This window comes from Loxodonta africana, chromosome 3 (assembly GCF_030014295.1).
Source record: "Loxodonta africana isolate mLoxAfr1 chromosome 3, mLoxAfr1.hap2, whole genome shotgun sequence".
Classification (NCBI taxonomy): domain Eukaryota; kingdom Metazoa; phylum Chordata; class Mammalia; order Proboscidea; family Elephantidae; genus Loxodonta; species Loxodonta africana.
This window is the reverse complement of record NC_087344.1, coordinates 59,606,655-59,750,833: the sequence shown is the minus strand read 5'-3', so window position 1 is coordinate 59,750,833 and position 144,179 is coordinate 59,606,655. Positions and strand designations below refer to the sequence as shown.

Below are 144,179 nucleotides of genomic sequence, written 5' to 3'. Positions count from 1 at the left end.
TAATTAAGCTAAACTGTTGTTTGGTTTTAAGAAGGCTTCAGGGAATAGTTCTGGTTTAGGTTTAAAGATTATCTCAGGGCAATAGTTTTGGGGTTCATCCAGCCTCAGTGGCTCCAGAAGGCCTGGACTCCATGAGAATTTAAAATTCTGTTCTGTAATTTCACCCTTTTGATCAGATTCTTCTATGGAATCTTTGACCAAAACATAGGACTATGTTTTTTTTTTTTTAATAATTTTTATTGTGGTTTAAGTGAAAGTTTACAAATCAAGTCAGTCTCTCACACAAAAACCCACATACACACCTTGCTACACACTCCCAATTACTCTCCCCCTAATGAGACAGCCTGCTTTCTCCCTCCACTCTCTCTTTTCATGTCCTTTTCACCAGCTTCTAACCCCCCCCACCCTCTCATCTCCCCTCCAGGCAGGAGATGCCAACATAGTCTCAAGTGTCCACCTGATCCAAGAAGCTCATTCCTCACCGGCATCCCTTTCCAACCCATTGTCCAGTCCCATCCATGTCTGAAAAGTTGGCTTCGGGGATGCTTCCTGTCCTGGGGCAACAGAAGGTCTGGGGGCCATGACCACCGGGGTCCTTCCAGTCTCAGTCAGACCATTAAGTCTGTTCTTATAAGAAATTGGCGTCTGCATCCCACTGCTCTCCTGCTCCCTCATGGGTTCTCTGTTGTGTTCCCTGTCAGGGCAGTCAGCAGTTGTAGCCGGGCACCATCTAGTTTTTCTGGTCTCAGGATGATGTAGTCACTGGTTCAGGTGGCCCTTTCTGTCTCTTGGGCTCGTAACCACCTTGTGTCCTCGGTGTTCTTCATTCTCCTTTGATCCAGGTGGGTTGAGACCAATTGATGCATCTCAGATGGCTGCTTGCTAGCGAGAACTATGTTTGGATGTGTTCACTGAAGGCAGGAAAAATAGTTACTGCTCACTCCTACTATCTATTTTAACATGTTTTAACACGTGTGGTGGTAATAGGGCTCTGATATTTAGATTGTTACATTTAACTTTTTCAGTCTAACTTTATAAGGAGTTCCTGGATGATGCAAAAGTTAATGTGCTCGGCTGCTAAGTGAAAGGTTGGAGTCTATCTGGAGGTGCCTCAAAGAAAGGCCTGATTACCTACTTCCAAAATCTCTGCCACTGAAAACCCTATGGAGCACGGTTCTACTCTGACACACATGGGGTTGCCACAAGTCGGAATCAACTTGACTGCAACTTTTTTTTCCTTAATCTTTATAAGGTAAATTACTTAAATCTTTAATCTTGTATTTTCTCTTCTGGACTTGCACCCCTCCTCCCCCCTTAGGTTATTTGCAGTGGTATTTTTTTTTTTTTAAAGCCAAGGATTCCTTAGTTTAAGTGAACTCTTATGCTAAGACCATTAAGAAGTCCGAGCAGAGTTGACCCAGGAGTACCAGGCTCCAGTACCTTGGAAGCTCAGCTCCACCTTGAGGCAGCCCCACAGAACAGTTGAGAAAATTATTTCCTGTTAAGATTGGAATGTTCCCAGCCACTCTAACTTGCTACTGAAATAAACAACTTTTGAACCCTAATACACTTTCTCCTGAGAATTAAAGATTCCATTTTACCAGAGTAGTGTGGTATAGTGGGAAGAACCTGGGGTAGAGGCAAGAAACCTGAGTTCTAGTTCCAGGTCGGCTACCATGCAGATGGGGGTGAATCTGGCAATGCCTCTCTGGACCAATCTCTTATTCTGTGGAATAAAGGTGTGCATGTGTGCGGGTGAGGTGAGGTGGGTGGGTATGGAGACCGCTGAAATCTATGGAGACCGCTGAAATCCACTAGCGTGTTCTGAACTGTTCTGAGGAGCCCTGACAGGGGTCGGAGGATAAACAGATGGAAGGAACTTCAGGCCCCCTACTCCTCTCCCACTGCCTTCAATAGCGCAGCTCTGTGTATTTGTTGGTAATCAGTTTTACATTGGGCTTTATGAAAGACTTCGTTTGAATGAAGAGCAGAGCTCCATGGCTCAAAAATAAGTATAAAAAAATTATTCCACTAGGTAATCTCTATAATCATTTGCAGTCATCTCCAGCTTCAAAATTTTAATTTGGAGATTAAAAGTTTCTTTAACCAAGATAATAATAAACCTTTACCAGGAATAAATCATTTTTCACTGAACAGTAAACCAGGGTAAAACTTTCCTTGGTGAAGAACTCAAATTGTAGGGCTTTTTTTTCCTCCAGTCGGCAGGGAATCACCACCTTGAACTGTGGCACAGTAGCACTAATGCTCCACAGGACTCTTACTAAAGGAACAAACATTTCCCTTTTCTTTTTTGTGTTATTACCTAAATATAAGTGACGCATATTGAAGATACTACACAAAGAACACAAATCAATGGACTGATTTTAAAAAAGAACAGGCTAATTTTATTTTTATGTTTTAAAAACAAAACTTGTTACAAGTAATCACAAAGCTTCCAAAAAATTACATTCTGCTGTTGTCACCTTAATAGGGCAAGGAATGTCCTTGAAACACAGGGTAGTCAAAGCTGACGAATAACAAATGACTACAATCATGGATTGCCACTTCAGCACACTAAAATATGAAATACATGTATATAAATTACAGACAGTTTTCTGAAGTACCATGAGTATTTACTACAGCTTATAGTACCAGGAAGGTAAAAGGCCCCAAAATATAACACAAGACCACAAACATGTTCAGATAAAATAATAAATTCAACTCCAGGGTTCAATTAAGATTGAGATGAAATGGCTGAGGAAACTTGTTAAACTTGGAGGACACGTACGATACGGTGGATGTCAATCAGTACTCACTATGACTCCCACTTGGGGTTGAGAAACATTGGGAAGAGTCTGGCACAGTAACAAGACTAGCCACTTTTATCCTCCTCAGTCCCCCATTTGAAGTAGGAAGACTCGGGAAGTGGGAAGACAACATGTATTATCTGCATAGCTGTAAATCTTCCATTATGACAAGGACGAACGTTTAAAGTTCTGCAGGAATTCCAAGAATTAACAGGACACGATTTTGTTTTGAAAGAAAACACAGGTTTACAAGACAGAACACGTATCTAATTTAGTCAAAGGTCCGAACTGTCGCCTTTGTTTAAACAGGTAGAGACCCTCTGACTCAGCCCAAGGTAAGTTCTTCTTGATCTTGGCTGGTAGCTTCTATTTTAAACACGACCATTTTTACCATCTTTTTGGTCTATGAACCTATTAGCTGTTGTAGTTTTCAGTTGCTGCTGCCTCTGTATTTGGCAACAACAACAATACTCTATTTATTAACATTTTTTTTCTTGATTCACGATTAAAGAAGACAATGGCATTCCTACAAAGATGGCTGCTGACTCTTACTCCAAAGTGAGTTTAAAAAGCAAACAAGTATCCAACAGGACCATAAATCTTATCTTTAAATTTATTTAACTTTTTAAAAGTATAACTTCTACAACATGGATTTATCTCCCCAACTAGAAGACAGATATTTCCCCAAGTCTCTTGTCCCTTTACACTGTCACACTTATTGTAAGTAATTGGTTTCCTTTAGCACAGGAAGATGTAAATGCAAGAAGTGTGAAAAAGGAGCACGCTGAGAGGGAGAAGGAAACACTAGCCAAGTTCACCTGTGTGATAGGTATAAGGTACATAACTCTGGGGAAAAGAGAAAAACCCAGCAGACAGTAAACCTCATGCACCACAGAATTTAGTATGTTTTCCATTGCTTAATTATGTTGGAGATGTTTTTTCCCTTTAAAACAATGGTCTGTAAAATACTCTGTAAAAAAGAATGAAGCATAGATCAGTCTTCAATTTTTAATAGGACTCAATTTTACAAGGGCTATAAACTCTTCCCAAGTTATATCAGATCTCATTCTGAGTCACATTTTAAGTATGATTATTTATATTTTAATCCCATTACTATTAAAATCTAAGAAAGCCTACACAGAATGTCAATGCATTTGCTGGCTACCAAGATAACATTATTGAAACAGATTCCAATTCCAATGGTTTAATGAAAACAGAAGCACAAAATAGGGAACACCAAATTCACTGATTAAAATGACTAAGTCACTGCCTCCATCAGGTAAGATTTTTCTTATTCATTACATCCTATTAGGGGAAAGAGGATTTTTTTTCTTATGATAGGAGTTAGTATTCAATGCTTTCAAGGTTAAGAGGCCAATGCAAGAACAAGCAGGAAAAGCACTAGCCCGGGAGTTAGGAATGCTAACTCTAGTCCCCAGGCTGCCGCTGCCTTGCTGCAGACTACTAAGTGAGTCACATAACTTCAGTTTTCTAATCTGTGTAACGTAAGGATTGGATTATATAATTTCTAAAGTCGCCTTCAGCTCTGTAACTGAGATTCTAAGAAAACCAAACCTTTTCATTTTATATCATGGCATTTTAAAAGATGGAATATGAATGGGAAACAAACAAGACTGTGTCCTTAAAGAATCAAAGTACCGCATCTGACCTCTACCTCCAGGTACCTCTTCAATCCCAGCATCCCACAACGACTGCAATGCTCTGTTGAAACCTTTACCTACAACTTAAAAAGTTCCTAGTCTTTTTTAACTCTTAATCACTGACAAGTTTTAGTGTATAACACTGAAAAGAAGCAGAATGGGAGAAGACCAGTTTGCTTTTCCCCTGATTTTCAGCTGTCCGAGAGAAGGGAACTGTTCTTACCCATTTCTGCCTCTCAGCACCTTGAATGTAGTGGATGCTCACCAGTACACTTTTTAAATTGATTTATCTTGTTCCATCAGCTGGGTATGTTAAAGAATCTAGAACGTAAGACAATACATTGCAGCTTCTGTCAACTATCCTTATTAAATGTCATGGTTTTCTTTTCTTTCACAGATGTTTTTTCCTAATGCAAAGCATCATTTTCTTTCCTCACAATTTACTGAATAATTTGATTCCCCAAAAAAGGTTATAATTGCTAAGGAAAACATGGTTAGTATATGATGCAAGTTGAATCCAAGTAATAATTCAATTTCAAAGAAGAAAAAAAAGTAGATGAATTTACGAAAAAAAAAAAAAAATGCACGGAGACTCATCTCTTGCTATATGGTTACATGAACTGGGCATAAAGTAGCCAAAAAAGGATAGAGGCCATAGTACCTGCTGAGATTCTGGTTGATTCCACAATATTAAAAAGTTGATGGGCATTTAGTAGTTTTTCTTTTAGAGTTCACCATATGGAAATATTATACTATAAGGAAAATATTAAACAACTCAATATGTATTTTTCAAATTTTGATTTAAAATTTTCTCCAATTAATTCAATACTCTTAAAAAACAAGCAAACAAAAATAGATTTAAAAAATCAGGTAATTTGCACTGTTTGATTAAAATAAAAGGTTTTATATTTTAGGGTTACAATATTCCTCAATTGGCAGGTAGAAAATGAAAGCCAAACCAGGTAAGACATTACGGGTTTTCATCACTTAGAAAATCATAGTGAATCAACGTTTCCTGATGGAAATTAAAAGAATCCCCAACTGTTGAAAATACGTACATTTCCTGATACACGTGCCCCATTCTGCAATGATAAACTGGTGCGACTAGGTAAGACCAGAAACTAGCACACTGCTGAGTCTGGACCTACAAAATAAATTTATTAAGTGGCTGTCAGTGGAACTGGCAAATCATGATCTGAATTAAAAAAACTGCTTACGGAATGGCAAAGTTCAACTGCATTTACCCTGGGGTTTGCAGTGATGGATATATACAAAGAGAAGAGTTTACCACTTCAGAGTATTTAAGGGCAAGTAAAATACAAAAAAAACTTAAAAGATTTTTGCAATATAGTTTAAGCCCAAAGAAATAAATTCCACCATACTAAGCACAGCTAAACTACAAAAGCACGTTACCAAAAACATACAAACACCACGGCCTGAATTTCTTTCTTTGCGAGGGCAGCCACATTGGTTTATCAGTCCAAACGCGTATGTACAACTCCTGCCCAGACATGGCCAGGGAGTCCCGGACATTTGCCATACACAGAAAACAGCACAACGAGGAGAGAATCAGCAGACCCACTGGACCAAAAGCAAAGCATTCTAAGTTATGATACATTTCTATAAAATGGACTTCTAAGTCTGAACAGACTACAAAGAGTTAAAAAGATGCTGCTTCTACTTTAGAGGCTCAAGTATACAATCTAAAACACAGGCGAGAAACAATTCTGTTTTAGTGAAAAATGCCAACTGTAAGGGTAAAAAATTGCACCAAAAAGAAAGGTATGACTGAGGAAATGATGTCCTCCCTCTTTCCCTAACTCACAGGTGTGGAATACAGGTAACTTGTCTTTCAAAGCAAGCTGAAAATGTTTAAATGGACAATTTAAAAATGGTCTTCAGAAAATCTTACCATTACCTTTTAAATTCTAAAGTCTATGAGTAACATATGGAAATGTACATACAGCATAGAAAAGCTCAAGAACTAGTGGTTGACACAACACTGGAAAAGGTAACAGGATGAAAAACTGGTAGCTAAAGACAGCTCTTTACAAGCTAGAACATGGTCACAAATGGCAGAACACAGGAGCGATATGAAATCATAATCGGCCGAGCTTACTGGTGGTATACCCCACCTTTGAAGCAGCCATTCCTTCCGGGCAGCCTGTCTCTGGAAGGGATGACTGTGGAATGATGGTCTGTGCGTCACTTCCCTCTGACTCCAAGGAAGAGAACAACACGCACACAGATTTGTGCCATTTCATTCTGATAAAGTGATTTGGCAAGTCTTCCCCAAAGCTAAAGAAAAAAATACTTCAGAAAAATCACTTTCTATAGATTTCTCTATTTCAGATTTCTTTTCGTGCAAAAAATTTCATGTATACTGAACAATTAACCTTTGATCAATAGATTAGCTAGAAGCTATTTTTTTTTTTATTATATCAGTACAAAAATACCCACGCTGGATTATGAAAATTGTAAGTCTATTTTTAAACTCATAAAAATGGGACTGCACTGGATGACTGTAGTTCCAGTTTTTGGTACTCTGTGCTATATGGAATCAGAGAAACTAACAATGGCTGGGGAGAGGGGAGCCATTTCCCCAATATGCTAGTATTTAAAAATGGACCAGAGTTGCCACAACTTTGGGGTTAATCCTTAAATTTAAAGTGCCATTCAGAACATCAGTTAGAATTTGGAACAGGTAAAATCAGCTGCTACTCTGTGCCAGCCCGTCAGCAGCCCAGGCTTGGTGAAAAGGCCTGCGCACAGTGCTTCCTTCACTCCTAGTCTCACCTACATTTAGCAGCAATGTATCTGCAGTGGTCGGGGCCCAGGTCTCCACCGCTGAAGCCCACGGCAGATGCCTCGCACCTCCATCAAAGGCCTCACAGTGCACAATCGAAGGCCTGGGGCTCACTCAGTGCTGTGGTCGGAGGGTCAGGGCGCCTCGTCTGGGTAATTTTCTGTTTGGGGTTTTTTGTTTCTTCTTCCTCTTCAGTTTCACTTTCACAGACGTGAACCACCACGCTTGGTGTCGACTCAGTTCCTGCATGAAGTTCATATTTCTCTCCTGTGGAGGTAAAATAAGACACACAGCAAAAGCCTCGTCTCCAGCAAGAAGTTTTCTGCCTCTTGCAGTTTCTTGTTCCACTTATATTTTAATTACACATTATTATTTTTTAAATCCTCACAACAGAGTACTTTAGCTTGCTTTGGTGTTAGAGGCCTGACACTTTAGGTTCTTATAAAATTTTGCAATCTCAAGAAATTAGCTGGGGAGGAGTACCGAGGTCTTCAGAACTGAAATGTAAATATTAACTACTGTTTTATAAACAACGCAAGTGAACCTACTTAACTTCATAATGGTTTCAGTTTTTCCCTCAGGAGACACTTGTGAAGTCCCAGGCAGCACGGGCAACTTCTCGGCTTTAGGACCTCAGACATCCAAAATACAGAGCTGCTGTGTAAACATGACGCTAAGCCACTTGTAAGCCATGTAAAGACATAATGCTGTCTGGGATGAACAACTAGACTGAATCAGTTTGGTATTAAGTTCTTAAATTATTCTGAAGAGAGAGTTACAGATGTGAAAGAGTGGGAAAAGAAGGAATGGGAAACACATAAAGAAGAATTTGCAAGGGATGAAACAGCGTCATTACCAATCCTTTGAAATACTATTCAACATAGGAGTTGCCCGTCGGTAACCTGAGGAAGCGGAAGAGGAGCCAACTAATATTCACTTACTATGTACTGGTAAAAATTACAGTTGCATTTATTATTATGTATATATATCTTTTAATCCTGAAAAATTGATATTCTCTAGTTTATAGATGATGAAACTGAGGCTCAGAAAATTGACGCTAAGTAACTTACTCAAGATTACAAAGATAACAAATGCCACAGATAGATTTATGTGACTTCGAGCCTTGATGGCACAGTGATTTAGTTTCTTGTCTGCTAACCAAAAGGTCAGCAGTTCGAAACTACCAGCTGCTCCGCAGAAGAAAGATATGGCAGTCTGCTTCCGTAAAGATCGCAGCCTTAGAAACCTTATGGGGGCAGTTCTACTCTGTCCTATAGGGTCGCTATGAGTCGGAATCAACTTGATGGCAGCGGGTTTTGTGAGACTTTACCTGTCACTCTAATCATGCGGCCGCTAGTTGGCTAGAACGCAAATTGCTGAATATGGTCTTCAATACAAAAGTTTCTAGGGGAAAAAAAATAACATGTAAGTTTGTTACCTGGTCCCAACTTGGAAACGGCACAAAGTAAATCATAATTTATCATAGGCATTGCATCTTCACTCTGCTTCCACCCCACTGGAGGGGAGGCTGGGGGCGAGATGAGGAACTGTTTGGCAGGCTGCGGCGGCAGTAAGTACGATTTGTCCCGTGTCTCACTGGACATCTGTACCCGAAGGGAAAGACAGACTCAAAGTCAATTAGCGAACTAGGCTAATTTTTCTTCATTTTTACTTGCTATAGAATTTTTAAAGTAAGCATTACATCTTTTTGGAGAAAATTAAAAATTTCTCTTCAGCAGGCTATAATCTGTAAGAGCACTCAGGTGCTCAGTAAGTACTAGCTAAATTAAAAAAAAGGATGACTAGATGAATGAACAAATGAATGGTAGTAACTATGAAATTCTATTCTTAGAAGGGGTTAGGTTATACCATCTTATTTCATGCTCCATCTCAAGTGACTCCTCCTGGACACCTCTTTCATTTAGGTTTTCACCTGCAGTGCAAGACAACATGCCTCTGCCTTTTTTAATTTGAAAGTTAAGACCAAGGGAAAAAAACACACTCTTTCAAAAATAAAACAGCACAAGTAATACACAAATAGAGGTGTAATAACTCCATTTTGCCAATTCTTCATAGAAGAAATTGGTTTCTCAAAGAGCAACATCAATGTAGGATTAGAATAAATACAGCCAAATTCTTGGTAACCCACAAGGTCCTCTGCAATTTCAAAGTCTCAGACAGCCTTTTTGCACACAGCTCTATGCCACCTCCCTGGCCGTCCCTTCGTGCAGCAGCCATTTTCAACGGGGCTCCTCGTATGAATCACAAAAAATGATCTGAGAAAGTATTTTGTCCATTCACCCAAGGATGGTACATCGCTGGCGCTATCCTAGATGTCCAGAGGTTAATTCACTCATCTTAGGGTGCTAGGGCTTAACCCTCGTAGGACCCCAGTTAAGAAAGGCTGCCAGAGGAGTTAGTTCCTTTAATTATCAGTCTAAGTCCAAGCTTAGGAGGGTGAATATGCTTAATAAAGAAATAAAACTGTACCTGTAAAACAAAAGAAAAACTATTTTTAGGTTATTTGCTGATGGGGATGGTTCATTTCAAAGATCTCCGATAGACAATATAGAAGACGGAGAAGTGAAGATGTTTCCAGGTGGAGAACTAATTTAGAAAACAGTGTCATCTGTACTGTGAAATAAATACCTGTGCGAAATACAGCTTCAGCTTCTGCCCGTTGAAGTCTGTTTCGTGGAGTTCTATCCGAGCTCTTGCTGCCGCTTCAGGTTTGCTGAAACTGATTCGGACTCTTCTAAAGCTTTTAAATGACTGAAATGTAACCTGGTCATCATAGACGGTGAAAAGTGCTTCAAATCTCTCCTACACATTGAGGAGCAGCAAGACAGAGAACATGGGCGGGGGGCGGGGGGAGAAAGAAAAACCTTTAGTGGAAGGAAATTCAAATAATAAAATACAAGTAACGGGGTATGCTAAGTATACCTTCTTGCAGACTTGTTATATAGCCTATTAATCCATATGCTAAATGTGGCAGTTTACATTTATTTTAAAAATAATTGGCTTTGCTCTGTATTGTGTAGACTCGAAAGGTTATAAAATAAATGGAAGGTATAATAAATGATACAGTCATGCTTAACTGTAGAAATAAAACATTACTAAAGTCTTGAAATCCCCCGTGTGCCAGCTGTTTTTCCCCCATCCCATTCCCTTCCTCTTTCAAAGTAGCTATTTCCAAAATTTTGTGCTTATCATTCCCTTGCTTTACTTTATAGTTTTACCACATTTACTTGTATTCCTAAAAATATGGCCATGTTGTATATATTCTACATTTTGCTTTTTCCCTGTAAGATTTTGTTCGTAAGCTTCTTCCTTATGCTGTGTAACCGCACGCCATTCTTTTTCACTGCTATATAGTATTCTACCACAGAGCCATACTACAATTTCTCCATTCTCCGTTGCCAGAATCTGGACTGCCTCCAGTTTTTTGCTACTGCAGTGCTTTGATGAACATTCTTGTGCATGCCTATTGCTACCCACTGGCAAGAGCTTCTCTGATGTCTACAACTAAAATTGGAATTCTTTATCCTTATAGTTTGCACATCTTCAACTTTAATTGAATATCAAATAGTTTTTCAAAGTGTTGGTACCAATGTACTAAGAGTATGTAAGTATTTCAGGTGCTTCATATCTTTGCCAACACTTGATATAGTTAGACTTTTAAATTTTTACCAATGGGAGGCAAGGAATATGAAATGGTCTCTTAATTTTGGCTATAATGCACACTTCCCCAAATAATAATAAGGCTGAGTTTCACACTTAGCCATTTGGGGTTCCTCTTGATCTAATACGCTGTTCATAACTTTTTCCATTTTTCTACTGGGCTCTCTTTTTTACTGATTCATGGGAGCTTTACAGTGACACTAACCAAAACCAAAAAACCAAACCCATTGCTGTCAAGTCACTTCTGACTCATAGCGACCCTATAGGACAGAGCAGAACTGCCCCATAGGGTTTTCAAGGAGCAGCTGGTGGAAATGAACTGCCCACTTTTTGGTTAGCAGCCAAACACTTAACCATTGCATCACCAGGGTTTCTTTTGAGAAATAAATGCTTTAAATTTAGATGTTACTAAATTTATCAATCATCTCCTTTTGTGTTTTTATGTCTTAAGAAAATCCTTCCCTTGCTTTACTCTATAGTTTTATCACATTTACTTGCTAAAAATATGGTCATGTTGTATATATTCTACATTTTGCTTTTTCCCTGTAAGATTATACTCTGAGAGTATAGTGTTATCCTAGACAGCCTTCTCAAAGTTTTATGGTTTTGCCTTTCACATTTAAGTCTTTAGTCAACATAAAACACTTTGCAACCACTGATCTTTTGTCACTACAGATTAGGCTGCATTTTCTAGAATTTTATATAGTAGACTCATATAGTACTTTTTTTTTTTTTTTTGGAGGTTGCAGGGGGTCTAACTTCTTTCGCTGAGTGTAATTATTCTGAGATTTATCCATGCTGAAGTGATCCTTTTTTCCTTTTTATTGCCAAGTAGAGCTCCACTGTACGGATGTTTACCCATTCACCTCCTGATGGGCATTTGAGTTGCTTCTATTTTTGAAGCATTACAAAGCGGCTATGAACATTCATGTACAAGGTTTTACGTGGATACACAATTTCATGTCTTTCAGGTAAATATCTAAGAGTGGAGGGGCTGAATCATATGATAAGTGTATGATTAACTTTATAGGAACTAATCAAACTGTTTTCCAAGATGGCTGTCTCATTTTAAATTTCTAACAATTGTGAATAGATTTCTAGTTGCTCCACATTCTTAACACTTATTATGGACAGTCTTTTTAATTTTAGTCATTCTACTGGTGTGCAGTGTTATCTCACTGTGGTTTTAATTTGCATTTCCTAATAACCACTGACACTGGGCAACTTTTCATGAGCTTATTTACTTCTTTGGCCAAGTATCTGTTCAAATCTTTTGTCCATATTTAAATGAGGCTGTCTTCTTATTACCATATTTTTATACAAATAACGCATGCCTTCTGCATTTCTTTGCCAGCTGCACCCTCCCCCCAGGACGCACCCTCACAAGCACCCCCGAGCCAATTCTCATCCACATGTTGCTGTAAAAAAAAAATTAGCATAGCACGCTTATGAAAATAACTTGCAGAGGGAGGGCACGGCAGGAAACAAATGCAGAAGGTGTGCGTTATTTGGGTAAAATACGATAAGCTGTAAGAGTTCTTTATATATTCTAGATACAAGTCATTTGTTGAGTATATAATTTACAAATATTTTCTCCCAGTCTGTAGCTTCCATATTTCATTTCAGGACAGTGTCTTTGAGGAGCAAAAGTTTTTTATCTTGATGAAGACCAATTTGTTGACTTTTTTAGTATTTCATGCTTTTTGTGTCATATTTAAGAAAATTCTGCCATACCCAAGGTCACTAAGATGTTCTCAAATTTTTTCTAGATGTTTTATACCTAAGTTCTTATATTTAGGCCTATGATCCACTACAAGTTAATTTTCATTGATGGTATGAAGCAAAGGTCAAAGTTAATTTTTTTCAAATGTCTATCCATTGTTCCATCACCAATTATTGAAAAGATTATCCTTTCCCCTGTGTACTGAAAACCATAAAACGTGACTGAGAGAAATTAAAGATGCAAATAAATGGAGAGATACACTTTTCCCCCTGGGAATCATTTTTTGACATTATTGGCCCTCTCTACTGTACATTTTATTTCATTAATTTTGCTATTGTCTTTACTCTTTCCTTTGCATTTGTTCTTTTTCAATATCTTTAAATGGATTATGGTTTATTAATTTATCAGCTTTTCTTCTTTTCTAATACAGCATTTACAGGATATATATTTCCAAGTATCACTTCAGCTGTCCCCCACAAATTTTGATATATATTATTTTCATTATCATTTGATTCTATATATTTTCTAATTTCCATTACGATTTCTTATCTCATGAATGAGAGATGTTTGGTTATCTTTTTAATGTCTAACTTATGTTCACTATGCTCAGAGGAGGCTGTCTATAATAATACCAATCCTTTCACATTTTTGAGACTTGCTTTTGGTTAAGTATGTCATCCATTTTCATAAATCTTCCATGTGTGCTTGAAAAGAATGTGTTTCTGCAGCTGTTGGGTACATGTAAACATGTCTAGTAGATCAGGCTATGTTCTTTGAAAGTTTATATCCTATTTTTTGTTTTGCTTTGTTTTGTTTTTGTCTATTTGAGCTATTGATTACCAAGACAGGTCTATTAAAATCTTCCACTGTCGGTGCTAGCACTACCGGATATCCATTTGTAAAAAAATGAAACAGGACCTGTACCTCACATCATGCACAAAAACTAACTCAAAATGGATCGAAGACCTAAATATAAAATCTAAAACAATAAAGATCGTGGAAGAAAAAATAGGGACAATGCTAGGGGCCCTAATACATGACATAAATAGTACACAAACCATAACTAACAATGCACAAACACCAGAAGAGAAACTAGATAACTGAGAGCTCCTAAAAATCAAACACTTATGCTCATCAAAATACTTCACCGAAAGAGTAAAAAGACAACCTACAGACTGGGAAAAAATTTTTGGCTACGACACATCCGGTAAGGGTCTAATCTCTAAAATCTGTTAAGATGCCGTAACACCTCAACAACAAAAAGACAAACAATCCAATTAAGAAATGGGCAAATGATATGAACAGACATTTCACTGAAGAATACATTCAGGTGGCTAACAGACACATAAGGAAGTGCTCGTGATCACTAGCCATTAGAGAAATGCAAATAAAAATTACAGTGAGATACCATCTCACCCCTACATTACTGGCATGGTTCAAAAAAACAGAAAATAACATGTTGGAGAGGTTGTGGAGGGATAGGAACTTTTATGCACTGCTGGTGGGAATGTAAAATGGTACAACCACTTTGGAAAATGATATGGCACTTCCTTAAAAAGCTAGAAATAGAAATACCATACAATCCAGCAATCCCACTCCTAGGAATATACATAAGAGAAGTGTAAGAGCCATCATATGAATAGACATATGCATACCCATGTTCACTAAAGCACTATTCACAATAATAGAAAGATGGAAACAATCAAAAATGTCCATCAACAGACGAATGGATAAACAAATTATGATACATACACACCATGGAATACTATGCAACAATAAAGAACAATGATGAATCCATGAAACATCTCACAACATGGATGAATCTGGATGGCATTATGCTGAGTGAGGTAAGTCAGTTGCAAAAGGACAAGTACTGTATGAGACCACTATTATAAGAACTCAAGAAAAGGTTTAAACAGAGAAAAAAGCATTCTTTGAAAGTTACCAGGGTTGGGAGGGAGGGGGAGTGGAAATCACTAACTAGATAGTAGACAAGGATCAACTTCAGTGAAGGGAAGGACAACACACAATACAGGGGAAGTCAGCACAACTGGACCAAAGCAAAAGCAAGGAAGTCTCCTGGACACATCCAAACACTCTGAGGGACAGAGTAACTGGGGCTGGGGCCTGGGGACCACAGTTTCAGGTGACACCTAGGTCAACTGATATAGTTTATTAAGAAAATGTTCTAGATCCCACTTTGGTGAGTGGTGTCTGGGGTCTTAAAAGCTTGTGAGCAGCCATCTAAGATACATCAATCAGTCCCATCCCACTCGAAGCAAAGGAGAATGAAGAAATCCAAAGACAGAAGGAAAACACTAGCCCAAAGGACTAAAGAACCAAATGAACCAGAGACTTGAACTCGAGACCAGAAGAATGAGATGGTGCCTGGCTACCATCGGTGATTGTCCTGATAGGCAACACAACAGAGAGTCCCAGACAGAGCAGTAGAAAAATGTGTAACAGAACTCAAATTCATGTAAAACCACCAGACTTAATGGTGTGACAGAGACTGGAGGAGCCCCCAAAACTATGGCCTCTGGATGCACTGTTAACCCAGAACTGAAACCACTTCCAAAGTCCACTCTTCAGCCAAAGATCAGACAGGACTAGAAAACAAAAAATAATATATGTGAGGAATGCACTTCTTAGTTCAATCAGATATATGAGACCAAAAGGGCAGCTCCTGTTCAAAAGCCAGATGAGAAGGCAAGAAGGGACGGGAACTAGTTGAATAGACACAGGGAATCTGGGGTGGAAAGGGGGAGTGTGCTGTCACGTTGTGGGGGCTGAAAAAATTTTAAGAATTATAAAAAAAAAGATTGTTGGAAGATCTGCTTATATGATTCAGAAGTCAAAATAAATCTATGTTAATCAAAACAAAAAAAACTTCCACTATGAGGTGGATTTGTCTATTTTTCCTTGTAATTTGGTCACCCTTACTTTATACATTTTAAGGCTATGTTACTGTGTGCATACAAATTTAGAATCGTTTTCTCTTCCTGGTGAACTGAACCTTTAATTACTAGGTTCTACTATGTCCTATAGGGTCGCTATGAGTCAGAATCGACTCGACGGCACTGGGTTTTGTGGGTTGTTAACCCTCTTTATCTTAATCTCTCTAGGAATGCCTTTTGCCTTTAAGTCTATTTTGTCTGAAATTAACATAGTGGGTGTAGTTTCCTTTTGGTTTTATATTGCATGGAAATCAATTAACAAAATTTCTGTATTATTTTTTAAAAATGTCTTTCATAAGGAGAAATACATATACGTATATACGTGTATACACACAAGTATATACATACTATATATATAAAAATCCAGTTTGACAATCATTGTCTTTTAACTGAAGGAATTAGTCCATTTTTATTTGTTGTGATTGCTGATATTTCTGGATTTTAACCATCTTATTTTATGCTATTTGTTTTTTATTTTGTCTATTTTCTATGTTCATTTTTTCTCTTTTCTTCCTTCTTTTCAATTAATTTCTTTTTCTATTTCCCCCTACTGAATGAATTTTCTATAAAAGATGTTGTCTTACTTATCTAGTGTGCTATAACAGAAATACTAAAAGTAGAAGTCTTTAACAAAGAGAAATTTATTCTCTCTGTTTAAATTTATTCTTCTGTTTAGAAGTCTGAACTCAGGGTACCAGCTCCAGGGGAAGGTTTTCTCTATTGGGCCTTGGGGAAGGTCCTTGTCATTAATCTTCCCCTGGACTAGGAGCTTCTCAGCATAGACATACTCTACTCCTGGCACTTTCTTGGTGGTATGAGGCCCCCGTCTCTCTGCTTGCTTCTCCCTTTTATATCTCAAAAGAGATTGACTTAACATACAACCTAATCTTATAGATTGAGTCCTGCCTTATTACCAAACTGCTTCTAATCCCGCCTGAATAACATCACAGAGGTAGGATTTATAACATATAGGAAAACCAGATCAGATGACACAATACTGAGAATCATGGCATAGCCAACTTGACACACATTTTTGAGGGACACAATTTAATCCATAACATTCCACTCTTTGGTCCCCCAAAATTCATGTCATTGCCACATGTAAAACACATTTACGCCATCATGTCATAGCAAAAGTCTTAAATTAACTCCAAGTGCAAATTCTATCCTGAAGCAAAATTCCTCTTCATCTGTGAAATCTAGGATACAGGGTTATCTGCTTCCATAGTACAGTGGGTGAAAAGGCATAAGGTAGACACTTCCAGGGAAAAAGGGGTAACAGGTAACAAGCAAATCAAAAGAACACATTATGTTAGCTCTTAAGGCTCTGTTCTCTGAGACCATTTAGACAATGGCCCTGGCCCTCCAGACTCTGGGTGCTGGCTACACTCTCCAGATCCTGGGTGGAGGTCCCTCAGCCCTGGGGCTCAGCTTTGCCTTCCCGGGCCACTGGAATGGCAACATTTCTCCTGCGTATTTGGGTGGCCCCATTCTCCTGGTCCATCTGAAAGCCGGCTTTGCCCCCTTGGCCCCGGCAGGCCCGTTTTTCTGCCTCTTGGGCATGGCAGCCCTGCCCCCTCAGCTTTGGGCAGCAGATCTGGCCCCACCTCACTGGCACTCATGAAAAACCATGCCACACTCTGGAACAGAGTTGGTGAAAATCTGACTTTGAAACCTAGGAGGCTGTGGTCCCACCCTTAGAAACTCTAGAAGCTATGGCTCCACCTTTTGAGACTGGGGCAGCTCTGTTTCCTGTGTTCCTTGTTGCTATAGCTTCTGCTTCCTGATTCCTTGGCCTCTTGTCCCCTCGAGCCTCACTGCCCAAGTCTGCCCTGCTGGGGAAGTTTTCCAAAGCTCTGTAGCACCACTGATAAGTGCCTATTCTGCCAATAAACTTCGGCTGGAAGGCACTCAGCTCTCTCGTTCTGTGGGCTGGCAAGCCTAGCTCCACCGATAAGTGCCCACAGGCATGCCGCTCTGCCAGGAAGCCTCCTGCACAAAGGCACTCAGCTCTCTAGCTCTGTGAGTTGGCTCCAGCGCTGTGTTGCGCTGGTCTCCTGGTTCTACTGCTGCTGTTTCTCTGCTGCTGCTTTTCGCTATCTGCCCCATCTCCAGTGTAACAACTCTCCTCACTTCCTTCTGAGTCCTCACCAGAAATGTCTCTGATGTTCATAATTCCACCAACAGTGTCTTCAATTACCATTAGGCACCTTAAAACTCTTCCAACCTCTACCCACTCAGTTTCAAAACTGCTTCCCACATTTTAGGTATCTGTTAGAGCAGCACCCCACCCCTGGTATCAAATTCTGCCTTAGTTTATCTAGTGCTGCTATAAGAGAAATACCACAAGTAGATGGCTTTACCAAAGAAAAATTTATTCTCTCACAGTCTAGGAGGCTAGAAGTTCGAATTCAGGGTGCCAGCTCCAGGAGGAATGCTTTCTCTCTCTGTTGGCTCTGGGGGAAGATCCTTGTCATCAATCTTCCCCTGAACTAGGAGCTTTTCAGCACTCTGCTCCTGGCACTCTTCCTTGGTGGTATGAGGTCCCTCTGTCTCTCTGCTTGCTTCTGTCTCTTATATCTCAAAATAGACTGACTTAAGTCACAACCTAATCTTGTAGATGGAGTCCTGCCTCATTAACATAACTGCCTCTAATCCTGCCTCATTAACATCAAAGGTAGGATTTACAACACATAGGAAAACCAGATCAAGTGACACAATAATGAGAATCATTGCCTAACCAAATTGACATATATTTTTGGGGGACACAATTCAATCTAAAAGAGATGCTAATGTACATTTAGCACTTTCTGTAAAGATACAATGAGCCCTGGTGGCGCAGTGGCTAAGAGCTCAGGCTACTAACCAAAAGATTGACAGTTCGAATCCACCAGTTGCTCCCTGGAAATCCTATGGGGCAGTTCTCTGTCCTATTGGGTCACTGTGTGTCAGAATCAACTCAATGGCAACAAGTGTTTTTGTTGTTAAAGATACATAATTCCCTATAACCATAGTTCCTCTTTTACAAGGGCAAAACGATAAAACCCTTTGCTCAAAGTTCATATTGGGGTTATGTAATTCCACTAAAAAAAAAAGCATTTTTTTTTTTTTTTTGTAAAAAGTACAATTAGATGTATACCCTAAGTATTTTGAAGTGGAATAGAGCAGGAAGGTGGGAGAGCAATATTTGGATCATTCTATGAGGCTGAGAAAAACATTTTAAAGACCTGTTCTCTTCCCATTTATTAACGAACTGGGATAATGAAAAACCTTACTTCAATTACCACAAGAATAGCAACATTAGATTTTCTTTACTGGTCACTTTTATGTAATAGCTTAAGAAATTAAAGGTAACAGAACAGGCCTAAGAAAATTCTCAATACCTTTAGAAATACTCCTTAGGCTTGCCAAGGGTAGTAAGAAAAAAAAAAAAAAAAAGTAAGAAAAGGAACCTGTAAATTTGCTTTCTTTTTCCTTGGCCTATCAATTATTCTGGCCTATTAATTACTTTGCTTGGCTTATCAGTTATTTGTTGATATTGAGATAGAAACCATGCACTCCCTCATTTATTAACTCCTCTCAATTTGAACATTTACTTACCATGTTGCAGTATTTCTATCTGATAAAATAATTAGTACACAAATATTTATTCTTCTAATGTTCAAATATCCCTCCATTATTTAGTGTCATTTATCCTAAAAGTCATAATATTTTCATCCACTCTTTTTTAAAATACATATATATTTGGCAATCAACTCCAGGCCTTGTTGCTAAGTGCTGAACTTCCAATGTATGACTACAAGCTGCTTCAAAGGGAGGTCAGGTTTAAGATGAATCCTATTTTTTGCTGTATTATTTCTACATATAAAAATAACAGAGATAAATAAGTAAAATATAATATGTATATTAAAAATTTAAAAACAGCATGTCAGTTCTTAAAAATAAATCTGAAAATATAAATACATTAAATATTAATAATTATTAATACTTATTTTTTTATAGGTGCATTTCATAGTTTCCTCAGCATCTATTTCAGTGATGACTGGCTTTGTCACTTTTATAAAAATTAGGATTGAGATTCTATGAGATCACATTCCACTAAATTCTTGGTAGGTATTGTCTTAGAAATGTTCTGAATACTAAGTACATATTAAAATTCCCACATGTGACAATTAAGAAACATCAACACTGAACACAATGGAAATGAAAACTAAGGAAGAACTAATTAAGCATGGTATATAGGTTTTTTTTTTTAAAATAGGTTTATAAAAGATTAGTATTTTGTAATTCTGTATACTAAGAAGCTTTCCTTGCCCAGGGTAAAAGGATCATACATTTATTTATAATTTCCCACCACAATGAACACTTCATGGTAACAATGCACTGTATAGCACGAGCTATCCTGCAAACTAAACAGCTACTTGATAATCATATCCTGCTGCCTATTCCTCTTCAAAACATTTTCTTTCTGTATTTCACTGTAACTGAATATAACATGCAGATGACAGCAATGGATTAGATGGTTCTCTCTTTCTAAATTCTAATACCTGTGAAATGATTAGCAATTACACAAAAATAAAGTCATGCAATAGTTGATTAGTGACCTTTTTCTAAGTTTTATGTTAGTCCTTTCCCTCTTTCACACTCAGTTTCTCCCTTGATGTAACATAAATATGGCTTCTAAAATATGTGACTTCCAGCTGTGAGGTACCCTTGAAAGCTATGGCTGTTTTCTCTTTGTGGAAGGAAGTAGGAGCCCTTTGCTAGTAGCTCTGCTCTTCAATGAATCCACATAAATCAGCATGTGCCTTCCTGAAGCTGCCCCTGACAAGCTAGCATTAGCACATGAGGGATTCAGAAGACTGCAGACAGGAGGTAGGGGACGTAATCTATGAACATGGACTGAAATAACTTGTGACAAACATTTAAGAACCACGTCCCTGTTCACAATTCACTGAAAAGCCAAATGATTTTTCTCCTCATAATTGTTCCAGAAATAATTCACTGTTAAAAGTTTCTGAATTCTCTAATGATATAAAGAGGTGAACCACCAACTTGTGGGTTAGCAGCTGATCACAAACTGTGCCACCCAGGCTCCTAGGATGAGGAGAAACAATTTCACTGTTGAGATGAAGCAATGCATCAATCCACTCAGCAGTGAAATTATCTTTGGTGTCCTAAGGCAAGAGATTTTTTACATTCTATGTCTTTCTGTAAATCTGAAATAGAAAATTCCACCTCTCCAGTGCTCAGAAGCTGTAGGTTCACCAATGTCATAGGCAAGTCCTCTGTTTCTGCCTGGCGACAGGCAGAGTGCCCTTGGTTCTCCTCAGTATCACTGCTAACTAAAACAGTCAGAGGGATGGACTTCTTGGACCAGAAAAAAAGCATACATACAGCCTTGTACAGTAACTAAAAAAACTTTACTACGCTAATCTGAGCACTTAAAAAGGTTCTGGGGCCAAAATTCAGAAGTGCTAGAGGGGAGCAGTACCTGTACAAAACTTAAAAAACTTCTAAAACCATTATTATGTTGCCTTCAATACCCTCCCACACCTGAAAGAAGCATGAAACTGAATTAAAGTTCAAGACTATGGATTATCATCTATTCAGTATTGATTTTTATGCTTTAATGTGTTTATAAATACATACTTTGCCTTACTGGAAAATATACATTTTTAAAGGATTATGATTTTTTCCCTCAAATCTGTAATATTCCCTTTACCACGTATAAGAAAAGTGGTCAAATCAGTAAGGTCACTTTTGATGGTAACAAACCACAGATTGGTATACGGGTTGGGGGTTGGTTAAAACTAGCTGTTGTTCAGTTGATTCCAACTCATGGTGACCTCACGTGTGTCAGAGTAGAACTCTGCTCCAGAGAGTTTTCAATGGCTGATTTTTTAGAAGCAAGGCTTGGTGATGGGCTAGAACCTCAAAGCTTTCAGTTAGTTGTTCTTGTTAGGTGCCATCGAGTCGGTTCTGACTCATAGCGACCCTATGTACAACACAACGAAACACTGCCTGGTCCTGCGCCCTCCTTACAATCGTTATGTTTGAGCCCATTGTTGCAGCCACTGTGTCAATCCACCTCGTCAGTTAGTAGCCAAGCACATTAACCATTTGCACCGCCCAGGGACAGAGTGTTGATTACATGGGTATATATTGTCAAAACCCATCAATCTGCACACCTGAAACCTGTACTTTTTAGTACACAGATGAGTTTTGCTAAACTAAAAAAAAAAATGTTCAAGGGAAAAAAGAAGGGACGGAATGCACAGCTGAGCAGCCGGCAGCAAAGCTGGAGGTAGTGCATGGGCCCTCACCAACACCAAGCACAGCCTGTGGGGTCAGAGTCCTGCTTTGTGAGTGTCAGCCATGAACCTGGCTGTGAGCACAGTAAGGCTGACTTTGGCCACCTACAACGTTCCATCTTCAGTTAGGACAACACATCCCTAGTTGCTGGTAATAATTTTGGTTATAAAAATTTCCTCCTTTTTCTGTGGCTAAACCAGAAAAGATCTATGATTATGCTTGAACGGAAGATTGCACACAATGCAGAAGACATTCTCTGCAGCTTGGTGGCCAATGCCCTCAAACCCCTAGAAAAAAATTTGCCAGGAGGCAGACACAGGAGGGGAATGAGACATGCAACCACAGCTACCACTCAATTACAACATTAACAATTAAGCTGGTTAGGCAGCAGGCAGGCCTCTACTGGAGTCTCTAGACACACACACACACACACACACACACACACACACACACACATGCATGCTCAGTTTTTGAAACAGAAAGCTACTGCACTCAATCAAGGACACTCCTCAAAACCCATCAATAAATACAAATAGTTTTACTTGGATTTTCTGGGGAACACCTGTTGAAAAGGTACAAATCTTTAAAGCCACACGAGGACTTCTAATGAGATCCCAGCTCTCGACAGTCCCCGAACAGCAGCACTGGCTTTTCTTTCTTTTTTAACCTAAAGCTTGTTTGGCTGTTTACTAAAAGGTGCAGAGAAGTCAGAGGATTAGATTACAAGGCCCCCTGGAGGGAAGAGCAGATGGAACAAAACTGGGGAGAGAGCAGACAAATGGTGGAAAGCAGAGAATTCTCTCTCCTGCTCAACATGTCCTCTTAATCCAAAACCTCGAAATGGCACATGGAAAACTTCAGGCTAGCAAACTCATCCAGGCAGTTGGGCTCAGACACATAGTCTTGCTCTAAGACGTGACAGGTGAGAAAAACCACAAAGGTGAGTTCTCCCTTTGCAAATCATGTGATATGCCCAGGAATAAGTACAACTGTTTCCGTCGTCCAGATTGCTGTTCCAAGTACTCAGGTTTCATCTTTACTTCTTCTGTCTTGTTCTCCCCAACCACGAAGTAGGAAAGATTAGGAAAGCCCAGGCCCAGCTGGAGTTTCATGTCTAGTTATCAGCTTCTACCAGAGTTAGGAGCTACCTGCCGTGTACACTTCTCGCCAGCAGCAGGAGGGCAGTGTAAGCCAGCCTGAAGATGTTCTGATGGCCCAGTCAGAGACAACGTTGCCATTATGGTAATCTCTCTTCTGTGCCTTCGGTGGCTGAGCACTGGCTTTGATGAACAAGTACCCAACCCACCTCTATTCTGAGAAGGGAAATATGAGTAGACAATATTCATTCCTGAGGACCAGAAACTCTCTGTCCTTTGGCCTTTGGCATGGGTAAAATACTCTTTTCTGCATCCAGTAACAGAGACTGTTCACTTCTTCAAACATGGGACCACAAAAGAAAGACTTCAGGAGGAATCCACCACCTGGACACGTAACTTCAAGGAGATCTTATGGCTTCTTCCAGTCATTTGTCTTCTCAAATAACAGAACTCTGAAACCAGATTGCCTGGGTTTGACATCTGGCTGTATTATATAGCTATGTGACCTTGGGTAGTTCAAGTGGTTTGTAATCAGCTACTAAGCAAAAAGTTGGCAGTTCAAACCTACCCAGCAGTGCTGCAGAAGGCCAGGTGATCTGCTTCCATGAAGATTACAGCCAAGAAAACACTACGGAGCAGCTCTACTCTGTAACACATGGGTCCCATGAGTAGGAATTGGTTTGATTTTTGGTTTTGGTGACCTCAGTCAAGTTACTTACTCTTGCTGTACTTATACTTCTTTACGCATTAAATGAGGATAATAAAAGCACCCACTTTGTAGGATTGTTGTGAAGACTAAAAGAGTGAATACTTAAAGCTCTTAGAACAGCTCTAATGCACAGAAAGTACTATTACTAACAGAAACAGGGTAGAGCTTTTGCAATAGTGATCACAAAAAAAAAAAAAAAAAGAAAAAAAAGCTGCTCTTCTGTACAATGTGTATTCCCCATGGAGGCGAATGCACGATGACAACACGATATGAGCTAGACAGCAGGCACCATGGAGATCAGTGATGGAAAATCAGATTCTGTACCTCCTGATACTCTTTTACTCATTCAGATCCATTGTACTGCTAGAGCAGCCACCAGGAGACATGTCCTTCCCAGGTGATGCAGAAGTGGTGAGTGACACTTAACTGGAACAGAGAGACACTGCACCATTGATGAAATCTTCCCAGGATTCTTCAGAAAGACTCAACAACCTATGACCTCTAACCCTCTGAAGCAGAGAACACTGCTTCTTTGGTATGACACCAAGGATTCTGTGTTACTCGGCTATTAACTTTGACTTGAATTCAGGGAGAAGATAGCAGGGATTTTTAAAATTATTATTGTAGCTATAGTAAATTCTACATATTGAAAAAATGTACTGTTTTCACTTCAATGGCTTTTAATATTGCTTACTCATTTTATTTTTTGTTTTCTATTTGTTAAAATTGGCTGTTGGATGACAGCCTTGAAACTGCTTTGCTATGCATGTATTCATGGTACCCAGCTAGCACAGGAGAATGAAAAGCCACTTAAAACAAAGGGAAGTAGCTGATATGAATTTACTAAAGTATATAAGGAAAATGTGCAGTAGTCAGCCAGAGCTGTCCTTCATTAGACGCAAACACTTTGCGTTCAACTACTGTCCTAAAAGCTGATGGTCTGAATCACCCAGGGGACTTGTGGGAGAAGGGCCTGGCCATCTGCTTCTGTAAAGATTACAGAAAATCCTAAGGAACTGTTCTACTCTAACACATGGGGTCATCATCAGCTGGAATCAACTCGATGGCAATGGGTTTGGCTTTTTGTTTTTATGCACAAAGATCAAGAAATGTTTTATGCTTTGACTTGCCCATCTGCTTAGTGGCTGACAGTGACTTTTGAGATAAATTCTATTTCTTTGGTCTCCGCTGGGTGTTTTTATGTATTTTTTAAAATTTCTTCTGAATATCCATCCATTTACTCATTCAGTAAGGCCAGGTATTATTATAGGTGCTAGGAATGGCGACCTTGTGTGTCAGAGTAGAACTGCTCCATAGGGTTTTCAATGGTTGATTTTTGGGAAGTAGAGTGCCAGGCCTTTCTTCTGAAGTGTCTTTGGGTAGATTAGAACCTCCAACCTTTTGGTTAGCGGTTGAGCGCATTAACCATCTGTGTGATTTCGCCCAGGGGAGAAGTGTTCTTTCTTTCTGGTGCTGTTTCTTCATGAGGATTAGTGGGTGAAAGTAATTTTTAAAGTTAAGAACCCATCTTTCCAAAGGCATGTAAACTTTAAAGAAAGTCAAAAACAACCAGGGAAAGGAATATAAATGCACTATTTGTTCTTAAAAACAGAATATGACATCCTTTCTCTACCTGTGTATTTTCACCAAAAGCCGTTAGGTGGGGCCGAATAAGAGAGGTGTTATAAAATGGTGGGAGTAGTAGCATGGGAACCTGTCTAATTTCAGTGGGAATAATTCGGATCAAGATCAGCCCAAGGCTGACCCTATGAGGCGGAGGTCAGACATACCTCCACTGTCCAACCTTTTTACCAATTCTGACACCATCCATCTCCCCACAGCACTACTTCTCTTCTGGGTGCGATACTCTGCTGCAAAGGCCACACAGCAATCAGACCATACTTACAGTTAAGTGGCTTAGTAAGGAAGAGGGTACAACTGTGGATCAGGATTACGAAGCATGTAGGCAAAGTCTCCCTTCTTCAGTGCAGGACAGCTCTCTTAGCTCCTCTCGACCTTGCAGGCCTCCTCTCAGCCCCCTCAGGACAGGTTCCTCTTGGCCCTGCCTCCTGTCACTTCCGACTCTGCCGCTGGGCCCCTTCTGCACCTCTAGCTTTCTTCAGTGTTACAGCCCTTGGCTTGTGTTACAGCTCCTTTAGGAAGTTCCTTGCTTTCTCTCTCTCTCTGCTTCTTCCTGTCTGAAAACAACTGTGGGGTTGGCTGTATATATATGCAACTCCCTGTCAATTTCAAGGTCTGGCCCCTCCCAGTGGGGGGCCACAAACTGACCAATCTCCTCTTGGTAGGCCACTGACACTTCAATTGCATAGTAGGCTACAGTCACTTCATTTGCATGACTATATTGACCAATTCCCACAAGGTGTATGCCAATCACAGGGCATGCTGCAGCCCAGGGTTAGACAAAAGGTACCAAATCAAGTAGTTTACGGCTTACCCAGGAAATGTAACAACGCTGGGGGGGTGGGGGTGGGGGTAGAAAACTAGGTGCTAGGGCAAAAATCTCTCAAGGGTTTTTTTTCAAAGAACCAAGGCAAAAGTCTACATAAAGGAACTCATTTCACCATGGGTGTGCATCCTCATGGAGGCTGGGGGCAAGCTGCAGCAGCACAAAGCAGGGTGTTAGGGTCCACATGAGACACAAGTGGGATGAAGAGAGAGGGTATCCCAGCAAAAGGACAGGCGAACACAGTGTCAAAGACCAAACAAGGTGAGCAGGGCAACCACCTAGGGAGGTGGTCTAGCATATGCCATTAGAGCCTAAAACGGTGAGCAGGGCATTATGTAAGCAGGCAACCCAGGGTGAGTAGGGTGTGTGTGCAGGAGGCCGACGTGGCACAGGATATTGGATCCTGAGCAGGATAAGGACAGCACCAGAGGGGGTTATTAGAACCCAGGTAGGGTGAAGAGGACTTGTGTGTCATGGTTGACCGGGCACAGGGATGTTTCCATGGGAAACGGGGAGGCAGCAGTTACATTCAGGGGGCATGATTGAGTAAGTAAATTTAGTAAGGATAAGGAAAGCTAGTCTTCATTCTAATTTTCTCTGTAGTCTGAGAAAAGAGTTAAAAATTTGAAAAGGAAGAAAACTAGAATCAATCCTTTGGTGGTAGACTGGAGTTGGAAGCATAAGTGTAAACTCATGGCTTTCAATATCTATGTATAGAAATAAATATGGATGTAAATATGTGTATTTATCTATATACTTCCTAGCTCTGTCTACTGAGTGGCCCAGGATCAGTGATACTACAAGAACTATGAGCTCAGCTAACTCCCATATCTTGGTTTCTAAATACCATTCTCCACTGAAAGGAATAAGGGCTCCTTCTTTGGATAAACCACCACCCATCTGTCAGTTTCTTATACTACGGTGGCTTGCATGTTGCTATGAGGCCGGAAGCTATGCCACTGGTATCTGAAAGACCAGCAGGGTCCCCCACAGTGGACAGGTTTCAGCAGAGCTTCCAGACTAAGATAATTAGCAGGGCCTAGTGATCTACTTTCAAAAACTAACCAATGAAAACCTTATAAATCAGAACAGAATACTGTCCGATATAGTGCTGAAAGGTAAGCCCCCAAAGATGAACTCAAAATACACAGTGACTACAACAATGGACTTGAGCATACCAACGATGGTAAAGTTGGCGCAGAACCAGGAAACATTTCATTCTGTTATACACGGGGTCAGAAGTGACTCGATGGCAACGAATAACCACGACCTTGGAGGAACGGCTGATTCCAGGAACGTGGCAGAGGAATATCCTGTTGTGCTACACAGTAAAGAGGTACTCAAAGAATGATGGGTCCATGATAGACATGGCAAAAAGACACAGACACCATCTCTAAGAGGAACCACGGGACAAATCTGAGCATCAAAATAATGACAGTAACAGATTATAACCAATGAGTAAAATAAAAAAAAATGAACCTCACTGATATAAATAAATGAATACATTAAAAGTCTGATGAGGAACAGAGTGTTTACATAGTTTCAAAGCATCTCCCCCCAATATACTTATTAATTACAAAGGGAAATAGAGAAATTTGACAGTGGGGAAACTTGGTAGACACTGCCTTAATCAAGGGATCAAAGTAAATTTCATCAGTCATGGGACAAACTGAAATGCACACCACCTGAAAGAACACAGTGAGAAGACCAGAGGTACTTCTGTGACATTCCTCTCTAGCATGCAGAACCTAATTCTAAGGAAACGTTAGACAAACCCAAACTGGGAGACAGGCTACAGAATACTTAGCCTGTAATGTCCAAAACTGTCAAGATCATGAAAGGTAGACTAGGAATTCTTTCAGATTGAAGGAGACTAAATGCCAATATGTGACACTGGATTGGACCTTTTTGCTATAAGGGACAGTACTAAGACAACTGATGAATCCCAAATGGGGTCTGAGCATGAGAAGGGAGTAATGTATCAATGTTAATTTCCTGATTTTTGGTGTTTTTACTTTGGAGAATGCCCTTGTTTGTAGGAAGTACACACTGAAGTACTGGGGGGAGAGTCATCACTGTTGGCCACTTAACTCTTAAAATGGTTCAGGAAAAAAGATTCTTTGAATTAAAAAAAAAAAGTGGTAATTGAAACTCACTTCTGAGGGCTCCGCATAAACACTGGGAGTGTTGATATCCTAACCCCTGTAGATTATTTTCCCAATCTTTTATTCAACACACATTTAATGACTAGCAAGGCACGAATGCTGTGCCAGGCAGTGTGACAGTGACACGTACCTACTCCAAGCTCGCTCACTCTCCAGTCACCCCACCCCCACCATGAGAGCACCCTGCTTTGGAGAAGTTAGGAACACATCAGTGTGGGTAATCTAGCTGTTTGGTAGAGCCTAAGAGCTTTGATTCCTACCTTGATTTGGGGAGTGACAGATCTTTTCCAATTGAAGTTGAGCTTATTGGAAAATAAAGCTTTGACGTGGCTTTATTTTCAAAGATGTTTTACCTTTGTTTTGATATATGGAATCTCGATAAATCAAGATTAAAAACTATAAGGCATTTGATGACATAACAGGTATGCATATGTAATATACATACACACTAGAAAAAGTAATTTGAATTACATCAGGATGAATTTCAATCAAGTAATAGGAAGCCAAGGGTTATTAAATTTTATACTGGTTCTTTCTCATTATTCAGATCACCTCAAATGTTACTCCTTCAGACAGGCCTTCCCTGACCACCCTAGTTGAAAACTGGCACCCATCAAGCCACTACCTATCTCACTCACTCAACACGAAGGCAGGCTCTTCATCTTGTTCACCACACTGGTCTCTAGAATTTTAACAGTGGCTGGCACAATGCTTAACAAATATTTGCTGACTACATGAATCGAGTGAGAATGTGGAATCTGTAAGCCAATTATCTCTAAGAACACGATGGCCAACCCTATTACCTGGCAATATGTTAATACTGCTGATAATAGGGATCCCCAACTAAATGGCCTAACATCCTTCGACTCTTGATTTTGAGATACAGTACTCACAATGGAAGCTACACATACATTGAAGTAAGGGAAGATAGCTTTTTTTTAAATTTCAACATCTATTAATATATTTCAAAATCCATAATTGTTACATATGATACGGTCTGAAGGCCCAGTGCTAGTCCGTGAACTTTGCTACCGGTCCATGGTTCAGTACAGAAACTGAGAGAAAAGTGCTCAGAAACTTTTATAGCAAGTTTACATGAGATTTTAAAAATATTTTATAAAAGCATTGTCTGTGACAGTCTGGGGGAAATAAACTGGTCCTCCACCAGAGATAAGTATTAGTAAAGCTTTATTTCTTAAATTGGGTAGGTGTTCTTTGTTTTAGTCTTTATCCTTTCTGTATAATCTAAAAATTGCCTTTTTAATATCCAAACTCAGATGTTATTTACCTGTATCTTACCTGGGCTTCCTGGAAAAGCAGAGGCCAAGGCAAGGACACACACACAGACAGTTTGTTTTGGGAAGTGACCCCAGAGACAAGAGTGGAGGCCTGGGAATAATGCAACAGGTAAGGTGGGAAAGCCAGTCTTCCTTCCTTTCACGTTGTGTTGGCAACCTAGTCGCCTCTGTGGGCAACTGGTCCTGCTGGAGTCCTCTGAGGAGCAAAGGAGAGCGCGCCTCGGCTGAGCGTCAGAAGGTGGGGGGACTCATTCACTGGCTTCAGTCTCCCACTTGCCAAAGACTGTCCTATGGGATGTTAACTCCCTCACACTTCCATGTGTGCACATACACCAATATGCCCAAGCAACTTCACACAGGCAGCGCAGCAGCACTGGGCCAGAACAAGAGACCTACACAGTACAGCTGAGGCCAGCTGTTATCAAGTTATACCTGTTCATGGCCAGGTGCTATAGCTACAGTTGGAATGAAACAGTGAGCCAAGAGGATGTAAAGTGGGCAAAAGAGGTGTCCAACACATACATACAAACATATATGTGTGTGTAAATATATAAAATATATTACAGAGAATGTTAAAGTCAAGAAAAATGGGTTCTAGACTAAGCTCTAATACTCAGTGACTCTGAGCTTACAGGATAAAACACAAAGACTTGACTAGTATTTTTTTCTAGTTTGAAAATTCTTCTTCTCTAGTATTTAATCTAGCCTTTTTTTTCAAAGCTAAGTAAGTTGTACTAATCCTTGGCCAGAGTGGCACTTGTAAATTCAATTAAGTAAATTCTACTGAAATCTTATTATGTTCAAAAAAAAAAAAAACCCCAAACCCGTTGCCATCGAGTCAATTCCAACTCATAACAACCCTACAGGACAGAGCAGAACTGCCCCATAGAGTTTCCAAGGAGTGGCTGTTGGATTCAAAGTTCCGGCCTTGTGGTTAGCAGCTGAGCTCTTAACCACTGTGCCACCAGGGCTCTGGGCACTGTTAAAAACATAGTAACAAAAATATTCTTCCTGTAAATCCTCCTTTCAATTCTTAAGTTTAAAACAAATCATTTTTCTCAAAGAATTTTACTTCTTCTGAATCGAAAGTTGTGCCAGAACCATCTAACAATTGATTTAGTCTGAAAACCGGAGAATTAACTCATTCCATTAACTTCCAAATATCATTTGCCTTCTTAAATAATTTTCTCCATTATTTAAATGAAGTTATAGACCCAAATGCTTGAGTGAAAGGCTCAAACAGTGCCTATGATTACACAAACCAGAAATCAGTGTATCTGGGATCACAATTTCAGATTAACTCTGCATACAGACTACTTGAAGCACATACTAATGAAGATCAAAGACCACGGCCTTCAGTATGGATTGTACCTCAACATAAAGAAAACAAAAATCCTTACAACTGGATCAATAAATGGAGAAAAGACTGACGTCAGAATTTAATTTTATTTGTACTCACAAAGACCATGAAAGCAGCAGTCAAGAAATCGTTAAGATGTATGGCATTGGGCAAATCTGCTGCAAAAGACCTCTTTAAAGTGTTAAACAGCAAAGACGTCATTTTGAGGACTAAGGTGTGCCTGACTCAAGCCACGGTATTTTCTTTTTTTAAATTTTTGTTGTGCTTTAAGTCAAAGTTTACAAATCAAGTCGGTCTCTCACACAGAAACTTATATGCATCTTGCTAAATACTCCCCCCATTGCTCTCCCCCTATTGAGACAGCCTGCTCCCTCCCTCCACTCTGTCTTTTCGTGCCCATTTCGCCAGTTCTAACCCCCTCTACCCTCTCATCTCCCCTCCAGGCAGGAGATGCCAACATAGTCTCAAGTGTCCACCTGACCCAAGAAGCTCACTCCTCACCAGCATCCCTCTCCAATCCATTGTCCAGTCCAATCCCTGTCTGAAGAGTTGACTTTGGGAATAGTTCCTGTCCTGGGCCAACAGAAGGTCTGGGGGACATGACCACCGGGGTCCTTCTAGTCTCACTCAGACCATTAAGTCTGTTCTTATGAGAATTTGGGGTCTGCATCCCACTGGTGTCCTGCCCCCTCAGGGGTTCTCTGTTGTGTTCAGGGAAGTCATTGGTTGTAGCCAGGTACCATCTAGCTCTTCTGGTCTCAGGCTGATGTAGTCTCTGGTTTATGTGGCCCTTTTTGCCTCTTGGGCTTGTAATTACCTTGCACCCTTGGTGTTCTTCATTCTCCTTTGATCCAAGTGGGTTGAGGCCAATTGATGCATCTTAGATGGCCAGTTGCTAGCATTTAAGACCCCAGATGCCACTCTCCAAAGTGGGATGCCGGATATTTTCTTAATAGATGTTATTATGCCAATTGACTTAGACATCCCCTGAAACCATGGTTCCCAAACCCCCACCCCTGCTACACTGGCCCTCAAGGCATTCAGTTTATTCAGGAAACTTCTTTGCTTTTGGTTTAGTCCAGTTGTGCTGACCTCGCCTGTACGTGTGTTGTACCTTTCCCGTCACCTAAAGTAGTTCTTATCTACTGTCTAATTAGTGAATACCCCTCTCCCACCTTCCCTCCCTCCCCGCTCTCGTAACCATCAAAGAATATTTTCTTCTCTGTTGAAACTATTTCTCGAGTTCTTATAATAGTGGTCTTATACAACATTTGACCTTTTGCAACTGACTAAATTCACTCAGCATAATGTGTTACAGATTCCTCCATGTTATGAAATGTTTCACAGATTCATCACTGTTCTTTATCGAGGTGTAGTATTCCACTGTGTGAATATACCATCATTTATTTACTCATTCATCTGTTGACGGGCACCTCGGTTGCTTCCATCTTTTTGCTATCGTAAACAGTGCTGCAATGAACATGAGTGTGCATATATCTGTTTGTGTAAAGGCTCTTATTTCTCTAGGATATATTCCAAGGAGTGAGATTGCTGGATCGTATGGTAGTTCTATTTTTAGCTTTTTAAGGAAGTGCCAAATTGACTTCCAAAGTGGTGGTACCATTTTACATTCTTACCAGCAGTGTATAAGTGTTCCAATCTCTCCACAGCCTCTCCAAAATTTATTGTTTTGTGTTTTTTGGATTAATGCCAGCCTTGTTGGAGTGAGATGAAATCTCCTTGTAGTTTTGATTTGCATTTCTCTAATGGCTAATGATCGTGAGCATTTCCTCATGTATCTGTTAGCAGCCTGAATGTCTTCTTTAGTGAAGTGTCTGTTCATATCTTTTGCCCATTTTTTAACTGGGTTATTTGTCTTTTTGTAGTTGAGTTTTTGCAGTATCATGTAGGTTTTAGAGTCAAGCACTGATCGGAAATGTCATAGCTAAAAACTTTTTCCAAGTCTGTAGGTAATCTTCTTACTCTTTTGGTGAAGTGTTTGGATGAGCATAGGTGTTTGATTTTTAGGAGATCCCAGTTATCTAGTTTTTCTAAGCCATGGTATTTGCAATCACCTCATATAAAAATGAAAGCTGGACAATGCATAAGGAAGACCAAAGATGAATTGATACCTCTGAATTACGGTGGTGGTGAAGAATACTGAATATACTATGGACTAGCAAAAGAATAAACAAGTCTGTCTTGGAAGAAATACAGCCAGAGTGTTTCTTGGAAGAGAGGATGGTGAGACTTCATCTCACATACTTTGGACATGCTAGTAGGAGGGACCATTCCCTGGAGAAAGGCATCATGCTTGGTAGAGGGTCAGCGAAAAACAGAGGAAGACTCTCAAAGAGATGGACTGACACAGTGACTACAACAATGGGCTCAAACCTAACAATGATCGTGAGGATGGCATAGGACTGGGCAGTGTTTTATTCTGTTGTACATAGGTCACTATGAGTTGGAACCGACTCAACGGCATGTAACAACATCATCACCACACTCCTTTAGCTTTGTTCAGCTCATTGTTCTGTTCTTGATCACAGCACTACATTACTAATCCTCAACAACCACCCTATAGATCCATTAACCCAACAAATATTTAACAGGTGGTACTCTGCACTGGGAGTTCTATTAGGTACCGAGTGTAAATGATCAAGTGAAGCCCAGGTAAAACACAGGTAAATAACATCCAAGTTTGATTATTAAAAAGCGCAATAAAGATGTCTCAGTATACCCCAACCATTATCGTTAGAAAAACAACTCAAATCACTTGTCCTATGGCAGCAGGTCAGTAGAAACCACTTTCTACACAAAGGCCACACTTTCTGAAGGGACTGTAGCCCAAAAGCCATTTAAAGAATCAGTCCTATCTAGACTATTGCTTCGCATTAAATTTCACCAAGTCCCCTCAGACACACAGACCTATGCAAAGCAGAAAGAAGAAACGGTCCTATTTCTTCTAACACAAAACCTAAATTGTGGTTTGAAAACTCCACATGTTCAAATCAGAGGCAAGCCTTAATTGTCCTTATTTTAGGAAAGGGAAAACAACAAACAAGTAAATACAATCACGCTGGGATGAATCCAGGTCTGTCAGAGGAGCTCCTGCAAAGCTGAGCATATGGAGAACTAACAGCCATGCTGCTGCAGAAACAGGAACCGCAACGATAAGCCTCTTCCTCACTTGACTGGTTTATTATTCTCTGTTCTGCCTCACTCCACTTTTGATGGAAGCATAGAACCAAAATCCAGCAACTGAAAATAAAGATTTATCTTTACATGAAAATGGCACCTGCAATCTTTTGTCTACTATTCAGAAGAACGTAAAAGCTTGTTCCATCAATTAGTAATAAAGACCAAAACCTTTTAAAGTCATGGAAAAAACTGAAATTCTTTTGAAAATAAAGTGTTTTAATTGCAATTGGGATTAATCTGCCTATAAACCACCAGATTTTTTTTTTCTTTTTTCACTTATGTGGATGACCTGCATAAAACGGTTATTCCAGGAAAAATCAAAGCAAAATAAGCCACGTACAGTGAGGAAAAAATGTAAAGAAAGCATTTTTGTTCTGCTCATGTTTTATATCTGCTTAATGATCCACAAATAATATTATAAAATAAACCACATTTTATATTTTGCAGCGTCAATATAGCCAAGGCTATTACAAAAAATTTACTATGATTAAGAATTGTACATAACCTAAAAGTCCGAGACCATTTCCAATATAAAGTAGGTTAGATATAACCCTTAAATGGTTTTAAAACTAAAAACCAACAAGAACTAACCCCTGGCAAGTCAAAAATTTTTCTTGGCTACAATTAAAAACAAGCGGCTGAAATAGATAAGACTGTGTAATCTCTGAAAGAATTCTTATGAATACAATTTGAAGATAAACCAGTAGTACATATGGCTTCTAATAATAACAAACAATGAGATTAATTTATTTATAATATGATCACTTAGAGCTCTTTAAAAGTACGAGAAAAGTAGGAAGAGTGATTTCAAAAATTCTAAGTTAACGGCTGACTTGAGAAAGAAGATTGCATTTGTAAACAAAAAAACAAGCTCAAAAGGTACAAAATTGCAATCTCCCTCCCATGCTCCACATGGAGGCCTTCAGGTCTTCATCATCTCCAGACAGGTTTACTGCAAGAGCACCATCCTAACTGGCTCCCTGCTTCCTGTCTCGCCTCCCATCACTCTGGCCTACACACGCTGTCAGTCAGCTGGTCTGCCTGACGTGTAGCTCTGGTTATCACTCCTTTGCTCGGAAGGGCAAGCTCCAAGCTTAATGTTCAAGGTGCTTTGTAAGACAGCACCACACTCACCTTTCCAGCCTCATTTTGCTTAACTTTTGCTACATATCATCAGTGTGACAGCCACCTGGAACTGCCTGCTTTTCCATGAAATGGCTCATACTCTCCTGATTCTGCTCTCTCTATCATTTTGTTCCCTTTGGCGGAAATTTTCTTCCCTTTTCCTGCTACAATCCTACCCAGCTTTCACAGCTCTCCTCAAATGTCACCTCCTCCTAAGATCTTTTATTCCAACTAGATGTCATCCTCTCTCCTTTGGTAGCTCACCGTACCTTCAAATGTCTCTAAGGCCATTAATATTCCATCTTATAATTATCTGTCATCTCTCGACAAGACTACACTATCTGAGGCAGAAACCGTATGATTCATTCTCTGTCCCCTGAAGCAAGTGGCATAGTGCCTTATATACCACATTGTAGGCACTCAAGTATGTACTGAGTTAAACTATACTGTACTGGGTTCTGCTCCAAGAAAGTCACTGGAAGGAAAACACTCCTAGGGCACAGATAGAAAATCAAAGGGCTCATGATAGTATTTTGAGAAAAAGCCTCGGAACATGTAAAATGTACAACCAATTGCAAAAAAAAAAAAAAAAAAAAGCTTCAGAACATGTAAAATGTATAACCAATGGTAGGACTAAAACCTATAGGCCTTTGTAATGTCATAATGGAAGAAAACACACAAAACATCTCCCTTTCCAGGTAAATAATAAATGAACTAAAGAAGAGTAACCTTTAAAGATAAACTCAACCATTTTTCCCCAGTCAAGTAAGTTACAGACAGCAATATAAGAAATGTTAAAATTCTGTCACAATAAAATCATAAATCGTCCTAATAGGCTATAATATATGTAGTTAGCTCAAGAAAAAAGTTTAGAACAATTCCTTCTTTAAAAAAGCAAGTAACTCCTTCTTTTGTGAATTTACTCCCAAGTAATCGGGAGTCAGGCTAAAGATCATTAGCTTCTCTTTAACCACAGACTCCACAAATGAGCAGATGAATGACTAAATGAACGGATTTACTAAGACTTGATTCCGAGTTCGCCACATGCCGCTACTTCTCAAAATATTTGTGGAAACCAGTTTTTTAGTCCTATCTGTTGCAGACTGATGCTCTTATAAAATACAATGCATTATTTAAAGAAAAAAAAAAAGGGAGGGATTGCAGCAATGTCTACAGACTGACATGGCCCTTCTGTACTTCACTGTCATGGACCAGTAACGAAGTTCACAAATGGGCACTAGCCTGCTCTGAGCTTTTCCCTGAACCCGCACACATTCAACATGCTACCAAATGACAGGAAAGGTAGGGTCCACGCCTACCTTCTGCTCCTGCACCTCAAACACTGCTTCATGGACACTGCAAGCAAAAAGCGAGGTAGGCAGGTCACTTAAATCCATCATCTCTTCCAAGTCATCTTCATTTTCACCAAAAACCATCTCTTCTTCCTCTTCTTGGTCACTGCTACAGAGATCTGGCTGGTTATCATTCCAAGACTTCACAGTGTCTCTTAGCATCATCCCCTGGAAAGCAGGTCTCTTCTGTTTTTAAAGTTCTAGGATGTCTGCCAGGCACCTACTGTTAACAAAACACAACACAGAGATAAGGCTTTGATGGCCAAATACTATTCCCATCAATCAAGTTCCCAAGACAGCAATTCATCAAGTGAAGCAATTTTATTCACGAAAGATAAATCAGCATTTAAATCAACTCCTTACAGTTCTCATAAATGAATTCTATATATACTAAGTTGATTTGCTTAGCATATTTTATGTAATATGATTCACTGGCGATAATAATACATTTTTTAAAAGGCAAAAAGTTTTCTAGTGAAATTGGAGAAAAAAAGTATAATACAAAATGAGATATATCAATATGTACACTAGTTTACTGGTAGTAGGAGGAAAAATGTGAACCAGAATTGCCTTCACATATTTGTTTTGGGTTTCAGGATACAACATTGAAACTGGCGAAGAGAATAAAACCCACACTGATTCACTTACCATCTGTACCCTGAAATATGGTCTGTGATGAACTGACTTCACCTTTCTTAAGCAATTTCTTCATCTTGAATACACTCTGAGAGAATGAAGTGACACAGAACCAAAAGTTCTATATAAAGACTTAGTTAATGTTACAAATACCTACAGTAGGTAAAATTTACATAGAAGGCAATCAAAAAGGTATCCTTTTCTGCTCATTAAAAATCACTAATTTTAACCCTAAGGCATGGAGCTGACAGTGTCCCTCTTGAAATAAAGGAACAGAGTCTGTCTTCTATGGGCTATTTGTGTGCACATCTGTCTCCTCCAGTGAACTGCACACTATACCCACCAAGCAGAGTGTCTTAAATGTAACACTTTTCAAGCTACTGAAAACCGAACTGAAGAAATACCTATCAGGCCCAGAAAAATTAAGTGATCATGATTACCTCAGTATCACATAATTTGTGATTTTCCCTTTTATTTCAAAGAACACAAAGCTGCAAATATATTGCTTATATACAGTACAGAATGACAATCGTAGGATAAAAATGGTTGTGTGTGTGCTTTCCATTATTATACCAATCAGTAGAGCCACTAATTCTAAAAAGTAAAATCTTTATACTCGTTCTCATCAACACTTTCTGAATGCCTGCTGCACTGGGGGATTCTGAATGAATAAGACATAGTTATCACCCTCAAGCAGCTCCCATCAAAGCAATAATGTCTCCTTCTCAACAACCATTTCACTCTCCTAAAGGATCTTGCCCCATTGATTGTCTCCTTTACTTTCAATTGGGAACCCTGGTGGTGCAGTGGTTAAGTGCTAGGCTGCTAACCAAAAGGTCAGCAGTTCGAATCCACCAGGCACTCCCTGGTAACTCTATGGGGCAGTTCTATCTGTCCTGTAGGTCACTATGAGTGGGAATCGACTCGTTGGTAATGGATTTGGTTTTGGGTATACTTTCAATTTTTCCTTGTCCACATTTTCTTTCCCTCAGCTAACACACATATTCAAGACCCACCTCCATCTCAAAAAGAAAACCTTCCATTTGGATTATCTCTTCGCTCAATCTACTTTTCTGTCTCACTTTCACCTTTCCTACCAACTTCCTATATTTGCTGTGTTTACTTCCTCAACTCCAGTCACTCCTGCATTCAGGGCAGTCGGGGTTCCACCACAACTGTTTGGTTGACACTGCCCTTAATACGGATGCAACAGTTTCCTAATAAACGGAACCTAATTTCAGGCCTTGACCTATCTCTGTAGCACACCACCTTGCTGTCCATTCCATTCATTCTCAGGCCTCTCGGTGGCCCTGCCTTCTGGGTCTTGGTTTTCCTCGCTCTCCTTTCTCACCAACTCTGTCTTGTTCACTGGTTCCTCTTTCTCTACTCACCTTTATAACTTAGTCTCTTTGAGGTTTTAATTCCCATCCTCTTTTCCTCATCTTACTCTTCCTGGATGATTTTTATCCACACCCAAATATTTATCTTTTCCCCTATTTTCCTGCCGTTCACACATACATGCAGATATCACTACCGTCTCTCATTTCACACAATGATTCTTAAGCTGAGAAGGATGTCATTGAAGTTGAGGGGGAAGCACAGCAGAATCTTGGGGAATAAAGCAGAGGGGCAGGTTTGGAAAAGGTAACATGTCAAGAGATTCTGATCTGCCCCTCCGTCTTTTCTGCTTACACTCACTGAAATTTACTAATCCATGTGACTACTTCCAAATTTATATATCCAGACTCACCCTTCTCACCTGAGTTCTACACTTGTATTTTTAGCTTTCTAATGAACATATCTACCTGGGTAGTCCATTGGTACATTAAAAAAAAAAAAAACTTATTCCTTTAAATATTGTGCCAGAAATCTCCAATCTGGAAGAGGGGTATCTGGCGGGGGGGGGAACGGCTCTCATTGTAATCTTTTCTTCACGACTAAGTTGTTAGGTAGCATTTAGCTCTTGCAGCACTCTGCTCCTTTCTGTTATATGTTTACATCATGATCATTTGTGTATAATCATTCCCGCTACCAGGGTGCCTCTGAATCCATGGTCCCTGGCACAGTTTCTAGTTTATGCTTAATAATGGTATTATTAACATTGCTGAGTGAAAGCAGATAGCATTGTGTTTTCGCCACTGATATGGCTGCACAAAGGAAAATTTATTTCTGCATGGGATTAGAAAGAGCTCCCCAAAGAAGGGTATGGTGGGACAACAGCAATTTCAGCAGGAAGAAAGTGGAGTACATTGCAGGCAAAGCAAACAGTACATGAACGAAGGTAGAAAGACAGAAGGATTAGCATGCACAAAGATCATGTGACCTTGTGCAGCTAGAGGGTAAGATGTTTGGTAGGAGTGGCATAAGACAAAGTTAGAAAGGTAGGCATGGGTAGCTTGAAAGCAGGATAACAGAGTTCTGACAAAAAAAATCAGTCAATATCAGCATGCCATTGAAAGTTTTAGGCAGGGAAATAATATAAGCAACCCAAATTAACTTTCAGTGTCAGTAAAAGTGGGTAGTCTTTATGTCTTATCTCTTGGGGCACTAATGTTTTTATCCCCTCCAACCAATCCATTAAGAGGTGAGGAAAATACTGTGCTTAATTTTTAGGAGAGTTGGGGAGCTCTGAATAGGTAGATCTTAAAATTTGAGAGATCCCACCTATTTTTTATAAGATTTTTTTTTTTGTTTCAAGTTCCTTCCTCCAACCCCTAAAAAGAAACAGGAAAAAAAAAAAAAAAAAATCAGAGCACAGGAAACAAATCCTTCATTTGACTTAAAAAAATAAAATTCTTAGAATGTTATACCCTCACTTCCTGTTTTCTCCTTTCATTTTTGGGTAGCTTTTCTTTTGCTATCGTTTCAAACAGAAAAGTTGTGAGAATAGTGCAAGAACTCCTGTATACCCTTTACCCAAGGTTATCAAATACTTAGATTCTGCCCCCTGCTTTATCATTCTATTTTTATACATTTTTTTTAACCATTTGAGAGTATACCTCTTTACTCCCAAATACTTCAGTATGTAATAACAAGATCATTTTCTTACATAACCACAGCACAATGATCAAAACCAGGAAATTTAACATTGATCTAATACCATTATCTAATCCACATTTGACTACATCTAGTACAAATTTGACTATATCCAAATTTTGGCATTTATTCTAGTAATGGCCTTTATAGCTGCCTTCCCTCTAATCATTTTAGATTATTGTTAAAATACTTGCCTTTTGCCTCAAGATATTTCACTAAGCATTAGGCTACAGCATTACTACCTTTTCTTCATTTATACATTATTGTACATTTGTTGTACTTTAAAGGGATGGATTGCTGAAATACCGTAGTAGCTACATACATGTCTGAATAATCCTTGAGTATACCCAGAAAGATTGAGGCTCCGTAAGGGACTTTACAGATTTGAATTCTGTCTCCCCTACTACTCTACGTTAAGGAAATTACTTGACCTCTCAGAGTTTCTGTTTCCTCAACTATAAAATAGGGGATAATACTACTACTAACCCAATAAGGATGCTAAGAGGATTAAATGACAAACTACATGCTAAGTACTCACAAAAATGCTTTTCGTGAAGTTGGTGCGCCAACAGTGAATTATTTTTACATAGCATGATCTACATGAATGCTTCGTTGGGTTCAATGAACCTCAATATATCAGAACCACTGGCGGAATTGATGTTAAAACAATAAAATGAGAAAAATACACCCCCAAATTATCCAATTCCAAGCAGCAAAAGGGCAACAAAAATAAAACTAACACTTTGTGCCATTTCAAGAAAACTACTCAGCAGCAGACATATCAATAAGATGGGATCCAAAGCAGTAATACAGCTTCCGTATGAAAATATCTCAAGATTTAAATATAGATGTTTAAATAGATTAAAAAAAATAGATTTAGCTAGATTTAAATAGATTTAGCTAGCTGAATAAAGGCTAAACGCCATGTGCCTTTTTATGGGCCTCATGGAATTTTATGCTGTAATGCAGTGCGTACTTTATTATAGACGTCAAAATTCAGATGATGGTTCTCTTGCTAAAGACAAGCAACTAAATTTTTTTAGATACAGCTTAAGTCAACACTGTCAACTTTTTCATAATTTTCTGACATCATAAATGTAGTTAAATTTGAAGAGAGAGATATAAACATCGGCCAATGGAAATGACAATCCTAGCATGCTCGTAAGAAAGCTAGATTGGCATTTCAAAGGTAACTCAGTTTTACCAGGGCAAAGAAAAAAAATTACGAAAGTACACTGGTCCTATGTAGTTGTTCTTACTGGAGCTTTTGCTGGCTTTGCCCCATCTGGCCCGTAATATCATAACGAGACTAAGCTGTGTAACCCAAGGAAATACCGACTGGTTCAGCAGAAAGGGCTGAACCAATATCCTCCACCTTCTGTAAGCCAAGGTCTGTGCTAACCAGGGTTTAGCATCATCTCCAGCGCAACTGTAGCTGTGGCTGGCTTCTGGCAAATTGTTTCTTCATGGAAACATCAAATGAGTGGAAAAGCTCCAAGTAGCATGACCATCTGCTCTGCTACAATAAGCCTTGTGACAAAAGTAATCCATCAAGGCAAATGCCAGGCACATGGAGTTGACTTTGCATTTTAAGTTCTGATCAGGAAAAGGTAGACTCCTCCTTCTCCAGTATTTTTCTTTAAATAAAATTTCAAAATACTATGCTTCTAAAGTTGGTACATAAAAGCTGCTATGAGTTGGAACCAACCTGACGGCACCTAACAACAACAAACTTGGTAAACATTTCCAAATCCCAAACAGTACTTCAATACCTTACCTAAATACATCTTGTTATTTCTTGATGTGTTCAAAATGCTACTGAATAATCCTGGAAGCAAACAAGTATTTCATTGCCACTCTGCAAGTGTCTTGCTAGATGTCCTTGGAAAAGTCATTGGCTTCTCCATGTTTGTTCCCTCATACATAAAATAAGGAAAATATTCACAGATGCTGTTAAACTGCCAAATTCCTTTAAAAATTTTTTCTAAATTATAAATTTAGACTAAATTTCTCTTTTTAAAAAATCCAAGATTGTCAATGTTGGGGGTTCTGAGTGGCTAACGTGCAAGCTGCTAGCTTCCACTCCCTCATTTCACCACTTATAGGTAGGATTTTACTATTTCTTAGTACCAAAAAAAAAAAAAAAAAAAAAACCAAACCCACAGCTGTGGAGTCGACTCAGATTCATAGCAACTCTACAGCACAGAGTAGAACTGCCCCATAAGGTTTCCAAGGAGCCCCTGGTGGATTCAAACTGCTGACCTTTTAGTTAGCAGCATAGCTCTTAACCACTACGCCACCAGGGTTTCCATTAGTAGTTCTGGTAAAAAGTATGGTACCTCGACAGCAAAGTAAAACAGGTGAAAATTAGATTTTTGTATTCTCTGTGTTTTAATGACCTGCTTCCTATTTTCATAAATAATCTAGAATTGGTCCTATTACAATTACTAAGATCCAATGACTCACCAGGAATACAGTATTTGTTAGCATGAGAAGATAAAAGAAACAAATATAAAAACAACAAATCCACTGTCAGAACACAGGAAAATAATAGACCTTAAACAATAATTGAAGTAGAAATAAAAGCAAAACAAAACAAGAGTTGCCATGGAGTTGATTCCGACTCATAGCGAACCCATGTGTTGCGGAGCACAAATGTGTTCCAGAGGATTTTTCAAAACCATCACCTCTTGGAAGCAGATCGCCAGGCCTTTCTTCCAAGGTGCTAATGGGTGGGTTCAATCCACCATCCTTTAACCATCTGTGCCACCCAGGGACTCCAGAGATATAAAAGTCTGATGCTATTTGTTTTGCTGTATATCCTTTATTTTCCCTCAACACAGCCTCTATATTCTAAGGGGAAAACGGAGATCCACTGTGTGACCTCCACCTTCCATGATTTTTTTTCAGGTCTACCAACAAATGGCATTCAACTTGAGGGCTTCCATTATTTTACGGGCTTCCATTATTTTACAGGCTTCCATTATTTTACAGGCTTCCGCCTAATGGATTCCAACTCACTACTTTTCATGATATTCTGCTTAACTCTTTCAACCCATAGCTCCTCCAGCCACCATACTAAATTTGTTTTCATTTCTGTCACCTCAACATTCACATGTACAAAATGCTTTACAAATGTTACAATAGTGGGAAAAATCTTGTTTTCCTTAAAAGCACTGAAATCTTTCTCTGAGCTAAGAAAGGTCTGTCAATACTGTAAAGCTAATCTCATGGCTAAAGAACGGACTCTTTATTTCAGGCCTTTCACTGTCTTCCTGCATTAAAAGTCCATTTCTAGAATATAAATATAAACTGTCACCAAAAAGAATGAATTTGTGTGATAAACAACTAGAGTCTCAATACTGCGTGGTTTTATAAAACACTGAACCAGAGCTAATGAAAAAGTCTTAAAAGAAATTCTTACTACATGTAATCACTGCTACAGTTGCTTCTCTTACCAAACAGCACATCAGAGACTTTCACGAAATATTTAAATAAATGTGGTGCATTCGGTAACTTTCAGTAAAAGGGAGTGAATATTTTTGGCTTTAAGCACTACACAAAAACATTAATAATCCTAATGTGTATCCGAAAACACGTATCTGACCTGCTCCCTAAAGTAGATTCCTAAAAGGGATGATCAGATTTTGCATGGAAGCTGGAACTGAGGAACCTGGCGACAGACCGCTGTGGCTACCTGTCGGGGCAGGGCAGCAGATGAAAGCTGATACACAAGTCTCAAAAGTCACAGAATAAGTAAAGCGACGGTGATCCAGTACGGGGGGCGGGGGAGCCAGGCAGAAAGAGAGAGGGGCTTCCAACTTCTGGCCGTGTCTCTGACCCACTGCTCCTTTCCTGCCTGCAGGAACAGGCTGGGCCTGTCGGCTTTTGAAAAAGTCCAACAGCTGGAGAAGATTACTGGTAGGAAGGAGGAAAAATTTTTATTTTGGTTTTGTTTTCCAAGACACCACCCGAGAGGCTGCCAAAGAAGACCCTGGGCGGGAGTGAGGGTGGGCCCGGGGGACAAGCGACGCTGCAGCATCACTGGGGTCTCGGGCATCTCCGGACGGTTTCTTTCTTTTTTTGTTGTTAACTTTCGCACCCCCTTTCCCTTCCCTTCCGAACCGGCTGCAAACCTGCTGCGAGATGCCGGGCGCCGGCCCCACCCTGCCAAGGGGGACTCACCTGTGCGCTCTGCCGCTGCAGGAAGGAAGGAAGGAAGGAGAGAGAGGCCCGGGGCGGTCCGACGGGGCTACGAGGGAAGCGGGCTGCCGCGAGGGCCGGGCTCTCGGGGAGACACAGAGGCGGCGGCCGGGGACGACGGGAGTCGGGCCGCCAGGGGCCGCGGGTAGAGTGGGGTGCGGCGCCGGCGCCAGCAGTCTCACCGCCACGCCCTCGACGCCTGCTGGAGCAGCAGCCTCGGCGCGGACGCGAGCGGCGCCTGGGGCCGAGCGAGGCTGCCGGCGTCGCGCGCGCGCTCCCGAGCCGCGCTCCCGAGCCGCGCTCCCGGCCCTCCTCTGGCGGGGCGCGCGCGGCCGCTCAGTCGCCCGAGGCCCGGGCGGGGCGGGGGCGCGCGGGGCGAGCAGGCCCTGACGCCCTGGCAGGAAGCGGCCCGCGGGGCGGGGGTGGGGCCGGGCCGCGCGCGCGCGCTCTTCACGCCGCTCGGCTCGGTGTTAGTCTGTCTCTGCCTGTGAGGAACTTGGGCTGTTCCACTGACGCGGGGGCTTTAGCTACCCCCGGAAACAGGGTCTTCGGCTATCTCCTGGTCTTCCATCGTGACCAAAAATAAAAAAAATAAAAAATTTTTTTTTTTTTTTTTTCCCGTTAGGCCCATTGTGTCAGTCACAAGAATAGTTAATAGGAATATTATTAACATTTACTGAGGGCCAGTTACTATGTACACTGTGCCGAGTGCTTTGCGAGCTTTACCTCATCTAACCTCACAGTACTCAGCAAACCGGATATTATTATCCCCATTTTATAGATGAGGCGGGGCCTCTATGTGCTTAATTGCCCGAGAAGAGGCAGCGGGTAGCTAGCTGAGCTCTAGACAGCACCCAGGTGTGCGGCTCCATGTCCCAGACTCTCCGCCATTGTGGCACACTGCCTCCTCCTATTCACTCTATGCTTTATGTACAATGTTAATGTTACTTACATTCTTAAATCCTTATTGTCAGTTTACAAAACACTTGCTCGCACAGTCTTGATCCTCTCAGAAGCCCTGGGAGACGAGTGGGGCATGATTATGCTATTTTGCAAATGCGAAGAACAAGGGTCTAAGCTGCTAGGTGTTATCTAAAGAACAGTGGTAGGACTGAGGCTTCCGTTGGCAGGCATGGCTGCTACTATTATTTTTACAAGACACCTGAGCCAAGCTTGAAAGGGAGCCGGGACCTTGTCCCTTAGCTCAGGAGAGGGAAACATGAACAGAGCAGGAAAAGGACTTGTCTCAGCTCCCATCTTTAAGGGTGTGCAGTTAGAAGAAAATCAGCTCTCATTACCCTCTCACTGCTCTCTTAGAGGCAAAACAAAGGTTACTGAAGGTCAAAATCAAGGGAACAGTGTTGTCAGGCACTTAGCACCCTATCATGGGGCAGGAAGAAGGACTAAAGTGTGTAGAATATGTCTAGTCTCAGATTTAAACTAAGGAAACTGGGTTGGATTACGATCTCTATCTCTCTCACAATTGACCTCTAGCACCATCATGGAAGGAGCCCTGGTGGTGCAAACTGTTTAGAGCTCAGCTGCTAACCGAAAGGTTGGCAGTTCAAACCCACTCAGCGGCTCCACAGGAAAAACACCTGGCAATCTGATTCCGTAAAGATTACAGCCAGGAAAACCCTATGGGGTAGTTCTACTCTGTCACGTGGGGTTGCTGTGAATACCCAGCAACAACAACACACCATTATGGAGATGTGTCCAATACATCACCCCCTTCGCTTCCAGCTTATTTCATCTGTTGTTTCTGCTGTTCCCTGCTCCCCGTCCTAACCTAAACAAGTTCTTCACTTTGATTCGTTTAACAAATTGAGAGCCATTTCTTTGTCAAGTTCACCCGAAGAGCCACAGCAATTTTTCTTCTCTAAATTCCTCTAACACAGCACTTTTGCAAAAATTGAGTTGTTTGGTCAGATGAGTTTGGGAACTGCTGCATTCTATACCCCTGCTTGGGGATCCACGGTGCACAGTAACACAAAAAGGGCTCTCAGAGGTCCTGATGTAAAAAAGACCGGATTAGCTGTGCTTAACCCAGAGTTCCCCAAGGTATTAGGCCCTTTCCTGAGCACTGGGCTTGCCAAGGTAAGACCCACACAAATCTGCCATGTGAGGAGCACACTGTTAGGAAAGATAGATAAGCAAGCAACTAATTGTGGTACAATTTTGCATGCACACTAATAGAAGTATTTGCAAAGTGCTGACTGACAAAGCAGAGGAGAGGTAAGCAACTCTACCTTTGGAGGGCAGGGAAGGCTTCACGGTTAGAGGATATTTGAGTAGGAGCTTTATAGGTAGAAAAGATGGGCAGAGCATTCCATATAAATACCAGCATATTTAGAGGTACATACGTACACTTTTGAGTTGGTCTCTGGGGTATTATTTAAGATTTCTTTCTCCTTTTCTTTTTTTTTTCATGTAATACACCACTAAAACTGGGTTAGGCAACAAATGGAATTCATTGACTCTTGTAGCAGAAAAGTTTAGGGCTTCAGGCTTGGCTGGATCCAGGGGCTTAATCGATGACATCAAGACTTATTTTCTCCCCATTTCTTCTGTTTTTCTTTGTGTTGATTTGTTCATTTTCAGGCTGCTTTTCCCCATGAGATGGCAGATTGGCTGCTTACATTCTCAAATCACTTCCTTGCCAGCAGAAAGAACCTCTCCCCACCCCCATAGTATCAACAAAAGTCCTGGAACTGCATCTCATTGGTCTAACTCGGATTACTTGTACACCACTAAATCACTCTCATGAGAAGTGCTGTGTTATGTTCTGACAGCCCAGGCCTGGGTCATGTGTACATCTCTGTTGCTGAGATGAGGTCTGCTCCCCTAAAATCTCATGGACTGAGAATTTAGGAGAGGTGGCCTTCTGTACTAGGTATTTTCTTTTCTTTCTTTCTTTCTTTTTTTTTCTTGTGCTTTAGATGAAGGTTTACAGAGCAAATTAGTTACTCATTAAACAGTTAATATTGCTTTGTGACGTAGGTTGCCCACACCATGTCAACACTCTCTTGACCTTGGATTGTGCTAGGTATTTTCTGTTGATCCCTCCAGATCTACCTTCCACCCTTTTCCTTTCTGATTTGTGCTTCAGGAGGCTAAACTTTTTGGACTGCTTCAATGGGTCACTTGCCCTCTCACTTCTCAGGTGAATTCATCTATAGAAGACGTCGGAAAGAGATCAGAGGGTTGTAGGAGGATAAAGTAGGGGTATTATTCCACTAGCCTTTTCTCTTGCAGGTCACTGCAGGTTGGCTACATACATTTACTGAAGCTTCTGTCAAGTGATCCTCTTCACATAGATGCTTTTTCCCGGTAAATTCTCCTTTCTTTTGCCCTAGGGGTGGTAATGGCTCCCCTCTGTTGCCACTCTTAGGGTATCATACCATCATTCTTGGTTGTTTCTCTCAGCCTTGCCTGCACATTTGTGTATAACCGTTACTACAGTCTCCTCAAATTAACCATGTACTGGGCACCTGATGGTTACATTCACAAAGGATCCCTCGTTCCCACAAAGGAAATCCAAGTTTCAATTAACAGGAGTCCTTGGGTGATGCAAACAGTTAACATTCTGGGCTGATACTCGAAAGGCTGGAGGTTGGAGGTTTGAGTCCACCCAGGGGCATCTCAGGAAAAATGACTGGTGATCTACTTCGAAAAACTCAGCCATTGAAAACCTTATGGGGCACAGTTCTACTCTGACACATATGGGGTCACCATGAGTCAAAATCAACTCATCGGCAACTTTTTTTTTTTTAGCAGAAGAAGGGGACCTGAACAAAGAGCAGGAAAAAGCAATAGGATAGCAATAGTCGTTTGATAGAACTCTTGCAATAATGCAGGCCAGAAATGATAACGGCTTGGACAAAGGTATTAGAAGTGATAAAACCAAAAACCAAACCCAGTGCTGTGGAGTCGATTCTGACTCATAGCGACCCTATAGGACAGAGTAGAACTGCCCCATAGAGTTTTCAAGGAGCACCTGGCGGATTTGAACTGCTGACCCTTTGGTTAGCAGCCATAGCACTTAACCACTATGCCACCAGGGTTTCCTTAGAAGTGATAGTGGGGAGAAATAGTAGGATTCTGGTTGTATTTCAAAGGCAAAGTTAACACGATCTACTGATGAGTTTTATGTAAGTTATGAGCAATAGAGAGAAGCTGAGGATGGAAGCAGTTGGAAAACATAGGTTTGGAGACTAGGAGTGGGCTCAGACTAGGCATGGTGATTTAGGAGGTGGGTATGGTGGTTAGTTGAAATCAAGGGCTCAGATGAGATAACCTAGAAGGAGCATGTAGAATAGAACACAAAAAGGACAAAGGGCAGAATCCAGAAGAACATCAGCTGTTATGTGGCCAGGAAAGGCAGAGGCGACATCTCGTATCTATGAAGTAGATTACGAGCAACTCAAGAACAAGAGCAGAATATTCCACACCCTCCATCTTCATCACCGTGCGCAGCAAAGCGCCAGATACGATGGTGTAATAAATGCTGGTTATGAAGGAACTTTATACAGTTTCATGTTTCTAATACTCCCTCCTTCTCCTTATTACCACTGTGAGGTTTGAGTTATTGCAGAGATAAAAAAGAAAGAGAGAGAGAGAGAAATTGATACCTTGTGGCTTGATCCACTGAAACCTGTGCCAAGACTGATAAGCATTTTTGCTGTCCTGGAAAACTTAGGTAGAAACTGTCAGATGATGCTACCGATCCTGAGTAGCAGTCTCTCTTGACTTTCAGGAGAGTTTCCAGACGGGTGATTTCTTTTCAGCTTTGGTTATTTTCATTTGGGTTGATTTAAAAGTCAGTAAGTTAAAAAGTCCTATTAGGTTTGTGCTGTGAAAGTAATACAAGTGGTGAGAGATTTTGATCACAGACCCATGAGTTGCTGGTGGAATGTAGAAAGATACAACCATTTTCAGAAACTGCTTACCAGTTTATCAGATTAAACCAGTAACCGGTTGCTGTCAAGTTGATTCCAACTCATGGCGAGCCCATGAGCTCTATAGGGTTTTCAATAGCTGATTTTTCGGAAGTAGATCACCAAAACTTTCTCCAAGGGCGTCTCTCGGTTGACTTGAACCACCAACCTTTTGGTTAGCAGCTGAGCATGTTAACCGTTCGCATCACTCAGGATCTCTGCCCCACCCCTACAACCCAACATTTCCACGCCTAGCTATAGCTATATACTCAAGAGAAATGTAAGCAAATGTTCACAAAAAGGCTCATACAAGAATGCTCTTCGAATATTTTATTCATCATAGCCCTGAACTGGAAGTATCCCAAAAGTGTGCCAAGAGGAGAATGGGTAAACAAACTATGGTATATATAAAAAATGAAATACTACACAATAAAAAAAAAAAAAAAAGAAGAATGAAGAACTGAAGAGTAAAAGAGTTGAACAGAAGATTTCAAAGAGCAGCTTGAGAAGACAAAGAAGGTATTATAATGAAATATGTGAAGACCTGGAATTAGAAAACCAAAAGGGAAGAACTCGCTTGGCATTTCTCATGCTGAAAGAACTGGAGAAAAAATTCAAGCCTCGAGTTGCAATACTGAAAGATTCTGTGGGCAAAATATTGAATGACACAGGAAGCATCAAAAGAAGATGGAAGGAATACACACAGTCACTGTACCAAAAAGAATTGTCTGACGTTCAACTACTTATAGGAGGTAGCATATGATCAAGAACCATGGTCTGAAGGAAGAAGTCCAAGCTGCACTGAAGGCATTGGCAAGAAGCAAGGCTCCAGGAATTGACAGAATATCAGCTGAGATGTTTCAACAAACAGATGCAATGCTAGAAATACTCACTTGTGTGTATGCCAAGAAATTTGGAAGACAGCTACCTGGCCAGTCCACTAGAAGAGATCCATATACATGCCCATTCCAAAGAAAGCTGATCCAACAGAATGCAGAAATTATTGAACAATATCATTAATATCACTCCCAAGCAAAATTTTGCTGAAGATAATTAAAAACTGGTAGCAGCAGTATATTGACAGAGAACTGCTAGAAATTCAAGCCAGTTTCAGAAGAGGACATGGAACCAGGGATATCCTGATGTCAGATAGATCTTGGCTGAAAGCAGAGAATACCAAAAAGATGTTTACCTGTGCTTTATTGACTATGCAAAGGCATTCAACTGTGTGGATCACAACAAATTATGGATAACATTTCGAAGCATGGGCATTCCAGAACACTTAATTGTGCTCATGCAGAATCTGATCATAGACAAAGAGGCAGTCATTTGAACAGAACAAGGAGATACTGTATGGTTAAAAATCAGGAAAGTTGTGTGTCAGGGTTATATCCTTTTACCATACTTATTCAATCTGTGTGCTGAGCAAATAATGCGAGAAGCTGGACTATATGAAGAAGAATGGGGCATCAGGATTGGAGGAAGACTCATTAACAGCTTCTGTTATGCAGATGACATAACCTTGCTTGCTGAAAGTGAAGAAGACTTGAAGCACTTACTTATGGAAATCAAAGACCACAGCCTTCAGTATGGATTACACCTCAACATAAAGAAAACAAAAATCCTCACAACTGGACCAATAAGCAACATCATGATAAATGGAGAAAATTGTGACATTGTCAAGGACTTCATTTTACTTGGATTCACAATCAATGCCCATGAAAGCAGCAGTCAAGAAATCAAAAGATGCGTTGCATTGGGCAAATCTCCTGCAAAAGACCTCTTTAAAGTGTTAAAATGCAAAGATGTCACTTTGAGGATGTCATGGATTGAATTGTGTCCCCCAAAATATGTGTATCAATTTGGCTAGGCCATGATTTCTGGTATTGTGTGATTGTCCACCATTTTGTCATCTGATGTGATTTTCCTATGTGTTGTAAATCCTATCTCTATGATGTTAATGAGATGGGATTAGTGGCAGTTATATCAATGAGATAGGACTCAATCTACAAGATTAGATTGTATTTTAAGTCAAACTCTTTTGAGCTATAAAAGAGAGAAGCAAACAGAAAGACGGGGGGACCTCATACCACCAAGAAAGTAGTGCCAGGAGCAGAGCGTGCCCTTTGGACCCAGAGTCCCTGCTCTGAGAAGCTCCTCGATGAGGGGAAGATTGATGACAAGGGCCTTCCTCAAGAGCGGATAGAGAGAGAAAGCCTTCCCCTGGAGCTGACGCCCTGAATTTGGACTTGTAGCCTACTAGACTGAGAGAATAAATTTCTCTTTGTTAAAGTCATCCACTTGTGGTATTTCTGTTATAGCGGCACTAGATAACAAAGACAAAATTTGGTACCAAGAGAGTGGGGTGCTGCTCTAACAGATACCTAAAATGTGAAAGCAGTTTTGAAACTGAATGGATGGATGCTGAAAGAGTTTTAAAGTGCCTAATAATAAAATCCTAGATTGCCTCTAAGAAACTGTTGAAGGAATTATGGACGTCAGACAATTCTGGTGAGGACAGGAGGAAGTGAGCGGAGCAGATGGCAAGAAGCAATAGCAGAGAACCAGCAACAGTGGAACCGGGAGACCAGCACAACACAGGGCTGGAGCCGACTCACAGAACTAGAGAGCTGAGTGCCTGTGTTCAGGAAGCTTCCTGGTGGAATGGTGTGCCTCTGGGCACTTATCAGTGGAGCTAGGCTTCCTGACTCATGGAGCAAGAGAGCTGGGTGCTTCTGGCCGAAGTTTACAGGCAGAGTGGGGTGCCTCCAGGCACTTAACAGTGGAGCTGAAGAGCTTTGGAACACTTACCCCAGCAGGGCAGATGTGGGCAGAGAGGCCTGAGGAGCCAAGAGGCCAAGGAACCAGGAAGCAGAAACTGAAGAGACAAGGAACACAGAAAGCAGAGCTGCCTCAGTCTTAAAGGGTGGAGTGAGTTGCCACTCAGATGGACTAGGAAAACGGGGCTGCCCAAAGCCTAAGAAGCAAAGTTGCCATTCCAGTGGGCCTGGAAGGCACAGCTGAAGCCCAGGGCCTAGCAGCCTGAACCCAGAATCAGGAAAATGTGGCCAAGACCCAGAGTCTGGAGGGCAGGGCCATTGCCCAAGTGGTCTCAGAGAACAGGGGATTATTTTCAAGACTTGAGGGCTAATGTAATGTGTTCTGCTAACTTGCTTGGTGCCTGTTATCCCTTCTTTCCTTCCAATTTCTTCCATTTGTAATGGAAATATCTAGCTTGTGCCTGTTCCACCATTGTACTTTGGAAGCATATAACTTGTATTCTAGATTTCACCGTTGAAAAGGAATTTTTGGATTTTGGACTTGGAGTTGAATTAAGACTTTTGCTGTGATATGATGGGGAGGATGTGTTTTACATGTGGCCAGGACATGAATTTGGTGGAGGGGGGGAGGGTAGAATTTCATGGATTGAATTGTGTCCCGCTAAAATATGTGTATCAATTTGGCTAGGCCATGATCTCCAGTATTGTCTGATTGTCCACCATTTTGTCATCTTATGTGATTTTCCTACATGTTGTAAATCTTATCTCTAGGATGTTAATGACCCACGCATTTGTCAGTTTGTCATACTGTGGGGGCTTGGGTTTTGCTATGATGCTGGAAGCTTTGCCACCAGTATTCAAATACCAGAAGGGTCACCCATGGAGGACAGGTTTCAGCTGAGCTCCCAGACTAAGACAGACTAGGAAGAAAGACCTGGCAGTTTACTTCTGAAAATAATTGGCCAGTGAAAACATTATGAATAGCAGGGGAACATTGTCTGATATAGTTCTGGAAGATGAACCCCTTGGGTTGGAAGGCACTGAAAATAGAACTGGGGAAGAGTTGCCTCCTCAAAGTAGAGTCAACCTTAATGACATGGATGGAGTCATTCATCTGCTGATGTGGCATGACTCAAAATGAGAAGAAACAGCTGCAAACATCTGTTAATAACCGGAATGTGGAATGTATAAAGTATGAATCTAGGAAAACTGGAAATCGTCAAAAATGAAATGGAACACATAATATCCATGATATCCTAGGCATTAGTGAGCTGAAATGGACAGGCACTGGCCATTTCAAATCGGACAATCATATGGTCTACTACGCCAGGAATAACAACTTGAAGAGGAATGGCGTTTCATTCATCATCAAAAAGAACATTTCAAGATTTATCCTGAAGTACAACACAATCGGTGATAGGATAATATCCCTATGGCTACAAGGAAGACCAGTTAATACGACTATTTTTCAAATTTATGCACCAACCACTAAGGCCAAAGATGAAGAAATTGAAAAATTTCTGCCAACTTCTGCAGTTTGAAATTGACCAAACATGTCATCAGTATGCTTTGGTAATTACTGGTGAATGGAATGTGAAAGTTGGAAACAGAGAAGAAGGAGAGGTAGTTGGAAAATGTGGCCTTGGTGATAGAAACAATGCTTGACAGAATTCTGCAAGACCATTGACTTTCTCACTGCAAATACCTTGTTTCAATGGCGACTATATACATGGACCTCACCACATGGAATATGCAGGAATCAAATTGACTACATTTGTGGGAAGAGACAGCAGAAAAGCTTGATATCATCTGTTAGCTACCTGAACGTCTTCTTTAGTGAAGTGTCCATTCATATCTTTTGCCCATTTTTTAATTGGGTTATTTGTCTTTTTGTAGTTGAGTTTTTGCAGTATCATGTAGATTTTAGAGATCAGACACTGATCAGAAATGTCATAGATAAAAACTTTTTCCCAGTCTGTAGATAGTCTTTTTACTCTTTTGGTGAAGTCTTTGGATGAGCATAGGTGTTTGATTTTTAGGAGCTCCCAGTTATCTAGTTTTTCTTCTACATTCTTTATAATGTTTTGTATACTGTTTATGCCGTGTATTAGGGCTCCTAACATTGTCCCTATTTTTTCTTCCATGATCTTTATCGTTTTAGATTTTATATTTAGGTCTTTGATCCATTTTGAGTTAGTTTTTGTGATGGAGTGAGGTATGGGTCTTGTTTCATTTTTTTGCAGATGGATATCCAGTTACGCCAGCAGCATTTGTTAAAAAGACTGTCTTTTCCCCAGTTAACTGTTTTGGGGCCTTTGTCAAATATCAGCTGCTCATATGTGGATGGATTTATGTCTTGGATTCTCAATTCTGTTCCATTGGTCCATGTATCTGTTGTTGTACCAGTACCAGGCTGTTTTGACTAATGTGGAGGTATGATAGGTTCTAAAATCAGGTAAAGTAAGGCCCCCCACTTTGTTCTTCTTTTTCACTAATGCCTTATTTATCCGGGGCCTCTTTCCCTTCCATATGAAGTTGGTGATTTGTTTCTCCATCTCATTAAAGAATGTTGTTGGGATTTGGGTCAGAATTGCATTAATTGTATAGATTGCTTTTGGTAGAATAGACATTTTTATAATGTTAAGTCTTCCTGTCCATGAGCAAGGTATGTTTTTCCACTTATGTAAGTCTCTTTTGGTTTCTTGCAGAAGTGTACTGTAGTTTTCTTTGTATAAGTCTTTTACATCTCTGGTAAGATTTATTCCTAAGTATTTTGTCTTCTTGGGGGCTACTGTAAATGGCATTGATTTGGTGATTTCCTCTTCGATGTTCCTTTTGTTGGTGTAGAAGAATCCAACTGATTTTTGTATGTTTATCTTGTATCCCGATACTCTGCTGAACTCTTCTATTAGTTTCAGTAGTTCTCTTGAGGATTCCTTAGGGTTTTCTGTGTATAAGATTATGTCGTCTGCAAATAGAGATACTTTTACTTCTGGATGCCCTTTATTTCTTTATCTTGCCTAATTGCTCTGGCTAGGACCTCCAGCACAATGTCAAATAAGAGCAGTGATAAAGGGCATCTTTGTCTGGTTCCTGATCTAAGTGGGAATGCTTTCAGGCTCTCTCCATCTAGGGTGATGTTGGCTGTTGGCTTTGTATAAATGCCCTTTATTATGTTGAGGAATTTTCCTTCTATTCCTATTTTGCTGAGAGTTTTTATCATGAATGAGTGTTGAACTTTGTCAAATGTCTTTTCTGCATCAATTGATAAAGTCATGTGATTCTTGTCTTTTGTTTTATTTATGTGGTGGATTACATTGTTTTTCTAATATTGAACCATCCCTGCATACCTGGTACGAATCCCACTTGGTCATGGTGAATTATTTTTTTGATATGTTGTTGAATTCTATTGGCTAGAATTTTATTGGGGATTTTTGCATCTACGTTCATGAGGGAAATAGGTCTATAATTTTCTTTTCTTGCAGTGTTTTTACCTGGTTTTGGTATCAGGGATATGGTGGCATCATAGAATGAGTTAGGTAGTATTCCATCCTTTTCCATGCTCTGAAATACCTTTAGTAGTAGTGGTGTTAACTCTTCTCTGAAAGTTTGGTAGAACTCTGTAGTGAAGCCGTCCGGACTAGGGTTTTTTTAATTGGGAGTTTTTTGATTACCTTTTCAATCTCTTCTTTTGTTATGGGACTATTTAGTTGTTTTACCTCTGTTTGTGTTAGTTTAGGTAGGTAGTGTGTTTCTAGGAATTCATCCATTTCTTCTAGGTTTTCAAAATTTTTTAGAGTACAGTTTTTCATAGTAATCTGATATGATTCTTTTAATTTCAGTTGGGTCTGTTGTAATATTGCTCACCTCATTTCTTATTCAGGTTATTTCCTTCCTGTCCTGTTTTGCTTTTGTCAGTTTGGCCAGTGGTTTATCAATTTTGTTGACTTTTTCAAAAAACAGCTTTTGGTCTTGTTAATTCTTTCAATTGTTTTTCTGTTTTCTATTTCATTTAGTTCAGTTCTAAATTTTTACTATTTGTTTTCTTCTGGTGCCTGTGGGTTTCTTTTGTTGCTCTCTTTCTATTTGTTCAAGTTGTAGGGATAATTCTTTGATTTTGGCCCTTTCTTCTTTTTGGATGTGTGCATCTTTTGATATAAATTGGCCTCTGAGCACTGCTTTTGCTGTGTCCCAAAGGTTCTGATAGGAAGTGTTTTCATTCTCATTGGAGTCCCTGAATTTCTTTATTCCATCCTTAATATCTTCTATAATCCAGTCTTTTTTGAGCAGGGTATTGTTCAGTTTCCAAGTGTTTGATTTCTTTTCCCGTTATTGATTTCCACTTTTATGGCCTTATGGTCAGAGAAGATGCTTTGTAATATTTCAACGTTTTGGATTCTGCTAAGGCTTGCTTTATGACCTAATGTGTGGTCTATTCTAGAGAATGTTCCACGTGCACTAGAAAAGAAAGTATACTTGGTTGCTGTTGGGTGGAGTGTTCTGTGTATGTCTATGAGGTCAAGTTGGTTGACTGTGGCATTTAGATCTTCCATGTCTTTAATGAGCTTCTTTCTGGATGTCCTGTCCTTCACCGAAAGTGGTGTGTTTGAGTCTCCTACTATTATTGTGGAGCTGTCTATCTCACTTTTCAATGCTGATAGAGTTTGTTTTACGTGTCTTGCAGCCCTGTCATTAACCAAAAGCCAAACCCAGAGCTGTCGAGTCGATTCCGACTCATAGTGACCCTACAGGACAGGGTAGAACTGTCCCAGAGATTTTCCAAGGAGTGCCTGGTGGATTCGAACTGCTGACCCTTTGGTTAGCAACCGTAGCACTTAACCACTACACCACCAGGGTTTTCGCCGTGTCATTGGGTGCATAAATATTTAATATGGTTATATCTTCTTGGTGTATTGTCCCTTTAATCATTATATAGTGTTCTTCCTTATTTTTTATGATGGATTTAACTTTAAAGTCTATTTTGTCAGAAATTAACATTGCTACTCCTGCTCTTTTTTGATTGTTGTTTGCTTGATATATTTTTTTCCTTCCTTTTAGTTTTAGTTTGTGTCTCTAAGTCTAAGCTGTGTCTCTTGTAGGCAGCATATAGACGGATCGTGTATTTTAATCCATTCTGCCACTCTCTGTCTCTTTATTGGCGCATTTATTCCATTTACATTCGGGTGATTATGGATAGGTATGAATTTAGTGCTATCATTCTGGTGTCTTTTTTTGTGTGTTGTTGAGTTTCTTTTTCCCACTTAGTTTTATGTGCTGAGTAGATTATCTTTATGTATTGTCCTTTTCTCATATTTGTTGTTGATTTTGTTTCTGCTGAGTCTCTATTTTTTTCTTGTATTTTATTTTGATGAGTAGGATAGCTTGTCTCCTTTGTGGTTACCTTATTATTTACCCCTATTTTTCTAAATTTAAACCTAACTTTTATTTCTTTGTATCATTGTATCTTTCTATCCATATGGAAGGTGTATGATTACATTTCTTAGACCCTCTTTATTATTTTAATGTTGTCTTCTTTTATGTAATAACATCGCTGTTACCCTGTTTTGAGGTTTTTTTTTTTTTTTTTTATAACCTTGCTTTGTTTTTTTGGATTTTCCTGTCTGGGTTGACTTCTGGTTCCTCTGCCCAGTGTTCTAGTCTTGGGTTGATACCTGATATTATTGATTTCCTAACCAAGGAACTCCCTTTAGTAGTTTTGGTTTGGTTTTTATGAATTCCCTAAATTTCTGTTTATCTGGAAATGTCTTAATTTCACCTTCATATTAAAGAGTTTATTTCCTTCAATTTTTTAAGTATGTCATCCCGTTGTCTTCTTGCCTCCATGGTTTCTGCCGAGTAGTCCGAGCGTATTCTTATTGGCTCTCCTTTGTAGGTGACTTTTCGTTTATCCCTTGCTGCTCTTATAATTCTTTCCTTATCTTTGGTTTTGGCAAGTTTGATTATAATATGTCTTGGTGACTTTTTTTTAAGATCTACCTTATGTGGAGTTCGATGAGCATCTTGGATAGATATCTTCTCATCTTTCACGATATCAGGGAAGTTTTCTGCCAACAAATCTTCAACAATTATCTCTGTATTTTCTGTTGTCCCTCCATGTCCTGGTACTCCAATCACTCATAGGTTATTTCTCTTGATAGAGTCTCACATGATTCTTAAGGTTTCTTCATTTTTTAAAATTCTTTTATCTGATTTTTCTTCAAATATATTAGTGCCAATTGATTTATCTTTGAGTTCAGAAATTCTAGCTTCTACTTGTTCAATTCTGCTCTTCTGACTTTCTATTGAGTTGTCTACTTCTATAATTTTATTGTTTATCTTCTGAATTTCTGATTGCTGTTTTTCTATGGATTTTTTAGCTTATTAAACTTTTCATTATGTTCCTGAATAATGTAATTTCTTCAATTGCTTTATCTGTGTGTTCCTTGGCTTGTTCTGCGTATTGTCTCATTTTCTTCCTGATGTCTTGAAGGGTTCTGTATATTAAACTTTTGTACTCTGCATCTGGTAATTCCAGGAATGCACTTTCATCTAGAAGATCCCCGGATTCTTTGTTTTGAGAGCCTGTTGAGGTGATCACGGTCTGTTTCTTTATGTGACTTGATATTGACTGTTGTCTCTGAGCCATCTGTAAGTTATTCTATTAGTTTATGCTTGCTTACTGTGTCATAATTTCTTGCATTGTTTTGTTTTGGTATACCCCTATGGATTGCTTGAGTGAGCTTGCTTGATTATTTTCGCCTTTGGAGCTCTGACGTCCTGTCCCCAGATGGCTAGAGCTGTTATCCGGTATACCAGTCTAGGAGTCCATTCAGTTTTCTTGTATGAATTCAGCTCAGGTTTCCAGGTAGCTGATCATCAAGTGTGTGGTACAGGCTCTGTCCTACAGTCTTAGAGGGGCAGAGATGATTGGCATATATACCAGTATCCGATTGTAGCAGGGGGTCAAGCTCTGAACAAGGCAGGGGGCTGAGAACCGATCCCCAGGTGTCTCTGAGGAAAGCGTATCCCTGTTCCCTAGAGCATGCGGGTGGGTGGGTTCTGCAGAGGGACCGTGGGCACCCAAAGTTTTTGGTTGTAAAGACTGGGAGATACCAGTTATCTTTGGACTCCTGTCGCGGGTGGCTGGGTGACCTGAGTGGAGCTACCAGTCCTTGGGTCCCTGATGTGGGTAGGTGAGGACCTTGTTTAATAGGCAAAGCAATGTCAAACATCAAACACCCACCTCTCTACCGCACAGCTGAAATGGTTGGAGTCTGCCAACAAGGGCCTATTCTCCCGAAATAGGCCCACACAGGTCCATGCAGAAGGGAAAGGTGCTCAAAGTCCATGGACGGTTTATGCCTGGATAGGAGCTGCTTCTCTCCTTAGCTCCCCAGGTTAGTGGAGCTAGCGAATTATCTTTTCCTCCAATTGCAAATTTTTTCCTTCCCCAAGGCTGGGAGGATGGCTCTAGGTGCTCAGCAAGGCCTATCTCAGGCCCAGGGAATTCAGCTGCTGAAGCCGGCTTGGGATGGGGGGCTGTGGTAAAATATACACAAGTACTTAGATTTTGCTGAGAGCACCGTTCTTCTAAGGTTTTGGAGGTGTGAGTGGGCTGTGTGGCTGGCTGCTTCTCCCCGAGGAAACTGTGGCCAAATGCTAGTACCAGCCTGCTGCCGCAGCTCCAGGAATGACGCCTGAGGCTCCCCACGATTTAGGTCCAGTAACTCCTCTCAGCTTCTGAACGGTCTCTTCCTCCCCCTGCCCCTCAGTTCATTTTCTAAGCTTGCCTGTGAAGCTCAGGGCTCCCAGCTTGTCACAAACATACTCATTTCATTTGTTTTTTTTTTGGTCTTTGTTGTAAAGAGGGCTCACCGGAAGCGTCTGACTATTCTGCCATCTTGGCTCTGCCTCCCGCTCACAAGCTTTTAAGATCCCAGACACTACTCACCAAAGTAGGATGTAGAACATTTTCTTTATAAACTATGTTATGCCAATTGAGTTAGATGTTCCCAAATACCATGGCCCCCAGCCCTCAACTCAGTAATCTGGTCCTCAGGGAGTTTGGATGTGTCTGTGAAGCTTCTATGACTTTGCCTTGGCCAAGTTGTGCTGACTTTTCCATATTTTAAAATTTTACTGTCTCCTGATTTCATAAAGTCTGAGAATCATGGATGATTCTAAAATCCCCTCCAGCTCTATGACAGACTGAATTTTATTTGTCTATCTAGCTGGCAGTTAGAAGTGAAGCCATTGCAAACAAGATCCTCACTCAGTTGATGAGCTTCTGTTCTTCAAGTCTGCATCCTCCCTCAAAGCTACTGCCCTTTCCCTTTCAGCCAAAGGTGAAGTCCTAATGCATGGCAAACCATATCCCCACTGAAATCCCACTCAACCATATTTGGAAAGGCAGCACAGCAGAAGGAGTTACAAGCTTGAGTTTTGAAGTCCGGCAATCTTAGACTCAAATCCTGGATCTGATGTTTACCAGCTATATGACTTTAGTCTCCGTTTCTTCATCTGTCAAATGGGATAGTATTAGAACTTATCTCATGGAATTGTTATAAAGGAGGATTGAAGTGTACATGATATAGTGTGTGACATACAGTAAGTGCTCAATAAATGCATGCGTATGAGTATGTATATATTATTGTATGTACATATATAAAAATTATATTAAAATTAAATATAAATTTTTACTAAGTATATATAAATTAAAATATACACGACATATTTATGTATAAAATGTATTTACATATTTAATATAACTGTATACATTTATATAAATATATAGGCACTATACCACACCCTGCCTTTGTAGATTGGAAACTCAGAATGAAGAGAAACACTTGTGTTCAGAATTGCTCAATTAAGAAAAATCACAAATGTTCATTATAATTAAAAATTAATAAGTAAATAAAGAAGGAAACAATTGGTTCAATATAATACAATGTCCTGATGGGATACTGGACATAGTTTCAAGACTTTGCATCTATTAATTCATCTGATTCTCATAATAGCCCTGAGGTAAATACAATGCCACACAGCTAGTCAATGGTAGAGCCAGGAATCAAGGCCAAGCAGTCTAGCCTATGCTCTCGACCACTGAGGAAAAAGTCCTCAGTTCAGCCTCAGCTGTAACCGTGGGCATCTGTAGCTCTGCAGTGTCAATACGGCAGTCACTAGCTACATGTGGATATTTAGGTTTAAATCAGTCAAAACCAAAAAAAATAGAAAATTCAGTCCCTCAGTTACATTAGCCACATTGTAAGTGCTTGATAGCCACATGTTGATACCATATTAGGCAACACAAAGAGCATTTCCATCATTACAGAAAGTTCTATTGGACAGCGCAATTCTAGATAACTCTAGAAAGTATTAGCCAAACGTAAGACTCAAACTCAACAGGTATCGCAAGAATTTTTTTTTAATTAAATATCACCGCACGTTATTTGCACTAGTACACACGTTTTTTGAAAAATAAGACATGCCATTATTAGTCACAATGTTAATAAAATACAAGCATCCACATAGAATATATTCTAGGGTGATTTCATTTGTACAGCTTCTCAGAGACACAGGTCAATTTTTGTTGTCTGTCAGTCAGTGTTGGACTAGATTTGGAATTCACAGGGCTGCAGGGCAGGCTTCCCCAACACTACCCAGATGGCTATCACATCTGCACAGAGCCATCAAGCCAGCTGATTTCCACCAAAAAAGCAACGGAGATGCTACTCCTTCCTTCCTTACCCAGCTTTCAGTTCCACACGGCAAGGCCCCCTAGTGTGACCTGAAGCTTAATGTGATGGCATCATCCAACCTGAGGCTTCATGGGAAGGGTTGGGGGCCCAGCACTTGTCAAAACCCATAGGCACAGTCTGCAAAGAGCATGTTCTGATCTCTAATCTGGAGACCAGAATCTCAGCCTTTAGAAGAGGGGAGCAGAGTGGGGTGGAGAGAGGAAGACCAGCAAACAACTGAAAAGTTGAAACCTAAGTTTGGTAACCTTGCTTTAGGTACCTGGTTGCTAGGAAGGAGATGAAGGTGTGTTTTTAATAGTGCTTGGGGCATTCAGCAGGACTTGGGGATGTCAGAGCCATGAGAGAAATAAAGCATCAGGATCATGAGTGGAAAGTTGATTCTCCCTCTCCTATCCTAACAGCAAGTGCTGTTTATCTATCACCAGCAAACTGTTTATTTTGGGGACAAAGACCTGGAGAAGCGACCCCGAGACAGATTCAGAACTCTGGAGACAATGGCTCCATGTGACTTGTTCTTCCCAAGAACCCAAGTGGCCCATCCCTGGCTTCCAGTCAGGAAATCATCATGCAACCTTCTGCTCAGACTTCTTAAAACTCAAGTTTGTAGGATGAGGCCACTGCTCCAAATCTGAAGGAAGGGTCTGCCTGAGTGCCAGCAGCAGGTTCCTGGGCAACACTGCCCCCATGATCTGTAGCAGAACCCAAATTGCAAAGCACTTTTATCTTTTTTTTTTAATCTACTCATCTAAAGAAAACTGGCTAGTCTGAGTCTAAAGGCTCTTAATAAAGAGAGGAAGTGGGGGCAGAGTAAGGCTGGGAACACATACTATGCCAAATTGCTGCTCACTTGGGTTTGACACATTTAAACGCCCTTCCTGCTCACCTTCCCTTCGTCCACTTTGCCATCACTCTGTGTCTCACAAAAATCACTTGGGAAATGAGGAAAATCTGAATAGCAGTGAAAGCCTGATTTTAATCCCCCCTCTTTTTTGTTCTTGCAAGCTTGGGGCTTAATCTCGAAAGGTGACTTTTAGTACCACTTCTGAAACTTCCTCCACACTGTACACGGGCTCCTTTCCAATTAGTGTTGATCTTGCCATTCTCTCCCTCATGAGCCATCAATGGCTCCCATGCCCTATAGGCATTCAAGGTCCTCCATGATTCGGTCCCTGCATATCTTTCCATATTCATCTCCCACACTTTCCCTGGCTTTCTCCTTTCTCTGTGAAGCTCCTCTCCCCATCTCTGTGTCTTTGCAAATGCTGGTCCCTCTGCCTGGTGCATGTCTACCCTCCCTTCTACACTTTGCTCAAATCCCAGCTAGATCCACCATCTGCCTGTGAGTTGGACCAAAGTCACCTCCAATTCTAAATACCCTGTGCCTGAACCAGGGCCTCTATAACTATTATTTATGGTCAGCCATTGCACTTTACACCGGTCACAGCCTGCCCTGCAATACAGTGCGCTGGGTATTTGTGTCTCCCCCTGCTGGCCTGGAGGGCAAGGACTGGATTGTATTCTTTGTAGCCTTCACCCTCCCAGTGTTTAGCACAGAGTGCATGCCTCATAAATATTGTTGAACTGAGCTGATGTCTATCCTAAGGAGAAAAGCTCATGGTCTGTTGCCTTCTTAGGTATTTAAAACACAATACAGAATTGGTTAAAATGTTACACACTTATCACAGGCAACAGACTTTGGAGGTTTTCAAATCAAGGTACTAAATTGGTTCTAAGTACAATCCATAAAGATTAATGATCTATCAACACTGGTCTATTAACACTGTTATCTTGTCTATTAGTGAAAGGCTGCCTGGGGGAGCAGCAAGTGTAGTTCTAGGTAGTAGACACTGGAATGGACAAATGCCACAGATCCTATAGGGATTATCTGACCTACCGAAAGAACTCCAGAGAGGAAACAAGGAAGGCTAATTCCGACTTTCCAACGGTGGTGCGTAGGTCCCTGGGTATTTTAACAGACCATCCTTCTCCATCGTTAGGATTTCTTTGCTTGATCCCTGGACTACCTGCATCAGAATCACCTATGGTGTCAGTTAAGAATGCAGACTCTTGGGCTCCACCCCAGGCCCACTTAGCCAGAGTATCTGAGTTTGGGATATAGGAATCTGCATTTTAAATAAACTCTCTAGGGGATCCTTATGCTCATTAAAGTTTGTGAACCTTTACCTGCCATTCTTAGAAGTATGCGGTCAGGCTCAGGGAAAGACAAACATGTATGCAGCCAGAAAGAATTCAGCAGCCCTATATCCAAGAATGCTTGCTTCCCCCGGACAGATGTGCATGGGGATGCGGACCCAAAGAGTCCCTACTGACATCAAGGAAATAAACAATTCAAGCTTGGCTTGTCTACCTATAGAGGAGAATGTGGAGGAGAGGCGAGTAAGGCCATCCCTGAAATAAGTACCCCCAATTTGCCCCAAGGTAAACTGGGGGGCAGAAAAAAAAGTAACCCAGGAAACAGGCAGATTTTCTGCCAGTCCTTTTGTAAGTGATGCAATCACCTTTTGTAAGATTAAAAGAGATTTTTTATTTTTTTCCTTTGTGGGCTGAAGTATCACCCCACCTCTGCTTCAATTCTTCTTATTCTCCCCCTTTTCTACTTCTTAACTTCCCTGTTCCTTTGGGGAGGGAGAAGGGAAGCGGGAAGTAATCAGGTAGTTCCTGGAATCAAAAAAATTTTCAGAGTAGATGCAATATAAATACACTGAGCATAGCTTCTTTGGAAGAGCACAGACAACTGGAAGGCAGAATTTCACCTCAGGTACATTTCATATGTGGGAACAATAGAATATTCCACCCAGGGTTGGCCCACGATGCCATGTGAAGGCTACACGAATGTCATCACAAATGCAAAATCATGAGTGTGATGGGCAGAGATCTGCCATGCACTCAAGGTGGAGGAAGACTAGATTTAGAGGTCCCCAGCCTTTCGTTGGATCTGAAAAGTGAGAGCAAAATCTCTGCCTTGCTTTAGCTCTGAAGGATGTGGTAGCCTTTGGTCATTGACAGGGGAAGCTCAGTTATCATCCTCAAATATGCTTTCCACATCCTGTTGGGGTAAACCTGGCAGAGGCTGGGTTCCATGCTGCCTACCTGGAATACTGCTTTCCTCCTTCCCACTCCCCATCATTTGAAATTTTTAAGACCAAGATAAATGTATTCTTTGCCAGAGACAGAGGCCTTCCAAGATCACTTGTCTCTAAGAGTTCTCAGTTTAAAAAAATAAAACTTGAAAGGCAAGTTCTAGAATGAAGGGTGGAACCACTGGGGGCATGGCTTGAGCAGTTATAAATCTAGGAAAGGTAAGTCCCGTCAAGGTAGGCTCATTCCTTCTTGGTGTGCTCCAGTACTCGGTAGGGAACCCCGGAGGCAATTCTGGAGCCATGTTCTTCTTGCATGACGGGTAGTGTGGCAGGAGCATAGATCTCAGAAATGCTGTCGTGGTTTTCTAGGGCCCCGTAGGAAAAAGAAGCTTTGAGGTCGGGCTGGACTGCCATCCCCTTGTCATGCATGTTCTGCATACCTGAAATGAAATCCATTTTCCGCAAATGATTATGTGCTGAGGGGGCCAAAGGAGGTTGCATCTTCTTCTACCCTGCCACAGACTAATTATAGTGCTCAGGAGCTAATCATGTGCATTGTCAATTTCCTGAATGCTTCAGATTTAAAAGAGAACACCCATAAATATACACTAGAAAAATGACTGTTGCTAAGCAACAGGGATGAATGTTCAGGAAATATGCACACAGACCAGCCACTATCAAGAGAAACCATCAGTTGGCCTAGAATGCGGTGGCAATGTCTGTTTGGGCCAAAGGTGGAGTGGAATTAGGGCTGTGTTTTGAACGTGGTAGATGCCAACCAATACTTTGCTGCTGAATTAAGAATCCAGGAAAACCTCATGATACTGTTGAGGAAAGAGGGTAACTTTGGGGTCATGGACACACAGCAGTGACAGATGCATCATGACGCTCAGAGGGAATGTCGGCCTTTAACATTTAACACCCCTGACCCACATATAGGTTAGGGTGCCATTTTAAAGGAAAGTTTTATTATTGAATAAGCATTAAACCAAAATGTGATACATCACAGGCAATCCACTACTGCCATAAGGTATGATTTTACTCATTACTTCTGGGCACATCAATGTTGGAGTCCTGCTTACACTGGAGAGGGAGAGCAAAAGCCTTTAATCTTTAATTCCTCTAACCTTATTCTACAATTCTCCTATGTCAGGTGGGACCTGGTTCGCTCTGAGACCGACTCTTCTCTTGCCTGGGAATTAAGACCCTCCAGATTCTCCTGTCCCCAGGCTGAGTCATAAGAAATTGAAAGAGCAGTGTCTTCCATAAAACTGTGTTGATAACACCTGACATCTGACTGCATATGCCCTAGGCACTGGGCTGAGCACTTGAAAGAGTAATAACAACTACAGCAATAATAATAATAAGTAACATGTATTGAGTGTTTAGTTGCTGTGGGTACTGCTCTGAACATTTTTATAGTTTTATCTCATTTGACCCTCACGCCAATCAATGAGAGAAATGAGGTGGCTAGTGGCTAATCAGGAGTCCCTGGGTAGCACAGTTGGTTAAGCAATTGACTACTAACCAAAAGGTTGGCGGTTTGAACCCACTCAGTGGTGAACTGGAAGAAAGACCTGGTGATCTGCTTCTGAAAGGTCACAGCCTTGACAACGCTGCAGAGCTCAGTTCTATTCTCCACACGTGGGGTTGCCAGGCATCGGGGCTGCTTGACAGGAACTGGGTGGTTGGTTGGTTGAAGAATCCATGGTTTGGATTTTTTTTTTACCTGAGGTCACAGCTAGTAAGTGGCAATGCCAAGGGTCAAGCCCCGGCGATTTAAACTCCAAAGCCCACACTCTTAAGCAGAATGCTGTGTGGCCTCCCTATATCCCTTCACTTAATTGTCAAAGAATCCATGACAGATGCTTTATTATCTTCATTTTCCAGATAAGAAAACAGATTCAGGGAGGTGAAGTAACCTGCCCAAGGGCACACAGCTAGTGAGAGACAGAGCTGGGATCAGATGCCCATAATCTCATCTGCAAATGGCTCAGGAAGACCATTTCAATGGAAGGCCCTTGGCCTCCATAGTGCATGAGCCTTAGCTGATGGTCATTTGAAGGGCATGATTTAAGAGCCTGGAGTCCCTGGGTAGAGCAAACCCTTAACATTCTTGGCTGCTAACAGAAAGACTGGAGGTTTGTGTTCACCCAGAGGTGCCTCGGAAGAATGGCCTGGTGATCTACTTCTAAAAAAAAACCAACCATCGAAAACCCTATGGAGCACAATTCCACTCTGCACACATGGGGTTGCCACAGTTGGGGGTCGATTTGACAGCAACTGGTTGAAGAGTCTGTGGTTTAGAGTTTTGGGGGCAGTGGGGAGGGAAAAGGGTACTGAGGGGTACCTGGCCCTCAAGGGAAGAAAGTTAGCTTATCAGTCATGATTTAACTTTTGGATTCTGTTAATACCTTCCAGCCAAAGACCACTAGGAATATACCTATAGTTGAATAGATTTGGTTTTATTGACTCATTATAATGAGGAAGATGTACACCAGGAGGAAGCGTGGGTATCTCATAGAGTGTTAAAAGGACTTACAGGATTTGGGCTTGTTAGTTGATTATGGAGAGGGTTCAAGGAAGTGAGGCTTTCTTTTGGATTAGATGCTGTCAGGAAGTGGTGATAATTCTATTAATTGGGGGATCTTAATACGTCTTATCTAGGAGAGAAGGCTGGACTGAGACTAAAGCTGTGATTAGTGAAGAAAACAGCAGTGACTCATACTAACCAGGATAAGAGGATGGCTGGTCATTTTTGTGGTTTGGACCATGTTCATGTTTTGTCTGTGTTCAAACATGATTACAGAGTGGTCTTGTTTGGGTCTTGATCTGTCACGGTCACAGAGTGGCCTTGGCTGATGCTGGTGATCTGTGAAATTGTTTATGTTCAACCGGAGAACACCAAGGCCCAGCTCTGTTACCAGGGGCTGCTCTTCTGTTTCTCACTTTTTAGGAGTCTTCCAGGTGCTAGAATTACTTAAAGCTTCTCCCAGTCCCATGGAGTGAAATTTTAGAATTTGAAGGCCACTTGAACAGCAACTACTGCTCTGTGGCGAAGCTATCAATCTAGGTAGGCCAAAACCAAGGTCTTGATGCTGACCAGAAACAGAGGCTAGAAAAGCAACTCTGCTTAAGCATAGATTATGAAGCAGTTCTCGTGTTCATGTCCTACCCGTCATCAGGTCAAATAAGTATTTGAAATTTTCAAAGTATTTTTTTAAATCAAAGGGAAACAAACCCAAATTTAGCAGGCATCTACCGTGTCCCAGACACTGAGCCAGGGGCCTTTACACATATTATCCCACTAACCTACAGGAAGGAATTCCAATTTACATGTGGGGATGAGAGGCCCTGGGAGGTCTTGGCATGTACCCAAGGTCACACAGTGGGTAGGAGATAGAGCTGGGACTTGAACCCAGGTCTATCTGAACTCCAAGCCCAAGCTCTTCACAGTACAGAACACCTGTTTAATCAGAGGTTGTCCCAACAAGCCACAACAGTAGGGCAGGGTCTCCATTCTTCAACATTTGACTTCCCCACTGATCACAAGGTACAAAGAGAGAGCCGAGAGCTACACCCACAAACAGACTACAGAATGTTGATATCTAAGTTACCTTCTATGTCCCACCAGAAAATACATCTTTATATACGTATATACAAGTACTTATACATACACATATATGTACACACATACATACATATTTTATAAACACACAAACACACATACACATACCACATACTTGCACACACACAGAGTTGACACCTCACCTATCTGGAATTCAGCTATCCAGCGCCCTCATCTATCCGGGACACAGCCGAGAAACAAGGAAGTAAGCAAAAAAGGCATCTGAGCAGCCAGATTAGATGTTTAAAAAGTTCATGCATTAAAGCTCATGCACTTAACTCCGAGGAGACACCTAAGGCCCCCAACTCAGACCTCATTTATTTTGATTTTACACACACTTCTAGCAAGTTGGGCCAGCTAAGAAGATTGACATGGAGCAGTCTGGCAACAGCAAGAATGACAGACAACAGCTTAATAGCAAGAGATGAGGAAATAAAAAGTAGACACATAAACCCTGGGACCATTTAATGTAGGGGCACCTCAGTCAGCCCTGAGAACAACCTGCACCAAATCCGCAGGAATACCATCTAAAAACTGCCCTTAATTAAGCAGTGCCCTATGGCATCCATGTGTTCACATTTTGTTCATTGCATTGCGTTAATGAAGGGTGAGGCATAAATGTCTTGGGAGGAGTTCCACCATATATATTCAAAATAAAAACTAATTTTGGGTTAGTCAAAGTCAGTGGTCAATAGGAACCTACAGAATTTAAGTCAGCAAATCTAGAAGGGGTCAACTCGATGTCGTAACTTTTCTACATCTGAGTCCCTTTTGCCCAGATAGGCACTCTTCAGTTCTCCACAGACCCCACCATTCCCTATTGGGTGTCACATATTTATATTACTGTCAGGGCTTGAAGGCATTTGAGTTTGGGCCCCTCAGTGTGAGCCCTTAGCTCCCTGGAAACTTAGGCTTTCCAGAACAATCCACTTCCTGTGGAATCCAAGGAGCGGGGTTATAGCATTTGAATTTCATTAAACGAAATCATTCCATTGCAGCTAGATGAATGGGTTTTCCCTTTTGCAGGCATGAAGCCTGGTGCTGCAGAACATAATTATATCCAGGGTGAATCAGAATTTTCCTGAAGAGGCCCTGAAACAGACATGGAAGCTGTCAAGAAGTGCTCAAAGCCAACCAGGTGCCTCAGCAATAGCCCCTCTTCTACACACAGAGATTAAAAAAAAAAAAAAAAGACTGAGAGAACAGTCACACCATAACGGCACAGCACACCTTTCCAGTACCAAGCCCAGGCGTTGATTGTCTGCTTTGAAATGGGAAGTAGCAGTCATTCTATATGGATCGGCTGGCCAGCTGGGCACAGGGGGTTTGAACTTTACCTGGCATTGCATCCATGGAAATATAGGGTTCGAATGGAATGGCCTTCTTCCTGTTACGTGTGATTAAGAAGACGCCTAGGAATGCAATGAGGCACCTGAGGAACAGAGATTAAGGAGGAAGAGAAACAAGGTCAGGACAATGTCAGGGAGGGACTTTGAAGCCCAGGTGGTGAGGAAGAGGTACAAGGAAGACTTGCAGGCTGCGGAGGAGGGTTCACGGCCAAGCCCACCTGAGAGGCTGCTGGGCCTGAGGTCAGCAGGGAGCAGCCGCAGTAGCTGAGTAACAACAGCCCACGGAGCCCCACAACCCGCAGCTCTGCACAAGCCCTCATCAGAATGAATTAGACTTTCCCCGACAAAACTCTCAAGGTGCTTCTCTTCCACCTGGTCGGTAGTCTCAGAACCCTGCCTTAAAAAATGTTTTGTTTTACTATGGGTGATGGTTGTACAACATGATTAATGTAATTGATATCACTAAACTGTACACCTGAAAAATGCGGAATTGACAGATGCATTATACATATATTTGGCAACTATTAAAAAAAAAAAAAAAAGCCTTATGGTGCATAGTTCTACTCTGACAGACATGGGGTTGCTATGAGTCCGAGCCGGGTAGATGGCAACTGGTTTTTGGTTCTACTAAAAAAAAAACAAAAATTATTTTTTAATTAAAAATTCTGTATGCCTCAATTCATTTAACATAGAAGTACAGAAAGTAAACATTAGTAAAAATCGGAAAGGCCTGTACTCCCCCAGTCCCAACCCCCAAAGTGGGTGTATTCTGGAATTTTTTTTTTCCCTCTTGTCTCTCCCTAGCTTCTATAAACATGCACACTTTCCAAAAATTGAGATATAATTTACATGCAGTAAAATGCACAAACCCTATAGCTTGGTGAATTTTACCTGTGCATAGCTCAGGTACTCACTACCCAGGTTAAGACAGAATTATTTCTATCCTCCCAGAATGTTTCCTTATGACCAAACCCATGCCAAGCCATTCCCAAAGATAACCACTATCTGACTTCTATCACCACAGATTAGATTTGTCTGTTTTTTAACTTTTTAACTCCCCATTCCCCATTCCTGACATCTCCTGGTAACCACTAATCTTCTTTCGTCTCAATGGATTTACCTATTCTAGATACAAAAAAAAATTTTTTTTTTTAGATATTTCATATAATGAGATCATATAATACTTGTCTTTTTGTGTTTGGCTTATTTTACTCAGCATAAGGTTCATCCATGTAGTAGCATGAATCAGAACTTAACATTTCTTTTCATAGGTAATAATACTCCATTGAATGAATAGATCACGTTTTGTTTATCCATTCATTTCTGGATGGGCTATTTCCACCTTTTGGTTATTTGTTGTCCTTGAACTTTGTGTAAGTTAAATCATATAGTATGTATTCTTTTGTGTCTGGCTTCTTTCACTGATAAAATGTTTAAGATTCATCCATTTTAATACATGTATTAGTAGTTCACTATTTTTAATTGTTGGGTAGAATTCCATTGTTTGAATATACTACAATTTGTTTTTCTATTCTCCTGTTGATGAACATTTGCATCTATTAAAATAAAGTTACTATAAATATTTATGTAAAAGTCATTTTGCCAACAAATGTATTCACTTCTTTAGGGTACATACCCAGAAGTGGTATTGCTGGATCATAAGGTAGACCACACTTAAAAAGAAAAGTTTGCAAGTTTTTTTTCCATTTAAGGTATCCTAGACATGCTTCTATGTGAGTACCTCCAGACTGGCCTCAATTTTTCAAAATGGCAGCATGCTACTTCATTATAGGATATGTTGTTGTTGTTAGGTGCTGTCCAGTTGATTCCAACTCATAGTGACCCTATGTACAACAGAACAAAACACACTCATAGCGACGCTATATACAACGGAATGAAACACTGCCCAGTCCTGAACCATCCTCACAGTCATTGTTACGCTTGAGGCCATTGTTGCAGCCACTGTGTCAATGCATCTCATTGAAGGTTTTCCTCTTTTTCGCTGACCCTCTACTTTACCAAGCATGATGTCCTTGTCTAGGGACTGGTCCCTCCAGATAACATGTCCAAAGTATGTGAGAAGTCTTGCCGTCCTTGCTTCTAGTAAGCATTCCAGCTGTACTTCTTCCAAGACAGATTTGCTCATTCTTTTGGCAGTCCATGGTATATTCAATATTCTTTGCCAACACCATAATTGAAAGACATCAGTTCTTCTCTGATCTTCCTTATTCATTGTCCAGCTTTCACATGCATATGAGGCGAATGAAAACACCATGCCTTGGGTCAGGCACACCTTAGTCCTTAAAGTGACATCTTAGCTTTTTAATACTTTTAAGAGGTCTTTTGCAGCAGATTTGTCCAATGCAATACGTTGATTCCTTGACTGCTACTTCCATGGGCATTGACTGCGTACCCAAGTAAAATGAAATCCTTGACAACTTCAATCTTTGTTCATCGTGATGTTGCTTATTAGTCCAGTTGTGAGGATTTTTGTTTTCTTTATGTTGAGGTGTAATCCGTATCGGTCTGTGGTCATCGATTTTCATCAGTAAGTGCTGCAAATCCTCTTCACTTTCAGCAAGCTAGATTGTGTCATCTGCATATCGCAGGTTGTTGATGGGTCTTCCTCCAATTCTGATGCCATGTTCTTCTTCATGTAGTCCAGTTTCTGAGATTATTTGCTCAGCATACAGATTGAATAAGCACAATAAAAGGATACAACTCTGACACACACCTTTCATAACTTTAAGCCACACAGTATCCTCTTGTTCTGTTCGAACAACTGCCTCTTGATCTATGTGTAGGTTCCTCGTGAGCAGAATTAAGTGTTCTGGAATTCCTGTTCTTCACAATGTCATCCAATAATTTGTCATGATCCACATAGTCGAATGCCTTTGCATAGTCAATAAAACACAGGTAAACATCTTTCTGGTATTCTCTGCTTTTAGGCATGATCCATCTGACATCAGCAATGATATTCCCCATTCCACGTCCTCTTCTGAATCCAGCTTGAACTTCTGGCAGTTCCCTGTTGATGTACTGCTGCAACCACTTTTGAGTGATTTTCAGGAAAATTTTACTTGTGTGTGATATTAATGATATTGTTCAATAATTTCTGCATTCTGTTGGATCACCTTTTTTTGGAATGGGTACAAATATTTATCTCTTCCAGTCGGTTGGCCAGGTAGCTGTCTTCCAAATTTCTTGGCGTAGATGAGTGGGCGCTTCCAGTGCTGCATCTGTTTGGTGAAACATCTCAATTGGTATTCCATCAATTCCTGGAGCCTTGTTTTTCACCAATGCCTTCAGTGCAGCTTGGACTTCTTCCTTCAGTACCATCGGTTCTTGATCATATGCAACCTCCCGAAGTGGCTGAACGTCAACCAATTCTTTTTGGTACAGTGACTCTGTGTATTCCTTCCATCTTCTTTTGATGCTTCCCGTGTCATTCAATATTTACCCCAGAGAATCCTTCGATATTGCAACTGGAGGCCTGAATTATTTCTTCAGTTCTTTCACCTTGCGAAATGCTGGGCATGTTCTTCCCTTTTGGTTTTCTATTTCCAGATATTTGCATATTTCGTTATAATACTTTGTCTTCTTGAGCTGCCTTTTGAAATCTTCTGCTCAACTCTTTTACTTTTCCATTTCTTCCTTTCACTTTAGCTACTGTATGTTCAAGAGCAACTTTCGGAGTCTCTTCTGACATCCATTTTGGTCTTTTCTTTCTTTCCTGTCTTTTTAATGGCTTCTTGTTTTCTTCATGTATGATGTCCTTGATGTCATTCCACAACTTGTCTGGTCTTTGGTAATTAGCATTCAATGAGTCAAACCTATTCTTGAGATGGTCTCTAAATTCAGGTGGGATATACTCAAGGTCATACTTTGGCTCCTGTGGACTTACTGTAATTATCTTCAACTTCAACTTGAACTTGCATATGAGCAATTGATGGTCTGTTCCACAGTTGGTCCTGGGTCTTGTTCTGACTGATGATATTGAGCTTCTCCATCACCTCTTTCCACAGATGTAGTTGGTTTGATTCCTGTGTATTCCATCTGGCAAGGTCCATGTGTATAGTCGCTGCTTATGTTGTTGAAAAAGGTGTTCGCGATGAGTAAGTTGTTAGTCTTGCAAAATTCTATCGTGTGATCTCCTGCGGCATTTCTATTACCAAGGCCATATTTTCCGACCACTGATCCTTCTTCATCTCCAACTTTTGTATTCCAATTGCCAGTAATTATCAATGCATCTTAATTGCATGTTTGATCAATTTAAGACTGTAGAAGTTGGTAAAAATCTTCAGTTTCCTCATCTTTGGCCTTAGTGGTTGGTGTGTAAATTTGAAAAATAGTCATATTAACTAGTCTTCCTTATAGACGTATGGATATTATCCTATCACTGACAGTGTTGTACCTCAGGATAGATCTTGAAATGTTTGTTTTGACAATGAACGTGATAACATTCCTCTTCATCATTCCTGGTCATGGATTGAATTGTGTTCCTCAAAATATCTGTCAACATGGCTAGGCCATGATTCCTGGTACTCTGTAGTTGCTCACCATTTTGTCATCTGATGTGATTTTCCTATGTGTTGTAAATCCTACCACTATGATATTAATGAAGCAGGATTACAAGCAGTTATGTTAATGAGGCAGGACTCAATTTACAAGATTAGTTATGTTTTAAGTCAATCTCTTTTGGGATATAAAAGAGAGAAGTGAGCAGAGAGATAGGCAAACCTCATACCACCAAGAAACCAGAGCCAGAATAGCACATCCTTTGGACCCAGGTCCCTGGGCTGAGAAGCTCCGTGACCGGGGAAGATTGACTACAAGGACGTTCCCTCACAGCCAACAGAGAAAGCCTTCCCCTGAAGCTGGCACCCTGAATTCAGACTTTTAACCTCTTTGACTGTGACAGAATAAATTTCCCTTTGTTAAAGCCATCCACTTGTGATATTTCTGTTATAGCAGCACTAGATAACTAAGACACCTGGCATAGTAGACCATATGATTGTCTGGCATAGTAGACCATATGATTGCCTGATTCAAAATGGCCAATATCAGTCCATTTCAGCTTACTAATACCCAGGATATCGATGTTTATGTGTTCAATTTCATTTTTGATGACTTTCAGTTTTCCTAGATTCATACTTTGTACATTCTACCTTTTGATTATTAATGGATGTTTGCAGCTGTTTCTTCTCATTTTGAGTCATGCCATATCAGCAGATGAAGGTCTCCAAAGCTTGACTCCATCTACATCATTAAGGTCGACTGTAGTTTGAGGAGGTAGCTCTTCCCCAGTCATATTCTGAGTGCCTTCCAATCTGAGGGGCTCATCTTCTGGCACTATATCAGACAATGTTCCCCTGCTATTCATAAGATTTTCACTGGCCAATTTTTTTAGAAGTAGACTTCCAGGTACTTCTTCCTAGTGTCTTAGTCTGGAAGCTTAGCTGAAACCTTTCCACCAAGGGTGACCCTGCTGGTATTTGAAATACCGATGGCAAAGCTTCCAGTATCACACAAGCCCCCACAGCATGACCGACTGACAGACATGTGGTGGATTATAGGATATACCATAATTTATTTAACCTGTGTCCTACCACTGGGCATTGATTTAGGGTGCTTCCAATTCTTTGCTAATATAAATTTTAAAATACATAACCTTGTAATGTGTTTTTGTGTCACCATTCAAGTATTCTTCCCAAGACAAATGATTAGAAATGGAATTCTGACTCAAAAAGTATGCTCATTTAAACTTTTTACTAATATTCTGTCTGAAGTGCAGTGTGAAATGTCTCCCCACACTAAAGTGCTGTTAACAGAGTGGCAGAGTGCTGGTCTCCTCACCCTCTTGCTAACATGGAATATTATCAATCCTGTTATTTTTTGCAAAATGAGCTGTGAAAAAAGGCATCTCATGCAGCTTCAATATGCATTTCTTTGATCTGAGTTGAGGTTGAAAGTCTTTTCATGAGTCAAAATGTGATATTTCAGAGATGACTAGGAGCCTGAAGCCCAAAAGAGAATGAGATAAAGCCATTCTGGAAGGGATGCTCACTTCTGGAGACAAAGCTCTAAATCCTAGAAGCCCACTTAGCATTAAAGGATCGTCTGAGGGTTTGAAGCAATAATGGGGAAAGAGACAGCCTGCCATGGAATCCCATATAGAATGCCCTGGGGCCAGAGGCAGGAGGGCACTCACCCCAGTGCAAACATGCAGATGTGAAGTGCGTCCTCCCCGATGAAGTCCAGGTAAAATACTGCGCCTGCAGCAGCACATAATAGAAAACACAGGTCAGCCATTTTCAGATCACCCATTTGCCAGTTTGTCTAGGCTTCAGCTACACTCTCTTCCCTGCAGCAGAACCAAAATTATCAAAAATATTATGACTGTGTCTGCTAAAAATATGAGAAGAATGGAATAAAAGCCATGTGAGAGAAGAGATTATTATCTTTTTTTCTTTCCCCTAGGCTCCTTCTTATCTCCACCTTTCTTTTTAAAATTTTTTAAACCTTTTGTTTTGAAGTAACTTTAGACTCAAAAAATAATAAAGAGTTCTCATGTGCCCTTCACCCAGCTTCCTCCAATGACAATGTTAAAACCAGGAAATTGACCGTGGAACAATATTCTTAACTAAACTACAGATCTTATTCACCGGATTTTATCAGCACTCATTTTTCCTTATCCTTCTTAAGATGGACAAATAAGTCTTCATGTTAAAGTGGTTAGCTTTCTAACTTCAGGTGGCCAGCAGACAGTAAGCCTGCAGGTCCATTCCCATGACGTAGAGTGACACGGGCCTGCCACTCACTCCCTGCAGCCAGCCTCTCTCTGGATCATTTCACCTTCACGGGCCTCACGCTCTTGCCTAAGCTCCTGATTCCCTGCCTTAACTTCTATTTCTGATTCCAGTGTGGTACTTGCTATTCCTTTTAAACTTGAATGGCTTTCACTCTTCTTGGCCATGGCTTTTGACCATGACTTAAATCTCAGCATTAGGTTAGCTTCTGGCTGCTCTGGGTCATTGTGCCACCCGACCCCTGGTACTGTTCACAGTGCTGGCCCTGGAAAAACTGTGTGGCCTGCTTGTTGCTACTTCTGTGAATGGGACCTGGGCATCACTTGTCTAAGTACAGTGTAAAGCATATGACTTTACAGCCAGGCCTTCTTCAAAGGGAGGCACACTGGTTCTCATCAACTTTTTACTCTGAAGATTTAGTCATCATTACCAAAAAAAAAAAAAAACAACAGGAGGTCCTGGACAGAGCAGGAAAAAAATGTAGACCAAAATTTGAATTCACACACACACACAAAAGACCAGATTTGCTGGTCTGACAGAGACTGGAGAAATCCTGAGTATGGTCTCCACACACCTTTTTAACTCATTCCTGGGGTTCATCCTTCAGCCAAAGATTAGACAGGTCTATAGGGCCAACAATAACACACATGAGGGATGTGCTAAGAAAAATTTTTAAAAATTAAGAAAAACAAAACGGAAAAACTCTTTAATATGCCTTCAACCTCAAAGCCACCTCAGAAAAAAATTTTAAAAATTTAGGAGTGAAATAAAAGAAAAGAGGAATAGGATGAAAAATGATTGCTTTTTGAGGGCCTGTTTTGTTGCAGATGCTTCATGCAGTCACGATCTCTGATGATATGTAGAAGAGATTCATAGGCACTTGGCTAGAGGCAACTGTGTAGCTAGCAGATAGTGCCAAAAATTGTTAAAGAAACCTTGCCCAGGACCTGCAAGTGATACGGAGTAGGGGACATTAGGATTGTACTTATAGCAATACCAGAAAGTAAGTGTTATTAATCTCATTTTATGAATGTGGACTTGAGGCTCAGAGAGGTTAAGTGGTTTTCCCAGAGCCTCACAACTAGTAAGTATCAGTGCTGGGATGCAAACCCAGGTCTGTGTGGTTCTAAAGCCTGCACTTTCTTCATGAAACCACAGGCAGAGCAAGTCAGCAGAACTGGCCTACTGACCTCCCCTTCATACTTGGCTAACGTCCCTGATGGTAACGTAGAAAACAGAGATCTAGCAATTGGCCACTCTTACCTGCTGTGATAGCAACAGTTGTGGATAGAATGTAGCCCACGCTGGCGATCAAAGAGGAGTCATACATCTGTGAGGCTTGACTTAAAAACCTTCAATACAAGAGTGCTCAGGTCAGTGGACTGTAGGGGATGTCAGAAAGGTGAAAATGATGACGGGAGACTTTGGTTTGAAATATGAAGATGCACATGAAGGAATGTTGCTTGGATTTATAAAAGCGCCACCCTCATTACAGGGCACCATGTACTTCTGGGCCTAGGACCCACACTGCTTCCATTTTTCCCCTAGATGCACAGCCTGAGGTGTATTCCCATCCCCAGCAGCCATGCCTTCCTGGTCTCACACCTTTGGCCACATGGTCTTATCCCCTGAAATGCCCTTTTCTTCCCTGAATCCCTACTCCACTAAAGAGCCATGCCTGGTCTCTTACACACACAAAGAAACTCTTCTAGCACATAACACATTACGCCTAGTGCTATCATTTTTTTTTTTAAAACAAAGTTTCTTCTTAATTAAAAAGATAATGTGATTACAATAATAAATATACAAAAAAAAAAGAGAGAGAAGATCAGTCATTCCTAATCTCTGTATCTAGAGATAAACACTGCCATCTTTTAGGAATGTATTCTTTGTTCTGTCTTTGAGTAGCATTTTAATTATTATTGTATAGTTGCTTACACCATAACAACCTTGACAGCCAGGACTTAACTACTGAATTGTAATCGTCTGTTTGGTTGCTCCACACCCTCCGCCCCACCTCCCCCCCCACCCCCACATCACTACTACCAGGGCTGGGGTGCCTCGAGGGCAGTGACTACTGCTGATCATCTCTGTGTCCTGAGGGCCCAGCATGCAGTAGGTCTTCAGTGAATGTGTGCTGAATGGGTGAAGGAGAAGCTCCCAGGAATTGGGCAGGGGCATCTGGTCATCTTTGTAAACCTTGCAGTGCTTGGCCCAGAGCCTTGACTTACCATGGGCTGGGTGGAGATGACTGGAATTGTTGTAGTATGACTAAAAACATTATCATCAGAATAACAATACTAATAACAATGATCATAAAAGAAGCTAATTATTTCCTGAAGGTTATCCTGGGGACTGGGCTGAGAGCTTTACATGGCTCCACTTAGGCAGGGACTGCTATTATCTTTGTAGATGAAGATTCGAGTCTTAGAGAAGGAGACAGTGGAGCACAGTGGTGAGGGGCGTTGGCTGGGAGGCAGATGCCTGGTTCACATCTCAGCTCTGCCACCAGCTAGGCTCTTAACTTCTCTGCCTCAGTTCCTCATATGCAAAATAAGGATAAGATATCTGCTTCAAAAGGGTGTTGTGAGGATCAAATGAGTCAGGTCCTGCCGCGTGCTGAGAAAAGAGCCTGCCTCATACTGAGTATCCAATCAATAGCAGTTATGCCTATGTTCCTCAAGGCCACATAGTTGGCTGATGGTGAAGCCAGGCCTGAGTGCAGAGCCTGACCTTCCCAGGGTGAATCGGCAAGTCACCCTCCTGTACCCACGCAGGTATGTCACATACAATATTCACGGAGCACCTGCTCTGCTCCTGGCCCCCTGCTGGACACAGGCCTTGCCTAAGGGAGTTCCAGGCCCAGTGAGGGAGACTGGCTATAATCCCCTTTCCTCTACACAGCTGAACCTCAGTATTGCTACTTTTTACTTAACTCTTACGTTGAGACAGTCACCTCGCTTGTCTACTAGGGAAGACTTGAGGGAGATTGTTGGAGGACAAGAGATGTCAACTCATGGTGAAAGCCTGGCTTCTTCTAAGATGCCTGAAATGGAGGCCCGCCTTCCAGAAGATGGGGAACGAGGCTGCCTCTGATCCTGTATTCTCATGCTTTGAGGCAGAGGGAAAAAACACATCCAATCCAGGCTTCGTCTTTCAAGTGGCACGAGGCCCTGCCTGTCACAATTCAGCAAATTAGCAACTCGCCTCTCCACAGTGGATACCACACCCTGGGGGTACACTCCATCTGCGTGTTCAAAAACAAACGGAACCAGGCCCAGTAAGTGGAAGACACCCACCAAGTGAGGCCCAGCAGGAAAACAATTTGCAACTCACGCGGCTTGGTAGATAGCGGTGGCCACCATGCACACAAACATCACGTAGAAGATGGGGTAGTTGAGCTGGAGATTGCCTTGTATTGACAGGACTAGCATCCCGGCCACAGCCTTCACTGTCACTACCGTCATCGAGCCTGCAAACGAGGGCACGTGGAAGCCTCAGGGACATGGAGTGAGTTAGACCCTGAAAGTCAGTTTACAACCCCAAAGAACTTGCTGAAAAAGACAAAGGAACACTGGCAGATTCACCCCTATAACAAAACAGTGAGAAGATGCTGTTTGTACTGGGTCCTTTGTACTTCTCCACAGATCACCCATGATCTGTGCTAATACATCAAAGAAGAGAGGAAAGCAAAGCACTGACAGGTTATTTAGAGAATGTCACTTCTAAACTCTACCAAGAGCGGGTGGTAAGTGCGGGCCTCTGAGTCCCAGGGTGCCTAGTACCGTGCTTGGAACACGGTGGGATACAAAACAATCTGTGAATGAATAAACTTCTTGAGTATCACTCTTGTGGCAATCACATGAAAAATGTGTGGCGTATAAAGATCTCAGGTTTTTTCTTTTTTTAATGCTCATGCACTGTGTTTTTAGAAATATTTCTCGAGACCAGAGGTCTCCGAACGTTTTAGAATGCACACCCTTATGCTATGTGCATATATTTCCAATATGTGTGTTTATTTATTTAAAATCCTATTCATGTAATACTGTACTTATATGGTGTACATATTATAAAATATAAGCAGGATATATAATTTAAAAGGTAGAGATAAAAATAAATTAAGTTCTGGTGATGGTTGAACAACATGATGAGTGTAATTAATGTCACTGAACTGTACATGTGGAGATTGTAGAAATAGCAAATGTTTTGTGACCTATGTATTTACTACAAAAAAAAAGTTCTTATATTTTCTTCCCCTACTCTCCAGTAGAAAGGGGCCCTGGCAATGCAAATGGTTAAGCACTCAGCTCCTACCTGCAAGTTTGGCAGTTCGAACCCACCCAGCTGCTCCATGGGAGAAAGACCTGGTGATCTGCTTCCATAAAGATTACAGACAAGAAAACCCTAAGTGGCAGTTCTACTCTGTCGCATGGGGTCACTATGAGTCAGAATTGATCCGACGGCCCCCAAAACAATAATTCTCCGGTAGACCACCCTGTTCACCTCACTTTAGAGACACTGTTTTACCCAGTGGTACTGAAATGACTTTTAATTGTAAGTTGTCAACACCCCTGTCAAAATAGGAGTTAAACAACCCCCCAAGAACAGTACAAATTAAATTCCTGTTTTGGCTATATTGCTCTGCTTTCCTTTTTTTTTTTTTTTTTCCAGCTTCCACTTATTTCGCTTTCTCCTGCCAACAGCCCTTCACACACAGTGACTTCCAGGCCACTCTGTTTAGCTTGGACAACAGCTACTTTTGGCACAGTTTTCAAACACTGGAAGCCACTTAAGGTAAGACTTTCATCAGGCACTCCTTGTTAGTAAGAAGGAGATAGAAGGGAACCAGCCACTGTGTCTCAGCACCTTCTGACCTCCCTACTCACAAAGAGAAGACATTTTAGGACCTTAATCCTCCCATTCCACTCTGAAAATAAAATCACCAAGGAATGAAATACCGATACATGCCTACAACATGGATAAACCACAAAAACTATGCTAAATGAAAGAAGCCAGTCACAAAGGACTGTATTATTGTATTATTTCATTCGTGAGAAACATCCAGAATAGGCAAATCTATAGCGACAGAAAGTAGTTTAGTGGTTGCCGGGGGCTTGGAGAAGGAGCCCTGATGGCATAATTGTTAAGCACTCAGCTGCTAACCGAAAGGGCAGCAGTTTGAACTCACAAGCTGTTTTGCAAGAGAAAAGACCTGGTGATCTCCTGTAAAAGTTATAGCCTTGGAAGCCCTGTGTGGCACTTCCACTCTGTCCTACAGGGTGGCTATGACTTGGAATTGACTCAACGGCACACAGCAACAACAGGGGCTTGAGGACAGGAGAGCAGGGGTGGGGAACAGGGAGTGACTGCTCGTGGGGACAAAGCTTCTTTTTGAGGTGATGAAAATGTCCTAAGATCATAACGATGGTTATAATCTTACAACTCTGCAAATATACTAAAAACCAATGAATTGCTTATTTTTAATGGGTGAATTTTATGGTATAAAAATTATATCTCAATACAGCTCTTTGAAGAAAAAAAAAAAATGATCCAACTATGTCCTATAGTGACACACATCTGTGTGGTTTTATTACCTGCTGCTGGGGTTGAGGTTTGCCCTGGGAAGGACAAGGGAGAAATAACATGCTTTGGGCACTCGTGTTCATGTCATTTAATCCCTCTGTCTGTCACGTGGTGGGGGCAGTGGTAGAATTCTCACCCACCATGCTGGAGACCTAGATTTGATTCTCGGCCAACGCACCTCATGTGTAGCCATCACCCGTCTGTCTGTCAGTGGAGGCCTGCGTGTTTCTCTGATGCTGAACAGGTTTCAGCAGAGCTTCCAGACTAAGATGAACTAGGAAGAAAGGCCTGGTGACCTACTTGCAAAAATCAGCCATTGAAAACCCTAAGGATCAGCAACTGATCGCGGGGATGGTGCAGGACCAGGCAGCGTTTTGTTCCACTGTGCGTGGGGTCACTACAAATCGGGGGCTAACTCCACAGCAACTAATAGCAAGAATCCATCCTGTGATTTGGGTATTCCCATATGACTATTTTTATTTTTTATTATTTTTTTAATGACTATTTTTAGAGAGAAGGGCAGTGTAGCTTAAAGAGGGAGTCACCAGCCCAGGCCACAGAATCACTCAGAGTCACGTCTCACTCCAAGTCTACTTCTCCTCTATCCCACTTCTCTTCCAGCAGAACGGGTGTTTCTCACAGCTCTCTTTACTGTATCAAACTATATGCACGGTTACATCCTTGCCTCAGCCAGATTTAGGAGCCATTTCCCCCATGCCACCCATTTCTCTAAAAGGAAAAAAAAAAAAGAGCAAAGTCAAATCTTGCCTTTGAATCCCTAACCTCTGACAAGTTTTGCATGGATCTCTGAAGGGCTCAATTATTGGGAATCGCTCCATCTGACTTCTCTCTCTGAAATAACCTCTTCAGCCCCTCCTCACCCCCTTGCTCTCCTTTATTCTTACCCATTGTAATCGTGACTGCCCAAAATTGTGTTAGTTTTGCAGTGGGCTACTTGTTTCCTCCCCTTGGAATGGAGGCTCTCTGAGGGCAGGGGTTTGTCTGTCTTGTTCCTGCTGTACCCGCAGGGCCTAGCACAGTTCCTGGCACTCAGTAGACTCAGTATCTGAGCAAGAATGTGAACAAAGTCAGCAGCATGATACGACTGACGGGAGATGCCTTCAGTCAGCAGGGACCCGGCTCCCTGCATCTGATGGAGAGAGACCAACCTAAGCAGGCCCAATCTCACCACAGCACCATAATGAAACCCACATTTCTTTTTGGTGCCACTTGGTGATGGCAAAACTCAATCATCCAGACCCCCACTTACCAAGTAACGCCACCAAGAGAAGAATCACGACGATGTTGTTGGCATTCTTCTCCTTGTAGAAGTACAGCAGCAAGCAGAACAGAATGATCTCCACGAGCTACAGAAAGCAGTGGGGCGGGGGAGGGAGGGCTCAGTGTGGACCAGAGGAGGCAACACTGGGTAGCCCTGGTGGGCTGGGCCAGAGCTTATACTGCTGATTTCATCAAAATCATAGCCCCTCAGAGTTGAAAGGGAATTAAAATACCCATCATTTCCCAAACTGGTAATAGCTATCGTATGGAAAATAAAATGCTGAGTGAAACTTTCTAATCCCTGGACAATACTGAGAAGGAATTCACCTTTCACCTCAGGGTAGAGCTTCACGTCCACCCTGTCTTGGATGGATAAGACTCATTGGGCTGAGACAGTCTCTTCCTACTTCACTGCTCCAGGGGTACCCTCATTAAAACTGGGTCAGTCAAAGAGGGAGACCCTTGTTCACCAAGGAGTTTTTTTGTCACGCGTACACATAGCCACACTCCCCTCACCCCACTAAGCAAGCCTTCCATGTATGTGGCTTGGGAGAGTACAAAGAGGATGGCATTTGAAGTTAGGGAGGCCCAGGTTTGAACCTGGATCTGCCTCCAAGCTAGTTGTGTTACCTTGGGCAAGTCACTTAGCTTCTCTAAACCTCAGTTACCTCCTCTGTGAAACAGGGATAATAATTGTTACTTTGCGGAGCCATGGCGAATAATACTAATGGTAGTTTACAATTTTGAACTTTAATGTACACTTATATTCCAGGCACTCTTCTAAGCATTTTGTCACTACAAAACTCATTAAATTAGCACAATAATCCTATGAAGTAGGCACTATCACAATCTTGAGTAAATGGCAGAGTCAGGATTTGAACCTGGGGAGTCTGGCTCCAGGGCCCCTGCACTTTCTCACTACGCTTCACAGAAGAAAGGAGACCCAGTGCCTGGTGTTTAGAAGACACCCAATCAGCAGAAACTTCTTAGACACTGGCAAGTCTGAACTTTGAGAAGCTTCCCCCTTTGCATCAACAGCTTGTCCCTTCTACCCCTTAGCGCTGCAAACATTTGCAAATACTTTCCCAAGAAATTAAGCCAGCCCTAAGCCAGTGAAAGCAGAAAGCTTTGACAATGGCTCACTCCATATGCCTACCCAGCCCCTACCAAAGTTTATTTATTACAACAATGACACAGAAACATTAATGGAATTTTGAAAAGAATTTAAAGAAAATTCCTCATAATCAGAGTACCATAAAACACAGCTGTTTTCATTTTCCTGTTTCTTCCTTGTCTTTGTTCCAGTGAACACATGTTTCATTTAGTTGTCATCAGAGTCAACGTATGATTTTGTATCGGGCCGTTTTTAGTTACCATAAACAATGTTCATGTTTTGTGAAGTGTCATAATGATCTTTAATTGCTGTAGAATGCTCCATCAAGCAGATGTATAGTCACTTGTCAACACTGCCAACCACTGGGCATATATTCAGTTGGTCCCAATTTTTTGGCCATTGTTCCTGAGTTCTGTAAGCATGTCTCCTTTATTTTTTCTTTTTATATCCACAGTTTCTGGCACTCAACAGACACTCGATAAATATTTATTGAATTTGGCTTGGCCAAATCTCTCTTGCTGGTAGCAGTGTCTCACAGTCACCATCAAGTAAGACAAACCTAATCACTTACTGAGCATCTATCATGTGCTGGGTGATTCAGGTGTCACCTCATGAATCTCTCTAACAACCTGGGGAAGAAGTCCAGTGATTCTTGCCATTTAATGAGGATTGACTTAACTGGAGCTTCTGGTTCAGTGACTTGGTCAAGGCCACACAGCAGGTAAAGGGTTTGAGCCCAGGACTCCCTGAGTGACAAGCCTGTATTCTGGAGTAAAGCTTTTCCTGAGAAGGTGGGTCTTTAGCTCTGTCTCACTGACACTTCTCCATATCCACCAGGTTCCTTCCAAGGCAGCTCCACAGTAAACTCTGGAGCTGGTTGGTGGTAAGGAGATGGCACAGTCCAATCTTGGAAAATCAATTCTTTGCTATTGGGCAATCTGAGGAGGAGAAATGTTCTAGGGCCTCTAGATTCCATTAAGGCACAGGCAACTTGTGTCTGAGAGAAGACAGTGAACACCTCCATCAGCGAGGCATGGTGGGAGGAGGGTGGCCCCTGAGGTCAGGTGGGCCTGGCCTTCAAGTCCAGCTCTGCTCCTTATGGGTCCTGCAATTCTGAGCAAGTTACCTAACCTACCTGAGCCCCAGTTCTCTCATCAGAAAATGGGGAGACCTCAACAAAATTCTAGCCAACAGAATTCAACAACATATCAAAAAAATAATTCACTATGAACAAGTGGAATTCATACCAGGTATGCATGGATGGTTTATCATTAGAAAAACAATTAATGTAATACACCATATAAATAAAATAAAAGACAAGAATCACATGATTTTATCAATTGATGCAGAAAAGGCATTTGACAAAGTTCAACACTCATTCATGATAAAAACTCTCAGCAAAGTAGGAACAGAAGGAAAATTCCTCAACATAATAAAGGGCATTTATACAAAGCCAACAGCCAACATCACTCTAGATGGAGAGAGCCTGAAAGCATTCCCACTGAGATCAGGAACCAGACAAAGATGCCCTTTATCACTGCTCTTATTCAATATTGTGCTGGAGGTCCTAGCCAGAGCAATTAGGCTAGATGAAGAAATAAAAAGCATCCAGATTGGCAAGGAAGAAGTAAAAGTATCTCTATTTGCAGATGACATGATCTTATGCACAGAAAATCCTAAGGAATCCTCAAGAAAACTACCGAAACTAACAGAAGACTTCAGCAGAGTATCGGGATACAAGATAAACATACAAAAAGCAGGTGGATTACTCTACACCAACAAAAAGAACATCGAAGAGGAAACCACCAAATCAATACCATTTACAGTAGCCCCCAAGAAGATAAAATACTTAGGAATAAATCTTACCAGAGATGTAAAATTTCTGCAAGACCAAAAGAGGCCTACATAAGTGGAAAAACATACCTTGCTCATGGATAGGAAGATTTAACATTATAAAAATGTCTATTCTACCAAAAGCAATCTATACACTTAATGCAATTCTGATCCAAATTCCAACAATATTTTTTAATGAGATGGAGAAACAAATCATCAACTTCATATGGAAGGGCAAGAGGCCCCAGATAAGTAAAGCGTTACTGAAAAAGAAGAACAGAGTGGGAAGCCTCACTCTACCTGATTTTAGAACCTATCATACCGCCACAGTAGTCAAAACAGCCTGGTACTGGAACAACAACAGATACATAGACCAATGGAACAGAATTGAGAATCCAGACATAAATCCATCCACATAAGAGCAGTTGATATTTGACAAAGGCCCCAAAACAGTTAAATGGGGAAAAGACAGTCTTTTCAACAACTGATGCTGGCATAACTGGATATCCATCTGCAAAAAAATGAAACAAGACCCATACCTCACTCCATGCACAAAAACTAACTCAAAATGGATCAAAGACCTAAACATAAAATCTAAAATGATAAAGACCATGGAAGAAAAAATAGGGACAACACTAGGAGCCCTAATACATGGCATAAAGAGTATACAAAACATTACTAACAATACAGAAGAAAAACTAGATAACTGGGAGCTCCGAAAAATCAAATACCTATGCTCATCCCAAGACTTCACCGAAAGAGTAAAAAGATTACCTACAGACTTGGAAAAAGTTTTTAGCTATGACACTTCCGATCGGCACCTGATCTCTAAAATCTACATGATACGGCAAAAACTCAACTTCAAAAAGACAAATAACCCAATTAAAAAATGGGCAAAAGATATGAATAGACACTTCACTAAAAAAGACATTCAGGCTGCTAACAAATACATGAAAAAATGCTCATGATCATTAGCCATTAGAGAAATGCAAATCAAAACTACAATGAAATTCCATGTCACTCCAACAAGGCTGTCACTAATCCAAAAAAGACAAAATAATAAATGTTGGAGAGGTTGTGGAGGGACTGGAACACTTCTACACTGCTGGTGGGAATGTAAAATGGTACAATCACTTTGTAAGCGATTTGGCGCTTCCTTAAAAAGCTAGAAATAGAACTACCATAGGATCCAGGAATCCCACTCCTTGGAATATATCCTAGAGAAATAAGAGCCTTTACACAAACAGATATATGCACACCCATGTTCATTGCAGCACTGCTTACAATAACAAAAAGATGGAAGCAACCAAGGTGCCCATCAATGGATGAATGGATAAATAAATTATGGTATATTCACACAATGGAATACTACGCATCAATAAAGAAAAATGATGAATCTGTGAAACATTTCATAACATGGAGGAATCTGGAAGGCATTATGCTGAGTGACATTAGTCAGTTGCAAAAGGACAAATATTGTATAAGACCAATATTATAAGAACTCGAGAAATAGTTTAAAGAGAGAAAAAAATATTTTTTGATGGTTATGAGAGGTGGGAGGGAGGGAGGGTGGGAGAGGGGTATCCACTAATTAGAAAGTAGATAAGAATTACTTTAGGTGATGGGAAAGACAACACACAATACAGGAGAGGACATCACAACTGGACTAAACCAAAAGCAAAGAAGTTTCCTGAATAAACTGAATGCTTTGAAGGCCAGTGTAGCAGGGGTGGGGGTTGGGTGACCATGGTATCAGGGGACATTTAAGTCAATTGGCATAATAAAATCTATTAAGAAAACATTCTGCATCCCACTTTGGAGAGTGGCATCTGGGGTCTTCAATGCTAGCAAGCGGCCATCTAAGATGCATCAATTGGTCTCAACCCACCTGGACCAAAGGACAATGAGGAACACCAAGGACATGAGGTAATTATGAGCCCAAGAGACAGAAAGGGCCACATAAACCAGAGACTACATCAGCCTGAGACCAGAAGAACCAGATGGTGTCCAGCTACAACCAGTGACTGCCCTGACAGGGAACACAACAGAAACCCCTGAGGGAGCAGGAGAGCAGTGGGATGCAGACCCCAGATTTTCATAAAAAGACCAGACTTAATGGTCCGAGTTAGGCTAGAAGGACCCTGGTGGTCATGGCCCCCAGACCTTCTGTTGACCCAGGACAGGAACTATTCCCAAAGCCAACTTTTCAAACAAGGATTGGGATGGGCAGTAGGTTGGAGAGGGATGCTGGTGAGGAGTGAGCTTCTTGGATCAGGTGGACACTTGAGACTATGTTGGCATCTCCTTCCTGGAGGGGAGATGAGAGGGTAGAGGGGGTTAGAGGCTGGCGAAATGGACACGAAAAGAGAGAGTGGAGGGAGGGAGCACGCTGTCTCTTAAGGGGGAGAGCAATTGGGTGTATGTAACAACGTGTATATAAGTTTTTGTGTGAGAGACTGACTTGATTTGTAAACTTTCACTTAAAGCACAATAAAAATTAAAAAAAAAATGGGGAGAAAAACATTTTATAGAGTTGTTGAGGCGATGTGAGGTAAGACTTAAAAAAGTGTTTGGCATGGAACGGGAATATACCAGCAGCTTTATCAAATACCTTAGATATTTTCCTTAATCAATTTATTTGCAGAACTAAAGCAGGATCAGGTTGGGGCAAAGGACGGAACTCTGGCTGGGGCTGGGTGGCGGGGGGCGTGGGGCACAAGAGACAAGGTTTCCATCAGCTTCCTTAGCTCTGTGGTACTAGGCAAAAAAATACAAAATTCTATGCCTGTTTAAAATTTTAACTTTTTTTTCTCACCATTAAACTGTTAAATGATCACTGTAGAAAATACGGATGAAAGGCAAAGAGGGAGTAAAAACACAGTCATAATTCTGTCTCCCAGAAAAGATGACTGGTGGTTATTACTGTGTTTTTCCCTCTAATCCTTTACAGATATGTTCTATATCTGTATAGGACTAGAGGGAACTATATCAGATATGTTCTATACTTATATTTGTATGTTCTATATCTGTTCTATATACACAGTACCTGTACCTCTAAAATAAATAAAATTAGCATCATACTGTATATTCAGTTGCAGACATTACTCACAACATAAGTGAAAAAAGTATTTCCTCATGAACCATGTACTCTTCACAAGCCTGGCCTTCAGGGTCTGTGAAGTATGACACGACTAATGAATCCCCTATTGCTGGGTATTCAGGTTTCTAGGACTCGATCCCCCATCCTGCCATCTCAGGCAGAAGGACCAGAAGCTTCTCTTACCATGTACAAGAGAAAAGGCCAGCTCACAAGGTGCCTGGTGATGTTTTCGCCCGTCATCTTCTCGTGGCTGTTGGGTGCAAATGTCACCAGCAAGTATGTGCCCACAACTGCCAAACCACAGCCAACAAAGGACAAGACATAGCGCCCTGCAGGTAGGGCGGAGAGAGGGTGTCACAGGACTCACTGCAGGAGATGTGCTGTTAGCAATCAAAGAACAGGCTTCTGGTTGTTCTTTTTCTTTACTTTAAAAAACAGATTATCTTCCTTAATGTTATTATTTTTTTTAACTTTAATGATGTATAACATACATACAAAAAAGTGCTTGATGAATTCTACAGAGGAAAGACACTCTTGTAATCAACACCCAGATTAAGAAAGAGCACATTACCAGGATCTCAAAAGCCCCGAGGTGCCCTCTTCCGATGCATGCTAAAACCACAATGCAGTATCAGAATGGCTAAAATAGAAAAGACAAAATACAACAAGGGCTAACAGCTAACACTATCCTGACTTCTAAAGGCCGTAATAGTTTTGCCTGTTTTCGTACTTTAATAGAAATACAGTATGTCGTTTTGTGTCTGTGTTCACTCAACATCATGTTTGTGAGATTCATCTGGGTTGTGGTGTGTAGCGGTAGTTCATTTTCACTGCTGTATTGTGTTCCATTGTGTGAATGTGACGCCATTTATTTATCCATTCTACTACTGATGAGCGTTTGAGCAGTCTCCAGGTTTGGGTTACCACAAATAATGCTGATGTGAACATTCTTGTACACGTCTTCGGAAAACATATGTATGTATTTCTGTTGGGTATAAAACTAAGACTGGAATTGCTGGGCTATAGGATATGTGCATGTTTAGCTTTAATAAAAAAAAAAAAATTTTTTTTTTTTTTTTTTTTTTTAATAGTTACTGTCAAATGGTTTTCCAAAGTGGTTGTACTAATTTATATTCCCAACAGCAGAGTCTGAGAGTTCTGGTTGCATCCCTGTCAATACTTGTTAAAAGCTGTCTTTTTGTTTTAGTAATTATGGTATTATATTGTGGTTTTAACATGCATTCCACAGGGAACATTTTAAAGCTATGAGCCATCTTAATAATCAATCAGTCAACGAATAAAACAAAATAGGACAAGCAAAGTTTCAGAGCCTACCATATACCTTTTTAAAAATTACCTAATCCTTTCCCAACTGGCTATTTAACCTACTCCTGAGGGAACTATCTACATACTATCAATATTCCAGAATGACAGAGCTTTCAGAAACTGTTAGTGGCCCAGGAGGCATGCTCCTGAGTGAAGGGTAACAGCCTCCTGCCTCTTCTCTGGGGTCCTCTCACACCCCAGCTCAACCATATCAGTTGATGAAAAGCCTGTCCAACTCAGCCTCAGGAAGTCGAAGAGGGCTGAGAATTCTGAGTTGTACTTATGGGAACCAAAGGCCACTGGACTTTTCTAAAATAGTTCTGACCACACCTATTTTATCCCACTGTCTGCACAAAATACGATACCATATTACATGTCTTTAATTTTTATTCTCAGCACAGGGCCTACATTTATGAGGTCCAGTGCTTAGATTGAAAATAAAAGACATTTGATTTTTATAAAATAGTTGTTCAATTGTTCAATGAATGAATGAACCATGGTTAAATTCAACAGAATAAATTCTGTGCTAAGATGTCCAAGCCTGATGTCTTAGGCAGGAATGGGTCTTGCTCATCTCCATGCCTGCAATGTCCAGCATAGGTCTAACATTGAGTCAGTGTTTGCTGAATTTAATGGAACTAAAAAAAAAAAAAAATTTTTTTTTTTTTTTTATATAGGGGTCCTGGTGGTGCTGTGGTTAAGCATTTGGCTGCTAACCCAAAAAGGTCAGCAGTTTGAATCCACCACTCTATTTTCTCTGAAGTGCTCACTGTGATCTAAGATTATTTTATTTAGTTGTTCATTTGTTTATTGCATTACTCTCTTTCCTCCCCCCAGTACATACACACTAGACTATAAACTCCACGAGAACAGAAACCCCATCTGTGTATCCCTGGCACCTACAATAGAGGCTGGTACTTAGTAGGTGTTTTTTGGGGGGGACACTTCTTTCCCATTCCATGGGTTTCCATGTGGAGGGACCACTAGTCATGTGACACTTTTGTCTCTTGCTCCATTGGTCCACATTTCTCAACTGGCTAGTTAAGAGCTATGGCTGCTAACCAAAAGGTCTATAGTTTGAATCTACCAGCCACTCCTTCGAAACCCTATGGGGCAGTTCTACTCTGTCCTATAGGCTCGCTATGAGTTGGGATCAACTCAATGGCAACAGGCTTACAGGTAATCTGTCAAAAGAATTTAAACACTGAGACGCTGCTTTCTTTTCTTCCTTTTCCACCCCAGTCTACACGAGGTAATAGTGCTGCATGTCTCCAATGCAGTAGTGCTGCAAACCCAAATGCTCTCCTTGGTAGGGCGGCCCCAAGGTCCAGCCTGGGTGCTGAGGGGTACGGAAAGAGAGTGTGAGCAAGTTCATTTGGTCGCATATCTGAGCCACATGCTCCAATCTAGTTTTCATTAATAATAACATATAACTTCTGATCTCCTGTGCTGTCTCCTGTATTTATCTCCCATTGCTTTAGAAATCAGTCAAGGAGAGATGGTGCCTTTTATTGGGCCTTCTAATATCCCAACAAAAGATGCTGAGTAAATATTGATGGAATGGAATGAACGAAAGTCCATTTTTAAAAGCATTACCGATGATTCTGGTGGTTTGGGAACCACTGTTTGAAAAACCCAGCTTTCAGAGGCCCATTGAGGAGGGAATATAGAATCACAGAGGCGGGTGGGAGACAGAAGATCTCTAAATTCAAATGAACAAAAAGCATAAGCATAAAATTGACAGGGCTCAAATCACTGAACTTACTCAGAAAATCTTTAGGTTTCCATTTTTCTTTGATAAATATGATTCCAATGATGGCACTAGCTGTTTTTTAAAAAAAAAGGCACAAAGAAAAGACAATTAAGGCTGCTGTCAGTCCACTGAGGTCCAACCACCCATGCCCTTCGGGTTGACTCATTTGCTCTGGATCACTGTACTGCCTAACCTCTCACTCATGCTCTCAGTAGCTTGTTTCCCTCTAGTTCCTCCGATATTCCATGTCAGAAAGGAAGGCCCCTTTCCAAGCCTTCTTGAGGACTTCCTACAAGGTCAGGAGTGCCATGTGTTGAGTATCTGTTGTGCAACAGGCTATTTATACAAGTTATTTTTGGCACGTCCAGTCTCTGAAGTGGGTACTATTATCATTTCCATTTGACAAATGGGGATACTGAGGCTAAGAGAGGTGAAGAACCCATCCACGATCACATAGCTGGTAAGGGAAGGCACGACTTGAACCCAGGACTGTTGGATGCCAGGCCTTTTATTCCTTCCATGGCAACACATCCCTTTCACATTTTCCCTCTGGTTCCTTTCTCTCCCTGACTCCCATGTTTACAGATGTCCTCAAACTCCCTAATAACTGTCATAAAGGATAGGGCTGTCAATCACTATGGACAGGGTGAAGCAGGAGAATTAGACAGGGGAGCTCTGGTGGCACAGTGGTTAAGAGCTACGGCTGCTAACCAGAAGGTCAGCAGTTCGAATCCACCAGCTGCTCCTTAGAAACCCTATGGGGCAGTTCTACTCTGCCCTATAGGGTCGCTGTGAGTCAGAATTGATTTGACAGCAATGGGTTTGCTCTTTTTGGTGTTTTCCTGAGATACAAGCAATGGGCAAAATAGAGAGATAAGGGTACAAACCTAAATACCTATAGCGGCTGGGTAGTAACATAAATGTGGAAAGAAGGTCAGATGTAGAAAAACTGGGAAAGGTAGAGACTGTGGCAAACTAATTTCCTTAACTAAAGGCATTCAAATTACAATTAAAAAAAGACTGTAGGTGGTAAAAACAGCATATTTGAAAGCTTCATTCACCTCACAGGCTGCCAGTTTACCAACCCTGGTCAAGAAAAAGAGAGCCCTATAATAGGATCAGGGAACACAAGTAGGTTTCTGCTCTTCTGTCAACTCTAGGTAATTGATAGTGGCCCCGTCAAGGCTTGCTGGGAAGGAGTGCTATAACTGATTAATGATGTCTGCCTTGGGCACAGGAGGGGACACAGAGTCACCAGGCCTCTGCCATCTCTGGTGTAGAAGAGACTCCTCTTAACTCGAGGAGGAATACAACCTGAAATATTACTTTCTCCTTTAAGTGCAGGGAAGAGCTTCCAGGCAGTGCTTGTTAGCAACACCGAAAAGAATCGTTTCAAAGCAAGTTCATTGTCCCAGCCTCTCTGTACAAAAAGCTGTTGTTCACTAATCTACTAACACCTTTTATTTAAGAAGAATTTTTTTTTGTTGTAATGCTGTCTTATGGACACTAAAGTTCCTTTGTCTTTCAGTTGGTTCAAATGCTCTGCAATACCAGTTCAGTGATTACAAAAGTCATAGAACAATGGCAGATAAGAAAGTTAATGATGTTTTAAAAATGGTATCAGTTGACGTAAAAAGCTCAGAGAGTAAGGTGAACATGTCTTTGTTAGAGGTGTTAGATACCTCAACCCTAGAAATAAAAAGCAATTCTGATAAACTTCCGAATATTAGAATCTGGAGCCAGATAGCCTCATTCGTATCCCCGCCATTCACTAGCTGTGTGCCTTTGGGTAACTTCATCTCTCTGGGCCTCAGTTTCCTCATCTGTGAAATAGGGATAGTAACAGTAGCTCCCTCCTAAGGTTGTTCGGAGGACTAAACGAATTAACATCCATGAAGTGCTTAGAACAGGGCCTGGCGTTTCTGAAGGCCTGTGTGTCAGCTATTATTATCAGTGCAAGAACTGGTTTAATGAGTATCTTTGAGCCGGGTGGTGACACTGTGGTCACGCAGGTAGGCGGGTCCTGGAAAAGAGGTGGAGTGGGGCGCTGGTCTTACCTATCACGGAGACTGCACCGAGGGGAACGATCAAGGAGAGCGGAGCAAAGGCGTAGGAGGCAAACACGCTGAGCTCGCCCAGAAGCATCAGAAACAGGCCCAGCCACCATGTCTTGGTCCTGAAATAGGCCCGTGGATCCTTGGAGCCTGCCAGGCGGATGTGGCAGTACTTCTAAAGATCCAAGAAAGAGTGTGATTTGCCCAGCCGGCTTGGGGAGAAAGGCTCTGATGCACAAATCCTGAATTCACACCCTCCTGTTCCCACTTTAAAAATTAATTGGAGAAAATTTGTTAAGATTTTTTGGAGTCCGTAGATAGGAATAAAGCAGTAGTAACTGAACTACTGGATTGTTATTCTAAGGCAAAAACCCAAAAACCATTGCCATCAAGGCAATTCTGACTCATAGTGACCCTACAGGACAGAGTAGAACTGCCCCATAGAGTTTCCAAGGAGCATCTGGTAGATTCAAACTGCTGACCTTTTGATTAGTAGCCATAGATCTTAACCACTATGCCAGCAGGGTTTCCATTATTCTAAGGCAGTAGCTCCCAAACTGACTGAGAATCTGTAAAAATTTCCTGGGATGCTTTGAAAAAAATATGCCTGTCTGGGCCCCATCCTCAGGGTTGGCCTCTGTAGGGATAGGTCAGGCCTGGAAGTCTGCATTTATAACACACATCATGGGCCACATGCAGCCTGGGGAAGGAACCCTGGTCTAAAGACCCCCACGTTAGCCTGGCCCTGGGCCTGAGCATCTCCCTCTAACTGTAGCTCCCAGGACTTCTCATATCTGGGATACCCACTTAGCCACCCTCTCATGTCAAAGTGCTGGTGGCTTTTGCTGGGCAGCCATGTAGGATCTGTGGACTTTGCCCTCACTGGGGTAGATACGGAAGCCCTGGTGGTGGTGTGGTTAAGTGCTACGGCTGCTAACCAAAAGGTCGGCAGTTCAAATCCACTAGGCACTCCTTGGAAACTCTATGGGGCAGTTCTACTCTGTCCTGTAGCGTCACTATGAGTCAGAATCGACTCAATGGCAATGGGTTTTTTTTTTTTTTTTGGTTTGGGGTGGATACCTGGCTCAAGCAAGGCCCGTGTTCTTTCTTCTGGAAATGTGGACTGGGACACAGAAACCGAAGCAGTAACTACAGAAGGTGAGGAAGCCATGTTGACTGAGAGGACCAAGTTGGCCATTTGGGGAGGTTGGTATTGGGGGCTCTCTTGGAAGGAGTACAGGCAGAATGCTCCTTAGAAGTGAGGATGGTGAGACTTTGTCTCATGTACTTTGGACATGCTACCAGGAGGGAGCAGTCTCTGGAGAAGGACATCATGCTTGGTAACATAGAGGGTCAGGGAAAAAGAGCAAGACTCTCAACGAGACAGACTGCCATAGTGGCTGCAACAATGGACTCAAACATAGCAACAACTGTGAGGATGGTGAGGTCTGGACAGCATTTAGCTCTGTTGTACGTAGGGTCCCTATGAGTCAAAACTGCCTCAACGGCACCTAACAACAACGTAATGGGGCTGCATGGAAGCAAGTAAATAAGCAGAGATGCTGGTCTGTAGGGAGAAAGGAATGAACCAGACAAGCAGATAAGAGTCCATGCAGCTTCACAAATACATGGAAACACACGCATGAGCTGAGATGTATAAGGTACAGATGTGCAAGGAACACACGCATGTTCATACAGATTACAGGCCACTGCCTGGGCTGGTGGAGGGGACTTGGCCAGTGTGCTACGAGACTTTATCCTTTGAGCAGGTGTCAAGAGTTTGGGTTTCCCAGAAGCAGTCTCGGAGACTTAGATGCAGGTAGCTTATTTGGGAGGTGATTTCAGGAAGCACAAATAAGGGAGTGGGGAAGTGAGACAGGGAAGGGAGAAGAGCCAGTGAAAAGTGCACTCATTAATAAGCCATTTACCACTGGGGACAACTGGGCTTCATCCTGGGCCCTCTGAGAAACCCTGTGAAACTAGCCTCACAATCATTCTACCAGAGGATGGAGCCTGGAGCATTTACTCCTTAAGCTATCAGCTCGCTCAAAACCACAGCTGCAGGGGAACTCAGGTGGGCCCAGGGGATTTGGTGAGGTGTATCGACAGCACCTGCTAGCCAGCAGGGCATTCCTGAAGGCTTTTAAGTAATGGAGAGTGCTATAATCAGAGTTAAGTTTATAAAAAGATAATTCTGGGTAGCCTTGTATAAGGCAGATGGGAGGCCAAAGAGGAGGTCACTGTAATAGCTCAAAGAGAGAAGGTGAGGACCTGAGCTAGGGGGTGATAGTGGGCAGGGTGGGGCACGGGGGTGCACAGAATCAGGAGAGATTCTAGAACAACACACAAGGTATTGTTACAGGCCCAGCCCAGGGATGAGTAGGCAATGTCCCACAGAGAAGAGGCAGCTCGACTGGGACAGGATACCCAGACCTACCCCCTGTATCTCTGCCCCAGACAGTGCTGGTGGCTGGAACTTACCTGGAGGTTAAGTGCAATGCTGACCACGAGGTGTCCGAAAATTGCCAAGAGGGCGCCAATCAAGTTTTCCTATAAGGAAAGTTCACAGGAGCAGGCATGAGTTAGACCTAAGCCAAGGTGTCCCGGGGCACATTTGAGACCCAACTGTTTGCTGTCCCAAAACAAAACCAGAAAAATAATATCCATCTCAAAGCCACATCTCACATCCTCTATTGGAATTTTACTACCCAAGGTTAATCTGGCTGCCTTGCTGGTTTATAAAACACTGTCCCAAGATGGAAACTTCCAGAAGCACTATCCTTTGGCTGTCTCACCACAATGACCCGATGAGATTAACCCATTCCACTACTCCCCTTAAGGTGTTGTCCTGTCACCATCTAGTGCAAAAACACAACATTCAGAAATCAAAATTTACAAGAGAAACACAGGCAGGGAAACCATTTGCCATTTTATCATTAGATTGTTTGTGTTCCCAGAGGGGTCTCAATGAGACTTCTTCAGCTGGCTAATTGCTTAAAAAAACTGCTTAGGACCTTTAAAATTATTTAATTTACAAAAACTTAATCTACATCACCTTAAGAATTCCTTAGCATGCTATTTTTTCAATTTATAAAACAATTACCATATACGCATTCATTGTGGAATAATTAGGGAATATAGAAAAATAAAAAGAATAACAACAACAGCAAAGAAAAAACCACCAGTAATTTTATAACCTAGTAGTACATGTTTATTACTACAAACATTTTGGTTCTTATTCTGATAAACTTTTTTCTTTTCATAAATTTAGATGTCAATCAAAATGTTAATTCATTTTACAAAAATAAGATTACCATCTGTTTTATAATCTTTTCTTTTACTTAACATATTGTAAGCACATTGCTCTGTTAGATGTGAATTGGATATCTAATTCATCATTTTTAATAAATGTAAAATAACTCATCTTATGGCTATATCATATTTTATATAATTGCTCCTTTATTATTTTATATTTAGGCTGTTTGGGTTTTTTTCTTTTTTTGTACCAATATTGTGATGAATATTGTCATGGATTGAATTGTGTCCCCCAAAAATATGTGCATCAATTTGGCTAGGCCATGATTCCCAGTATTGTGTGATTTGCCATCTAATGTGATTTTTCTATGTGTTGTAAATCCTACCTCTGATGTTAATGAGGTAGTATAGGTGGCAGTTGTGTTAGTGAGGCAGGATTCAGTCTACAAAACTCGATTGTGTCTTGAGGCAATCTCTTTTGAGATATAAAAGAGAGAAGTGAGCAGAGAAATGGGGGTGGAGGGGTACAACCTCATACCACCAAGAAAGCAGCACAGGAGCACAGTGTGTCCTTTGGATCTGGGGTTCCTGCGTGGAGAAGCTCCTCGTTCAGGGGAAGATTGATGAGAAGGACCTTCCTCTAGAGCCGACAGAGAGAGAAAGCCTTCCCCTGGAGCTGAGGCCCTGAATTTGGACTTCTGGCCTACTGGACTGTGAGGAAATAAATTTCTTTTTGTTAAAGTCATCCACTGGTGATATCTGTTATAGCAGCACTAGATGACAAAGACAAATATCTTGGTTCATCTTTCTATTGATTATTCTGTTGGAATAAATTCTTAAAATTGGGTGAAAGCTTAGCATTTAAACCAAAAAAGTAAGGTTTTGGGGCTTCCAAGTTCAGGTCTTATAGCTTCTGCTTTTGCTCAGAAGAGAACCCAGCCACATGTAAAGAAATCCAGCCTATCCCTAACGAGTGAGGGAGGCCAAGTGAAGGAGAGCCAAACAGAATATAAGTAGGACAAGCTGACATCAAGAAAGAGAAGCTCAGCCATGTAAGCCAGCTGCCAGTTGATTAAACTATTTCAGCTGCAGCTACAGATGTGAGTGAGGCCATCTTGGATTTTTGAGCCCCAGTCCCAGTTGAGCACTCCAAATGATACCACATGGAACAGAGATGAGCCATCTTTGCTGAGCCCTGCCCAAATTCTTGACTTACAGAGTCAGGAGCAATAAAATGGTTTTTGTTTTAAGCTACTTAGGTTTTCGGTGGTTTGTTACGCAGCACTAGCTGATACGCCATTATTAGCGGACCAAAGCTGTTGAATGATCCATCAGTTTTGGGCCCAAACTCAAGATCTGATTCTTTTGCAGCCACTTATTAATGGGTAGCTTTGATCTTCTGTCTGATTTGCATATGAATCACTCTACCAATTGGTTGGTTTCCTCCCTTTTGGGGCCCAGTTAAGGCATTTTTTATCTGGCTCTAAAAGCTCTTTAAGGTCATCCCATGAACTCAGCATACATTTATTTAACTTTTCATTACTTTTTTTTAACGAGATAAAATTTATATAACATTAAATTCACCATTTACCCTTTTCAAAGTGTACACTTTGTTAGTTTTTGGTATATTCACGATGTTGTGCAACCATCACAACTATCTAATTCCAGAACATTTTCATCATCCCAAAAAGCAATCCCGTATCCATTAGCAGTCACTCCCAATTCTTTTCTTTCCCCATTCCCTGGTAACCACTAAGCTACTTTCTATTTCTATAGATTTACCTATTCTGGACATTTCATATAGATGGAATCGTACAATATGTGGCCTTTTGTGCTTGGTTTATTTCATTTTGCGTAATGTTTTCAAGGTTCATCTATGCTGTAGCATGTATCAGGACTTCATTTGTATGGCCAAATAATATTCTATTGTAGAAATACACCATATTTTGTTTACCGATTCATCAGTCGGTAGATGTTTGGGTTGTTTCTCCTTTCTGGCTATTATGAATAATGCTGCTATGAATATTTTTGTATAAGTTTCTATGCAAACATGTTTTTAATTCTCTTGGGTATATACCACTTGGAGTGAAATCGTTAAGTCACACGGTAACTCTATGTGCAACTTTTTGACAAACTTACAAACTGTTTTCCACAGCAGCTGCACTAATTTACATTCCCACCAGTAATGAAGTTTCCCGATTTCTCAATATCCTTGCCAACACTTGTTATTGTCCATATTTTTTAATTTTAGCTGTTCTAGTGGATGTGAAGGGAGCCTTAGCGGTACAATGGTTAAGCACTTGGCTGCTAACCAAAACGTGGGCAGTGTGAAACTACCCAGTGGCTCCGTGGGACAAAAACCTGGTAATATGGTCTGGTAAAAATTACAGCCTAGAAAACTTTATGGGGCAGTTCTACTCTGTTACAACGGGTTGCTACGAGTTGAGATCAACTTGAGGGCACCTAATAACAACAACAATGGATGTGAAGGAGTCCCTGAGTGGCACAAAGAGTAAAGTCCTCTATTTTCTAGCTGAAAGGTTGGTGGTTCAAACCCACCCAGGGGCACCTCAGGAGACAGGCCTGGAAATCTGCTTCCAAAAGGTCACAGCCGTGAAAACCCTATGGAACAGAGTTCTACTCAACATACATGGAGTTGTCAGGAGTCGACTGATGGCAACTAACAGCAATGGGGTGTGAAGTAGTATTTTATTGTGGTTTTGATTTGCATTTCCCTAGTTACTAATGATTTTGAGCATATTTTCATATTCTTACTGAGTATTTACATATATCTTTGGAGAAGTGTTTATTCAAAATTCTTTGTTCATTTTTTAATTGGGTGCCACTCCTAAGCAAAATGAACAACAAGGTGCATTGCTTGAAGTTCTGCCCCTGGGAGGACTTCCCTTCACTGCTGTCTCTCAGGGATGTCCAAGAATGGGGCTGCAGTGCTGCAGCTGTCCACTTTTGGGGCTTGCATATCACACAGGACCATTTGTAAACCAAAAAATACCTACAACTAGACCAATCAACAACATCATGATAAATGAGAAAGAAATTGAACTTGCCAAGGATTTTATTCTTCTTGGGTTAACATCAACACCCATAGAAGCAGCAGTCAAGAAATCAAACGACACATTGCATTGGGCCAATCTGCTGCAAAAGACCTCTTTAAAGTGTTAAAAACCAAAGGTGTCACTTTGAGGACTAAGGTGTACTTGACACAAGACATGGTCTTTTCAATTGCCTCATGTGCATGGGAAAGCTAGACAATGAATAAGGAAGACCGAAGAAGAATTGATGCCTTTGAAATATGGTGTTGGCCAAGAACACAGAATATACCATGGACTGACAAAAGAACAAACATGTCATCACGAGGGACCAGTCCCTGGAGAAAGATATCATGCTTGGTCAAGTAGAGGGTCAGTGAAAAAGAAGACAACCCTAAATGAGATGGATTGACACAGGGGCTGCAACAATAGGCTTAGACACAGTAACGACTGTGAGGATGGTGCAGAACTGGGCAATGTTTGTTCTGTAGCTATGAGTCAGAGCTAACTTGACAATACCTAACAACAGCAAAAATTTCTCCTACAACTACATCAGTTATTTTTTTTAGTTGTCCTGGGGATTATTATAAACAACTTAATTCATAACAATCTGGTTTGGATTAATATCAATTTAATCACAATAGTATATAAAAACTGCTCCTATATGGCTTGTCCTACTCTGCCCCACCTCCAAATATGCTATTATTGTGAAAATTTCTTTAACACCTTTTAAAACTTAATCACTTGATATGAGTTGACATAATTCTGCATTCTTTCCACTTAAAAATGATATCCAGTTGGATTCTTCATATCTCTCATCTTTGGTGATCCATACTAGGTACTCAGTTTATGTTCCTGAACAAATGGCTTAATCTGAATACAAATAAACAACAATACAAAGAAGAATGTGAAACATGTCATAAGAGAGAAATACTGACATAGAGATGGAATTTCAAAGGAAGAATTCATTCTGGGCATGAGGTCTGAACTACTTGGCTCAATGTCATGTGGCAAAGGGAGTAGAAGGGCCGTAACTAAAACCCAGACTCTAAGACTTCCAGCCTGAGTTTTTTCTAAATGCCTGGCATCGTCTTCTGCCTCCACACAGCACCCAGCCCAAGGATGCTCATACCCAACACTCCACCAACATTTATAGACAGCAGATGGCAACCTGCAAGGGACAGGATTTCCTTCTAATTTTGGGATGACGTCATACTCCTAAGGAACTGCTATAGCACAAGAAATGGGTGGGAAGGTGATTATTAAAAAGTCAGGCTCTGGCGTTAAGACAGACCTCGGCTTGAATCCAGTCTCCATGACTCATGACAACATGACCTGGGCACATCTCTGAGCATCTGTTTCCTCATGATCTATAAAAATGCAGCTATTAAGATTACTTACCCTCAGGGTAGCTGCAAGGGTGAAAAAAAGATAATCCGGTGGAAATAACAGAGCACAGTTCCCGGCACAAGTCACAGGGATCAGGAAAGCAGGTTTCTTTATTACAGGACTTCTCAGAGCCTTCAATAAATATTAACTATCTTAGTTAGGAACACATCCATCAGCCAACGATGGGATGTCGTGGGAACCTCCTATGTGCCAGGTATGTGCTAGTAGGAGGTGGTCAGCTCTACTAGAGAGAGTTCAGCCTTCAGAAACCAGTAGAGCAGGCTGGTTGTAAAGATTAGAAATGATGATGACAGTGACAGTGACAAACATTTACTGAGCATTTACTATGTGCCAAGTATTATTCTAAGTGTTTCATATTTCATTTAATCCTCACAAGAACCCTATGAGGTAGACACTATTATTATCTAATTTTATAGTGAGGAAACTGAGGCACAGAGGGTAAGAAAAAACTGGTAACTGGCTGAAGCAGGATTGGATCACAAGCAGCCTGATGTCAGAGCCCATGTTCTTAACTGTTATGCCAAACTATGCAATATATAAAAAGTTCTAGGACAGTGCCTCAAACAGAAGAGGGATTCATAAATAGTAGCTATTATCGAGGTCCCTGGGTGGCACGAGCTGTTTGTGATTGGCTGCCAATGTAAAGGTTACTGCCTTAAACTCACCCAGAGGCTCTGTAGAAGAAAGGTTTGCCAAACTGCTTCCATAAAGATAACAACCAAGAAAACCGTACATAGCAGTTCTACTCTGTAACACATGGGGTTGCCATGAGTCTGAATCAGCAGGATGACAATTTTTTTTTTTTTAAATCAGGGGCTGGGAAATTTATGCCTGACCCTACAGCTCCCAGACTAGTGTAGAATATAGATACTTAGAATATTAAAATGTATTACAGGTGGTATAATTTGTCTTACTGAATGTGTTGCTGTGCTGTTGGAAGCTATGCCACCTGGTATTTCAAATATCAGCAGGGACACCCATGCTGGACAGATTTTGCTGGAGCTTCCAGACTAAGACACACTGAGAAGAAGGACCTGGCAATCCACTTCTGAAACAATTAGCAAGGGGAAAACCTTATGGATAGCAGCGGAACACTGACAGATATAGTGCCCAAAGATGAGCCCCTCAGGGTGGAAGGCACTCAAAATAGGATTACGGAAGAGCTGACTCCTTAAAGTAGAATTGATCTTAATAACCTGGATGGAGTAAAGCTTTCAGGATCTTCATTTGCTGATGTGGCATAACTTGAAATGAGAAGAGAAGAAACAGCTGCAAACATCTGTTAGTAAAGTGGAATATACGAAGTATGAATCAAGGAAAACTGAAAGTTGTCAAAAATGAACTGGAATACATAAAGATCAATATCCTAGGCATTAGTGAGTGAAATGGACTGATGTTGGCCATTTCGAGCCAGACCATCATATGGTGCTGGGAATGATAAATTGAAGAGGATGGTATCAAATTATCATCAAAAAGAACATTTCAAGATCTATCCTGAAGTACAATGCCGTCAGTGATAGGGTAATATTTACATGCCTACAAGGAAGACCAGCTAATACTATTATTATTCAAACTGACACACCAACCACTAATACCAAAGATGAAGATATTGAAGACTTTTACCAACTTCTGCAGTCTGAAGTTGATCAAACATGCAATCAAGATGCATCGATAATTACTGGTAATTGGAATGCAAAAGTTGGAAGAAGGATTGGTAGTTGGAAAATATGGACTTGGTGATAGGAACGAAACTGGAGATCACATGATAAAATTTTACAGGACAATGACTTATTCATGGCAAACGCCTTTTTTCACCAACCTCAACAGTGACTATACATGTGGACCTTGCTAGATGGAATACACAGGAATCAAATTGACTATATCTGTGGAAAGAGATGCTGGAGAAGCTCAATATCATCAATCAGAACACAGCCGGGGCCAACTGTGGAACAGACTATCAATTGCTCATATGCAAGTTCAAGTCAAAGCTGAAGAAAATTAAAACAAGTCCACGAGAGCCAAAATATTACCTTGACTGTATCCCACCTGAACTTGGAGACCATCTCAAGAATAGATTTGATGCACTGAACACTAATGACCGAAGACTAGATGAGCTGTGGAGTAACTTCAAAGAATTTACATGAGGAAAGCAAAAGGTCATACATGAAACAAGAAAAGGTCATTAAAAAGACCAAAATGGATGTCAGAAGAGACTCTGGAACTGGCACTTGAACACAGAGTAGCTAAAGCAAAAGGAAGAAATGATGAAGTAAAAGAGATGAACAGAAGATTTCGAAGAATGGCTCGAGAAGACACAGTAAAACATTATAGCGAAATGTGGAAAGACTTGGAGCTAGAATACCAAAAGGAAAGAACACACTTGGCATTTCTCAAGCTGAAAGAATTGAAGAAAAAATTCATAACGGTGCTCATGAGGAATCTGCACATGGATCAAGAGGCAGTCATTCAAACAGAATAAGGGGATACCATGGTTTAAAGTCAGGAAAAGTGTGCATTGGGGTTGTATCCTTTCACCATATCTATTCAATCTGTATGCTGAGCAAATAATCTGAGAAGCTAGACTATATGAAGAAGAACGGGGCATCAAGATTGGAGGAAGACTCATTAACAACCTGCGTTATGCAGATGAAACGACCTTGCTTGCTGAAAGTGAAGAGGACTTGAAGCACTTACTGATGAAGATCAAAGACCACAGCCTTCGGTATGGATTGCACCTCAACATAAAGAAGACAAAAATCCTCACAACTGGACCAATAAGCAGCATCATGATAAACAGAGAAAAGATTGAGGTTGTCAAGGATTTCATTTTATTTGGATACACAATCAACACCCATGGAAGCAGCAGTCAAGAATCAAAAGACACGTTGCATTGGGCAAATCTGCTGCAAAAGACCTCTTTGAAGTGTTAAAGAGCAAAGATGTCACCTTAAGGACTAAGGTGCACCTGATCCAAGCTATGGTGTTTTCAATTGCCTCATATGCATGTGAAAGCTGGACAATGACTAAGGAAGATGGAAGAAGAATTGACATCTTTGAATTGTGGTGTTGGAGAAGAATATTAAATATACCACGGACTGCCAGAAGAATGAACAAATCTGTCTTGGAAGAAGTACAACCAGAACGCTCCTTAGAATCCAAGGATGGTGAGACTATGTCTCACATACTTTGGACATGTTATCCAGAAGGAACCGTTCCTTGGAGACGGACATTATGCTTGGTAAGGTAGAGGGTCAACGAAAAAGAGGAAGACCTTCAACGAGATGGATTGGCGCAGTGGCTGCAGCAATGGGCTCAAGCATACCAACAATTGTGAGGATGGCACAGGACCTGGCAACGTTTCATTCTATCGTGCATGGGGTCACTGTGAGTCAGAATCGTCTGGACAGCACCCAACAACAACAACATCATGAATATCACATGCAAGTAAAATTATCCTGAAGATAATTCAAAAACAGTTGCAGCAGTACATTGACAGGGAACTGCTGGAAATTCAAGCTGGATTCAGAAGAGGACATGGGACAAGGGATATCATTGCTGATGTCAGATGGATCTTGGCTGAAAGCAAAGAATACCAGAATGATGTTTACCTGTGTTTTAATGACTATGATAAAGGCATTTGACTGTGTAGATCATACCAAATTACGTAACATTGAGAAGAACTGGAATTCCTGGACACTTAATTGTGCTCATGCAGAACCTGTACTTAGACTAAGAGGCAGTTGTTTGAATAGAACAAGAGGATGCTGCATGGTTTAAAATCAGGGTCATATCCTTTCACCATACTTGTTCAATCTGTATCCTAAGCTGGACTCTATGAAGAAGGACATGGCATCAGGACTGGAGGAAGGCCCATTAACATCCTGTGAGATATGGATGACACAATCTTGCTTGCTGCAAGTGAAGAGAACTTGAAGCACTTATTGATGAAGATCAAAGACCACAGCCTTATATAGATTATACCTGAACATAAAACAAAAATCCTCACAGCAGGACCAATAAACAACATCATGATAAACAGAGAAAAGACTGAAGTTGTCTTAGTCATCTAGTGCTGCGATAACAGACATACCACAATTGGATGGCTTTAACAAAGAGAAATTTATTCTCTCACAGTCTAGTAGGCTACAAGTCCAAATTCAGGGCATCAGGTCCAGGGAAGGACTTTCTTCTCTCTGTCGACTCTGGAGGAAGGTCCCTGTCATCAGTCTTCCCTTGGTCTGGGAGCATCTCAGTGCAGGAACCTCAGGTCTAAAGGACGTGCTCTGCCCCTGACATTGCTTTCTAGGTGGCATGAGGTCCCCCGTCTCTCTGCTCACTTCTCTCTTTCATATCTCAAAAGAGACTGGCTTAAGACACTATCTAATCTTGTAGATCTCATCAATATAACTGGCACTAATCCATCGTATTATATCATCATGATAGGATCTACAACACTATGAGTTGTAAAAAAAAAACTAGCTATGAGTCGGAATTGACTCGACGGCACTGGGTTTGGTTTTTTTTTTAGGCAAAGCACATCAGATGATAAAATCATAATCATATAATGATACAAGGAAATCATGATCTAGCCAAGTTGACAGATACTTTTGGGGAACAAAATTCAATCCATGACAGTTGTCAAGGATTTCATCTTACTTGGATCCACAATCAACACCCATGGAAGCAGCAGTTAAGAAATCAAACGATGTATTTGCATTGGGCAAATCTGCTGCAAAATAACTCTTTAAAGTATTAAAAAGCAAAGATGTCACTTTAAGGACTAAAGCATGCCTGACCCAAGCCATTGTATTTTCAATTGCCTAATATGCATGAGAAAGCTGGACAATGAATAAAGAAGACCAAAAAAGAATTGATGCCTTTGAATTCTGGTGTTGGTGAAGAATACTGAAAATGCGATTGACTGCCAGAAGAACCAACAAATCTGTCTTGGAAGACGTACAGCCAGAATTAAAAGCATGGCTGAGAGTTTGTCTCACATACTGTGGACATGTTATCAGGAAAGACCAGTCCCCGGAGAAGGACATCATGCTTGGTAAAGTAGAGGGTCAGCCAAAAAGAAGAAGACCCTCAACAAGACGGACTGAAATGGTGGCTGCAATAGGCTCAAACACAGCAACAATTGTGAGGATGGCACAGGACTGGGCAATGTTTCATTCTATTGTGCAGGAGGTTACTATGAGTTGGAACCAACCTGATGGCACCTAACAACAACAACACAAGAGCAATGGCAATACAGAGGATGGAAGAAATGGCATTCTAGACATTCATTCATTAGTTCATTGCCTAATATGCAGCATTCCCTGTCTCTGTCCTTATGGTGTGTAATGGTTAAGGTTGTGTGTCAACTTGGCTGGGCCACAATCCTCAGTGATTTGATAGCGGTATGATGGTGTGATCACTTCCATGGAGAGATTTGATATTATGCGATCACCATCACAATGGGGTCTGCTGTGAGTAGTCAATCGGCGAAGAGGGAGTTTCCTAGGGCATGCGGCCTGAATTGAATATAAGTGGATATTCCGGCAAGGCTTGGGGCTTTTGCTCTTCCTGGGTCCGGCAGATCCTGTTCATCTGATCTCAGGTTCTTGGGACTTAAGCTGGCGATCTTTGGGATTCGTTGATCTTCACAGCCTGTGAACAAGAGCCCTGCTTCTGACCTGCTGACCTCGGGATCACCAGTCTCTGTGGCTATGTGTATCAGGAGAAGCCTGACCCACGAACTCAGGAAGTTCCAGCCTCTACAACCACGTGAGCCATTTCCTTGATATAAATCTCTCTCTCTATATATATATTTATATGCTTTACTGGTTTTGCTTTGCTAGAGAACCCAGCCTAAGACATGGAATATATATTAAACAACAGATTATTTAATCACAGTGCAGTTAGTGCTACTTAGGAGAAGCACAGGGCACTCAAAGAATGTATGACAGGGGCCTGATCTAGGGTGCAGGCAGATCGAGGGTCACGGGAGGTCAGGAAAGACTTCTCTGAGGAATGACCTCCAAAAGGAGACCTGAAGGATTAGAGGGGTAGGGTGGGTTGGAGAAAGCCATTTCACCAACAGCCCCTGGGAAGCTCCCGAGGTGGGAACAAACATGGTGGCTCTGAGGAACAGAAAGAAAACCAATGGGGAGACAAGACCCAGGAAAAAGTGGGGTCAAAAGCAAAGAGAGGTAAAAGAGGGATATGTGTGAGAGTTTGAGATCGGATAAGGGGTTCTATGTGGCTGGGGAGGGGTCTGGTAAAGATATATGGAAACCAGAGTACCCAGGGTGAAGGCCTAAGGGATGGGCCCCAGATTGGGGGGAGTCTCCTTTCTTATCCCAATGAGTCTGGATGTGGTCTTGAAAGTAATAGGGAGGCTCTGAGTGATGTCATCCTGACTATGTTTCTAAAAGAGAAATCAAGTTGGCAAGGACTAGACGGTCTGTCTAACTGGGGGCCCCAGAGATTTTTCTCTCAACAAGGGGTTTGCTGATACTGCCAGTTTTAAAGGCTTAATCACCACATCCTCATTTCTATCTCTGCTCTTTGCTAGCTTCCAGTAGCGCCCCTTTCCCACCTCACCCTTCACTACAACTTTCTCCCACTTTATCAAAGGATGGTTTATCCTTCAGTCATCCTAGAATCTTACCCTGGTACATTGCTCCAAGTTGTAAAAACCACTAGGAAACCAAGGGAAATTTAGAAATTGTTTCCCGGGACATTTCTTTAGTGATAATCAAGGTACTGTAATACCAGTTACAGGGATTGCTATTTTTTTTCTCTGTCTCATATATTCCTATTAAGGCATGATATCAGAATTGGCCCTTGTTGGGATATTCTGAAACTAGAGTCTGATTTGACTGATGGTTAGCCAATGAGGCCTAGTTTTGTTAATTAGATGATTAAAAAACAAAAAAACAAAACCAGTTGCTGTTGAGTTGATGCCGACTCACGGCAACCCCATGTGTTTAAGAACAGAACTGTGCTCCACCGGGTTTTCGATGGCTGATTTTTTGGAAATAGACTGTCAGGCCTTTCTTCTGAGGTGCCTCTGGGTGGACTCCAACCACCAACCTTTTGGTTAGCAGCCAAGCATGTGAGCCATAGGTACCACCCAGGGACTCCTAATTTGATTATATTCCAGATATATTACATCAGTTGAATGAGCCAAATCTGCAGTTCCAAGTTTAACAAAAATATATTCAAAGCATGCAATAAAAGCGTTCTACAGTTAAAACATATGGATAAATATTTGTATTATACTTATTAAATTAGATATACAAACATATGTATTAAGATATACTACAGGCAAAGATGTAACAAAATTAACAACATTTCAATTTCCCCAACTCTTTCTGTATTATCAGTTTAACGCAGGGTGCCTCTAAGTGAAAAATGTATGGACATAATCGATCATGCCTTTTTGTAAGCTTTACAGAAATCGTGAAAGTAAAATAAGTTATGTTGTAAATTAGGTGTTTCTAATACTTTGCTTTGAATGGAAACGAAGGAGGCCCTAAACATATTGTTAGCCAATAGATTGATAAAAATAGTTTATTACTCTGATTTTTAGCACAAAATTTGGAAGGAGTTCAAAGAATGTAGTGACACTGCTATAACACTGTCTATTCCAGCCATTTATTTACGTGAGCAAGGTTTTCAGTATTTCCAGCTATAAAAACAAAACTTGAAATAGAACTGATGCTAAACTCTATCTCATTCTAGTAATCAGTAATATTTGCATTGAATACATGAACTAATTTAAAAAAGCCCCATTTTTCGGTTCTAATAAAATGTTGGGTTTTTTTTTTTTTTTTGCTTAATAATTATTATAAAACTGTATATGGCTTCAATTGCTTTGGTTCAATTGTACTAATAAACAACTTTTCTGGATTAAATTAACATTCCTAAACCTTATGTCAAAGGAAATTTTAAAAAATGAAATTTGATTTACATACTCTACATTTTTTCTCCGAGAGAAGTATGATAGTACACCTGTCATGGCAGATAAAACTTTAGTAGATAGCAGTAGAAATAGATAATAGATAGGCCCATAAAACAAAATGAGACTAAATGGGCACACCAGCCCAGGGGCAAGGATGAGAATGCAGAAGGGGACAGGAAAGCTGGTAACAGGGAACCCGAGGTAGAGAAGGGGAGAGTGTTAACATGTTGTGGGATTGGCAACCAGTGTCACAAAACAATATGTGTATTAATTATTTAATGAGAAACTAATTTGCTCTGTAAACCTTCATCTAAAGTATAATTAAAAAAAAAGATAATAGATAAAACTTTTAAGTGTTAAAAGATACATACTAGGAATAAAATTCAGTGGGGAAATGGAAGGGAAATATGAATTCGAGGAGAAAAAGGAATGATGTAAAATTTCCAACTTCTAAAAAACAGCCTTCTTACATATTTTTTAAAAAGCTGATGGTGGGTATCAGTCTTTATAGGGGCTTCAGTATAGAGTGGGTTAACAGTTTTTTTTTTTAATGTCAATACTTAAATATTCCAGAAATTACATATCTTGCAAACATCTAAACTTGTGGTGAAAAATATCAACTAAAAGAATGTGTGAGGAAATACATGGTTTTTCTTTAGAGGGTGGTCAGGTTTGAGGACCCCAAGGAAGCCCTTCATTAAATCTGGTCCTTAAGGAAGATGCAATACGAGCCTCCACGGGAGGCTCCCAGCAGATACAGTTTACTTATGGTAACGAGGAGGAACTGTTGTTAGTTGACGTATAATTGGCTCCTACCCACAGCGAGCGACCTTATGTGTAACAGAAGGAAACACTGCCCAGTCCTGCATCATCTTCATGATCACTGGTACGTTTGAGGCCACTGTTGTGGCCATTGTGTCAATCCATCTCATTGAGTTTCCCTCATTTTCGCTGACCTTCTTCTACTTTACCAACCATGACAACCTTTTCTAGTGATTGGTCTTTCCTGATGATGTGCCCAAAGTAAGCAAGCTGAAGTCTCACCAGCCTTTCTTCTAGGGAGCATTCTGGTTGTATTTCTTCTAAGACTGATTTGTGTATTTTTCTGGCAGTCCACAGCATATTCAATATTCTTCGCCAACACCACAGTTCGAATACATCAATTCTTCTTCTGTCTTCCTTTTTCATTGTCCAGCTTTCCTATGCATATGAGGTAAATGAAAAGACAATGTCTTGTGTTGGGAGATCCTTACTCATCAAAGCGTCATCTTTGCTTTTTTAACACTTTAAAGAGGTCTTTCATAGCAGATTTGTCCAATGCAATACATCATTTGATTTCTTGATTGCTGCTTCCATGGACATTGATGGTTGACCCAAGTAGAATGAAATCCTTGACAACTTCAATTTCTTCACCATTTATCGCGATGCTATTTATGGATCCAGTTTTGAGGATTTTCATTTTATGTTGAGGTGTAATTCATACTGAAGGCTGCAGTTTTTGACCTTCACCAGTAAGTGCTTCAAGTTGTCTTAGTTTGGGGCAAGCAAGTTGTGACATCTGCATATTGCAGTTGTTAATGAGTCTTCCTCCAATCCTGATGCTGCATTCTTCTTCATATAGCCCAGTTTCTTGGATTATGTGTTCAGCATACAGGTTGAATAAGTAAGGTGAAAGGATAATTGTTAAAAAGAGTTAACCGGCAGTGAGTTAGGAACTGCCTCAGGGAGGTAGGATGTAAAAGGACTCTGGTTCCAGCTCCAACGTCACATCAAAGCCCTTTGCAGTCTTTATGGGAGAGAAACGAGAGGTGGAAATGGCTCCAGAAGTTCTGCAGAAACCAAGTGGATGGCTGCTCAGAGGACACATGGGGGTAACAAGGATGGCCTTGGGGGACTTCTCTAAGCCTCAGTTTCTTCCTCCTCTGCTAGTCAAGATGACAATGCCTCCCTCTGAGCTATTATGGGGACTTCCTGAGATAATTTGGGGGACACACTTACCTCAGTGGTTACTACTGGGGAGAACCATAAGAAATTGCTGATATTTGGCCATTTTTGACCTATAACAATTTCATGTTTCAACCTATGACTCGTGGCCACTATTTCATTTTTACCCAGAGAGACTGAACTGCCCTCTGATAAGATCTTGACTAAATCCACAAGGTAAGGGGTATTAATGCCTGAGAATGTGTTGTTAACAGTTTGCCCCCAAGTGCAAGTGAAGAGATAAAGAAGGGGAATGAGCAGTAACAGCCATGTGCCACCGCCACCACAAATTGCCATCCAATCAGTTCTGACTCATGGTGACCCCATGTTCCACAGGGCTTTCAATGGCTGATTTTTTGCAAGTAGATCACCTGGACTTTCTTCCAAGCTGCCACTGGGTAGACTTCAACCTCCAACTTTTAGGTTGAAACCAAGCCCGCTAACCATTTGCGATACCCAGGGACTCCTAAAGCCAGTTCCCGTGGAGTTGATTCTGACTCACGGCAACAAGTCAATACTGCTCTGGGTGGAGGGGGCTGGGGGGTGGAATCTAGAAGCGAAAATTGTAAAAATTCCAAAGATAAACCAATCTAAGCAGCAAAAATACTCATGGCTAAAAGGTAATTATGAAAATAAAGGCTGATATTTGCAGAGCACTTACAATATGTCAAAGTGATCGACTGCAGGTTAGCAGTTTGAAACCACCAGCAGCTCCACAGGAGAAAGATGCGGCAGTTTGCTTCCACAGAGATTTAGTCTTGGAAACTCTACACGGTCTCTGTGAGTCGCAACTCAACAGCAACTCAGCAGTGGGTTTGAGTTTGGTTTACAATATGTCAGGCACAGTGCTAAGCCCTTTCCATCTATCACCCTCCTTTGGGCTACAAACAGTCCTTTGAGGCAGGTACTACCATGACTCCTATTTTTAGCACATAACTTGGAAGGGGTTTATAGACGAATAAAGTTAAGGCTCAGAGAGGTGAAATGCCTTGCCCATGGTGAGGAGGTAAGGCCTGGGAATTAGAAGTCTGACTTCCAGTCTCCTGATGGTAATTACTCCTCCAGACTGACTCCATTGTGGTCTCTGAGGTGTCCTTCAAAGATGGCAAAATAAATTAGGAAAAAAACAGCCCCACCTTTTAAGTGTTACTTTCCCGCTAATGACAGAGGGAGCTGAGGTTTCTTTTAAAAAGCCTTCTGTATCATTTCCACAAGCATATTTATCTCCACACGTAACAGCTGGTTACAGACAGACATGACTGGTACCAACGCAATATAACTAATGCCCTTTCATCCAAGAGTTTCAAAGGGTTTCATTTACACCAATTATGCCACAAAACCCTTGTGAAGTTGTGATTGGTTCAATTTTACGAGCATTTACAGTCAGGTAAAGATGTTGCCCCCTGCCCAGGGGTTACACAGCTTGAACTCACACTTATTAGCCGCCCTCAAGGGCCTGGTGTGGGGCAATTCAGAGTTTAGACAAGAAGCCAGGAGGACTCCTAATGGTAAGTTCCTACTTCAAGCCTCAGAGCTGGAAAACTAAAATTAGGGTGGCTAGTCAGCAGGGGTAGTGGTGGTTCAGTGGTAAAATTCCTGCCTTCCATGTAGGAGACCTGGGTTTGATTCCCGGCCAATGCACTTCACTTCAGGCACAGCCACCATCAGTCCGTCAATGGAGGCTTGCATGCTGCTGTGATGAGGAACAGGTTTCAAAGGAGCTTCCAGACTGAGAAAGACTAGGAAGAAAGGCCTGACAATCTACTTCCCAAAATCGTTTGTTCTAGTCTGCACTTCTTAAAGGATACAGTCACTGATTCTGAGGTAGAATCTCTCAGGAGATGCTGTCACAAGTGAGTCAAAACAGGAAGAGGTATTCCACTAAAGTCTCAGAAAGCAAGGCCAGGAGGAAAATCTCTAGGCACCCCCGAAGCAGCTGGAGGAAATGTGATGTGGTGGATGTCCCCATGGAGCCAATGAAAACGCCACTTGGTTGCACAGACAGACTGGTGTCTGTGTTCATTTAGAAAACATGGACTATGCTGGAGTCAGGGAAGATCCTCGATAGCAGGAAATTAGATCACAAGTGTCCGATACCATTGGACTTGTTGGCAGCTAAACAACAATTCTGCTGGCAGGGATAGAAGTAAAGGGGCAGTGCCTGGCTGGTCAGCTTCCACCTCTAGACACCACTGGGGCACCTTATCAACCCACCTCCCCGCAAAAAACCCTTTTGCTGTTGAGTCGATTTGGACTCATAGCAACCCTGTAGGACAGAGTAGAACTACCCCATAGGGTTTCCAAGTATCAGGTGGTGGATTCGAACTGCCAACCTTTTGGTTAGTAGCCAAGCTCTTAACCACTGTGCCACCTGGGCTCCATCAACCCACCATGCCTCTCTTTTTGTGGGGAACATTCCAGTTGTTATGTGTTTGTAAGCAAGCGTGATCAGTGAATCCAGAACAGGGATTCTACCTCGAATCAGTGACTGTCCCTTAAGAAGTGCTCACTGGAACAAATGATGTCTGCACCGAGAGGCAGTACTCTCACCCAGCTGTACCAGAGACTGCCTTGAGGTAGCCTTGGGCTGGCGTCTTCACCTGTAACATCTTTGGTTCTCTAGTTCCTTCACTGGCAGTGTCAGATTGGGGCTGATTCTTCCAAGGCAACACCTAATTGGGTTCCCGACCGACTCTCCCTTACTGGGCAGAGCCTAGGCCTTAGCCTAAATTGGGCAGAAAGGGAGGGGAGGAGGAAGGCCAGGGCTGCCCTCATTTCAAAGACAGATACCTCAAGAGGGCTGCTTTCCACTGGAGATCTCAGTAACCAGAGAAGACCCAAGGCTTGGCCAATGTCACAGAGTGTGCAAGTGGCAGGGCCAGACAGGAACACAGGTCTCCCCGTACTACATTGGTCCAACCCATTTTGTGGGTGAGGAAGTAGCGAAGCCTTCCAACATCAGGAGTCTTATACTTAGGGTAACCATCTATCACCCAAATCCAGACACTTTGGGAATGAAAGGGGGCTCTATTAACATATGTGGACACAAGGCATAAACCAGGACTTAAGGTCACTCTACTCATAGCAGAATCTCCAATGGGGAGCGTTACTGGTGAGGGAAGTAGGGTGAAGGCAAAACTATAGGTAAACAGCAGGGTTTCAGGCTTAGCTGCTTCTAGCCACGCCGCCAACAGACCTAAATGTGGGGGGGCAGGGGAGTGAATCCAAAGTCACTTCTCTGTTTCAGCTTCCCAGAGTGGACTTTAAAGATCAGCAGACCTGGGCTGGAGTCCCATCTCTGCGCCTTATTGCTTTGTGACTTCAAGGAAATTACCTTACCTCTCTGAGCCTGAGTTTCCCTATCTGAAAAATGGAGATGATCATAAACCCTCACAGGATTGTTATGTCAAATGAAATAGGCATATGTTGAAACATCACCCACGTGTAATACTAAGACAATTCTAGCAGTTATTATAGTTCATTTTTATTATCATTATTATCAGCAATAGCTCTAAGAGTCCTTCTTGGCATCACTATTTTATGATCCAAGAATTGATATCTTACCAGTTATAACTCTGCAAGAAACTGTTCCCAGAAAAGCAGCAGAAAACCTAGCTTGGTCAGAGGCAGGAAACCTTGCTTGGATATAAGTGTCCAAGTGAAACCTCAGCTGGATCTCCTCTTTCCAAGGTCTGCTTTCCTTCTGCCAACAATGCCTCTACTTAAATATCACGGTGACAAGACCAGTCATCGCGTGCTATTTAAAGTCACCTCCCACAATCCTTTGGGCTTAGAACTGCAAGGAAGTAAGTATAAATTCCTCCATCCTGGCTTGCCCCCAGAGTTACACCCAAATTACAAGGGATGCAGCAGTATACCCAGGCTCTGCTACACCTGCACCTGGTGTACTGGGTTTGTCCCCCAAAGATGAACAAGAGTCCCCGGGTAGTGCAAGTGGTTAACATACTCAGCTGCTAACCAAAAGGAGGGAGGTTTGAGTCCATCTAGAAGTGCCTCGGAAGAAAGGCCTGATGATCTTCTTCCAAAAAGCCAGTCATTGAAAATCTTACGGAGCACAGTGCTATTCTGACGCACATGGGGCTGCCATGAGCTGGAGTCAACTTGATGGCAACTGGTATACTGGTACAGATTCATGTCTACTTGGAACCTCAGAATGTGACCTTATTTGGAAATAGGGTCTCTGAGGATGTAGGAAGTTAAGATGAGGTTGTACTGGATGAGGTGGGCCCTAAATCCAATGACTAGTGTCCTCATGAGACGAGAAACAGAGATAAAGACACACAGATACACACAGAGACAAGATGGCCGTGTGAAGATAGAGACAGAGATTTGAGCTATGCTGCCACAAGCCAAGGAATGCAAAGGATGGCTGGCCACCACCAGAAGCTAAAAAAGGCAAGGAAGGATTCTTCCTGAGAGCCTTTGGACGGAGCATGGCCCTCCCTGACACTCACCTTCTCTAGTGGGTGAGGGATTACTTTCCCCACAATTGTCATTTCAACATTTAATAACCAGCAGAAAGGGGCTTGCAGAGCACCTGATAACAATGTTGGGAGTGGAGAAAAAAAACACCAAAGCCATTGCTGCCAAGTTGATTTCGACTCATGGCAACTCCATGTGTTACAGAGTAGAGTTGCTCCATAGGGTTTTCTTGGCTGCAATCTTTTTTTTTCCCTTTATAATTTTTATTGTGCTTTAAGTTTGGCTGCAATCTTTACAGAAGCAGACTGCTAGGCCTTTCTTCCGTGGTGCCACTAGATGGGTTTGAACTGCCAACCTTTAGGTTAGTAGTCTAGTGCAAACTATGTGTGCTACCAAGACCTTGGCATTGCATAGATTTGATTTGAATCCCAGCTTTACTACTTGATAACTGCAGCCTCGAGCAAGTTAAGGAACCTCTCTGGGCCAGTTTCTTCACATGTAAAATGAGCTTGTAATAGTACCTACTAATGGGGCTTTTGTGAGGATGAACACAGTCCCTGGTACGTGCTATTATTATTATTACTACAGTAATTATTAGTTGGCTGTGGAAGCCTGGATAAAGGACCTATACTTTCCTGGCAGGAAGACTGACAAAGGTGTCATGGAAAAGGTGACATCTGAGCTGAAGCTGGAAGGCTGGGTAGGATTTCCACAAGTGGAAAGAGGGTGGTGAGGGAAGCTTCAGTTTCTTCATCTATGAATTCAGCCATCCTCATAACCACCCTGTGGGATGATTTAAAAGTGACCTGCAGAGGGGTTACATGACTTGCCCAAGGTTATAATGCTAGAAAGTGACAGCACTGGGATTTGAAACCAGGTCTGTCTGACTCCAATGTCCACGTTCTTAACACCCTGCTGTATCTCTATTCTTGCCAAATTTTGTTGTAAAGCGTGGCTATTTGTGGACACGCCTTTCCCCACCTCCCTCCTAGACTGTAAGCTCCCTGAGCGGGGACATATTTCAATGATCTATATAGACCCTGTCCCACCCAGACTAAGCAAGGATATAGTAGGTGCTCAGTTAAATGCCTATTTGCATAGTAGAAGAAACTCAGGCTTGACTTTTCCAGTATCAGTGGCCTCCTGCGCAGCTCAGCCTGTTAGTCCCTCTTCAACAGAGTCCCCTTCTCCCCACCACACACCCAAAGAATTCACACCCTGGTGGAAGAGGCAGGGCTGCAACTCAAAGGCAAACTGCTTGCTGCTGGCTTCAACCCATGGATCAAATTGGACTTGGGGCCTCTTAACTTATTACGTGTCCCAGAGGAAAGAGATGACTCGGGGGGCATTCTGCCCAGCAATGGAACCCCAAAAACCATGTTTGCAGGATGACCCACCCTTTGGCCATCACTACCTCACCCAAGCTGAGCAAATCAGATCTTTCCTCTTTTGAGGGTGTGCTGTGAGTGCCAGCGTCTTCCGAGTCTCACTGCCCTTCCTGTCCCTGGGTTCCATGAGCTACCCTGTAGCTTTATCATAATTTCCCCTTTGCCTCAGCTTCTCTGATATGGATTTTTACTCCTTGCAACCAAAATAACCTTAATACAATCAATAAGCAAGGAGACAACTTGCCCTTAGAAATCCTCAACCCTCATTTCTAGCCAGAATTCACTAACCTCCCTCTGTGCCTGCGCAGCTTCACCTGTTCCTCTCTGTAACCACATGGCATTTTGGAGTCGAACACTTCCTGCATGCCAGCATGTGGTGCTAGGTGCTTTTCCATTGACTCACAGAACCATGAAAGGGAGGGGAGGAGGGACGTATTACTACAGGTAACAGCAGCTCCCAGGAGTTAAGGCCTATGTTCAAAGTCACACAGCTAGGAAGGGGCAGGGCTGGGATTTGAACCCAGGGCTTCTTCCCTCTACCCCACTGGTACTTCTCAGCCAGCTTATAACCATTTTGTTCACACGCCTGTCTCTCAATTCTTAAGCTCCTTGAACCATCACCATGATGTATTTCTCTTTGCCCTGGCATGAAGATATTATTTTGTGATAAGTAACTGAATTGAACTTATGATTCAAACGGAAACTTGTCAGAAATTTCACCAGGGAGAGGGCATGTTTCTACAACGACATTAAAAGTGGTGTTAGACTCTGGACATCAAAAAGCAAAATGGAATGTTCTTACTACTTTATAGAATTAAGGCACTTAGGACCTATCAGATGTAAGGCCCTGGTGGCATGCATTTGGGCTGGCCTGGGCTCCTGGAATTCCTCCCAAAGTTAAGAAGAGGGCCACTGTCCACACATTTTCTGACTTGACAGGAAGGTGCTACTCCTGAGGGGAGGATAATGGCTGGGAGGCGACACGAGGAGATTTTTGGCTACTAGTTCTATTTCTTGATTTTGGCGTAAGTTACATGATTTGCGTGCTTTTCTGTATGTATGGGCCATGGATTGAATTGTGTCCCCCAAAAATGTGTCAACTTGGTTAGGCCATGATTCCCAGCATTGTGTGACTGTCCTCCATTTTGTGATTGATATAATTTTCCTATGTGTCCTAAATCCTAATCTCTGCCTGCGGGTAACAAGACAAGATTAGATTATGTTAAAGAGGGTTAGGGTGAGATGTAACACCTCAGGTCACATCCCTGATCCAATGTAAAGGGAGTTTCCCTGGAGTATGGCCTGCACCACCTTTTATTTTACAAGAGATAAAAGGAAAGGGAAGTGAGCAGAGAGTTGAGGACCTCATACCACCAAGAAAGCAGTGCCAGGAGCAGAGTTCCTCCTTCGGACCTGAGGTTCCTGTGTGGAGAAGCTCCTAGACCAAGGGAAGATTGATGACGAGGACCTTCCTCCAGAGCCTACAGAGACAGAAAGCTTTCCCTTAGAGCTGGTGCTCTGAATTTGGACTTCTAGCCTCCCAGGCTGTGGGAGAATAAATTTCTCTTTGTTAAAGCTATTCACTTGTATTTCTGTTCTAGCAGCCCTAGGTGACTAAAGACAGTATGTTAGATTTCAATATAAAGTTTATCAAAGAAAAAACCAAACCTGTTGCCATCAAGTCAATTCTGACTCATAACAGCCCTGTAGGACAGAGTAGAACTGCTCCATAGGATTTCCAAGGCTGTAATCTTTAGGCAAGCAGACTGTCACATCTTTCTCTCATGGAACAGCTAATCGGTTTGAACTTTCGATTAGGAGCCGAGCAATTAACCACTGTTCCACAAGGGCCACATATATATAAAGTTTAGTTATGTAAAATGTTTTTTGACTTGAAACTCTACTTCATCTTGAATAACACATTCTGAGGCATACTAGTACCTACAAAGGTGATATGGTAATACTACCCCATTGGAAAGAGTTTGTTTTGCTTGCTATATCAGTGAACCTTTAGTCAGCACCTACAAACGTGACTAAGACATGGTAGCCTGGGATCTTGATTTCTCAGGATGATAGAGTTGGTGGGGAGGGGACCTTAGTAGATCATCTGGTCCAGAAATTCCCCCACCTGGCTGATTCTGACTTACCTGAGGAAGTTTTTTAAAATGCAGATTCTGGAATTCTATCCTAGATCTCCTGAACCACTATTTGCAGGGGTGTGGTGATGAGGGGGTAAAAGGGTGAGGGCCCCAAAATCTGTATTACTTAAACCCTCCCCAGGTAGTTCTGGTGGTCAGCTGGGTTTAGGAACCATTCATGAACTTCACCTATTCATTCTACAAGGCAGAACCTGAGGCATAAAGAAGGGACAAGACTTGCCCAAGGTCACACTGCCAGTGATGACAGAGCTGGGCCATGAATCCAGGCCTCCCAATTTTCAGCCTGACCCTCTGCTCATCATAGCCCTAAAAGAATATATTAGCTACACAGGGAGGAAAAAGAATAGGCTTTCATAAAAAGAAGATCAAGGAACAAGATGTCGACATTGACAAAATCACATCACTTTGGCTCTGAAGCTGCTGTGGCTTTGGATGTTAACTACCAGGTCCTCCTTGGCACGACAGATTCTGCTGTGAATACTATCGTCAATTGTTGTTCTTGAAGAAGTCTAACTTCAGACAGATTTTCACAATATTCTGCCTGGAAACCCTGATGGCACAGTGATTAAGTGCTAGGCTGCTAACCAAAAGGTCAGCAGTTCGAAACTACTAGGCACTCCTTGGAAACTCTATGGGGCAGTTCTACTCTGTTCTATAGGGTTGTTATAAGTCGGAACCGACTTGACAGAAATAGGTCTGGTTTTTTTGTTTGTTTATTTGTTTTTTTAATATTCTGCCTAGCTGGTCAGATAGATTTAAAAAGATACAAGCCCTTTAGTTTACCCTTTGCGGAAGAAGCCCTGAGCACACCCTTCGGAACAGATGGGGGATGATAATTATCAGAATTCTCAGAGAAATGTGGTTACCAAATAAATAAACACTGCCCCAATTTGGTCCTTTCGGCCTTGTCCCCTTCTTTGGTATACTGTCGTGACTCGTCATGCTAGAGTGTGGTATAGCAGAAAGAGCACTAGATGAGGAGCCAGAGACCAGGGAGGCAGTGCAGTGCAGCGGTTAGGAACATGGGTTCCATAGTCAGTCTGATCCAGCTTTAAATTCTGTTTCCACAGTTTAGTAGTAGGGGCAAGTTACGTAACCTCTCTTTGTCTCACTGTCTTCATCTGTAAAGTGGGAATAAAAATGATAGCAAGCTCTTGATAAACATTGACTGTTATGTGTGGGTTATTGTTTTAACTGCTTTACATGGATGAATTCATTTGATCCTCACAACCATGCTAGAAGCCAGCATCCTCATTTTATAGATGAGGAAAACCATATCTACTTTATAGTATTATTGTGTGGATGACATGAGAAAATGCATGTAAAGAATAAGCACTGTCCTTGGGATAGAATAACAGCTCAATAAATATTAGTTATTTTTACATCATTATTATCTAAAACTAATAATATTGTAAGGAGTCCTGTACTGACAAACAGTTAAGTGTTCACCTACTTGCCCCAAGTTTGGCAGTTCGAACCCATCCACAGGCACCCTGGGAGACAGGCCTGGCAATCTGCTTCTGAAAGGTCAGAGCCTTGAAAACCCTATGGAGCGCAGTTCTACTCTGACACACACGGGGTCGTCGTGTCTCAGAATCGACTCATTGGCAACAACAACAAAATAAGATTCCAGCTCTGCCTCTAAACCTGCTACACGATCTGATGTATGAATGTCACTTGCCATCTCTCGGCCTCATTTTTCTAATTCATAAAATGAGAGGGTTTGATGACCTGTAGACTAAGGCCTTCTTCAGCTCTAAGGTGTTATTAGTCTCTGATCGAGAAGGAAATTATTTTAAACAAATCCAAGTATTCATATGCCGCACTGACAGGTGTTTAGAAACATGTGTTTGTGATATTAAAAACCCCTGATGTTTAAAAATATTCATTCCCTTTGACTTATTAATCACAGCTCTATGAATATGCTTAAGAAATATACTCATCAGAGATAAGGACAAAGATTTACATACTGGGACATTCACTGCAGCACTGTTCACGGTCACTCCAGACTAGAAAAAGCCCAAACATCCAACAAGAGAGGATTTGTTGGCAAATTTGGATACAGCAGTTTGATGGCATTTTGGAACACCATTAAAAAGCCTGCCTTCAGTCACGATTTAATGACATGGGGGAATATTCCATGAATAAGGTTAAATGAAGCAATCAAGACACAGAACATTAAGTACGATGTGACCCCAAGTTTGCCATATCAGAAAAGGACAAGAAGGAAATATACAGAAATGTAACCACAAGTTGTCTCTAAGTAGTGGAGTCATTGTTAAAGAATCAAATATTTTAAGTAGGAGTACATTCCTTTTTTGTTCTGTTAAGATGTTTCTCTACCTCCCTTTTTATGTATTTTAATGAATATTTCCTTTGACTGCATGTTCTACTCTGTGTATACATGAGTGTATATGTGTAGGGTTTAAATGTTTCTGCAATGATAGGCGTGCAGAGCCTGGATATATCTGTTAGCCAATGTTGCACTGTATTACGTTCTTATCAGAAAAAGACAACAAACCAAAACCAAAAAAAAGCCCTTGCCTTGTAGGAGAAGGTAACCTCGCTGACGGTGATGGCACTGCTTGTGGGCAGGAGCTGCTGCAGCTGCAGACCCACACTGTGGCGTCCCTCCATGGTGGTCTAATTGCACATCCCATCAGTCCCGGCTTGGCTGTTGGAGCTGCTGCTAAGTGGGTCAACGCTGGAAGCCATTTCTGCTTGTGGTGTTCACCTCCTTCCACCAGCCATCTCCTCCTCAGTTCGAGGCTCTTTTTGCTGATTTGTAGCCTTTTCTCAGCTTCACTCAGAGAAGGGCTGATTCTTTCCCAAGCAGACGACAGATGAGGGTGCGTTTTCTGATTCTTGTGGTGCTCTAGAGTGGGGGAGGAACATTAAAAATGTATGTACAATAAAACATTGAGCCCAGTTTTGTTACTTGAGAAGAGAATACTGTTAGAACAAAGCACAACTGGCATGAGGAGTCAGGCTATTTTAAAAAATTATATCATGCATTTGGCCCTGTGAATAAGGCATGACTCATCTACTTCAAAATCGCTCTCCCTGGCCCTTAAAAACCCCCTTCCCTCTCCCATTCTGCTCCTTTCCTCCAATTACATCCTAATTTAAATCCTACTTTCTCCATAGGCTCCTGAGTATAACAAGGAGATGTTGCCTAGGTCTACTTCCTAGGCACACAAAAATAAATCCCATGGTCATAAAAATAGAACCATCTGGTGGCTAGGGTCAGGAAGGAAACAATAAGAAGAAGAAGAAGAAAAAAAAAAAAAGCTATCTTCATGGAAGGAGGAAGAACTGGCCTGCTACGGAAGATCAGCCTGGCATAGGAGAGGTAACACTGGACTGGGAGGTAGAAGACCTTTGTGATTGGGTCATGTCACCTCTCAGAGACTCAGTTGCCTCACCTGTAAAGTGGGGTTAATAATGTAGCCTCAAGTAAAACTAAAAATGATAATTCCTGTTGACTTCATCGGACTGATTATTTTCAGTGCTTCCTAAACTTTTGTACCAAATAGCTGAAGAAAGAGAATGTAAGCCCCCAGTGTTCTGAGAAGCATAGCCAAAACACCCTATCACAAGTGCTAAGGGTTTCTTTGAGGTCTTCTTATGTTAAAAAGAAAAAGTAGAATCATACTGTGTGGTAATGAATTACCTTACCTAAAATAAATTGGCCTGTTGTCCCCGGTTCCTGAGAGATAATCTTTGGAATTTCCTGGGTAATTGGGGTGACTTTGTTGTCTAAAACTGCCAGACAACACTTGAGAATTTGTACACATAGGTGGGGGGCTGACCAGGTTACAAAGATCATCCAATCAACTAACTTCAAGAACAGAGGAGGGCAGGATTAAATCATGTATATGCAGTGAGGCCCCAACGATGACTATGCAATGAGATCAATAAAAGGCTCTAAACATGAAAGTTCCCTGGGCTTCCTAGCTGGCCAAAACATCTGCTCTCAGGAGTGTTGTGTATCCCTGGGGCACATGGAAGCTCCACTTTGGGACCCTCTCAGACTTCACCCTATGTGTCTCCTTGTTTGTATCCTTTTTGATTATAACAAATCAGTAACCTTTAAGTATGGTACACTTTCCATGAATTCTAAGTCATTCCAGAGGATTATCAAACCCAAAGGGGGCAGTAGGAGTCAGCAGGTCAGAAGGTTGGGGTGTCAGGTGGACTCCCCAAGCTTGCAGCTGGCGTTTGCCTATTTGGCAGTCTGAAAGACTGTGTCCTTTTAACTTGTGTGCTCCGACCTAGCTCCAGTTGGCTAGGGTCAGAGAAGTGCTGCATGGGCAGGTGCTCTAAAGGATGATGTCCTTCTAACTTGTGAGTGCTGACCCAGCTCTGGGAGGCTAGAGTCAGAGAGAGTGCTGCTTAGGCAGCTGCAGATGATGGAGAAATGGGTAGGCGGGGACTGGATTCATGCTGATCCTTGCCATGCAGTTAACAACTAGGGTGGGATTTAACAACTGTGTTCCTATTTAGGAGCCCTGGTGGCGCAGTAGTTAAGAGCTTGTCTGCTAACCTAAAGGTCAGTAGTTCGAATCTACCAGCCACTCCTTAGAAACCCTGTGGGGCAGCTCTACTCTGTCCTATAAGGTCACTATGAGTTGGAATCAACTCCTCGGCGATGGGCGTGGCTTTTGGTTCCTATTTACTGCACATACAAATTTGAATTTTACTGCATTGTCTATGTCTATATTAACATAAAAATGTTTTAAATGGCTTTTGATCTGCCGTGTGCTACCTATTTTACCTTGTCCAAGTCATTTGACTTCGCAACTAGTTTCCGTGGCTACAAAACCTGAAGAATAATATTCCAATTCCACAGGGCTGTTATGAGAGTTTGATGAACTAATGTATGTAAAATACATGCTTAGGGCAATCCTAAGAACAGTGAATAATAAATGAATGTCAGCTATTACTAGTATTAATTTTATTCTTACTAGTTTAATTACTTAATTTACCTGCAAATATTGCTTTCTTTCTCTCCTGCATTCATTCAGTAAATATTTATTAAGGGCTCACTATGTCAGACAGCTGCCTCTGGTCCCAGGAGTTCTGCTTCCTTGGTGTGAACAACACAGTCATCTCATATGGCTAACTCCACACTTAGTAGATAGAAGACACCAGATGCAGGGCTTATTATGGGGGCAGCCACAAAGACCATTTGGCCCAGGTATCACTTTCTCAAGGGTCCTTAAATTTAAATCATTACTACTGCTTCCAGATGAGGTTATACATTCAGTTCCAGGGAGAACACTCATCAGACAACTTTGTCACTCTTGTCCTATAACCAGATTGCCCTGTCTATAAAGCTGCAGGAATATTTGTTTACGATCTTATGAAAAGCACAATTATTCTTCACCATGCTTTTGTGTGTGTTTGAAAAGCATTATTGTGTTACATTTCTGTATCATTGGTTTAGCATTTTTAATATGAGAGCCTTGGAAACAAAAGTGGCCCAGGGCTACCTTTACCTCTGAGGGGCCCTGGGAAGAGATCAACCATGAGTTCAAGGGGCACTGGAGCACAAACTTTGGGAAGGTGTTTGCTCCTTCATGAGATCTAGCCCAGGGCCTGGCGCAGTGACCTCCGTATATACCCACCCACTGACTAAATGCAGACCTTTTAGGCACCTTGAGCACTGTGGCCACTTCACAGTCAAGAATGCCTTATTCAGGCCTAATCACCCATACTCCATAGCTACAACAAACAGGTATACCGAGGCCCACCCACACGATATCAGAGAAAGCAAACAGGCCTTGGGAACATGCCAAGGGGTGGTGGGAATCCAGCAGAGCTTCGCACAGATTAGTTCTGGTTCGAACCCCTGCTGAGAATTTGTATTTCCACCCCAGATATACTGAATCAGAATCTACAGTTTACCAAGATCCCCAACCGATTCTTACGTATAATAAATTTTGAGAACCGCTGCTCTACTAATGGTTCTCAGAATCGGTCCCTAATCAGTAGCATTAGCATCACCAAGGAACTTGTTAGAAATGTGAATTCTCAGCAGAGGTTTGAGTGGAACAAACTAACTGAAAACCCTGGGACCAGGCCTCTCGAAACGTCCTGTAGACCAGCTGATTTGTCCAGGTGGTATTTTGTTATTGCTTCTGTTTGTTGGTGTTGCTGCTGTGTTTTAATGAGCTTTTAAAAAACAGCTTCCCTCTTTGCCTCAGAAATGCCCAGGCCTCTGAAGCATCTTCTGCAAGGATAGCTGTCCCTCAGCTGGGTAGGTCTTTGGACTAAGTGCCTCGGAGGAACTCATTGCAAGTTGTGCTCCCTTATAAGGCACACAGTCTTTGCTTGGTGACTCTCTTTTCTTGATTTCAAAGCACTCTTCCAGGACTAACAACTGCCAAATTGGCAAGCAACCAATTCGATGCTGCCAACCGTCTCAGTTGGAGACATAGAGCCACTGATTCTAGAATGGAAAGATAATCCACTACGTGCTTTCTTCCACCCCCCCACTCCACCTCCCTTATCTCATAGATTTATTTCACCAATCCTCCAATTCCACAGAGCAGGTTTTACAGATTTGAGAACCCTGGCTCCAAGATGTTAAGCAACCTGTCTGAGGGCATATGGCTGGTAAGAGTAGGGTCTGTATTAAAATTTGATTTTATCTGAAAAAATAAATAAACATGCCCTTTCCTGCCACCTGACAATTCAGCTACTGGCTGATGAGTCTGTGACATGCCAAGCGCTTTCCCTTTCCTGGGCTTTGGCTCACTAAGGGTTACACTCTTCAGTCTCCTCCTATTGAGCTGGAAACTCAACAACCGGGAAGGCAGCGCCTTTCCTCCATCAGCCAGGGCTGACCAAGAGTGCTCCCTTCATCTCACCTGCTAACTCCACCATCTGCTATGGCCAGGAAGCCCGAGTCTCGCAGGTAGACGAATAATTTTGGCAAAGTTACTCCATTTCACTTCCTGATTTGGTAAATCCTAGCATCACCCTCATTAAGGCAAATCCATACCTCTTCACCTCTCACCCTCGATGCAAAAATTCTGAGGCAAAGGGACCCAAACTGACAAGGCTGGCGACAGCAAGAAGGAAGAAACGGGTATTTGTACTAGGAGACGTCACATGATTACAAATGTATGCGCTTTTCCTTAAAAAAAAGGAAAGTTGAATTCAAGCCCCTCTCCCCCCCAGTCTTAATGACTAACTCACCGATGGCGTTTCTTCTAAGGTCCACCCGTCAGAGGGCTCTGAGAAATGACTGGGACTCTCCGGTGCAACCCGGAGGCAAAGCCTCCTTAATCCTTCCCCAGTTTAGGGCTGCCAGGGCGCTGCAGTAGTTTGCTTTCAAAGACCGAGACTTGATTTGCCAGGCTGCCTGCCAGTTAGAAGCTCGCAGGGACTTCGCGCAGGCGAGTGGCTGCGAGAAGGGAGTGGGCGGGACAATGCGCGCGCGTTCGGTGCGCTGCAAAGCTTGTTTGAAGCGTAGGAGAGCGACCTGGGGAGGCGGAGCCGGCTGGAGCCTTGCGCTCACCTGGAGGGGTCCCCTCTAGCGGCCAAAAGAAGAACATTGGAACAATGTCCTTCACCCCGCCTCTGATCCCGAAGAGCTCAGGTGATTGGTTACCTCCACCTGACCGACAGGTGAAAGCTTGGCCAGGAGCCCTCCCTTCCTGCCCTCGTAGCCACCCTACCTCTGGGGCTTTGCTCCTGCTGTTCCCCCCACCGCACACTCTCACCACGTATTCAGTCCTAAATGTACCCTCAAGGTCTGGTTCCCCCTAGAAAGCCTTACCAAGAACTCTCCTTCCTGCCCTCCCATAATACCTGCTAGCTGTGCTATACCAAACCTTCCAGTACGTCCGTAGCTCAGCAATACTTAAGGTCTTACAATGAGCCTAGCACTTGATTTATATTTCCACAATGTATAATCGTAATAATCAACGTGTGTATGGAGCTTTACAGATGACAAAAAGTTTTCCATCACTGACGTTGATCGGATTCCATTTCTGATCCTCACAGCTCTGAGTGAAGTATTGCTAAACTCATCCCAATTTTACAGATGAAGAAATGACATTTGGGCAGAGACCAAATATGGCTCAGATCCTGAGGCAGAGAGAGCTCAGGAATGAGGTTGCCTTATGTTAGGAGCTACCCGAAAGCTACCAGTGTGGTTGATGAGAGGTTATTGTTGTTAGGTGGGGCGGGGGGAGGCGGTGTAGGAGACGGGATCAGAGGGACTGGCCAGGGAGAGCTTATAATAAGATGCCTGGATTTCATCCTAAATTGAAACGGGAGCCACTTAAAACTGGAGGATTTTAAGCAGGGAAGTGGCAAGACTACCGTGACTGCTCTGAAGCTGCCCTTGTATAGTTGCATCCATCTTTTTTTTTTTTTTAATTATAAGCAGCTGCTTGGATGAATGTTATTAATTCCCTTAATTTTAATAGTTTTAATCCTTGAACTAGGTTTGCTGAGTGAGCAAAGGCCTAAGGCTTTCGGTCTATTACAAGGTTTTTGAGAGATCACCTAGAAAAGCACCCATTTCCCCAAGAATCCTAACCTAGGAAGCTTAATCTGAGCTCTAAAATTCTGGCAGCGTCCTTGCGATTTTTGAAACGCCTCTAACGATTGGCCAGCAACTTTTGACAAGCTAAAGAAACAGAGGATACTATTGGCTAGAGTTATTCAGGCGGCGAACAGGAGGGGGACTCCTGAATGTTAGGCCCGTGGTTGCCATAGCGACGAGGAGATTGGACTGGATCAGATTCAGGGCCCCGGGACCAGACCAGGTAGGAGGTAGTTCCAGCTGGGGACAGACCCATTAGGTCGTGGGGAGGAGGACCTGAGCCACCCAATGGGCCCACTGGGATTAGGAAGCCCACTGAGGCCCCCTGCCAGCCATCCCGGTGGGTGCAGAATTCCCGCGCGGAGCTAAGCTGTTCCCTGAGGGTGGATAGAAGCCACCTTGGGAGGTGTGGGGATTGCGGAGATCCGAGGCCCTGCCCCTCCCTGGCGGTGTGCCCTCAGTGTCCAAGCAGCCTTCTTCACAGAGCTCCTGTGAGGGGCAAACTTTTGTGGAGCCCATGGGCTGGCAATGTGTGGACTGCAAATCCCAAGTCCACTCCCAGACCTTGGATGTTTCTCAGCAAATACCTTCCCTGCTCTGGGCCTCGGTTTACCTGTCTGTAAAATGAAAGGATAAGATTAGAATCTACCCTGGCGGCTAAATTTCCTCTAGTTCTCTGACACACTTTGTCAGCCTATGAAAAATATCAAATTCGTTATTTACATGAGAGTGCTTTGAAAAATGGAAATGCTCCCAAGATGCATGATAGCATTATTACTGAAAGGACAAAACTGCATATAGTTAAGATTACTCATACAAATCCCATAAAATTGCACGCAAAGTAAAATAGTATACCCGTTGCCATTGCCAGTCGATTCCAACTCATAGTGACCCTACAAGACAGAGTAGAACTGCCCCATATGGCTTCCAGGGAGCGCCACGTGAATTTTAATTACCAACCTTTTGGTTAGCAGTCATACCTCTTCACCACTACACTACCAGGGTTTCCTGCACAATAATATGTACCTATATAAAAAAAATTTTTTTTTTTTATAAATACCAGAAGAACTAACAAATCTGTCTCGGAAGAAGTACAGCCAGAGTGCTCCTCAGACACAAGGATGAAGAGCCTTAGTCTTAGTACTTTGGACATGTTATCAGGAGGGACTGGTCCCTGGGGAGAGACATCAAGATTAGTAAAGGAGAAGGTCAGCAAAAAAGAAGACCCTCAACACAACAGAGAACACCTGAGGGAGCAGAAGAACAGTGGGATGCAGACCCCAAATTCTCATAAAAAGACCAGACTTAATGGTCTGACTAAGACCGGAAGGACCCCGGTGATCATGGCCCCCAGACCTTCTGTTGGCCCAGGACAGGAACCATTCCCAAAGCCAACTCTTCAGACATGGATTGGACTGGACAATGGGTTGGAGAGGGATGCTGATGAGGCGTGAGCTACTTGGTTCAGGTGGACACTTGAGACAATGTTGGCATCTCCTGCCAGGAGGGGAGATGCAAGGGTAGAGGGGCTTAGAAGCTGGCAAAATGGTCACGAAAAGAGAGAGTGGAAGGAGGGAGCGGGCAGTCTCATGATGGGAGGGAAGTAATTGGAAATATGTAGCAATCGTATGTGGGTTTTCGTGTGAAAGACTGACTTGATTTATAAACTTTCACTTAAAGCACAATAAAATTATTGAAAAAAAAAAAAAAAAGGAGACCCTCAAGGAGATGGTTTGACATAGTGGCTGCAATAATGGGCTCAAACATAACAACAATTGTGAGGATGACACACACTGGGCAGTGTTTCGTTCTGTTGTACATCTGTTGCTATGAATCAGAACCAACTCCACGGAACCTACCAACAACAGAACAACAATAAATACATAAATATGTAATAATATTGTTGTTGTTTGTAATAAAATAGGCTTTTTTTCTTTTAAAGAGAGATGCTAGAATGAAAAGTTGTAATCACGTAAGTTAAATCCTTATAGAATGTAACTTCTGAAGGAAAGAATTGTACTGTGAGCACATTTAAACACATACTATTGCTAAAATATGTCTATCCTGACCATTCATTCATTCATTCCACAAATATTTGTTGAGCAACTACTATGTGCCAGGAAATAGACTGGGGGTTCAGTGATGAACATTTCTACTGGGGGAGATTATAAACAAATAAATAAATACACAGTATAATGTTGGGTAGTGAAAAGTGCTCTGAAAAAAATAAAGCAGGGTAAGGGGCTAGAGAGAGTTGGGGTGGTATTTCTTAAGAGAAGATGGTCAGAGAAGTCATCCCTGAGGAGGTTTGAGTAGAGAACCAGATGAAAGAGGTGACAGTACCTGAGAGTAATGCTCAATATAGTGCTCATGGGGGAGGAGCCCCCATGCTACCAGAAGGTATTACAGAACAGTCACACAGAACAGTGACTTTCAAACTTTTTGGCCGTGACTCATGGTAAGAAAAAACATTTTATATTGTGATGCGCATGCATATAACTGAAACAAAGAAACTTCATAAAGGACTACAGGCTATGATATTGATTTTTGAAAACCACTGATGTGGAAGAAGAGTGAGACTTATTATGAGCTGGTTCCAAGAGTAGGGATTAGGACAAATGGAGAGAGAGGAAGAGGAAGAATCAGCTTTGATACGGGAAGGAACTTGCTAGCAATTAAAACTGTCCAACAATGTACTCCTCAAAGATTTTCAAACTGGGTTCTGGGGAACCCTAGCACTCTGTGGAGATTCAAGGCAGCCTCAAACCTTTGCATTTTGTTTTGAAAACTATACATAGTATCCCAATTTAAAAATGTGTGTGGAAGCTTGACAATGACTAAGGAAGACTGAAGAAGAATTGATGTCTTTGAATTATGGTGTTGGTGAAGAATATTGAATATACCATGGACTGCCAGAAGAATGAACAAACCTATTTTGGATTTATACAGCCAGAATGCTCTTTAGAAGCAAGGATAGCAAGACTTCATCTCACATATTTTGAACATATTATCAGGAGGGATCAGTACCTGGAGAAGGACATCATGCTTGGTAAAATAGAGAGTAAGCAAAAAAGAGGGAGACCCTCAACAAGATGGATTGACACAGTGGCTGCAACAGTGGGCTTAAGCATAGCCACTATTGTGAGGATGGCGCAGGATCAGGTGGTGTTTTGTTCTGTTGTAAATAGGGTAGCTATGAGTCAGAACCAACTCAACAGCACCTAACAAAAGCAATCTAATGACAATTTAAGAAACCAACCATACCAACTCCATCACCACCACCCATTGCGATTGAGTGCGAAATGTCCGATTTTAGCATGTTGGGGGCCTCCAACATTTATTATGTGCTGCCTTCATTGTTATTATAGTGCTTGAAAGTAAGCAGGAGTCAAGTGCCTGGTTTCAAAGCCTGATTCCACCACTTACTGTCTGAATGACCTTGGGCAAGACACTCAACCCTTCCTTCTATGCTTTAGTTTTTCTTTTCTATCTGTAACATGGAGGATTATACCTCACTGGATTGTTGTAAGAATCAAATGAAATACTCTTTACAAGGCATTTAGGGCTATAAGGGCTCAATAAATTATATCTATTATTTTAAGATGTTAGTATAATATCTCTGTACATGTATTAAAACCTATCATTAATAAATGCCTCCTGCAGTCTAGGCAGCATTAACTACTTTGTATGGATCATTATATTCAATCCTCACAACTACCCTGAGAGGAAGGAACTGTTATCATTTCCACCTTATAGATGAGGAAATGGGCTCAAAAGGTGACTTATCCTAAATTAGAACTTTTAAGTGGTAGAGAATGACCTTGAACCCAAGACTGGACACTTTTGACCACTGCACTGGCTTTCACCTAGGAATTTCTTAAAACATATGCTGTTGATTAGGAAGGTGGTATATCTGCACTATTCTTCCTTAGATTCCAGGCCCATCATGTCCTATCAGGAACAGTTGTACAAGCAGGTGCACCAGTGTGGCACACCTGGGAAGAGCTCCATTCACACCTAGGCGGCATTTGCTCTTATCCTGGCTTCACAGGCATGCAGTACAAGACTGGAAAACATTAACAGTATTGTGACAGGATTATGGAAGTCTTGGTGGCACAGTGGATAAAGAGCTTGGCTGCTAACCAAAAGGTCAGCAGTTTGACCCCACCAGCTGCACTTCACAGGAGAAAGATATGGCAGTCTGCTTCTGTAAAGATTTCAGCCTTGGAAACCCTATGAGGCAGTTCTACTCTGTCCGATAGGGTTGTTATATGTTGGAATCGACTTGGTGGCGGTTGGTTTGGTTTTGGGATAGGATTATAAATTGTTTAAAATTTTCTGCAATTTCTTTTATTTTCCAAAGTTTTGAAAACGTGCATATATTACTATTATAATATGAAGCTTAAATTTTTTCACTAAACATCCATAATTCTAACACACTAATGTGATTTTTTAATAATAGCCTTATTAAAGCTAGGGCATTAAATGTTTCTTACTAAGACAGCAACACAGCACTGAAGGGTGGCAAGTAGATAGTGGCTGTTTTTATAGAAACCAAAAGACATTCTTATACCATAGTTGTGATTGTGCTGTAATCACTATTGATTTGTTTCTGTTGTTTTGGGTCTCTTAATTTCTTCAAGTGTACTGCCAATAATCTGTTAAATATTAAATTTCAAGTATAGATTCTCAACCAAAAAAGATTTTGAATTACTTCTGTGAGAGTGACAGAATAAAGTAAGGAACAAATTACTGAAGGGGAAAAGACCCAGTAGAGAATAAATAAGGCCTTCATTTATTCACTACTTTATTCATTTATAAATGGTTGGTTAGTGGGAAAAAAAGTGGCCAAAATAAAGTTCAACTCTGCCCTTGAAGGATTAGCTGCTATGAAAATTAAATTGTGCTCCTGCCGTTAACAAATAAAAATAAACAAAATATGAAACAACAGTTTTTAGTCATTTGACAATAGACAGCATAGGTCTGCAAGCCCCAAGAGAAGAAAAACAAATAAGGTGAGTCCTACAATTGCCCCAGACTAGTGCTGAGAGCAGTTTCCAGATCATAGTGCAGGGAGAGGGGAATCCACACAAAGCCTAACTTTCTGAGTTGAGATGATAGAAGTCAGAGTTCAAGAAGGCCTCAGAGGCTAGAATTTACAGGCAGAACACCAAAGAGGAGGAAGCTTCACAGAAAGAGTTCAAAAATATGAAAAGAGATCTCCTCAAGTCTTTGGCTGAGTACCGATTTGGCCATACCTAAGAGGAAACTAAGACTGAGGAAAGACCAACAGAAAGCAGTAGGCTGAAAATAATCTGGGGTTTACACAGAACTGGGAATACACCCTCTCCCACTTATCAACATGGCATTATGCAAAAATAGAGGATGATCACATCATATCATATCACAAAATGTAGGATGACTACATCATTACATAACTGCCAGACCACTGAAAATCATGGCTCAGCCAAGTTGACACATAACCTTATCCATCACAGCCAGCATTACTTTCACTTCGCACCTTGACATTTGATACTGCCGAATGTATGTCGTTATTGTGCAAAATAGTTGGATAGTAGATTTTCTACTATCATTGTAAATGCAAAACATCAGATAACAAGATAGTTAGTAAGTGAGGAGAAGGTGTATTTCTTTTTCCCATCAACCAGAGAGGAGGGATGCTGTACTAAATGGGGGCTGGGTAGAATCCGTAAAAGGGTCATGCCTTAGTAGTGAGGATAAATAAAAGCTGTTGCAGACCTGCCATAACAAAGCTCAAAAGTTTGAAAGGATTAAATGTGTGCCAGAAAAAAAAAAAAGAAAGAAAGAAACAACACCCTTTATAGGAATACATCAAAATTCAGCACCCAACACTGTAAAATGACAGTGTTCAGCATCTGGTAAAAGATCATCAGACATGAAAAGATGCAGGGAAATATGATACCCAGGAGAAAAACCAATCAATAGAAACAGCCCCAGAAATGATAGAGATGGTAGAATTAGTAGAAAAGGACCTTAAAAGAGCTAATAAAAATCTTATAAATATGCTCAAAGATATAAAGGATAACATGAACACGACGAGAATTGAAGATATAAAAAGAACCCAAATGTAACTTCTAGAAGTGAAAAATAAAGTATCTGAAATGAAAATAACAGCAGATTAGACACTACAGAAGAAAAGATTAGTGAACTAAAAGATATGACAATATACACCATTCAAATGAGCAGAGAGAGAGGAAAAAAAAAAAAAAAAAAACCCCAAACAGAACCTCAGGAACCTGTGGGAAAACATCAAGTGATCTAACATACATATAATTGGAGCCCCAGGAAAGAAGCAGAGAGAAGACAGAAAAAAAATATTTGAAGAATGGCCAAGCCAACAGATACATGAGAAAATGCTCTCGATCATTAGCCATTAGAGAAATGCAAATTAAAACTATGATGAGATTCCATCTCACACCAACAAGGCTGGCATTAATCCAAAAAACACAAAATAATAAATGTTGGAGAGGCTGTGGAGAGATTGGAACTCTTACACACTGCTGGTGGGAATGTAAAATGGTACAACCACTTTGGAAATCTATCTGGCATTATCTTAAACAGTTAGAAATAGAACTACCATACAACCCAGAAATCCCACTCCTCGGAATATACCCCAGAGATACAAGAGCCTTCACACAAACAGATATATGCACACCCATGTTTATTGCAGCTCTGTTTACAATAGCAAAAAGCTGGAAGCAACCAAGGTGTCCATCAATGGATGAATGGTTAAATAAATTATGGTATATTCACACAATGGAATACTACGCATCGATAAAGAACAGTGACGAATCTGTGAAACATTTCATAACATGGAGGAACCTGGAAGGCATTATGCTGAGTGAAATCAGTCAGAGGCAAAAGGACAAATATTGTATAAGACCACTATTATAAGATCTTGAGAAATAGTAAACCTGAGAAGAACACATACTTTTGTGGTTACGGGGGGGGGGGAGGGAGGGAGGGTGGGAGAGGGTTTTTTTTATTGATTAATCAGTAGATAAGAACTGCTTTGGGTGAAGGGAAAGACAACACTCAATACATGGAAGGTCAGCTCAATTGGACTGGACCAAAAGCAAAGAAGTTTCCGGGATAAAATGAATGCTTCAAAGGTCAGCGGAGCAAGAGCGGGGGTCTGGGGAACATGGTTTGCGGGGACTTCTAAGTCAATTGGCAAAATAATTCTATTATGAAATCATTCTGCATCCCACTTTGAAATGTGGCGTCTGGGGTCTTAAATGCTAACAAGCGGCCAACTAAGATGCATCAATTGGTCTCAACCCACCTGGAGCAAAGGAAAATGAAGAACACCAAGGCCACACGACAACTAAGAGCCCAAGAGACAGAAAGGGCCACATGAACCAGAGACCTACATCATCCTGAGACCAGAAAAACTAGTTGGTGCCCGGCCACAATCGATGACTGCCCTGACAGGGAGCACAACAGAGAACCCCTGAGGGAGCAGGAGATCAGTGGGATGCAGACCCCAAATTCCCATAAAAAGACCATACTTAATGGTCTGACTGAGACTAGAGGAATCCCGGCGGCCATGGCCCCCAGACCTTCTGTTGGCACAGGACGGGAACCATCCCCAAAGACAACTCATCAGACATGAAAGGGACTGGTCAGCGGGTGGGAGAGAGACGCTGATGAAGAGTGAGCTAATTATATCAGGTGGACACTTGAGATTGTGTTGGCAACTCTTGTCTGGAGGGGGGATGGGAGGATAGAGAGAGAGGGAAGCCGGCAAAATTGTCATGAAAGGAGAGACTGAAAGGGCTGACTCAAGAGGGGGAGAGCAAGTGGGAGTAGGGAGTGAGATGTATGTAAACTTATATGTGACAGACTGATTGGATTTGTAAACGTTCACTTGAAGCTTAATAAAGGTTAATAAAAAAAAAAAAAGAATGGCCAAATCTTTTACAAATTTGATGAAAACTATAAACTCACAGGTTCACAAACAGAAAAATCTTGAAGAAAATAACACCAAGGCAGTATCATAATCAGATTGCTAAAAAACAGTGATAAACAGAAGTGCTTAAAAACAGCCAGATTAAACAGACATGTTACTTACAGTCAAAGCAAGATAAGAATTACAGCAGACTTCTCATCAGATACTATGAAAGTCAGAATAGAACGAGTATCTTTAAAGTGCTGGGGAAAAAACTACAGACACACACACACACGCGCACACACACACACACCTGTCAATCCATGATTCTATCCCAAGTGAAAATAACTTTCAAAAATGAAAGAAATATAAAGACTATTTCAGACAAACAAAAACCTAGAGAATGTGTTATCAGGAGACCTGCACTACAAGAAATGTTAAAGGAAGCTCTTTGATAGAGGGAATACAATACCAGACAGAAGCTTGGATTTACAGAAAGAATGGAAGAGTAGAGAATGTGTTTTGCATGTATGAGGCCCTGGCTTTGATCCTCTGCACCTCTACACTTGGAGACTTGGTGGCACAGTGACTAAGAGCTTAGCTGCTAACCAAAAGGTAAGCAGTTTGAATCCACCAGCTGTTCCTGGGAAACCCTAAGGGGTAGTTCTACTCTGTCCTATAGGGTCGCTATGAGTCAGAATCAACTTGACAGCAATGGGTTTGACTTTGATTTCTAAAAACGGGAACTATAAAATACAGTTTTTCTTATTTTAATCTCTTTCAAAGATAATTGACTGTTAAAAAATAAAGATGTATTATGAGATTTATAATATATGTAGAACTAAAATGTATACAAAAGCAAAAAAGACAGAAGGCAGGAAACAAATATACTACTGTAAATTTCTTATACTATATGTGAAGTGGTATATTATTTGACTGTGGTAAATTAAAGACGTATAGTCTAAACCTTAATGGAACACTAAAAATAAGTATGGCTTATAAATCAGTAAATAATAAAATGGAGTCATAAGAAATACTCATTTAACCCAAAAGAAGGCAGGAAAAGAGGAACAAAGACCAGATGGGATATGTTAGAAAAGTGGTAGATTTAAATGGTGAACAGTTTTCAACAGAGCTTTTAGACTAAGATGAACAAGGAAGAAAAGCCTGGAGATCTACTTCTGAAAAATCAGCCAATGAAAATGTTATAGATCAGAATGATCTGATCCACAACTGATAATGGGGATAGTGCAGGACCAGACAGTGTTTTGTTCTGTTGTACACAGGGTTGCCGTGAATCAGTGGCCAACTTGACAGCAGCTAACAACAATATCAACTACTTCATTAAAATGTAAAAAGTCTAAAGATGCCAGTCAAAAGGCAGATACCATTAAATCAGATAAAAAATGAAGACCCAACTATATGTTGCCTTTAAGAAAGCTCCTTTAAATATAAAGACATGGTTTAAAAGTAAAAGTATAGAAAAAGGTACACTGTGCTAACAAGAATCGAAAGAAAACTGAAGTGATTATGTTAGTATGAGAAGAAGTAGACTTCAGAATAAGGAATATTTTCAAGGATAAGGAGGGGTATTTCATAATGATAAAGGGCACAATTCATTAAGACGACATTAAAAAAAATCCTATACTTAAAGTAATAATCGTACTTTAAGTCCCTGGGTGACGTAAATGGTTATGCACTCTACCAGCTGAAAGGTTGATGGTTCAAACCCACCCAGAGGCACCTTAGAAGACAGGCCTGACAATCTGCTTTCAAAAGGTCACGGCTGTTGAAAACCCTATGGAACAGTTCTACTCTACATAGGTCACCACGAGCTGAAATGGATTCAATGACGGCTAACAAAAACAGCAACATTCACACAATGGAATACTATACTGCAATGAGAATGTTTTATCTACAACTATATCCAACAATAATAGTACTTCAAAATACATAGAGCAAAAATTGACAAAACTGAACAGAGAAATAGACAAATCTACAATTATTATAAAAAGATTTCAACAATTCTTTCTCAGTCTTGATAGAATGAATAAACAAGAAATCAGTAAGGATATAAAATCTTATAAAAAAATCTCTATTTGACGAGAGCAGGAAAGCTAGAAATCAATAACAAAAAGGCATCTGGAAAATCCCTCAACTATTTGGAAATTAAACAGCAGACTTTTAAATAAACCATGTGTCAAAAAGAAATTACAAGGGAAAATAGAAGATATTCTTAAACTAAAAGAAGACAAAAATACAACACATCAAAGTGTGTGGGATAATACTCAAAGAGTATTTAGAGGAAAATTTATATTAAATGTTTGTATTAAGAGGAAAGGTCTAAATTAAACGATCTAAACTTCTACCTTAAAAAGCTAGGGGGAAAAAAAAGCAAATGAAGCCCAAAGTAGGCAGGAAGAAGAGAATAATAATATAATAGTAGAAGTCACTGAAATAGAAATCAGAAAAATAATAGAGAAAATTAATGAAATCAACAAGCAGTTTTTTTTTAAGATCAATAAATTGGCAAACCTCTAGCCAGACTTATCAACAGCCAAAAAATATTAGATGCAAATTACAAATATCAGGATGAAGGAGGTATGCCACAACAGAACCTACAGATATTAAATGGATAGTAAGAGAATATTATGAGAGATTTTATGCTAATAAATTTGATGACATAGTTAAAATGGAAAATGTCTTTGAAAAATACAAACTACCAAAGCTCACTCAAGAAGAAATAGATAACCTGCATAGCTCCATAGCTAATAAACAAACGGACTTGGTCATTAAAAAATCTTCCTACAAAGAAAACTTCAGGTCCAGATGGCCTCACTTATCAATTCTACCAAACACTGAAGGAAGAAATAATACCAATTCTACACAAACTCTTCCAGAAAATAAAAAAGAAATACTTTTCAATTCATTTTATGAGGCCAGCATTTCCCTGACACCAAAGCTGAAGACATTGTAAAAAAAAAAAGAAAGCTGCAAATCAATATTCCTCATCAGCATAGATGCAAAAATCCAGCAATATATGAAAATGTTAATACGTCATGACCAACTGGCATTCATTCCAGGAATGCGAAGTTGGTTTAACATTTGAAAATCAATCAATGCAATAACCAACTAATATATTATTATTTTAGTATATTAGCAATATATCAGTATTACCATGTATCTATAGAAAGAATGACTATATGATCATCTCCGTAGATACAGGAAAAGCATTTGATAAAATTCAACACCTATTCCTGATAAAAATTCTCAGGAAATTGGGATTAGAAGGGAAGTTCCTCATTATAAGTTGGAATTGACTCAACAGCAAGGAGTTTAAGTTTGAACCTCAGTTTTCTCATGTGTAAAATGAGGTTAATAAATCTTGCCTCACGATTTAGTTTGCAAATTAGATGAAAAAATGTGTGGGGAAATATGTTGGAAACAATAAAGCATGAAAGCTTAAAAACAAACTGTTAAGAAAATGAAAAGGCAAGCCTCAGACTGGAAACAAATATTTGCAGAACATGTATGTGATAAAAGGCTTGTATCCAGAATAGAAAAAGAACTTTTATAACTCAGTAATAAGACGCAATCTGCTTCTGTAAAGATTATAGCCTTGGAAACCTTATGGGGCAGTTCTCCTCTGTCTTATAGGATAGCTATGAATCAGAATTGATTCAAGGACAATGGCTTTGGTTTTGGTTTTAATTTTGGTGGTATTTAACACAACTGTAAATATTTGTGAAAACTTAAAATTGAAAAATTTTATTCTATATAAGCTATAGCTCAATGAGGCTAAATTTATAAATGAAAATAAAGTTCAAGCCTTCAGTAGCTCTGTAAGGAACATCAATAACATTGTCATTGAGTCGATTCCGACTCATAGAAACCCTCTAGGACGGAGTGGAGCTGCCCCATAGGGTTTCCAAGGCTGTAAATCTTTACGGAGGTGGACTGCCACATATTTCTCCTGAAGAGTGGTTAGTGAATTTGAATCATCAACTTTTCAGTTAGCAGTCAAGCGATTTAACTGCTGTACCACCAGGGTTCCTCAAGCAATATCAATAGTGAACACTTACTGAGTTCCTATTACCGGCAGGGCAATGTGCTTAGACATGGAGACAAAGAGCTTGGTAAATCTCAGCTTCTACCCACAAGACTTCACAGTCTATTCCGCAGATAGGAGTAAACCCAATCAAAAGAATTAACAGTAATGTGAAATGATGCCAGTGAATGCTGTATTTTCTTGTTTCAGGTGGTTAGAAGAACATGTAGTAGAGCTTTTCATCAAACGAATGGAACGTGTCACTGAACTTTGCTAACATGGACGAACTTGCACAAGAAGATCAAAACCCTGGCAAACCCAGACATGCCAACAAAGTACAGAAAGGTCTAGTGAACTTCATAACATGTCTTTGGGAAGAGGACAGAGCTCCTGACATATGTTCATTTTAGTTCATAAAAGTAAATTTTGAGGAAATATAGTTTAAGTCCTGGGTTATACTACAGGACTATCCTTGAGGCATTTCAAATAGATTACTTTGGGGGTTCCCCATTGTTTCAAGTATGAATGATAGGGACAAAACTATGGCAAGCAAAGATGGGAGAAGGGGGGAAGAAGAAGCCTAATCAGCAAAAAAAAAAAAAAAAATGGTAGGCTTGTTATTATCATGTATCTGGTAAGAATCCCAGTCCTGAAACTTAGGTATGTAAGAAGTCTTACTTTCTTTATTTCCTGATACACTTATTAGGTGGTGATGGTGGGAGTCTGTGGGCAGGGGGTAGGAAAAAGGTCAGGTGTGCTGAGGTCATTGGTTATCTATCCACACAGCCTACCACTAAGACTTTCACTGTCGCAGCCCGTTTGCTCCCTTTCGTTTTGTTGGTATTCCCTAGTTCTGGGCCATCCCTGAGGTACAAGAATCATCGCTGAGGTTGGAAATCTCATTCCAAGGTTCTCATATACCCCACCACTATTTCTTTCTGGGGTATTATTTTCAGAGTCCCTGGGTGGTGCAAATGGAAAGGCTGGAGGTTCAAGTCCACCCAGAGGCACCTCAGAAGCAAGCCCTGGCAATCTACTTCTGAAAAAACAGCCATCGAAAACCCTCTGGAGCACAGCTCTACTCTGGAGCACAGCTCTACTCTGGCTCACATGGGGTCGCCATGAGTCGGAATCAGCTTTAGAGCAGAGTCCCTGCTGCTCTCAAGCCCGGTGATGGACCTCTCTTTCTTCCTCCCATCTTCTGATTTTATGCTCTCTCTTTTTCTTTAATAATTTTTTATTGATGAATAAATTCTGAATCTATGGTCAGAAAAAGTGCACAAATTGTAATTGTACAGCTTAATGAATATTCAAAAGAAAACGCCACCCATGGAATCACTACTCAGACCAAGAAATAGAATGTTAACAGTATCCCAGAAACCCTTGCTTTATTCCTTTCCCAGGCATTACCCCTCTTCTTTGCAAAGGTAAACACCACAGCTATCTTGACTTTTAATACCATTAATTAATTTAGTATATTTTTGAACATTATATAAATTGGAATCATACAATATGAGCTTTTTTTCTTCAACTTTTGTTTGAAATATTCAACTTCATGGTGTTTCATTTACTGGTAATTTGTTTAATTGCTATGAAGTTTTTCTTTATTTGAAAATACAATTTATCCATTCTGCTATTGATTTCATTTTTTTATAATTGTATTTTCGATGAAGGTTTACAGAACAAACTAGTTTCTCATTAAACAGTTAGTATACATGTTTTATGACATTGGTTAACAACCCCATGACATGTCAACGCTCTCTCTTTTCAGCCTTGGGTTCCTGCCTTCTAGTCCTTGTCCCTGGGCTGGTGTGCCTCTTTAGTCTCTTTTTGTTTTATGGGCCTGTCTAGTCTTTGGCTGAAGAGTGAACCTCAGAAGTGATTTCATTACTGAGCTGAAAGGGTGTCCTGGGGTCGTACTCTCAGGGTTTCTCCAGTCTCTGTCAGGCCAGCAAGTCTGGTCTTTCTTTCTGAGTTAGAATTTAGTTCTACACTTTTCTCCAGCTCTCTCCAGGACCCTCTATGTGACCCCTGTCAGAGCAGTCAGTGGTGATAGCTGGGCACCATCTAGTTGTACTGGACTCAGTCTGGTGGAGGCTGTAGTAGACGTGGTCTGTTAGTCCTTTGGACTAATCTTTGCTTTGTATCTTTAGTTCTCTTCATTCTTCCTTGCTCCCGAAGGTGAGAGACCAGTGGAGTATCCTAGGTAGCCGCTCACAGGCTTTTAAGAGCTCAGACACTACTCACCAAAGAAGGATGTAGAACATTTTCTTTATAAACTATGTTATGCCAATTGAGCTAGATGTTCCCCGAGATACTGTTTTCATTTTACTTGGACCCACTATCAGTGCCCATGGAAGCAGCAGTCAAGAAATCAAAGGACATATTGCATTGGGCAAATCTGCTGCAAAAGACCTCTTTAAAGTGTTGAAAAGCAAAGATGTCACTTTGAGGACTGAGGTGAGCCTGACTCAAGCTGTGGTGTTTTCAATCACCTCATATGCATTTGAAAGCTGTACAACGAATAAGGAAGACCAAAGAAGAATTGATGCTTTTGAATTATGGTGTTGGTGAAGAAAATTGAATATACTATGGACTGCTAGAAGAATGAACAAATCTGTCTTGGAAGAAGTACAGCCAGAGTGCTCCTTGGAAACTCCTTGAATTGCAATTAATGTCACATGACAATATGTGTATAAACTTTGTATGAGAAATAACCTTGAGCTATAAACTTTCACCTAAAGCACACACACAAAAAAAAAAATACATTTTTTTAAGTAAAAAAAAAATTGCTAGATTGTAGGATATGCTTTTGGTCAGCTTTAGTTGATATTACCAGATTTCCAAAGTGGCTGTGCCAATTTTGCTTCCCACAAGCAATTTCTGAGAATTCCAGTTGCTCCACATCCTTGCCAACATTTTTATTTCATAATGGTTTTAATTTGCATTCATCAATGAGATTCAACTCCTTTTCATGTGTTCACTGGC

At 41.2% G+C, this 144,179-nt stretch overlaps 2 protein-coding genes across 8 annotated transcripts; both read right to left on the bottom strand.

Moving 5' to 3' along the window:
- Positions 1-2,214: 2,214 nt before the first annotated feature.
- Positions 2,215-44,754, bottom strand: RCAN3 (RCAN family member 3). Of its 6 annotated transcripts, XR_010321323.1 has the most exons (8): positions 44,582-44,754; positions 36,692-36,947; positions 9,924-10,097; positions 8,713-8,878; positions 7,269-7,541; positions 5,527-5,612; positions 4,692-4,789; positions 2,255-3,777 (listed from the first exon to the last, which is right to left on the bottom strand). XR_010321323.1 is itself a non-coding variant. In XM_010595087.3 (5 exons), exons 2-5 carry the CDS (start codon positions 36,887-36,889, stop codon positions 7,357-7,359), a joined length of 723 nt encoding a protein of 240 aa, XP_010593389.1. In that variant the 5' UTR covers positions 36,890-36,947; positions 44,582-44,753; the 3' UTR covers positions 6,909-7,356. The 6 variants fall into 6 exon arrangements, 1 of the variants encoding a protein (XP_010593389.1); XR_010321322.1 differs by having other exon boundaries at positions 2,216-3,777; positions 4,692-5,612; XR_002787037.2 differs by having other exon boundaries at positions 2,252-4,789.
- A 13,122-nt stretch (positions 44,755-57,876) lies between these two features.
- On the bottom strand, positions 57,877-127,986 carry NIPAL3 (NIPA like domain containing 3). Of its 2 annotated transcripts, XM_003415243.4 has the most exons (12): positions 127,854-127,986; positions 123,192-123,522; positions 97,490-97,558; positions 95,012-95,183; positions 92,967-93,026; positions 90,059-90,204; positions 83,818-83,914; positions 80,301-80,436; positions 78,228-78,316; positions 76,367-76,430; positions 70,144-70,238; positions 57,877-65,618 (listed from the first exon to the last, which is right to left on the bottom strand). In XM_003415243.4, exons 2-12 carry the CDS (start codon positions 123,282-123,284, stop codon positions 65,419-65,421), a joined length of 1,221 nt encoding a protein of 406 aa, XP_003415291.1. In that variant the 5' UTR covers positions 123,285-123,522; positions 127,854-127,986; the 3' UTR covers positions 57,877-65,418. The 2 variants fall into 2 exon arrangements, with proteins under 2 accessions (XP_003415291.1, XP_023410134.1); XM_023554366.2 differs by lacking the exons at positions 57,877-65,618; positions 70,144-70,238; positions 76,367-76,430; positions 78,228-78,316 and adding an exon at positions 79,052-80,141.
- Positions 127,987-144,179: the final 16,193 nt, after the last annotated feature.

Excerpts from the sequence above, each read along its gene's own strand:
- RCAN3 (XM_010595087.3), bottom strand. The coding sequence starts at position 36,889 with ATGATGCTAAGAGACACTGTGAAGTCTTGGAATGATAACCAGCCAGAT. Across the intron at positions 10,098-36,691 it reads TTGAGGTGCAGGAGCAGAAG|GAGAGATTTGAAGCACTTTT; the intron begins GTAGGCGTGGAC and ends CTCAATGTGTAG. Across the intron at positions 7,542-8,712 it reads CGTTTCCAAGTTGGGACCAG|GAGAGAAATATGAACTTCAT; the intron begins GTAACAAACTTA and ends TTACCTCCACAG.
- NIPAL3 (XM_003415243.4), bottom strand. The coding sequence starts at position 123,284 with ATGGAGGGACGCCACAGTGTGGGTCTGCAGCTGCAGCAGCTCCTGCCC. Across the intron at positions 95,184-97,489 it reads GCATTGCACTTAACCTCCAG|AAGTACTGCCACATCCGCCT; the intron begins GTAAGTTCCAGC and ends TTGGATCTTTAG. Across the intron at positions 90,205-92,966 it reads GAAACCTAAAGATTTTCTGA|GGCGCTATGTCTTGTCCTTT; the intron begins GTAAGTTCAGTG and ends CCCTACCTGCAG.